This window comes from Armigeres subalbatus, chromosome 3, assembly GCF_024139115.2.
Source record: "Armigeres subalbatus isolate Guangzhou_Male chromosome 3, GZ_Asu_2, whole genome shotgun sequence".
In the NCBI taxonomy this organism is placed as follows: Eukaryota; Metazoa; Arthropoda; class Insecta; order Diptera; family Culicidae; genus Armigeres; species Armigeres subalbatus.
This window is the reverse complement of record NC_085141.1, coordinates 411488833-411633011: the sequence shown is the minus strand read 5'-3', so window position 1 is coordinate 411633011 and position 144179 is coordinate 411488833. Positions and strand designations below refer to the sequence as shown.

The 144179-nt window shown below is 41.5% G+C and overlaps 1 pseudogene; it reads right to left on the bottom strand.

Annotated features, from left to right (window-relative positions):
• Positions 1–32008: 32008 nt before the first annotated feature.
• Positions 32009–134264, bottom strand: LOC134223073 (uncharacterized; annotated as a pseudogene).
• Positions 134265–144179: the final 9915 nt, after the last annotated feature.

The window sequence follows — 144179 nt, the reverse complement described above, 5'->3', positions numbered from 1 at the left end:
TGACGTACAGCGAACACCTGATCTGTAGTAGAGCGTTCACCCATAAATCCCACCTGGTACTGCAATTGGTGTTAGTCGGCAGCATAAAATTTGTGAGAGTACCTTGTAGGCGGCGCTCAGCAATGTACTTGCGCGGTAGTTGCTACAATCCAGCTTATCGCCCTTTTTGTAGATGGGACACACGACATTTACCATTCACTCCTGCGGCAGGTCCTCATTCTCCCAAACCTTACCCAGTGCTTCATCACTGTGTTTTAACAGCTCTCCTGGTAGTTGGTCAACTTCAGGGGCTTTGTTGATTTTCAGCCGGCTGATCTCCTCCTGGATTTCCTGAAGATTCGGAGCCAGAAGTCGCATGTCCTACGCGCGTTCTCCCAGGTCCATCACCATACCGCCATCTTCGTCTGCCACACCTTTGAGTCACCGCACGCTCGTTCGTAAGAAGGTTCCCGTTTATGTCCTTGCACATATCAGGCTGTGGCACGTGGCCCTTACGTGAACGGTTCCACTTCTCATAGAACTTTCGTGTGTTATTAGCGCGGTACAGTTGCTCCGTCTCTCCACGGTCTCGATCTTCCTGCTGGCGCTTTTCCCTCCGAAAAATCGAGTTTTGTCTGTTCCGCGCCCGTTTATATCGTGCCTCGTTCGCCCTCGTGCGGTTTTGCAGCAATCAGCCCATGCTGCATTCTTCTCCTCAACCAACTGCTCACATTCGCCGTCATACCAGTCGTTTCTCTGATCCGGGAGCACCATGCCTAGTGCAGCGGTTGCGGTGCTTCCAATAATGGCGGATCAAATATCTCTCCAGCCATCTTCAAAAGACGCTGCACGCAAAAAAAGCGTTCATGAATTCGAGAACTAAAGAGTTCACGGTGTATTTTTTCGGGAACAACAGTCACGGATTCGGAAATACAGTCACGTTTTCTGGAACGTTCTGGAAAATGTGACTTGTGTTCCCGAATCCATGAATCAAATCAGGGTGTATTTTTGCTGGTTGACGAATTCGGGAACGCTTTTTTTTGCGTGTGCGCCTAGCTGCTCTTCCGTTGGGAGTGCTACTTCCTGGGCTAGTCTACCTTCTACGGCTCCGACGCGTGGTGTACACCGTCGAGATTCTTTAGCGCTGGCATACTGCAACGAGGTAGTGGTCGGATCCAATAGTCGCACTGCGGTGCGTTATTAGTATTTGCTTATAATTATTATTACGTATTTGCATTTCCCGTCGATTACAACGTGGTCGATTTGATTTTCCGTTACTTGATTAGGTGATTTCCATGTGGCCTTGTGGCCTTCCTACCTGAGCGTTCATGTCACCGATGATTCCGCAGTGGGCATCCATCATATGTCGGCTCCAGCTATGCGTAGAATGCTTCTTTCTCGTCGTCGGGTCTCCCTTCATGTGAGCAGTGCACGTTGATAATGCTATACTATGAAGCCGGTTCCCAGCTCGTTGTTGGTGCCACAGCTTTGGTAGAAGGTTGTCGCTCGATGTCCGCTTTTCCACACTTTCTGTCCAGTCCAGCAGATTTCCTGCAGCGCTACGAAGTCGAAGTTGCGGGGATGTAATTCATCGTAGATTATCCTGTCGCAACCTGCGCAGCCTAGCGACCTCCAGTTCCTTGTTCCAAGCTTCCAATCGTGATCTTTTATTCGTCGCCTAGATCGTTGCCGATTATATCGAGTCGTATTATCTCCTATGTCGTTCGTAATGGTTGTTTTTAAAGGCGGCTTATTCGACCTACGCAAACCTCCTGTCTCATCGGAGGACCGTCCTATCAAGTCTGTCCCACCTAACACCAGGACTTGGGCTTGTGCGCTTTGAGCGGCATACGATCGCTTTGGCGGAGCCTACTTGCGGACACATGTAGCTTTTTATAGAAGTTTAACAGAGCCCACTGTAAAACCCCACCACATCCTAGGCAGGCACCACAACTCGCAGATGGCCTGGGGAGGGATCGTCAAGGTCCTTGGACATAGTCCCTGCTGCCCTGCCCTGCTGTTTGATTCCGTAGATCATACAAATCCTTTATATTCCTACATTCCCTAGCCAGCTAGCTAGGTTATTCGAAAATTACACATCCTATAGTTTCTGTTCATCCAGCATCTGACAAATCACTCTGATAAAGATTCATAAAAATCCACTCAACTTTCATTGATCCTATTTACGGAAACTGTCTGAATAATTCAAATCTTCATTCTCCATGTTTGTCAACACCTTGAAAATACTCATTGACTAGATAATTGCACAACACGAAGAATGGTCTGCAAGCGGTCTTTAATGGGATAATGCTAAAAAATCCAGAACAAGAATCACGTTCTCATACAGCTTTTTTCTTTCTGATCTACCAGGATTGCCAAGTGACATTTTTCAACGAGGCGTAAATTACGACGTTCACAACCAAACACGGTTTAATGATTCCCTTACAAGTATCATAACTCAAACTCCAAAGCGAGACTCAATCCAATCCGAAATAATAACACAGAAAATTATAAATTTATCGTCCCTCTGCGTCCAACAGCAGCAGCCGCTGCAGCAGAATCCCTTAACGAGCTGCAAGGGAGCGATTTTTATGTACATTCGCACGCCATAAAAATATCATTGCCCCCAGATTTGGATCCTTACCCTGCGCTGCTATAGTTGCAGTGTCGGAGCTGCAACGCAGTCAAATTCATCAACTCGCCCAGTCTGGGGTAAACACACTCACAGGAAATGGTAGTCTAGTCATCGTCCTCATCATCTTTGTCGCAGCAGCACCGCGCTGGCTGGCAGTCGTTTTGCTTGGCAAGCGAGCGGAATAAATTACAAAATAGATTTGACTCGCTCATGCACTCGAGATAAGCTGCGGTACGGTGGAACAAGAAGGCGGCGGTAAATGAATTATTAAGACATCTGACTTAATACATGTAGGTGATAAAAATAATATAAACGTAATAATCATTATAAGAATTAAAACAATTCGCTATAAAGATAAACAGTGTAGCACTGTAGCAGCAATCAACGACAGCAGCAGTCAGTGGTCTGAACCAGTGAGCTAAACCAAAAACGTTTTCAAGAAAGACAGAACGAGTTCATGATCTGCAGTTTCACTGTGATGAATAGTGAGTGTGCACAGTTAGACACGGTGGTAGCGGAGGTATCTTTTTCTATATGCAAATCAAACGCCTTGCACCAAGTGTCGCTACTGCGGTGTATACGAGAGACCTTCAGTTACCCAAGAATGGGAGGATTACCTAACGAAAAGTCTCATGCGAAGCACGCTGCACAGAATTAGTGTATGACTTAATCCATTCGGCATCTCGAGGGTTCATTGTTGTTCTTAAACGTTTTCGAATCGAGCGCAGCCGAGCTGGATAAATGCCGCAAGCATAACCGCACCGCGTTGGTTTCAAATGCCAGGAAGTGGCCCGTCCTCATACCTATTTGAAGTTCAAACGATTCAATTCATTGCGGCGAGCGTTTGGTTCATCTCAATCAAAGAATTCTGAGAAGCGTATTAATTTGTTCGACAGGATCCTCCCACTTTTCCGTGAAAGAGCAACGATTATTAATGTTGGAGCTTAACTGCATTCATAGCCCGAAAGACACAAATTAATATCCACTGTTGAATAAATGCCTTTATGTTCATAGTGACTTGTTTAATTTTACTTCAAGATCCATGTTATTGTATACCTAGACGTCAGTATAATGTTTTGTGTGATAGAATAGTTTCAATATTCGGAAGAAAGTCGATATAAATAAACAAATCTAAAAGATGAAATCATTCGAAATGTTATTTGACTACTGGAAATATCATTGCTTACAAGGATATGGCTTTAGTTTTACGGAAATGATGTGATTCTTCTTACAATAGAGTTTGACTTTTGAATAATGCTTACAAGTATATGGCTTTCTCAGTCTCTGGTTTGATCAAAACGGCTGTATATTGTGAGGTGCTCGATGTTTCGGCAGGATGTATTCTGCCTTTTTCCAGGGGAACTGATAATTTTTGAAAAAGGCAGAATACATCCTACCGAAACGTAGGGCAACTCAATCCCCGTATATTTCCTGGAGGTTGATGACATTTTTCTTCAATTCCATTACTAATCAACTAAAAATATATTCTACAATGAACAGTCTAACAGAATCGTGCTCGTGCTAACCAAAAAATCCATCTAAAAACCCATTCCAATCTAATGCAGTTTAGCTATGTTGGCCACATCAACATAATTCTTTCCTCGATCAAGAATCGCAATAAACAAAAATCGAAAAACAAACTTCTGACAGGCTACATGCGATATTTTCAGCCTAATATTTTGTGCGGCCGTTTGCCGCCAAAACAACCCAATAAATGGCAAAACCCATGCGCTCAACTTCCCAAGCCTCGGCCAAACTCCAAGTGGAATCAGCCAACGGCTGTGTTGTTGCCCGAGAGGAAAACAACTTCATTAAATAGGCTGGGAAAATACTGTATCCGTTCTATACGCCGCTGGCCCTCTCTGCATCAACACTTCCCCCAGCCACGCTCGAGAAGGTATTATGGCAAATAGAGTAATCACGGCTCCGTCGCCAGCCGCTGCTGTCGCCGTAATCGATAACTAGGCTCATGTTCTGGGAATGTTTTTACGGATAGTTGGTCGAAAAATTGTTGCGGTTTCTGTTTGTTAGCGCCGCGCGTCGTTTCACTATGGGGGAGAATGTGGCCATTAATATAACGCACTTAGTTTTTACTCCCAATATTGCTATTGAAGTTGAAATAAAAAATTCAATTAGACTGGCGTAGATATTCTACTAAAGTAGCATCGAGCAAATTTAAGAGTTGATATGTTTTTTTTAGTATACTTAATAAATGAAGACAGAATCATAGTCTTCGACCACAGGCTGAATACTTAACACCAGGACAAGACATTCACACAACACTCGATGTATCAATGAAGAATTCTCTGCTTTACTATGCGTTTTCTCCTTATTAAGGCAGAAATCGAACCCCTCCCCTTCATCCGCGGCTTGCTTAGGCGACTTAACTTAGCGACACTAACTGCACGGTCATGAAGCCCACAATAGCATATTAGCATTTTAACCTGTTCGTACCTTAGGACTCTTTATAGTCATGTGCATTATATTTATTCCAGTCTTCTGGCTTTGTCAGTCTGAAAATTATTCAAACTGGGTCACATTTGCATTGCCCGATGTTTCGGCCCGGAGACAGACTTTCCCTTTGAAAAATACCCAATAAACGAGCCGAAACGTCGGGCAATGCAGATGTGAACCCGTTTGAATTATTTTCAGACTGAAACGTCAGAAGGTAGGAAGAAATATCTCAGCCGAACTGTTATCATTGTATTCTATTGTGTAATGTGAATTTCGTCAACTTTTGCAATGTTAACCTTTAAGTATCTAGCGTGTGTTTTTAAGAGGCTACGAGTTTGAAAACTGCTGTAAAAACCATATTTTGCTCGTTTTATTAGCAAAAACTTGCAAAGTTTTTAGAGCATACTGGTTTATCCACAGTAGGTACGGTTCTAAAGTTATTACAGGCTGCGTTGGGATCAGTTGTCCCCGAAAAAGTGGCCATTCTCAAATTTAAGTTAAAACAGGTCGTGTGACATCTCAAGCATCGTGATTTCACAAATCAATGATGCGATTTTTTTTGTTTATAGGGCACTTGGGTTTAAATCGGCCACTATCCTAAAAAGCTTCCGCAGCTGTCAAAGTACTTCCGCAGGTAATTTGGAGATAATCTTTCGACTGAGAAAACTTGTAGTAAAGTGTCATTCGGCGTTGCAATCTCGAAGAAACTAAAAACTACTTAGTTTCAATACGTCGGACGATGTATTTAACATCTTTATCAAGGATTAGAAACAATAGCTTTTTTGTCCGGTGGCTCTGTTAGTTCAGCAAAAGTCGTCCTAATGATTGTCAACATCCACACACTTCTTCTTGAATTCACAATTTTTAGTCATATTATAATAGCTAGTCGGAACTAATAGTTTTGTATATCTATTTAATAAAAACTAACTAAATAGTTTTTAATTTCTTCGAGACTGCAACGCCGAAAGACACTTTACTACGATCTTCCGCAGGCTTGGAAATCTTCGAAACACTGAAACAAAAACCAGATATGTGATGTTGTTATCGAAGTATGCCATGCGAAACGACAGAGAAAATGTATGAAGTGACAGCTGCGGTAGTTTATAAAATGAACCGGAAAAGTGAAAGCTTTCTGTGGAACAGCAATATTAACTTGAATTTGAAAAGGCCCTTTTCGTGGACAACTTTTCCCAATTTTCCTCAATCCACATGCTTCTTTCCACTTCTCACCTCTGGGGTCCTCTCACTTTTCATTCCGCATGAGCGATAAGAAAAGATATGTGAGATATCTTACTTTTCACTTCTCATTATGGAATGAGAAATAAGGAATGAAATGTTTCACTTTTCGTTTGTACCTGTGAGAGAAGAGACATGCCGAATATTGTTTACCACGCCGATGGCTATTGACGGACTATTAAGCCAGTAGTTTCATTGGTTTCGTACATTTTGTTAAAAGGGGATTTTATCTGGTAAGTTCATATTACATTTATCCCCTTCCAAGTATGCAGAAATTATTGGATATGGCTACCCAGAACTGTAACTAGCAATAGAAATTTTGATATATAAATATGCTCTCCAAACATAAACATATTTTCTGTAAGGCTGCGCCTTATTTCCCGAATTGAACACAAATTAAAAGCGACAGTTGAATAATTTCCAAATAATACTTCTCATACAACATGATAACTTTTGACCGACATCAAATTATTTTTAACAGATGTCTTATTGGCCTTATCACTATCTATCACTATCACTATCACTTTTAACCGTCTAAGACGAGTTAAGTAACTCCATTTAATTCCACCAATTATTTCGATATCTTTGCAGATACGTATTTCGACTACACAGTTGTGGTCGAAACAATTATTGGAAAGAATTCTTGGAGAAACTTTCTGGCCCTGGAGAAGCGTCCCGAACTTCCAAAGTAATTCTTGGAGGAACTTCAGAAGAAATTCTTGAAGAAACTTCCTGATGAATTGCTAGATAAATATGGATGGATTATTTAGGAATTCCGGGTCGAATTCTTGGAAAAACTTTCCGAAGATTTCCTGGAGAAGCTTCTCGAAGAATTCCTGAAGGAACTTCTAGAATTGGAATTTCCGGAGGTATTTCTGGAAGAACTTCAGGAGGAGTTTCTGGAGGAACATCCGAGGAAATCTTGGAGAAACTTCCGTAAGCATTCCTGGAGGAACTTTCGGAAGAATTCCTGGAGGAACTTTCGGAAGAATTCCTGGAGGAACTTCCGAAAGAGTTCCTGGAGGGACTTCTGGACAAACTCCTGGAGGAACTTCTGTACGAACTCCTGGAGGAACTTCCAGACGAAATCTGGAGATATTCCGGAAGAATATCAGGATGAATTGATGATTTCTTGATGAACTTCCCAACAAACTTGTGGAGGAACTTCCTGAGGAATTCGTTGGAGAACTATTGAAGAAATTTCGGAGAAATTTTGGCGCATGAAACTAGTTCATGCCGACACACGCTGTCGCGCCGCCGCCGATCACCAACGGCGTGACACCACCACGCCGCCGCCGCTGGCTAAAAATAATCTATCACGCCGCCGACGATATAATTTCAATCGACGCACAGGTCTATTTCTTATCACTGCGAGAAGTAAACAGTGGGATGTGGAGAAAACTTGTTACTCATTTCTTAATTCGCTTCTCACTGAGAGAAGTGAGAGGTGATTAGTGAGAAGGAAGAAATGAAACATGAAAAGGGAGAGATAGCAAAAAGCAAAAAAAAAGTGTGAAATGAGGAGTGGCCAAACGACATTTCCAGTCGAAATATCAGTTCGGTCGAACAATATTTTGATCAGTATTTCATTTTTGCCCAAATTGTTGGACCTGTTCGCCGATTGAAATTTTAATGACGACGTCCGGCGTTGGTGATCAGCAACGGTAGCGCGGCGGCATGGGTTGGCGTGAAATGATTTTGTGCGGTGCACAAGGTGCGGAAACGGAGGGCGATGGATACTCAATCCTTTTTTCTTCGGGGGTGGGCAATCAATTCGTATCACTGATTATAACTAACAGGCATTAGAAAACAAGTTATCCATGTGCAAGAGGGAGGCTCCGAATCTCCAGAATGTGCGTAGTTTGAGTTTCAGTGGCATTCTCGAAACGCGTAGAGGGTTACGGCAAGGTGATGGTCTTTCGTGTCTGCTATTCAACATCGCTTTGGTGGGAAGGGCAGGGCAAGGAGGGCATTGACACGAGTGGTACGATTTTCACGAAGTCCGTCCAGTTATTTGGTTTCGCCGACGACATTGATATCATGACACGTAACTTTGAGAGGATGGAGGAAGCCTACATCGGACTGAAAAGCGGAGCTTAACGGATTAGACTAGTCATCAACACGTTGAAGACGAAGTAAATGATAGGAAGAGGCTGAAGAGAGGTAAATGTAAGTCACCCACCACGAGTTTCTATCGGTGGTGACGAAATCAAGGTGGTTGAAGAATTCGTGTACTTGGGCTCACTGGTGACCGCCGATAACAATACCAGCAGAGAAACTCTGAGACGCATCGTGGCAGGATATCGTACGTTCTTTGGACTCCGCAAGACGCTCCCGATCGAATAGAGTTCGTCGCCGTACCAAACTGACTATCTTCAAAACGCTTATTTGACCGGTAGTTCTCTACGGACACGAGACCTGAACGATGCTGGTGGAGGACCAACGCGCACTGGGAGTTTTCGAAAGGGAAGTGTTGCGTACCATCTATGGTGGAGTGCAGATGGCGGACGGTACGTGGAGGAGACGAATGAATCACGAGTTGCATCAGCTGTTGGGAGAACCATCCATTGTACATACCGCGAAAATCGGAAGACTGCGGTGGGCCGGGCACGTAGCCAGAATGTCGGACAGTAATCCAGTGACAATGGTTCTTGACAACGATCCGACGGGAACAAGAAGACAAGGTACACAGCGGGTAAGTTGGATCGATCAGGTGGAGGACGATTTGCGGACCCTCCGCAGACTGCGTGGTTGGCGAAGTGCAGCCATGGACCGAGCTGAATGGAGAAGACTTTTATGCGCAGCACAGGCCACTCCGGCCTTAGACTGATGCCAGCATGTGCAAGTCAGTCCGGTATTCACAACAGATTACCGGAAGGATCTCAGAGCGGATCGGACTGATGATTCCCATATTCATGGGAACAAAAAATGAAAGCACGAAAGGAATATGACATCTGGTTGGGAGCAGGCTACTATGATCAGTTGTCAATGAATAATCATGATTATAGATAGTGGAATATATAGATGAGCGAAGATAAATCCCCTGTCTCCAAACGAACTGTCAAACGTGTCTCCAAACGAGCATGACGTCGATTTCAATGGAAATGTTAAGGGCTGTGACGTCATATGCGCATGTACAGATAAAAAAAATGACTCAGTCATGCTTTCGCTCATCTATAGATTCTACTATCTACAATCATGATGATTTGGTTGGGGGATTAGAAAAGATTAGAACAGAATGAAGGAATTACAATAGATTCACAGACAAATAGACTTAATACTATGGCTAATACAACAATGGATAATGAAAGAAATAACAACAACAAAAAATCATTGGTTACCAAACAAACAGATTTCATGCATCTTCTCCAGTTATTCGTTTGGAAGCTCCTACAAGAATCCCCCCGAAAGTTCCTCCATGGATTCCTACTTTCCTGCTTCCATAGTAAGAAGTCCCTCCAGAATTTTCTTCAGAAGTTCCTTCCGATGTTCCTCATGGAATACCTTCACACAATTCATCTGGTGTTCACGGTGTGCCTGTGACGGTTATTAACGAAAAAAAATGTCCATCCATTCTGAACTCGCCTTTCGAAAGATATAATATCCAGGCGTCTGCTATGAAAATTTCAAAATATTTCATCTAGGGAATCGAAAGTTATAGCAGTTTCAAATTTAATGATTTTTGCGTTCGATATTCACTAATATTCAACCATATATACCGTGAATTTCCTCCTGATTACATCCAAATAAATTATCATCAAATATGCAATTTGCAACCTCAACCAACTATAACCTAAAACCTATTCTTTGAATAATAGAATACAAATAAATAACATAGGATGTTAGAGATAATATTGTTCTAATATCAATGACAAAATAGACAATACAACCACAATACAGTATTCAAATTACAGAGTTATTGCACTTCAATCTCCTAATCATACCAAAGTGTGAATATTGTCTATGACAAACAAGTAACTACACTCTGTAAGATGATTCTGCTTTTATTAAATATGATAATAGTTGGTAGCATAGAATACCGCGCTGAAACAATTTTGTCTTTCATGGGTACTGGGTAGTTAGTAAGACTAGCAACCAACATTTAAACAATAATGTGCATGATTTATTGTTAGTTATACCATCATCCAGTTCGATTCAATTCAATGGTACGAAAACTAGTTCCATTTAAAAAAAAATGGGAAAGACTAGATCATACGAGGAAAACCGCCTTTTCCGAGAACGGTAGACGGAAAGAGCATATATGCCCCACTTCGGAACGTCTCAACAATTTAACTGACTTGTTGAACTAAGATGCATTTACATCATAAATTAATGCATTTACTACATAAATTAACTGACACAGGGAATACTAGTATCCGACTTAGAACCAGAAGAGAAAAACCATCGCGTTTTCATAAAGCCAGGTAAGAAAATGAGAGATTTTAAAAGACGAGTTTACTACAATTCCATTTAATTCCACCAAATCGTATTCTTTTACATATACGTTTTTCGACCTCAACTGTAAGGTCGTCTTCAGTGTCTCGTACTTGACTCGACTCAAGTCTGTTGACTTGTAAGGTCGTCTTCAGTGTCTCGTGAGTCGAGTCAAGTACGAGACGATTTTACACACCTAATTTTTTAAACCGGGATCTCAGCAAAACGGTCAACTTTTAACGAGATTCGCACAGCTGTGCCCCAGCAAACATGTTTTTTGCCGAGATTTCTGTCCAAAGGACTGAAAATCAGCAAATGATATGCCAAAAATCAGCTAACAAACGTCATTTCTGCCGGAATATCAGCTTTTTATTTTGTTGGCGTACGGCTGTGCGGATTTTTGCCGAGCTGCAGAAATAAAAACTAAGTGTGTACAGTTAAGGTCGAAATACGTATATGTAAAAGTAATACAATTTGGTGGAATTGAATGGAATTGTACTAAACTCGTCTCATGACAGTTAAATATTTCTTAAATAGTTTCAGTCTTTTTAATTTATTACCTGGCTTTATGGAAATGCGATGGTTTCCCTCTTCTAGTTCTAAGTCGGATACTAGTATTCCCTGTGTCAAGGAATTTATGTAGTAAATGCATAATTTATGAAGCAAATGCATCGTAGCTCAACAAGTCAGTTAAATTGTTGAGACGTTCCGAAGTGGGGCATATATGCTCTTTCCGTCTACCGTTCTCGGAAAAGGCGGTTTTCCTCGTGTGATCTAGCCTTTCCCATTTTTTTCCAAATGGAACTCGTTTTTGTACCACTGCTTGAATCGAACTGGATGATGGTTGTATAACTGACAACAAATGATGCACATTGTTGTTTAAATGTTGGTTACTAGTCTTACTAACTACCCAGTACCCATGAAAGACAAAATTGTTTCAGCGCGGTATTCTATGTTACCAACTATTATCATATTTAATAAAAGCAGAATCATCATACAGAGTGTAGTTACTTGTCTATCATAGACAATATTCACACTTTGGTATGATTAGGAGATTGAAGTGCAATAATTCTGTAATTTGAATACTGTATTGTGGTTGTATTGTCTATTTTGTCATTGACATTAGAACAATATTATCTCTAACATCCTTTGTTATTTTTTTTCTATTATTCAAAGAATAGGTTTTAGGCTAAAGTTGGTTGAGGTTGCAAATTGCATATTTGATGATAATTTATTTGGATGTAATCAGGAGGGAATTCACGGTATACAAGGTTGCATATTAGTGAAATATCGAACGCAAAAATCATTAAATTTGAAACTGCTATAACTTTCGATTCCCTAGATGAAATATTTTGAAATTTTCATAGCAGACGCCTGGATATTATATCTTTCGAAAAGCGAGTTCAGAATGGATGGACATTTTTTTTCGTTAATAACCGTCACAGGCACACCGTGGTGTTAAGAAATTTTACTGAGAGTTACTCAAGAAATTTCTCCAGAAAACCAACTAGATTTTCCTATAGAATTTTTTCACAGATACTCCCTCAGAAAACCCACCAGTAATTTATGATTTTTTTAGAAATTTCCTCTGACTTTCATTTTCCAACACCTTTGGATTTCTTCACGATTTGTAACCAAACTTTTAAATGGTAAAATTCCATATTGCGATTTTTTTCTAGAAAATCTTATGCGTATTCCTCCCAGTAAGGAATTTTCTTGAAGCCCATTCAGATATTTCTACAGGATTGTTTCCTTAAATTTCTAAAGTTCCTTCAGAAATTCTTCATCCAAAAACAACTCTGGAAATTATTCAAGAAAGCCTTCCAGCATTACCCATCGAAACATCTTCAAAATGTCTACTTATAGTTCCTGTTGAAAGGCTCCCAATTTCTCCAGAAGCACTGCCCTCAATTTATCCAATAAATCGTCCATTAAACCCCCGGAACAACCCAAAATTAAGACGGATATTTTACCATGAACCCTTCCAGGTGGAAATTACTTGAAGTATACTTCCAAAATAATCAATCCCCTGGAAATTTGATCAAAAAGTCCTCGGGAAATTTATTTTTAGCTCGCTCCAAAAATTTCTCAAAGTATTCTCCAAAAAACTCATCCAAGAACGGCACCAAAATGTTCCTGTTTCAGGAATATTTTAGGGAACTACGAGATATGTCTGCCCCTGGCGGAAAATCATAAGAAATATTGTTTTACCCGATAAATCCCACAAAATGTTTTAAAGAATTTCGCTAAGGAATTGCATTCTTGAAGAAACTTTTGAATAATGCAGTCGACTCTCTACATCTCGATGTTCTATATCTCGATATCTCTCCCTACGTCGATGGTTTTCTCGGTTCCCTCCAATATACATACATTTTTGCTTTCTACATCTCAATAACCTCTCTATCTCGATATCTCTCTATCTCGATGTACCTATTCTGGTCATACTTTCCTCAGGATTCTCTTTCCTTATGTTAAGAAATGCAAACTTCTAACTACTAGACCACCTTGGGACAATAACAAACACAATAAAAACATGACATTTGTTTTGTTGTCATTTTTCTTTGTAACGAGTTTTTTTTTCGATCTAGTAACCACTTCAAATTACCTTACGTTCCATCTTTTCTTATCTCGATGTATTTGAATAAAAATAGTACCTATGTTCTTTTTGTTGAAAGAGGAAGTACCGATGTGATTCATATTCCGAACACTTAAGCACATTTTTTTACTTTGAACACTTACATGACACATGAATTAAAATATTTCAATAAATCAATTGATTCCATTAGGTAGCGTAAGAATAGAACTTTCGTGTAAGCGTTTGATAATCACATATTATTGTTCGTATCTATCAATTGATTTTGTTCTGTCAAACTTTGTCCAAAATGCGGAACTAGTAAAAATTGTCTAAAATTCCGAACACCACCTTAAATGCGCCAAAACGCAAAATTTCAATGTTATCACATTGGTGGACAATTATAATGTCCTTGATACGTACGCCTGCCGATAGAATTCGTTAATTTATGCAATAATAACAAAATATTTCAGATAAATCTTCATTTACATTTCCAATCTAATTTCAAATGATCAAATTTGCTAAAAATAACTAACCGCGATGGAAGTAGGTACTCGGCAAACGCGGCAATCAAGAAGTCTTGTTGGGTAAGGGTTATCGAGCCTATCTAAAGAGTAGGTGCTAGTGGGTTCGAGTCCAAGACACTTGGATTCTATTTCGCAAATTTAGTATCAATTTGACCATCCCGGAAACATGGAAGCTATTTATTGTAGGGCACAGATAAAAGTTATTAGGCAGCTGATGAAAACCATCCATCGGACGGCTGCCATGCCACGTAGCCAGAATGTCTAACATTACAAAACTAGATACATATCATGATTGCAGGCAGCAGGGACTATGTCCAAGGGCTTGACGATCCCTCCCCAGGCCATCTGCGAGTTGTGGGGCTTGCCTAGGATGTGGTGGGGTTTGACAGTGGGCCCTGTTAAACCTCTATAAAAGCTGCATGTATCCGCAAGTAGGCTCCACCAAAGCGACCGTGTGCCGCTCAAAGCGCACAAGCCCAAGTCCTGGTGTTAGGTGGGACGCTAAACAGCCCTGACACGACGGCCCTCCGACGAGACAGGAGGTTTGCGCAGGCCCAATAAGCCGCCTAGAAAACCAATCATTACGAACAATATAAGAGATAATTCGACTGGATATAATCGGCAAAGACCTAGGCGACGAATACAGGATCACGATTGGAAGCTTGGAACATGGAATTGCGCTAGGTTTCGCAGGTTGCGACAGGATGATCTACGATGAATTACATCCCCGCAACTTCGACGTCGTGGCGCTGCAGGAGATTTGCTGGACAGGACAGAAAGTGTGGAAAAGCGGGCATCGAGCGGATACCTTCTACCACAGCTGTGGCACCACCAACGAGCTGGGAACCGGCTTCATAGTGCTGGACAAGATGCACCAACCCGTGATTGGGTGGCAGCCAATCAACGCAAGGATGTGCAAGCTGAGGATTAAAGGCCGTTTCTTCAACTATAGCATCATCAACGTGCACTGCCCACACGAAGGGAGACCCGACGACGAGAAAGAAGCATTCTACGCACAGCTGGAGCAGACATACGATGGATGCCCACTGCGGGACGTTAAAATCGTCATCGGTGACATGAACGCACAGGTAGGAAGGGAGGAAATGTATAGACCGGTCATCGGACCGGATAGTCTGCACACCGTATCGAATGACAACGGCAAACGATGCATAAACTTCGCAGCCTCCCGCGGAATGGTAGTCCGAAGCACCTTCTTTCCCCGCAAAAATATCCACAAGGCCACATGGAGATCACCTAACCAAGAAACGGAAAACCAAATCGACCACGTTCTAATCGACGGTAAATTCTTCTCCGACATCACGAACGTCCGCACTTACCGCACCCGAGCAGCACAAGTCAGACAAAAACGGTTACAGCAACCTAATTGTGACTGAATCCGATCACATATAAGTTGTAGTAACCTATGTGGAACATGTGTGCTGCTAGGGCAGTGCGAATATTGAATCCGACCACTACCTCGTTGCAGTATGCCTGCGCTCAAAACTCTCGACGGTGTACAACACGCGTCGAAGTCGGACGCCGCGGCTTAACATTGGGCGGCTACAAGACGGTAGACTAGCCCAAGAATACGCGCAGCAGCTGGAAGTGGCACTTCCAACGGAAGAGCAGCTAGGCGCAGCATCTCTTGAAGATGGCTGGAGAGATATTCGATCCGCCATTGGTAGCACCGCAACCGCTGCACTCTGCCCCCGGATCAGAGAAACGACTGGTATGACGGCGAATGTGAGCAGTTAATGGAAGAGAAGAATGCAGCATGGGCGAGATTGCTGCAACACCACACGAGAGCAAATAAGGTACGATACAAACAGGCGCGGAACAGACAAAACTCGATTTTCCGGAGGAAAAGGCGCCAGCAGGAAGATCGAGACCGTGAAGAAACGGAGCAACTGTACCGCGCTAATAACACACGAAAGTTCTATGAGAAGAACGTTCACGTAAGGGCCACGTGCCACAGCCCGATATGTGTAAGGACATAAACGGGAACCTTCTTACGAACGAGCGTGAGGTGAGCCAAAGGTGGCGGCAGCACTACGAAGATCACCTGAATGGCGATGTGTCAGTCGAAGATGGCGGTATGGTGATGGACCTGGGAGAACGCGCGCAGGACATAATTCTACCGGCTCCGGATCTCCAGGAAATCCAGGAGGAGATTGGCCGGCTCAAGAACAACAAAGCCACTGGGGTTGACCAACTACTAGGAGAGCTATTTAAACACGGTGGTGAGGCACTGGCTAGAGCGCTGCACTGGGTCATTACCAAGATTTGGGAGGAGGAAGTTTTGCCGCAGGAGTGGATGGAAAGTGTCGTGTGTCCCATCTACAAAAAGGGCGATAAGCTGGATTGTAGCAACTACTGCGCAATCACATTGCTGAACGCCGCCTACAAGGTACTCTCCCAAATGTTATGCCATCGACTAGCACCAACTGCAAGGGAGTTCGTGGGGCAGTACCAGGCGGGTTTTATGGGCGAACGCTCCACCACGGACCAGGTGTTTGCCATTCGCCAAGTACTGCAGAAATGCCGCGAATACAACGTGCCCACACATCATCTATTCATCGACTTCAAAGCCGCATATGATACAATCGATCGGGACCAGCTATGGCAGCTAATGCACGAACACGGTTTTCCGGATAAACTGACACGGTTGATCAAAGCGACGATGGATCGGGTGATGTGCGTAGTTCGAGTTTCATGGGCATTCTCGAGTCCCTTCGAAACCCGCAGAGGGTTACGGCAAGGCAGCAGAGACACCAGCAGAGAAATTCGGAGACGCATTATGGCTGGAAACCGTACGTACTTTGGACTTCGCAAAACGCTCCGATCGAATAGAGTTCGCCGCCGTACCAAACTGACAATCTACAAAACGCTTATTAGACCGGTAGTCCTCTACGGACACGAGACCAGGACGATGCTCGTGGAGGACCGTGGAGGAGAAAGGAAAGTGCTGCGTACCATCTATGGTGGGGTGCAGATGGCGGACGGTACGTGGAGGAGGCGAATGAACCACGAGTTGCATCAGCTGCTGGGAGAACCATCCATCGTTCACACCGCGAAAATCGGACGACTGCGATGGGCCGGGCACGTAGCCAGAATGTCGGACAGTAACCCGGTGAAAATGGTTCTCGACAACGATCCGACGGGCACAAGAAGGCGAGGTGCGCAGCGGGCAAGGTGGATCGATCAGGTGGAAGATGACTTGCGGACCCTCCGTAGACTGCGTGGTTGGCGACGTGTAGCCATGGACCGAGCCGAATGGAGAAGACTCTATATACCGCACAGGCCACTTCGGCCTTAGTCTGAATAAATAATAATAAATAAATAAAAAATAATATCATGATTGCAACAAAATCGAATCATAGCCCAAAATCCATTTGCAAACAGCAGGATAATCCCGTTGTGTCTCATTCGCAGATTTTAGACGGTTCACAGCGCTCTCAAAATGAAGTGGGGGCCGTGTCGTTGTCGGCAAGTCCAGTGAGTGACTGAATCCAGGGGGGTTGGAAAACATCGAAATCAAATCACGCTGAAAATTTAAATGAATACATTTCTCGTGCACTTTGGAAACAACATCGATGCGAGACACCGGGCTGTCGGTTGGTCATTTGAAGCTGCACGAACCGAAAAATAAGTTTGCAAAGATGAATGATGGTAATCGAGAGCAGCGCATGTTGCCTATCGTGCTTAGTACTGTCGGCACATGAAATAAGCAGTTTTCGAGCATCGTTCAGCGGGTTCTTGATGTTTAATTAGTTTGCGAAATAGTTAATTACCTGCTTGAGTGACAGATATGTTGAACTATGGTTTACGCGAAGCAGTCGGCTTACAATCAGTAATATTTTCTGTCATCATAGTTATATGGTAATGTGAATGGAATGGAAAAACAATTACTGTTGGAAGTAACCATAAATGATATTGTCCTCAACATAGATATTGGTAAAATCCAAGTAATACGAAAGCACTTTACTTGCTTGGAATCGCATGTAAACCTTCAATAACTAATGAAAGACTCGTGAATTGGAAATATTTAAACCAGTAAATCCATCTAGTTCCATCAGTTCGATTCGATAGGAAAATCTTTTTCATTGGATTCAGTCCGGCCGAATCGAAAGATTCGAAATCAAGTCAAGTCCAATTAATATTACATTGTCTGAGAAGTTCTTATTGTGATGGACCTGCATGAATAAATTAGCAGTTCCAAATCTGCTCACCAATTAAAATCGGACAGTTGAATAGTAATACCGCCCTAAACAACGAGCGAACGTAATTTGCAAGTGAAATGTAGCTATTTGCGCCTGGTTGAACAGTACCACTGTATGAATAATTCAGAGTCAATTTACAAGCATTACACACATATTCACTCAGACACCCACATCCCTTGGAGAGAGTAACTTTAAGTCGTTGGTAGATTATCTTCCGCTCATTACTAATATCCTTTAATTCAATTCAAGTACCGGTACTTCTTTACATTCAACCAGCCGCATCCCTACCGCACTACCGCTCGGGTCGTCTTCATCGGTCGCAAACTATCACGTAGAGCTTCGCAGACCGAGAACAAATTCACTCCTAAAACTAATTTGCATGGAAATGTGTTCAGTTTAAAATATTTGCTTCTGACAAGAGTTTGGATCCTTGGGAAGCTGGGACGCATTCTTACTTCGTTTTTTTTTCTTCGCTCATTTTACAACAGCTCTCTTCGGAGTAACACAGAAGGAAACTTCTTAATTCAATAAAATAATCTCCAACCCATCTCGCGTTAGTTCCTTTATTCAGTCGCCGCCAACTTTCGTTCTGGGAGCGTATGCTTAGCAACTGACAATCTGAAAGTGCCGTTTGGTTTTGCGCATGGGCATAAAAAAGGTGGGCTTGGTTCAGTATCAAACACAAGTGAATGGGCAGTTCAAATGAACAGAATAAATTCTATCATCTGCTTCGGAATTTTTGGAAGCAACAAAACTTCTGCAGATATTGAAAAGCGTACCCTGACAAAATTCTAGTGCTGCCTATGCATTTGTTGGATTGAGTGAGGGCGTTCTGATATCCTTTTGTACAGGACTCTTTTCGCATGTCACGTTCTTCAACACCTCACCCATTCGTTTCGGAACGAGAAAGCTGTCAAAGGAAAAGAATGCTCCAGTCTCCATTCTTGACACTCCGGCAGCAGCAGCACTGAATGCTACTCGTTTTCACCTATATGCATCGTTTTTCCCAATGTAACAGGGTGCAAAGAAAAGAAAAACTTGACTTTCCACTTGAGAACGTATTGTGCGCTCTGGATTAGAACTTCTTGGCTAAACTTGTACGCCGCTATTGTGCCGTGCAAGTTAATGCAAGTGCACACTCAAAACGGTGGTAGGTCATTTGGCATAAAGTCGTTTGGCATAACGCCGTTTGGCATAAGGCCGTTTGGCATAAAGGTCGTTTGGCATAATGTCATTTGGCATAACGGCCGTTTGGCATAATGGCCGTTTGGCATAATGGTCATTTGGCATAATAGTTGTGTAATCATCAATTTCGACACTTATGCATAATATGTTCAATTATTTATAATGATTGTCACTTTAACCTTAAAAAAGAGATATTCTAAATTGATTTTTTTCGAATTAAAGTTCAGATTCTATCAAATCACTGCTTGAAGGTTCTATAATTAGACTTTTTATTATCTGCCTATTTCACTTAAAATCTTTTTACCTCTGGGTCAACAGCAAGATAGTCGTTGACTACAACAAACTACAATATACGGAAATTCAAATAGCAAAATTGTAAGTGCAATGGAAAGCAAATGAAGTTATTTATGCATGACAAATATTCATTTCTTTAAAAGCATACTTTGTCGTTCATAAGTCTAAAAAGTATATGCTTCTTTTTTTTCAAGTAATGCATTTTTTGGGCATATCACAAAGGAGAATATGCATGGTTCCTATTCTCAATGTATGCAATATTCAGTTCTTGAAAAGGGAAGCTATAGCTCCTTCTTTCAAAGGATGCATTTTCTTGGCGAAGGCAAAGGGAGATTTGATTCCTTTGTTCAATTAAGGCATTTGCTCGGTAAAGATATGATCCCTTCTTTCAAAGGATGCATCTTCCCGACAGTTACATCAGAGAAGATATGGCTCAATTTTTACATACATTTGATACATTTGCCCGGCAGTTGACGAAATACGATATGCTTCCTTCTTCCAAATCAGGCATTTGCTCGGTTTAATGCGGGGGAAGATATGATCGCTTCTTTCAGGATCGCTTTCCAAATTAGGCACCTGCTCGGTTGCCATGCCATGAGAGGAACAAGCATATTCGAAGAACAGAAGAGACTTTCTCATTCTAGGGTCTTGTCGTCATGCCCTTCTTGTCACAGTAAGAATTATCCCCGGCAAATTTCAAAAGCAACTTTTCCTACCCCTTTATTATGTTTAAATACATGTTCGCGAGCCGTCTGAAGAAATTCTCACCTCAGCTCAAACAATCTTCACAGGTAGCACATGATATGTAATGGGAGTTTTTGGACCAAGAACTAATCGTTCTATACTGTTTTCAAACAGTTCGAGTTTGATGAAACGAATCGTGAATCCAAAACGGTGAAACTTGTAAAAGGATCAAAAAATAAGTAAGGATAAGTCGTAAAACAAGTAATAATCATTCACATGAATTATAAATAAATTTTCATTCATTAAAATTTGTTTCACTGAAATAAACTTTAAACTTGAAATCAGGACTACTGGGGGTACTGAGTCATTCGGGATAGTGTCCCACTCGGGGTGATGAGTGATGACATTCATTCGGGTAATGGCGTTCGTGGTAGTATATATATATGTAATGTCATAAAGTCGAAATGGTTCCTTCTTTCAACTCAGCAACTTGCTTGTTTTAAGACACGGGAAGATATTTCTTTTCTTTCAAAAGGTGCAATGGCCGGCAGACGGCAAGAGACGATATGATTTCTTCCTTCAATTCAGGTATTTGCTCGGCTTAAGGAAAAGGAAATAATTATCCCTTCTTTTAAAAGAGGCATTTGTTCAGCAGAAGCCGAAGAGAATATGACTCCTTCTTTCAATTCAAGAATTTTGTACGCTCGGTTCAATGCAAGAGGAGATATGATCCTTTCTTAGAAACCGTTTGCTCAAGTACTCTGGCTTTCCCTTACAGAAAAAATCCAATGTCAATTTAATTCAATGCTGATCTATTTTGCCGGTAGGTGCATCATTTCATATGGTGCCCTTTTGTACAGGAAGCTTCTTTATTCTCAATTTGTCACGCCGTACAACTCCGTTTCCAATTATTGCCCATATGAAGGAAACCACGTAACTGAATGGCTCAACAAATCTTACTTATCCATTACACAGCTCAAATAACAATTATGCCAAATGACATTATGCCAAACGACCATTATGCCAAACGGCCGTTATGCCAAACGGCCATTATGCCAAATGACTTTATGCCAAACAACATTATGCCAAACGGCATTATGCCAAATGACTTTATGCCAAACGGGGTACAATCACTCAAAACGGGTTACCAAAGCTCGAGCATAATACATACATTTGCTTACTTCAGGGACGGCGGGGCCATACGACGCCGGAGATGACGATAAAGACGATGGAATGCGTCTCTGGAAATTAAGTTCGAACAACGACGTAACAAATGGGAGTGGGTGTTGATTCAAGTAGCATTCATGTTCTGTCTCTAGCGTAAGTGAATAAGAGTTTGTGCCTGAGGAATCGGTAATCTCTTTTCATAATCATGAAGGCAAAGCGCTGGTAACAAAACACATCTGCTATTCTTTTTTGGTAAGGAAGAAGAATGGAGGCGCGTGATACATTCTAGACCATAAATTTCCCAACTGTGGGTTGCAACCCTGATGGGATCGAGGGCTTATCATTGGTGCTTCGCGAGTAACAAATCCTAATTTATACTTTAGTCTCTATTTTCGATTCTATACAAGTTATTGGATTAAGATTTACTGGATGTACTGGATGAATATAAAACAATTATTTTGCGAAGTAACATTGCGAAGTAATAGTTATGAAGTAACATTTCAGATTCATGTATCTCTTGTGTGTGTCATATAAAAACTAATACAAACTTACAATACATCCAATTTTTAAAAATCTATGCATTTTGTTCCTATTGGGTCGCAAGCAATATGGGATGATGCTAGGTGGGTCGCATTTTTATACATTATCGCTATTGTTATTATTATTATCTTATTGTTACAAGGTTAAAAGACTATTATTCTTCCATTTACTTCCACTATTAACTTTTTATGTATCAACAAGCAGATACGTATTTCGTTTCCTACTTGGAAACTTCTTCAGTGTTTGTTATCGACTGAAGAAAAACATTGCTCATTAACTTTAAATATGGTGTGTAGGTAGAACTGTAGGTAAAAATTAGGGCATGTCGCTTGGACCGATTCGTCGTCGTCCCGTGGGTAGTAATCTAAACAGCCAGGTATATCCGTTTCCTTGATCTTTGTTAAGTAAGTTTATTTGTTTTTGTTTGTAAATTTCTAAGCTTTCCGCTACGTCAAGTTTCCAAGGATTTTGTATTTGTCTGAGAAGTGATATGTTGTCTTTGGTTAATTGATGATCTTCGTTAAATATATGTTCGGCTACTTTAGATTTGAAATGATAATGTATACCTTTTCCGTGTCTTTGTTTGCTTTAGTTTTTTTTTTTTTTTTTTTTAACTAATTTTATTTGCTAATTATCTAATACATGCATTCATCTCTTAGACTAGGTGTTCCGTGTTTTCTTAACACTATCATCCTTATTTGCTATGTTATATTTTTAGTTATTATTAATACATTTCAATTGCCTCTGGCAGTTAGAATTTTCCTCTGGTTGAATTAAACCATGTAGGAATTACAATGTTTTCAACTTAAACTAATCTTAACCTATTTAATCTATGGGTACAGGAGTTAATCGTTGCAATAGAAGATTGCAACGATTTTTGTCTAAAATTGGAAATTATTTTGTTGGACATTTGTTGCAATGTCTCAATATTAGAAATTCTATGAAGTTCATTGGTACTATACCACGGAGGCAACTTCAGAATCATTTTCAAAATTTTATTTTGAATCCTCTGGAGTGCATTCTTTCTGGTATTGCAGCAACTAGTCCATATTGGCACAGCATACAACATGGCAGGTCTAAAAATTTGTTTGTAAATCAAAAGTTTGTTCTTAAGACAAAGTTTTGATTTTCTGTTTATAAGTGGATATAGACACTTAATATATTTGTTACATTTGACTTGAAGGCCTTCAATGTGATTTTTAAAAGTTAATTTTTGATCTAGCAGAAGTCCTAAATATTTAGCTTCGCTAGACCAATTAATTGGAACCCCATTCATAGTGACAATATGTCTGCTAGAAGGTTTCAAATAAGAAGCTCTCGGCTTATGTGCGAAAATTATAAGCTGAGTTTTGGAAGCATTCGGGAAATTTTCCATTTTGCAAGTAAGTGGAGAAAATATCCAAACTTTTTGCAATCTACTACAAATGACACGAAGGCTACGCCCTTTGGCAGAGAGGCCCGTGTCATCTGCAAACAAAGATTTTTGACACCCTGGTGGTAAATCAGGTAAGTCAGATGTAAAAATGTTATACTGGCCCATATTCCCCAGTATGCTGTCTTGGGGAACACCAGCTCTTACAGGTAATCTATCAGATTTCGAATTCTGATAGTTTACCTGCAGTGAGCGATCTGATAAATAATTTTGAATCAGTTTAATAATGTACAGAGGAAAACTAAAATTCATCAATTTTTCAATTAAACCTTCATGCCAAACACTGTCAAATGCTTTCTCTATATCAAGAAGAGCAACTCCAGTCGAATATCCTTCAGATTTGTTGAGCCGAATTAAGTTCGTAACTCTTAATAACTGATGAGTGGTTGAATGCCCATGGCGAAAACCAAATTGCTCATCAGCAAAAATAGAATTGTCATTAATATGAACCATCATTCTATTTAAAATAATCTTTTCAAACAGTTTGCTTATTGAAGAAAGCAAACTGATTGGGCGATAACTAGAAGCCTCAGCTGGATTTTTGTCCGGCTTCAAAATTGGAACAACTTTGGCGTTTTTCCATTTATCTGGAAAGTATGCCAATTGAAAACATTTGTTAAATAAATTAACCAAAAAGGATAAAGAGCTCTCAGGATGTTTTTAATAAGTATGTTGAAAATACCATCATTACCCGGGGCTTTCATATTTTTAAATTTTCTAGTAATAGATCTCACTTCATCCAAATTGGTTCCCAACGAAGGGTCAAAACATTCTCTTGATTGAGAATGTCTTCGAAGCTCCGTGTAACCTGATCCTCAATTGGACTAGTGAGACCTAGACTAAAATTATGGGCACTCTCGAACTGCTGAGCAAGTTTTTGAGCCTTTTCGCCATTTGTTAATAAAATTTTATTTCCCTCTTTAAGCGCTGGAATTGGCTTTTGAGGTTTTTTAAGAATTTTTGTTAATTTCCAAAAGGGTTTCGAACTGGGATCCAACTTCGAGACATTATTCTCAAAGTTGGTATTTCTCAGAATAGCGAAACGATTTTTAATTTCATTTTGCAAATCTCGCCAAATAACTTTCAACGCGGGATTGCGAGTTCTTTGGTATTGCCTTCTTCTCACATTTTTAAGACGGATCAGTAGCTGAAGATCGTCGTCAATAATAATGGAGTTGAATTTAACTTCACATTTCGGAATTGCAATGCCTCTGGCTTCGACAATTAAATTTGTCAAAGATACGAGAGCATTATCAATATCACTTTTGGTATCGAGAGGAATATCAACATCAAAATTCCTATCGATATACGTTTTATATAAATCCCAATCAGCTCTATGATAATTAAAAGTAGAGCTGATTGGATTATAAATGGCTTCTTGTGAGATTTCAAATGTCACAGGAAGGTGATCAGAGTCAAAGTCAGCATGAGTTACCAATTGGCCACCCAGCTGACTTGAATCCGTTAAAACTAAATCAATTGTAGAAGGATTTCGACTGGAAGAAAAACAAGTTGGTCCATTGGGATATTGAATAGTATAATATCCCGCAGAACAATCTTCAAATAAAATTTTACCATTGGAATTGCTTTGAGCATTATTCCATGAACGGTGTTTGGCATTGAAGTCACCAATTACGAAGAATTTTGATTTGTTGCGAGTCAGAATTTGAAGATCAGCTTTCAACAAATTCTTTGCTGCCCATTGCATTGAAAAGGCAAATAGGCTGCAATGAAGGAAAATTGGCCAAAATTTGATTCAACAGAAACTCCCAAGGTTTCAAAACTTTGGTTTCAAACGAAGAAAATAATTTATGTTTGATACGTCTATTAATGACAATGGCGACCCCACCACAGGCGCTGTCAAGACGATCATTTCTGTAGATAAAATAGTTTGGATCTCTTTTAATGGAGAGTCCTGGTTTTAAATACGTTTCAGTTATAATGGCAATATGCACATTATGAACTGAAAGGAAGTTGAATAATTCATCTTCCTTACCCTTTAGAGAGCGGGCATTCCAATTTAGAACTTTCACACAATTATTTGGATCCATTGAAACGGAGTCCGATAACAATTTTTTGTGTGTACTTTATACCAACCTGAACAGCTTCAGGAATGGTATTTGCTTTGAACATTGCATCAATCATGTGATGCAATTGTTCAGTTAAAAAATCAAAATCGGAAGCAGTCATGCTACATGAATCGGCAACATGACCGTTATTTTCCGTTGGGACATGGGTATAAACCTCATTTTGAGAAGAGAAATTTGGTCTACCAGCAGCGATGTTTGCATACGTAGGTACATTGGAAAAATTGGAATTTACTGAAGTGCTTGCTACCCGTTGACGAGCGGCAAAATTTGTTTGTGAATTGTGGTGGGTATGAATTGCTCGACCGGTAACCGGTTTCGAAATTTGAGCGTTTGAAAAATTTCTACCCGTCGAATCTGGGATCCGATTGGAATTTCCTGTCATCAATTTTGCACGGGAATTCAAAACTTTTTGCGTGAAGGGCATTCCCAGAAATTGGATTTATGATTGCCCCCACAGTTTGCGCACTTAAATTTATTGGAATCTTCTCTCACAGGACATGCGTCCTTGGCGTGAGAGGTTCCACCACAAATCATGCATTTAGCATCCATGTGACAATGTTTGGTTCCATGACCCCACTTTTGGCACTTACGGCACTGGGTAGGGTTTTGAAATTTCCCCAGGCCTGCGGAAATGTTCCCATGTAACACGGACATGAGACATAATACACGCCTTTTCCAAACTTTTCATATTATTTAGTTCACTTTTGTTAAAATGAACTAAATAAAATTCTTGAGAAATGCCCCTCTGGGAAGTACCAGAATGGGATTTCTTTTTCATCTTAATTACTTGGACTGGTGAAAATCCAAGTAATTGAGAAATTTCAATTTTAATCTCATCCAGTGATTTGTCATCACTGGGGAGGCCTTTCAAGACGACTTTGAACAATCGCTCAGTTTTGTCGTCGTATGTGAAGAATTTATGGCGCTTCTCAGTTAAATAGTGAAGAAGACGTTTGCGATCGTCAAAGCGATCCCGGCAAACGCGGCAGTCACCCTTCCTAGCAATCTGAAATGAAACCTTGATCCCCTGAAGGTTACTCAAAATCTCATTCCGGAAACCAGAAAACTCGGCAACAGATACCACAATTGGCGGAATCCTTTGCTTTTTCGCATGAATCGAATCACCTGGGCTAGAGGTAGATTCGATTTGCTCAATTTCATCATTAATCAAATCGAACTGATTGCTCAGTTCGATAGGAGAAGAAACAATGTCAACATTAGATTTAGAAGGAATATCTGAAGTCTCCAGCTTCCTTCTATTTTTCCGCGCTTGGGCAGGACAGTCTTGAAACCTTGTTTCTTTGAAGGAAGTGGAGAATTCTGAGACTCCCCTTCCTCTTGTTCTGTTAATACTCATTGCTGAGCGTGGAGACGTGACCTTTCCCAGAACGGTGTCCCTGCAGGATTACCACCGCTTGTCGGAATTTTACTTCCGCAAACGGGTCCAACGTAAAACGAAGGCACGGGTCCTTGCAAAGATCGTAACGGGATCAGTGGGTACAAATAGCGCTAAGAAGCACCGTTGAAATTAAAATAGCTTCGGGTAGTATTAAAACTTCCTTCCGCAAAGAGAGAAAGAACCGCACAGCACGAAAGCACGATGCGGTCTGTTGTTTGCTTTAGTTACTTCTGCCAAATGTTCTTTGAACCTCGTGTCTAGTGTTCGTTTTGTCTGTCCTATGTAGATTTTGTCACAGTGTGGGCATGATATTTTATAAACTCCAGATTTTCCTAATGCGTCAACGGGGTCTTTTGTGCTTCCAAGTAGTGTCTTCAGTTGGTTGTTCCTGCTACTGAAAACTAATTCGATACCAATTTTTCTAAATTTAGAGCGTAATGGTCTGGTTATATTATGGTCAAAATTAACGGATACTCGTCGCAATTCATTTGTTATTGGTGATAATGTAGTTAAGGGACCTCCTTAGCCGTGCGGTAAAGCAAGACCATGCTGAGGGTGGCTGGGTTCGATTCCCGGTGCCGGTCTAGACAATTTTCGGATTGGAAATTGTCTCGACTTCCTTGGGCATAAAAGTATCATCGTGTTAGCCTCATGATATACGAATGCAGAAATGGTAACTTGGCTTAGAAACCTCGCAGTTAATAACTGTGGAAGTGCTAATTGAACACTAAGCTGCGAGGCGGCAATGTCCCAGTAGGGGATGTAATGCCAATGAAGAAGAAGATAATGTAGTTAATGATTTTCTGTACTGGGTTTTTCTATGTTTGTCTATAATAGCTTGAATAGTTCTAGTTGAGTACCCGTTTAGTCTAGCTGTTTCAAAAATGTAATTTTATGGGATATCAAGTTTCAAGTAATTAAACATTACTACCCACGGGACGACGACGAATCGGTCCAAGCGACATGCCCTAATTTTTACCTACAGTTCTACCTACACACCATATTTAAAGTTAATGAGCAATGTTTTTCTTCAGTCGATAACAAACACTGAATAAGTTTCCAAGTAGGAAACGAAATACTTATCTGCTTGTTGATACATAAAAAAGTTAATAGTGGAAGTAAATGGAAGAATAATAGTCTCTTAACCTTGTAGCATTTCCCCTAAGACGCTCTAAAATAATTAATCATCTTATTGTTATTATTATAGACTTTTGGCACTTCCTTAGTAAAAAACTGGGAATTTTCACTAACCCCGGGAAATTTGAATTCCAAAGGAGATTAGGCTCTGTGGATCTCATTCGCCGGTCGACTTTAATCCTGTGATAGCGTTTGCACTGGATATATTCTAACGATGCTGAAATAACCAATGTCCTTTGGATGCTATGAAGGTTATGAGATTGTTTTATTTCTTCTTAGGATCTCAGAAGAGATTTCGGGACGATTCCGGTTCGTACTTTCTCCAGCATTAACGTGAGTGGCCCATTTAAACGCGGGGTGAAGTTTCGTTGGTTGCTGCATGAATGTGTACATTTGTACTGTGGTGAATCTCATATTCGTGCCGAGCTGGGTGATGTGAGTTCTAATGGTTACATTCGAAAATGTGAGATCGATTTCAAGGAAGGAAGAAAATGAAAATAATGAAATCAAATAACATCACCTTCATCCAGCGCTGCCGAATATGTACAATCCTGGCTCTCTCCTACTGAAAATTATACGTCGTAATTATCCGGTCCTGGATAGCTACCATGAATCCTTCTATTCTGAGAAGAGTTCACCTTGCACCAGACACATATCCGAATCCGAATTGTCGATATATTCCAACTTTAGATGATGGGGATGCGTTTCATGCAGCTCCTTCTGCTTCCACGATGCTATCATCTCCCCACGAAGAATCTTCGCTAATACTGGATCTGGGAAAGACATAGTGTTTGTATATCGGCGACGCCTCTTCCTCCTACTGTACGTGGCAGGGTGATTCTCTCAATGGACGATTTTGGACGGCGCATGCCATGCTTAGTAAACGCCACTCATACTCAGTGTTGGTAGAATCTCAAACTCTCAAATCTCATCGGCGATTCCAATCATCTTCTTCTTCTTATTGGCATTACATCCCCACACTGGGACAGAGCCGCCTCGCAGCTTAGTGTTCATTAAGCACTTCCACAGTTATTAACTGCGAAGTTTCTAAGCCAAGTTACCATTTTTGCATTCGTATATCATGAGGCTAACACGATGATACTTTTATGCCCAAGGAAAGTCGAGACAATTTCCAAACCGAAAATTGTCTAGACCGGGGCCGGGAATCGAATCCAGCCACCCTCAGCATGGTCTTGCTTTGTAGCCACGCGTCATACCGCACGGCTAAGGAGGGCCCCTGATTCCAATCATGCGTGAGTCAAATCTCATCAGAATCATGGCCCAATGATTGGAACCGCGATTTGCATCATTGCATGATTTCTCCGCGTACTTCATTGTTGAATACATTGAATTAACTGTTTTCGCTTAAAACATTGACTGTAAACAAAACATACGCCTCGATTGCGTTTTAATGCTTTTTAGAGCGAAATCATTTTTCGGCGAGTGAGCGAAGCGATGTAATTATGTCCGAGAAACTCTAGCGAGATGCTTTCTCTACAGAATCGCAAGCGAGTTATCTCGTATATGAAGCCTCGGTGATTGAGATTTGAGTATGATTCTACCAACACTGCTCGTACTGTTCGTTGTAACGCTTCCAAGTCAACCTTGGTCCACTTCACCACCCCGAAACTTTATGTCAACAACCGACCCACAATAAGTACCGTCGTCGGGGGTGACAATAGGTCAAATGGGGGTGAGAATGGGTCACTGTTTCAACTGCTTGGAATGCTTGTAGAATGGATTGAATATATCTGAGGGCAAGAAGACTAAAATATAAGAGAACTTTTTAAACGATTTTGCTTTACGACCTCCAGGCTTCCAGTGAGAGCGATGACCCATTATCACCCCTGATGGCGGTTTTTCAAAATACCGTTGACACGGTTATTGCGAGATTCCCGGTAGCGGTTAGAGCTAAACTACCAAATGGAAGACGGCACACAAATACCGGAGGGCTAGAGCTCAATCAAATGCCACAAATACAAGAAAATAGCTGATTTACATGTTTTTCATCTTTATTACCTTACTTTCTCCTACCTTCAGGTCCTCCACCACTGCTTCCTACTATCTTTCATGTCTCTTACATGCTATGATTTTGAGTACTCACAAAATTGCTCATCATTGGGTGCACCCACGAATCCTACTCACTGTCGCCTCCACGACGCACTTCGTTTGCGACCCCTCATAATCGCGCCTTTCTCCGGCGGTTGGCCGTAGATGTTGTCCTGGACCGTTAGTCACTCTGGTGCTTCGGCACTCACCAACACGAGCGTTCCGCGATTCTGCACGGCCTCACAGAGGGACGAATCCTTAGAAAGAGGGTCAAAAGGTCATTCTTCAAAATGATGTATTTTATTTTTTAAATATTTTTCTCGCATTATACAGGTTATAAAATATTGTGAATTACTTTGGTTGAGACAATTTGACGATATTGTGTTGGCATGAAAACTGTTTTTAACACCATTGATAATATATAAATATAAGGTATGATATCTTTGCAATATTTTTCAAATTTGTTATTCAATCATTTCAAACTCAATACATCTTCAAAGATAACATAATCAACTATCAATTGCATACATTATATCACAAATACATGAAATATTCACCCTTGGCTTATGGAGTTGAATTTGGGCTTATATAGAAATTTACTCATTTCGTGGTATTTTCATGTGGTCAGAAAACAATTTACCCATCATTACCCAGCGCTGAAAATCGCATGGCTACTACTTTACATTATGTATTTTCAAACTAAACCAAATTTAGGGCCCGCCAGGGCCCGCAGGTATTTTCCGAGGCATTAAAAAATGACGTAAAATACATGAAAATGTATGTGTATGTACTGAATGCTAAAATCACAACAATCGTTATGAATGTAGTTGAAAATGATAAAATTTTATCACGGAAGTATAATAAACTCATTTGTTCTCATTTTAACCATATTTGTACTTTTGACCGTTTTCAATCCGTCCCACTGTGGGCCTGCGCGAATAAATTTCTCCGCGCACTTTCTCCGAGGTGTGTTCTTTCGACGGATCCCGGCACCAGTGAGCGGCCGTTTCGTCCCACTTCAGCTGCTGCGTTCCTTTTCGCCTCTCTGGAAGCGCACCGTTCGGAGCTGTGGGGACCCTCGTTCTTGAAGGGGCTTCTCGATGATAACCGATTCACTCGCTGACCTCGTACCCGTGAAAAAACCCCAATAGGGGTTTCTTTTGTAGGTGCCGGAGTGGATGGATCGGCCAAATTGTTCCTTCGCTGGCTGTGGAAGTTTCGCTGTCGGTCGCACACGTGTCCTTCGATCGCAATGACCTTTTGTTGCCCCGTCAATCCGTGCTGCATTAACCGGATTTTGCGTCAGCGATCACCCTGCAAGCAGGAGAGTTTCCTTGGAAGGCTCACGGTATTTTATCCTGGTGACAAACGGCGAATGACTCCGTGAACGCTCGTCCGTCTCCCCGTGAGACAGCACCTTGAAAATCGACGGTTGAATCCTGTGCGAGCTTGTGGCCTTGCGGAATGCACTTAGGGCCGATTGGAGTTCGCAAATTGCGTTTTAGGCTCGATGCCCACGTAGCGTCATTTCAACGCAGAGTGCACGTGGCGTCAAAAAGACGCAGGTGTGCACCGGGAAAACGCGGTAACGCAGCGTCACCACGCCGATGCACACCAGCGTTATTTTAACGCTGCGTGCACGTGGCATTGAAAAACCGCTACGTGGGCATCGGCCCTTATTGTCGGACGACACTTTCCACGCGCCCGCTATGCCACCGTACTGCGAAGAATGGCATTCTTTTTTTTTGTTTCCACTTCCGTTCCGTTGGGTTGGTATCTGTTCCGTGAAGCTTCTAAACAAAATCATCGCTTTGCAAAGAAGTTACGCTTTGTTACAGGGGTGGGCGATAGTGTTTGAAACGACGGTTTCGTGAATCGTAGTTGCGTTGTTGTATTATGTTTTGCGTGTGAGGCGACAGTTCACTTTGCTTCGTTCACTTATTCAAAGAGTAATTCCACCACAGATAAACAAATCTAAACGTAACACGGTGCAAGGACATTTCCTGCAGCACCTGCTTGATCATCATGTGACAACTTGTATGTTTCGCTTTCAACCATGTTCCGAATCTCCTTCTGTTCGTTGACGCGGAAACTACCAGCATCCACCAGGTGACCCCGATGTAGATATATGGTTCGACATTTATCGATTCCAAACTCCATCCGGATGTCGTTAATGAATATCGTTACAAGCTGCAGAAATTGGTGGAGCTTCTCCACAGATTCCGCAAACAACTTCAAATCGTCCATAAAGAAGGTGTGGATAATGCTTGTGCTCCTTTCCCCACTCTTCAAATGATAGTTATGGTTGTGTTGGTTGAGTACTCAGCTAAGAGGGTTCATGGCAAGTCAAAATCATAGAGGACTAAAGGTATCGCCTTGGAATATGCCCCTCCTGATCTTGATAGTCCTGGACCGTCTTGAACACCTTCTCTCCATCGGTAATATATGGCTTGCCCAAAAACGACTGCATCAATGATGACCTGATTCTTGCAGCTTCGAGTGTTGCGTTGATAACTTGTATGTTCCTCGGTCATCAGAATGTTGACGTCTAAATGGTTATGCATTTTTCTCGCTATTACCGATGACAGCACTTTGGAAGTCACAAAAGACGTAATTGGTCTGTACTTGGCTGGGTTCAAAGTGTTCCGATCTTTCGCAGAAGATAAGTGACCGCCCTAGAGATGAGTTCTGGTAACTGCCCAGGGTTATCAAGTACCGTGTTGAAGCATTCCGCCATCCACCCGTGGAACGTTGTGTGTTACTTATTCCAGAAATTATGCACAAAATCGGGCTCTTGTACAGCCCAATTACTGGTATATCGGATGGCCTCAAGTATGCATTGGGCGGTCACGATGATGGCGGTCATTTCTTCAATTCCACCACAATATCGCTCTTCTCCTGCCATCCACACCCCTTCGTCGTTGTATATGAAGAGGTTATCCCACAGATTGAACCAAAACTGCTTGATGTCTCCAATCTCCGGAAGGCCTCCGCCAAAGTAGGCTTTGTCGTTTTGGATGTGGTTGTAGAACTCCCTTTCGTTGATATTAAACAGTGGGTTTTTCTCCTTAAGAAAATCCTCTTCGAACATTCCTCATAAAGTCGCAATCGTTTAGCAAGGGCACTCAACCGTTGTACATGGATGTCGAGGATCTTAGTGATGTTCGCTTCAGTGATGTCACGAAGTTCTGTGGGTTTCACAATTTAAGCAACATTCCGAATTGTTCTCCACGGTTTCCAAGTACTGTGGCAAAAATCCTGGTTAAGGATGCTTACTGCACTCGTTAACATATAGGAGTAATGCAATTTGAGTATCCGATGCCGGGACATGGGTCTGCCCTTGGAACTGTGTAACTGCTGTGACCATATGATTGGCTAGTTCGTCCTTCAACTGCTGTGGGGTGGGTGCAATTGAATCACGACGGTCACTTGCGATTGATACATCCAACCCAACAGAACTCTTTCTCGACGTATCACTCGCTCCTAACTCTTCCTCCTAACACAAGCTCTTAGGTGTGTGTACACTGTACAGCTTATTCTGGTCAAGCTGGGTTGCAAACTGAGGGAACCTCTCAATGAACATCTCCAGCATCGCCGGCCTGCCGGACAAATCCGTCTTCATCCTGGTGCAAACGTAGTAGCAACGTACCACGTACTGATTAATCTCCCTTGTCCACATGATCCGTTGAAATCGACAGCCCACTAACATAAGTGATGGACGTCGATCAACCACAGCAACATCAGCAGGTGCAGCATTTTCTTGGTGATTTCTTCTGCTGCCCTTACCAATTTTGTTTTGCCTTGGCCTTGCCGCTGACCGCTCACTCTGTCCCTCGTCCCAGGACCAGCTCCAGTAGGGACTCCTTCCTCGAGCAATTCTTTTTGAGCGTAACTCCATATCTAGGTGTGCTTCAGTACTACACTATCGCTTCCAGAATTACCGGCAACAGCCGGCACTGGGGAAAGACTTTGTGTAGTATTGTCGATTCCTGCGCCGTCGCTTCAGTCCTAGCAAATTTTTTACACTTCCCTCAGCTTTGATTCTCTGCACTTAAACCATCGGTTATCCCATTGACGGCGTATTGCTTTTTTAATGGCAACCTGCAGCAGAGAAAGACGGTTGCCACGTGGGAGTTTGGCTCCGATCATCTGCAGAATTCTCAACCGAGATTCGCAGGCTCCTTCACATTTCGGCAATGAGGCTTGAACGTCAAGGTTCGATCTAGGGTAAGATTCTTAACCGGTTAGTTCTTGGGATGGGGACTGGATCGAAAGAAATTTGCGACAAAGGTTCACGGCGTGCATTTGGGCTGCAGTAGAAAATATGTGACTTTGATGGCGACATGGTGAAACCAACGCTTCTAGCCCATTTGTTGATAGCATTCCCAACAAACATTGGAAGATGTGAACGCGCTAATTCAACCAAAAATAGTCTTATTCAGCTAAAAAACTAGCTTATTCAGCTTAAATTGTTTGTTGGGTTGACAGCGGCATGTAGTTTTCGGTGTAGCCCCTCGTTTTTCTTGCCATGTACTACGAGGAGAATATCGTCCGCGTACAACAATATGTTGACTTTTGGTGGTATAACTCTAAAACGAGTTGCATTGCGATGAGGAACAGTTTTCATCTCGGTGTGCCAGTAGTTAGTTTGTTTGGCTTTGTGCGGCAGAATCATGGTTAGGTAAGATCACTGTGTGTAAAGAATGGCACGGTTGTATCGCTTATCAGAGTGAATCCAGATCCAACGATGCCAACTAACTGAAAATGCTTCCTGTGGTTTTTGTGGAGACGCAGAGGTGAACACGGTCTTCAAATAACAAAATCACCTACTAATATTCTTTCCCTCTTCCTCACTAACTACAAGGACGTGACAGACGCCGTTATTGATCATTTGAATAATGAAACTTGCACACTGAGAATGCTTGAACAATCCCAGTCAATCATTCAGTTGATTTTTGTGCAATTTCACTGATTCTGGTCAATCACGGAGTAGCAACCATAGCTATGTGTAGTCAGTCAAAGCTAAGCTAAGCTAAGCTAACATAACATTAATCGAAAAAAAAAACAGATTAAAAACACGTATCAGCGGTCACTATAACACTCTGGATAGACTACAGGAAAACGAAGTAAACACATCAGATTCACGAATAATGTAGTTAAAAGAAAAAAAACTGCTACTGCTCTCCGTCACCGAAAATCACCGCTTCAACCCAGAAAAACAAACAAAATTATGATAAGAAAATTATTTTAAGCTTTTTGGGGGAATATCTTTACTTGTCATAAGACGAGTTTATACAATCCATTGAGATTCCACCACTTAATTGTATCTTGACAGATACTTATTTCGACTAGTAAGGCCGTCTTCAGTGTCTTGTATTTGACTCGACTCGAGTCGAAGTCGAGTCAAGTACAAGACACTGAAGACGGCCTTACTGTTGAGATCGAAAAACGTATCTGTCAAGATACAATTAAGTGGTGGAATTCAATGGGATTGTATAAACTCGTTTTATGACAAGGGAAACAAAGTTATTCAAAACAAACAAAGCACATACATTACCACATCTGGAAATGTGTCATATTGATAATAATGAAAATTGCATCAACCTCAGAACAGATACAGAAGGCTTGAATGCAATATATGCAGGCATACTACGCAAAATCAGAAACATTCAGAAAATAAACATAAACATAATATACATAAAGTCTAAAAAAACACCCAACTTAATTCACCGAGTGGTGATACTGCCTTTCTCGCATTTAGCCAAGACACCAACCTTAAATGGCGCTTATATAGTTCGATTGTATTAAGTCGAATGCAACTTGTTGCGAGAAATCGGTTAAGAATTACTATTTGAAAAGTTGGCTAATGTTTTCGGTTTTCAAAAAGGAAAACTGTCGAAATGGCAACGAAAAATCTGTCGAAATGGCAACGTATGAAAAAACATGAAATCGGGAAAATAATACTGGCAGCACTTGAGATTTTTGCTTGCCTCTTATGGATGCAAAATGTAAACAAGTCGAATTGGAACCGCTTTTGACGGTTCGATTGGAAACCAGATGGCGTCTTCGCCGATCTCTTATTGTAGTATTTCTAGCAAAAACATAAACATTGTAAACACACATGAAATTATAGACAACACAGGTAGTACACCAGTGATCCCCAAAGTGCGGCACGCGGGCCGCATGCGGCCCTCGAAGCCATTTCCTGCGGCCCGCTTTGGATTTTAGAATATACACTACATGTGGCCCGTTTATATGCATAAGAAACGCTTATCATCATACTCAGTTTTTTGTTATACTCAGGGAATCTGTCAAGTTCACAACATTACGATGTATAAGCACCATCAAGATTAATTAAATTCGTCAGTTCATAGATGTTACGTAGGCCAACAGCAAACAACTTCGATGGTATTATCGATTGGTACGAAAATAGCAAATTCGTCATTTTTTCGCAGATTCTAATGGTCAAAAACGGTCAAACTAATGTTGTCATATGAGGGTTTGGCAAAATTTAAATTTCCTTTATTTTTTACTTAAGAAAGCAAGCTGAAGATTAACGTACTTTACGCTACCGTCGTGCATGGCTTTTTTTTACTGCGGGAGCTACTTTGGATTTTTGATTTTATAAAAAAAAAACTAAACGGAAAAATACCAAATTTGAAACAGAAAGTTGCCATCCAACAATCCAAACAACCATCCAACCAATCAACACTGTGATAATGGCAATTTGAGAGTTATTTACTTTATAATTTTTGTTTCAAAATATCCAAAATAGCCTTCGATTTATCAAAAGAACCCTCGATCGATGGTACCTAAAATATTTAACAAAGTCAAGAATTCCCCAAGCTCCGATTAGTTGACGAATAAAACGTTTCTAAAAAAAATCAATTGATCGGAAATCTGGAAACAAGGCACGTAGTGCGGAACTCTGATTTATTCGATTTCTATTCAAAACTGCTGGTAAGTTTACTTGGCTTTGAAACATGTTTGTCGTTATTTGATACGACACACTATGATCAATGGTGGCTCGAAATTTCAATTTTTATCTATTCGTTCAATGACACAGAATTGGGAAAAATAAAACTATCAGTTTATTTATTTCATGCATTTACGCGCATACATTTAGCATATTTAAAGTCCTTAAACGGATGGAATGAGGTTAAGGAATCGTTACTGTTTTGTGTAGTAAACAATAATCCTTCAACAAAAAAAAAATCAAAATCTTGGAATCGGACGGCATATGATCATTTGGGAAAGAAGATTAATATATGTTCTGCAAACTATGCTAAAAACATGTTGATGCGAAAAGATTTTTATCGTGTTTAGTATTAACTGCGGTGATACAACCCGTAGAATAAAAAGTTTTTACAAGTATGTTATTTGAATAAGATTCATCGCAACAAGTTTTATTAAAATGTGAAATAGATATTCAAAATAATTTATCAAGCAGTAAAAATCTACATGAAATGAAAAACAAATCATGCAAATGTACTGTGGCCCGCTTCAACAGTTCGAAATTGCTATGCGGCCCTTGATAGTAAGCATGCTGGGGACCACTGTAGTACACACACTATCAATATGATGGTATTGTCACTCACACACATTTGAACAGTTATATTAGTTTCCAAATCGAAAGTCGAGGTGTCGCGATTAAGCTTAGAAAATTGAACTTAAACCAAGTATAAGGAAAGCTTTTATTTTAAAAGCTGATATATAATTAAATACAGTGTCGTAAGCAAACATCGCTACGCATGAAGTGAGTACAAATAGATAGACATAGTCTAAAATATGTTTAACCCCTATGCGGCCGACGGGGTACCCGTGTTCCTTTTTCAAATTCAAGTGGTGATATTTCATTGAATTTTTATAGATGAAAGCTGAAACTCGGTGACATCTGAGAACTCCATAAAATGTAGCATCTGTGAGAAAATCACGTTGATACAGTGAGGAGGGATGTGGGGAGGGGCATTTGATTTTTTTTACCACGTGGATGGCCGACAGGGTACCCGTGTTCCCATAAATTGATATTTTCATAACTTTAACAATTTTCAACCGATTTAGATAATTTTGACAGTTTTGGAAACAGAAACTTATATACTTTTTGCCCATTGACAAGGTTTACAGCTTTTGTCCATGGTTATACAAGAAATCTTTGAAGTAAGGCTTAAGAGTCTACACACGTAACCGAAGGACTATCAACGAGTTTCAAATATATTACATGCTCATTGCGCTTCTTAGAATAGTCGGTGTTCACAGTATATATTCTGGGTCTCCAAAACCCCTGGAGTAAGGTCTAAGTCATCCAAACAATCCCTGAATAAGATCTTATGGTCTGCTAACGTAACCAAAGGTCTATCGTGTAAAATCAAAAACGGTACATGCTCTTTATGGTGCTTAGCGTATAATGCTTTCACAGTATATGTTCTGGGTCATCCAATAACCTATTCTTAAAACATGTTTGCATTCCAAGTAGTTCTTGTTGCTGTCATTGATTCCAGGTAGTCTACGAACTCCATACAATCAAGGTCTTCGGATCAATTTCCGTAATGGAGGCAGTTATCGAAGAATAAACAAGTTGCGTGACCCCTTCTTGGTATATGTGTGTATTTCAAGTAGTTCTAGTTGTTGTCGTGGACTCCAGGTAGTCTACGGACTCCATAGAGTCAAGGTCTGGGGATCGACCTCGGTAACGAAGGCAGTTTTTGAAGAATAAACAAGTTGTGTGACCCCTTCTTGATATATGTTTGTATTCCAAGTAGTTCTTGTTGTTGTCGTTGGCTCCAGGTAGTCTACGAACTCCATAGATTCAAGGTCGGTGGATCAACCTCCGTAATGGAGGCAGTTAATGAAGAATAAACAAGTTGTGTGACCCCTTCTTGATATATATCTAATTTTCATGTAGTTTTGTTGTTGTCGTGAGTTCCAGGTAGTCTACGAACTCCATACAGTCAAGGTCTTCGGATCAATCTCCGTGATGGAGGCAGTTATCAGAGACAAAATTATTTGCATGACCCCTTCTTGGTATATGTTAGTATTCCAAGTAGTTCCTGTTGTTGTCGTGAGTTCCAGGTAGTATACGAACTCCACACAGTCAAGGTCTTCGAATCAATCTCCGTAATGGAGGCAGTGTTTGGCATATGTTTGTATTCCAAGTAGTTCTGGGTGTTGTCGTGGGCTCTAGGTAGTCTACGAACTGCATAGATTCAAGGTTGGTGGATCAACCTCCGTAATGGAGGCAGTTATTGAAGAATAAACATGTTTTGTGATCCCTTCTTGGCATATGTTTGTTTTTCATATAGTTCTTGTTGTTGTCGTGAGTTCCAGGTAGTCTACGAACTCCATACAGTCAAGGTCTTCGGAACAATCTCCGTAATGAAGGCATTTATCGAAGAATAAAACAAGTTGCGTGCCCCTCTTGGTATATGTTTGTATTTCATGTAGTTCTTGTTGTTCTCGTGAGTTCCAGGTAGTCTACAAACTCCATACAGTCAAGATCTTCGGATCAATCTCCGTAATGGAGGTAGTTATCGAAGAATAAACAAATTGTGTGACCCCTTCTTGGTATATGTTTTTATTCCAAGTAGTTCTTGTTGTTGTCGTGGGCTCCAGGTAGTCTTCGAACTCCATAGAGTCAAGGTCGGTGGATCAACTTCCGTAACGGATGCAGTTTTTGAAGAACAACTGGGAGGGACGGAAGGTAGCGGTTTTCCTCCAATACCTTTTCCGAACTTAATCTATCACATGTTACGCATATGCATAATCGAGTTTCAGATATAGTAATTAATTTCCACTCTGGGTGGCTCAATACCCGGAACATAGGCAATTAACTTTAAATGTACTGAACTCGAAAGGCGATCTCTCTTCGCTTATGTGGTCGGCGACCGGAACAATCTCACACAACCCTACTTCATCGAGTGCCGTTGGTGATGAAGCAAGTGTGTAGGAGCCAGATAATACTGTGTGTTACTTCTACGTGAAGTTAAACGATTTACAATGATATGGAAATGCTAATATCATCTTCCAAACTTGGACGTACTAATGCTATCATGAACATGTACGTCCAAGTTTGGAAGATGATATTAGCATTTCCATATCATATATGAGAATTAGTTCTGAGAATGTATTGCGAGAGTTCGGCTACATGCCCGGTGCTGTGAATTTAGTTTCATCAGTACCCTCTAAGCTGCGGAGGACGACGGAGGTCCTTCGTAGCTTAGTAGGGAAAACACCTGTCTAGCGTACTGGTTTCGTGGGATCAAACCCCACCGAAGTTCTGTAGATCAATCTCCGTAATGGAGGCAGTTATCGAAGAATAAACAAGTTTTGTGACCCCATCTTGGTATATGTTTGTATTCCAAATAGTTCTTGTTGTTGTCTTGAGCTCCAGGTAGTATATGAAATAGAGTCAAGGTCGGTAGATCAACCTCATAAATGGAGGCAGTTATTTGAAAATAAACAAGTTGTGAGACCCCTTCTTGGTATATGTTTTTATTTTAAGTAGTTATTTTCATTGTCGTGGGCTCCGTAATGAAGGCAAGGCAATATACGTGAATGGAATCCGTATTTTTTTTGTCGAAGAGACTTACAAACTTATTAACAGGTATTCATAAATGATTCATCCCAAGTAGCACACGCAACATCTTCTCAAAAGCTCCTTGTTCCTATTTAGTTTCATTAAAGGCGTTGGAAAAACATCAAAGCACGAAAAAGTTGCATCAAGATGTCAAAAACGTTCGAATTGTGATCAATGTTTCATTAAAATTGCAATGCAGTACGTGTTTGACATTTGGAAACAAACAAACAAAGAATACTGCACTTCATGTTGAAAACACGAAACAAAATCATTAAGTTGAATATTTTTTACCATGTAACTTCAATGCGTCTTTCAAAATTTTATTGTTTGTTTGAATTAAGTTGCAGATAGGTTGAATGTGTCTTCATGTTTAATTTAGCATCGTTTAACGTTTTGACAACTCACATTTTTTTCCTGTGATGGTGTAATCAAGTAACAGGAAACCTGAGTGCAAACTCCATAATCGTATAGTTTTTATTGCGAGTCAACATGCAGTCCCTTCGAAGTATTGAATGGTGCTGTGGTAGTGTGAAGGACTATCAATCACACGATCCATAAATCGAATCCAATTTTATAATTTTATTTTATTTTTTTCCGCTGTAGTATTTTGCAACATTATTGCAATTTTACTGTAATCGAAGGATGTTTCCATAGGCTCCACCTCTTGCGCTTTTTAGCTTGCAAGATAGTTATATTTGATGGCACATACGCAAATATTGTTTCTTTCCGAATAGTTGCAACACAGTGAAATTTTCAGAAGTGAAACAGTTTGTGCTGCTTGGGATAATAAGCTACAAACAGTGAAAGTTATTTCATGAAAATCTTTATTGTTTGCGGCAAATTCGGTCGAAAACGTGATAAAATCGAGTTAGGCAAAATCAGGGGTAGACAAAGTCTGGTCAACCTCATCTGAGTGAATGTACGCATTCCTAGTACAGTAGCCGGTCGATAACTGCAAAATGTTTAGTTTTCAGTTATCGAATGCCGTTCGATAACTGCAACGCACTCTAGACGTCAAATGGTTGTCAATCGACGTCACATGCAATAAAAGTGCATCTAAATGTGCAGCGCAATGCAGCTGTCAGTCTGACATCGGTTTGAAGTTTAGCGGTCCGATAACTGTAACAAAACTGTTGCAACTATCGAATTGCAGTTAAAAGCATTGCAGTTAAAATGACTTGCAGTTATCGAACGTCTGCTGTAGTTTTTGTTTTTGCCATGGTACTAGGTAGTCTATGAACTCCATATAGGAATGATCTGCAGATCAACCCACGAACGGAAGGCTATTGGTATATGTTTGCATTTCAAGTAGTTCAAGTTGTTGTCATTAGCTCTGGGCAGTTATTGAAGAATAAACAAGATGTGAAACCTCATCTTCATATATTAGCATTCCAAGTAGTTATTGTTGTCTTGTTGTTGTTGGTTCCAGGTAGTATACAAACTTCATTCATATCACTAATATGAAGTTTTCTATTCTTTGGAAATGCAAAAGTAAATAAATTGAAGGATACAACTTCACGCCGAGAACGTGAGGAAAAACGGGCTAATATCGCAAAGATCATGTACCATATTAAAATTAGATTAAGGACACTCCTCACGGAGCTCGCGTTTTCAGGGGCACACTAATCGATACGCCGCCAACTGTCATTTTTGTTGATTTAGCTTTGATGCGTCGCAGCATGCGTGAAATAATAAAAATTACAGTTGTGCGTTGCTTCCGTAACGAGTGGTGTCCCCCCGGAAACGCGAGCACTTTGAAACTTGGATTCCGTAAGGAGTGACCTTAAAGACCCTCTAGATATTTGTGTAAGCCTAGAAGTCTTATTCCATAAATTTCTAGGATGACCATTAGCATATGCCATGAACGCATTTTATTCATGGACCCCAAAGGCATATACCAAATTTAGAACAGGCTGATATATCTCTGGTGTAGATCCTAATGCCTTACTTCAGGGTTTTCTTGGATGACCATGAACATTCGAAATGGGTGCATTCTATTCTACGTACCATAAAAGACATGTATAACTATTCAAATAGGCCGAAAGAACTCTGGCTACGCATGAAGTTCTTGAGGATTGTTCAAGTGTTCTCTTTGATACCCATGAACATATGCAATAGAAGCGGTATATTCTATGTACCACAAAGGGCATATGCCACTTTTGAAACAATCCGAAAGGTCTCTGGGTACCCATGCAGATTTAAAGGCCTATTCCAGGGTTTTCTTGGATGACCATGAACCTATGCAATGGACGCAATCTATTATATGTACCACAAAAGGCAGTTAACACTTTTGAAAAAATCCGAAAGATCTTTGGTTACGCGTGTAGATCTTAAGGCCTTTTCCAGTTTATTTTTTATGACCATGAACATATGCAATGAAGGCGCTCTATTCTATGCACCACTTTTGTAACAATCTGAAAGATCTCTGGTTACGCGTGTAGACCTGAAGGCCTTTTCCAGGGTTTTCTTGGATGACCATGAACATATGCAATGAAGGCGCCAGAGGACTTATCCGAGAGATTTCTTCGATAGCGCAGAACATATGTAGTGATCACATTTGATTTCAAGATGCCCAAAGAACAAGTACCACTTTTGAGACAAGTCCATAGACCCATGGTTACGAGTGTAGACCTTAAGGCCTTACTCCAGAGATTTTTTGGATGACTCGGAACATATACTGTGAACGCATTCTAGGCTAAGTACCACAAAGTGCACCGTATTTGAATTTGCAAAACAGGCCTTTGGTTACGCGAGAAGATCTTTAGGTTTTACTCCAGAGATTTCTCGGATGACTAAGACCTCATTTCAGGGATTTTTGCATTACCCGAAGCATATACTGTGAGCACCTTCAATTGTAAGAAGCGCAAAGAGCTTGAAGCATATTTGAAACTGGTTGAATGGCCTTTGGTTATGCGTGTAGACCCGTAAGCCTTACTTCAAAGATTTCTTGTATAACTATGGGCATACGTCGTAGACCTTGACAATGGACAAAAAGTATATGAGTTTCTGTTTCCAAAACTGTCAAAATTATCCAAATCGGTTGAAAATTGTTGAAGTTATGAGAATATCAATTTATGGGAACACGGGTACCCTGTCGGCCATCCACGTGTGTTTTTTTTGTTGGCCGCATAAGGGTTAAACAACAACAACAAAATAAAAAAACGATATTTCACGTATAGCAAAAGTGGACGCCATTACAAAACTACGACAACCAAATGTAGTGCACTACACACACCAACAAAAATGCAAACTCCTGTGAGTAAGGGAAAATAGGGTAAAAGTGGAAAATCTAGGTAAATTCGGAAAAATTGTTCAATTCCAAATAATTTTATTTTAGAACCCTTTGAAGAAGGTTAAATAAATTAACCGAAACGTTGGATGTAGGAGCAACAAAGTATTTGCTACTTATTAAGACTGCTATTGCCGTAGGAAATCAATCTTAACATCATAATGATCATTATACGCAGGGCCGGATTTAGCCGGAAGGGGGCCCCGGGGCCGACGATATGTGGGGGCCCCAAAATGTACAAAAAGGTTGGTTTTGGTACATAAGATTTGTGGGGGCCCGGGGCCACGGCCGACCGCCCCCCCCCCATAAATCCGGCCCTGATTATACGTACATTAATCGAGTTTTTAATAAACGTAAACTATTTCAGAATCTCCTGGAATTCAGAATATGTGATCTTCCTAATCAATCAAGTCATGAATTATTCATCCGTGCATCGCTGAACACCCCAGCAGGTTCATTGAACTGATAGGATTTCACTCATTAATTTCACAAGCTTCAGTGGATTCTTCTTCAGTCGGTGCTCTAAGATTCAATGTCAACTCATGGAAGTATATGGCTCTATACTAAAAATATGTTCTCGGTGATTCTGTCCTCCTTAGTTGTGGTGAGACACGCGGCTACAATACAAAAACATGCTGAAGGCGACTACGTTCTAATTCCGGTCGCCGTCTAGAAAATTTTTGGATTGAATTTTTTCTCGTATCATCGTGTTAGCCTCATGATATGCGAATGCAAAAAGGGAAACCTCAAAATAGAAAACTGTGATGGTGCTAAATGAACACTAAGCTGCGATAAGGCAATGTCCCAGTTTGGGATATAATGCCAATAAGAAGTAGAAGCATAAGTTACTCTGACGGTCCTTTTGACAATTTTCCAATGAACTTCTGTTCACAGTTATGAACTTCTGAACGCAGTGGTTCTACGCCCCAACAAAAAAGTCCGTGTCTGCATTCGAATGGACATTTCTCGACACAAACACCTGCTTAGTCATTGTGCATCTTGTAGATGCCTAGATTTTAGCTCAAGATCATTTGGAAGCACTTAAACATCTCATGTCATCTAAAAAAAATCAATTATATACTAACTGAACCGCCCAATCCGATACTAGGGATATTTCAAAAGACCTGACTTATCAGGTAGATACTATGAGCTGAAAATGGAGGGAAATAATGCGTATATGCTTTTTGAATCGGATTGGGTATTTACCGATTATAAGCATATTGTCAAAGACCTGGTTGATCGGGTGAATACCGTGGGATGAACTAGAGAAGTGTTTTAGATCATCTCGTATTCAAGAAAATTCAGTTTACATGGTGCGCATATGCTTTTCGAACCGGATTTGGTATAGTTAGATGATGAAGATATTGCAAAAATCTTGGTACAGATATTGTTCGGTTCCGAACGTGTAATTTTTGTTTCTACTTTTGTGTGTTATCTATATGTATGAAATTGCGATAATTGATTCGAACCTATGATTAGTTTAGTCTATAGATGTACATTAAAATAGTACCTTTCCCTTAAATCGTAAACAAAAAATAAATTTGAATTCAATCTTGCAATTAACAAAGCAAGCTCTGCCTACCAGGAACAGTTAGGTTTTGTTGTATTGGCGTTGCCATGGTAATGGGTGGAGCTTGGAGATTAGTTTAATGTCCATCTGACACACACACATTCAAACAATTTAACTATAAATAGCCAGGCACTTTCGTGCAGATTTTGAATTTTGTATTTGACTGTCAACGAATATACATCGAGAGGAAAAGCGAACCCGGAGTTTTATTCTGCTACCAGACCACCATCCAGATCCAGTTTCTTCTGCGCTGCTGCAAGAGAAACCGATTGCTGCTGCTGATCCACTACCATACAGTCCACCCGTTCTGCCGCTCATCGGAGCATCGTTGGAGGAATCAAACAGTCAAGAATTGTCCGTTCGATACGATCCACATTAGACCTCACCAGTGGTAATCTAATGTGGACACCGTTTCGACTGCACACGGACAATCTGTTGCTTTCCTCAGTCAAGATCCCCGCTGCTGGAGCCTCAACAAGAAACAACATTGTATCCCAGCGAGCCGATCCATTATAAGACCCTTCCGGTAATCTTTTGTGGATATCGGTTCGCCTTGCACATGGATTACATGTTGTTCTCTGGCCAGTTGAGTGTTAGCCAGTAGCAAAATTTTGACTGCACCCCCGGAAGGAAGAGCCCATTTCCCGTTTCCGTTTTTGACGTTGTGCACCGCACATTGTTGGGTCCGTTTCCGTCTCATTCGTGACGTTGTGCACCGCACAGATATTCAATAGATACCATGATACCAACTCGAGAACATTTTGTAGAAACTTGAGCATCTTATGTCCTCGCTGGCTTGACGTTCAAGATGACAAATCCTCATTGAGTGTTCAAAATTATCAAACAATGCGGTATATGACTCAAATATTCCAGATTCATTTGCATGCTCTCAGAAGCGAAATCTTCCCTAATTTTCGAATATGTGGGTCTTCAGGATATAGTCACACTTGACCTCCGATATTTTTTTACATTTGAGATTATCGGATTCCATTGCCACATTTTATAATCATTGCAGAAACATCAGAATTGATAATTACTGCAAACACATTGCTCACGCTTCCAGTATTAATAAATAGTAGCATTGATCAAATTTGATCACAATTTCGATCCCAATCAAAATTGAAATGTAAATAAATCAAACAGAATCGCTCATTTAACACGGTACAGGGAAAAAAACAACACAGCATAATTTGCGGTAATAGCATACAAAGTGACTAACCGGATAGAACGCGGACATCACCAGCTGCGACATTTCAGTCCATTTGCATAAAACAGTTCAATTAGAGCGATTCGCTCGCGCAACGCGGAGAAAAAATGTTACTCAAACATTCGGTCGTCCGGAATCGGAAAAAAATGATTCTTTTTTAATTGATTATTGATGAATATATTCATTAAAACTCGCAAATGAGCTTCCATCCTACGGTGGCTACGATTCCCTCCACAGCTGTTAGGGCTGATAGAATCAGAACTGAAAAAAAAACGCAAACCAAATCACTTCCCACCATAGTCACATAGCAGTTGCTGTTGTTTCGTCTGACCATCGCAGATGCAACAGATTTTTAATTAAATTTTAAAATGGCACTTCTCCCAGACTCACTCCAATCAATGTCAGGCCAAATAGGGACAACAAAAGCACCAAACATCGTCCATTCCCGGAATAGTCTGCGGTTGCTGTTTGCCTGCCCTGCCAGTAGTGAGGGTGAAAATCAACTCAGACATTTGGTCGTTTGAAACTTGAACGAGCAGTATGTCGCCTGGTACACGGATAGCAATAGGAAGGAAAATAATAGAAAATCAATTTTCCATATTGTCAACCAAGCTGACGATCTTGTGACCGTTTTGGGGTTTTACAACCCAAGCTCCTTACTGTAAGGTCAAATCCCAGAACGTCATTATGGGTGAGAAATGGTAGCACTCTGTTGCAGTTTATAACCATAGCGAGCGATGGCAATTTGTCGATTCTGAATGATAAGGGTATGCGATAACACACTTTTTCTTAACGAAACGAAACGAAACGAAATTTAAAATGTCTATGTTGATTCGAATCGAAACGAATCGAAATATAAATTTACTTTCGAGACTTCGAAACGATACGAAATCAGGGTTCATTTAAATCGAAATTTTTCGAAACGAAACGAAATTTTAATTTTTTTTCCGCGGAATTTTTATTAAATTGGTTTTACATTTTGTTCGGAATTTCGATTTCACTTTTCAAAGTCTTTGCGACCAATAGAGTTATAATAAGAGAAGAAGTAGTCATATACCATTGGCGATTAGGCAATACTTCAGCATTTGTGCCGCTTTCAAAGCAACACATCGTGGAGCGTATGCTCCCGAATCTGACCAATCAGTTCAGTTTTATATTAGTAAGTATATAGAAATGGTGTGAATTTACGTTGCAAATTTCGTTAAAAACCCTTATTTCACTTAGGAATTATGTGATTATGCTGAAGCATACTTCATATTGACTTATCAGCGTTTTATGGTATTGAGCTCGAAATTAGAAAATGAATGCATAGATTTTATTTCTTATCCCGTGAGATACTCCGCCGTGCGTATACGCAGATAGAGAATTGGTAATAGCATACATTTGTCACTAGAAGAATCCTGAGAACCTTTGTAAAATGCACAAAAATATGTATTTAAGATATTTCACAAATGTGACCGCAAAGTTTTTACGCCAGCAGTTTGCCAGATATGAAATAATTTTCACTTTCTCTTACAAAAAGTTGTATCAAAAGGCTATCATTCCTCCCAAATTCAAACTTTTTATAGGAGACTCGTGCATATCAGGAATGCAAAAATTGGTGCCAAATTTTCATCATCAACCGACTTCAATTAAGTGCAAGAAACAGCTGTTATGGGAGCTGAAAGCAATCATGAGTAAAGAACTCAGCAATTTTTAAGATCATCCAATCCGTTCTGGATTTTTGTTTTTTGCTAATTTCATGCAAATATCTAGAAATTTCCACGACTTTGCAATGTTCCTTACATATTGTGCAAATAGTCAAAGAAGAGCTTAGCTTGGTTAACTATCGTAGTTGCTAATCATTATTGGTCGAGAAACAGCAAATATGCACAGTTCACCAATTGTTTATACTCAATATTTTTCTACACGGTTCTTCATCTTCTTCTTCTTTTTCTTCTTCTACTTCTTATTGGCATTACATCCCCACACTGGGACAGAGTCGCCTCGCAGCTTGTGTTCATTAAGCACTTCCACAGTTATTAACTGCGAGATTTCTAAGCCAGTTTACCATTTTTGCATTCGTATATCATGAGGCTAACACGATGATACTTTTATGCCCAGGAAAGTCGAGACAATTTCCAATCCGAAAATCGCCTAGACCGGCACCGGAAATTCTACACGGTTGGAATCCTTTAATTCCTTGGTTAACCTGACCTTTCCAGCTATTTAAATGCCACCTGAATTTTCATTGATTTTTTGTGAATTTTTTCATAGTGTTAACTCATAGTTTCATTGACGCTAGAGGTCGTAATCGTGTAAAAACCAACCGTGTTAAAAAAGAACTGGGTGTAATCTACTCTGGATAAAAAAAAAGTTATTCACTTGCTTCGGAGTTTCCAATTCATGACCAATAATGATGCCGGTCATGTGTTTACAGTCAATTTTTCCCTTAGGGCCTTCTTAATTCTTAAAGCAAATATAGTATATTAACAATATAGTTCACTTCGTGAATCCCCATATATTAGGCAAGAGACAGCACATTCACACCATCTTGCGTCACAAAAGGTAACTAACGCCTGAAAACCATACCCAAGGGGTGCGATAATTCCAAAAATTACACTATTTTTACAATTTTTGAAAACTCGAGTTACATTTTCAAAATTTTATTTTGGAACTCAGACATCAAAATGGGGACATGGGATTATTTTTAGCATATTATTTCGAAATGATATACTGCATATTGAATCATAAGTTTAAGCACCCCTCGGAATGTCTCTTCATTGCTTCATTGCTTGCCTTTTGTGACACCGCGGCGCTACTGCGTTGTCTCGTCAAATCAGCCAGAGTGGACTATATTGGTAATAGAGTATATTTGCTTAAAGTCTTAAGCGGTGCTTACCCATGTGCTTAAACCTGGTTTGAGGAATAAGTGGAGATGAAGAAATCGGTATTAAGGCACTGAAAAAAGACTTCAAAGGGGCCCTTGCAATCCACGACACGACTTTGCATCTTTGACAAAGTTATACTGATATGATTCATATTTGGTTACATTTACACAAATAGGATAAAATAGCTAAAGATACTTTTCGTTTTCTGTTAGATAATTCTAACAAAACACTGAAGACGTTTTGAAGAAGAAAGCTAAATACGTACTTGTCGACTCAGAACGGGGTTATGTAGTAAGTATTTCAAAACAGCCATGCGAGCAAAAGCGTAGGTCTGCCAATCCGGAGATAGCGAGTTCGATTCTCGGTCTGGTCAAGGATGTTTTCGGATTGGAAACATTCTCGACACCCTGAGCATAGTGTATCCATTGTCTTGCCACACAAGATACATACTCATGCAAAGGCAGACATAGAAAAGTTTTCAATTAATAACTGAGGAAGTGCTAATATAATACTATGTTGAAAAGCAGATCAAGTTCCAGTTCGAATATAGAACCATCAAAGAAGAAGAAGTAAGCGTTAATAGAAAAAAATATATAACATAAAGTTTTGAAAATAGTTTTATGATTCAGTTCAGCGGCGCAGCCAAAATTTTTGATAATGTGAAGTGCGGTTTAAATTTAAATTTGTTTCGAAATTCCGCGGAATTCCGTTAAATTTCGTGATAAGCTAGTTTTTTCTAGCGAATTTTTTGTAATTTCACGAAACGAAACGAAATGAAGAAATCAGATTTCGCCATGCTCAAATTCCGCGAAATTCCGCGGAATTTCGTTTCGAACCACCTGAAACGAAATTTTTCGAAATACCGCATATGCTTACTGAATGAACTAAATCTGTACATCGATTGCATCAACTGGCAAATGATAAAAACGCAAACCGTGGGATTCGAGTGTTTTTTTTTACATTGCGCATTAGATTTACAACAGCTGGCTTAAATCGAACGAGTATTAAAAAGAGTGCAATTAAATTTAGTAAACTTTCGCTAAGTAAAAACGGCATCAAAGCAAGACCATGCTAACTAACGTTATAGAATTAGGGAAGAAGCTTTCAAGTGATTAGTTCCTTGTTGGCACTACATTCACTAATGGGATATGGCCGCTTCGAAGCTTAGTGTTTATTAAGCACTTCCACAGTTTACAACAACATCTACCGTTTCTGCTTCTAAACATTATTATTCCAAAATAATGGCGTCGATGTCGCAAAAATTATCGCTATGTTAACGAAAGTTTGATGAAATGTAAAGATTACACAATTTTGATTACTATTTAGATAGGGGGAAAGACGGCTTTGGCAGGTTTTGTTCTATTATTGGCAGGGGGTTTTTGGCGACCAAATTTTATGAAATTTGGCCACAATGTGCTTTGATATGCAAAGAATGTTTAGGTCGAATTTGAGCATAGTCAGACAAAAAAAAACCTCTGCCAATAATAGAACAAAACCTGCCAAAGCCGTCATTCTTCTTATTTTGGTAAGATTCGATCCGATCACAATCAGCACGGCTGATGTAAGCATGTAATATGGTAATATGCCCTTTTTCCAACCAAATATGTCGATTAACTGATGTTAGTAAGAATAATCCTGAAGGATTTCAATTTCCGTTCCATTATTTAGCACCAGTTTTTCTTGAACTCCGCTTGACGTCAGTGACGTCAGACAAATATTGGTGCGCTGCACTTTTCGAGTCAGAGTTTTTAATTGAAACATTAGCGCAATGCTCGAACAGACCCTACTCTAGCGAGCTGCTTGAGCATAGTCGTCAATTAATCATAATTATTTTACATGTTTATTGTTGATTCATAAGTCATGTTCCTTGCTTCGCCGTCGCTATATTTATTCGAGTGAATACTTTTTCATCACGATCACTGTGAACCACTCAGCGCATGCAGTCGTGCGGCGGGGGCAGGTCCAATGCTTGTGGCAGTTTCGGAAATTGCAATTTCCAGCCCTAAATGCATCGCGCGTCAAGCGGAGGAGGTGGTCTCTGCATGCTTAGAATTCGCTCCAATATTTATTGACCAGCAACGTGCAACGTGCGTCACGGTTCAATCGACTGACGATGGTAGCCGCCATGAAGCTGCCGTTCGGTTCTATTCTGTTGTTGCGGCAGCTTTGGAAATTAAATTTGCTTAAACCCCCGCGGGAAATTACCTAACATGAGCGAACACAGAGACCGACGCTGGGTGGTGAGTCTGAAGAGCATATGCGCAATAATTGAGCTGTGTATGCAGTTGGAAGTTGATAGATTGCTTAGAAGTCAAGAAAAAAAATCACTGCTGTACCATTCTACACATTAAGAATGAGAAAAAAATACTGTACGAGCAGAGCAGATTTGATGCCCAAATGATATTATGCAAAAAATCTTCTGTTTGTATCTTCAGTTCTAGTTCTATGTATGAGATACGTTTGAGAAACCTGATTTCTCGGAAACATATATAACATGGTTTATAAATAAGCTTCATTAAATGAATTGTTTGAAGTGTAAGAAGGGATCGATTTTCGACAAGTGGATTGATTCCATCTATTCTAATGCCGAAAGCTGGCAGAAAAATGCACCACTCGGCGCTGATTGGTTGGACCTCATGCCTTGCGGTGCGGTAATTGAAAAACCGCATGCCAAGTCTGGTTGTCAAGTTGATTGTATGAATATTAATACGCCCTGTCAACGGGTTTGACTTTGAAACATTACGAGTAAATTATTGGGAGCGATCGCGCGACCCAAGAGCTCGTAACACAAAAGACATCTTTCTGAACACAATTTTAGAAGTCAACCAGCATAACGAAAATATGCTCAGTTCAGTGCTAATTGCTTTCGGATCACCTGTCCGGTGAATCCTCCCGCATTGTGTAGGCATGTGAAATTGCGCTCCTAGACACAGGACATATCAATTAAGCTAATGCCGTCATGGTCATGGGAAGGTGACAGCGAAACCATCAGACGTTCACTTCCAATAGGAGGGCTGCGATCGTTAGTTGGTTCTCAGGAGATATACACCCATCTAACGAAAGATGACCGGTTGGAGATAAATTAAATTTGGCCCTACTTTTACATGTTCTTTGTTTCAAGGCGGTATGCGACAGTTTTTCGGACATAGAGTACCGTCGCGTCGTTCAGAGTCTAACACTGGATAGAAAATGGCTCAGTTTCGGTGCTGACCGTCGTGGGAACAGGTGCGATGAAAACGACAAGATGGGCATGATGGTTACTGCTTCCCAAGCTTATAATTAAGTATAGCTAAATTTTGCTCGCGTTTTTTCCTAAGATAACAAAAGTTTCAGTAAAGTCGTTTGAGTGAATGTTCTTATTTTGAGGTTGAGTCAGAATAGAATATTAAATTATGGATAATAACAAAGGGGCTCTCTCTTATGTTGCCAAAATTGGCAAATAATCGCATTAAACATCATTCTACACCGAGAAGCTATAAGGCCATCCAGTGTCCACTGCGGTTAGTCGGTCAGTCGATTTTTTCCCTGTTCTTATGCTATCGCACAAGACTATTTAAAACACGTGGCATTTTGGGTGATGACCTTGCCAAACACGTCGACCTCTATCGGCCTCTATCGCTATCGCTTAGGCCCGCGCATCTCAACCTTTTCTTGAAAGGTATCCATTCGAACTTTCACTTTCACTGAGGTACCTCCTTTTTTTGCTTTTAGTGAATATAAGCAAAACTCTCCAAAATATTGGCTTCCGAGCCTCTTGAAATGAGGCTTCCGAGCCTCTTGAAAGGAGGCTTCCGAGCCTCTTAAAAGGAGGCTTCCGAGCCTCTTGAAAGGAGGCTGAGCCTCTTGAAAGGAGGCTTGAGCTCTCTTGAAAGGAGGCTTCGAGGCCTCTTGAAAGGAGGCTTCCAGGCCTCTTGAAAGGAGGCTTGAGCCTCTTGAAAGGAGGCTTCCTGAGCCTCTTGAAAGGAGGCTCTGAGCCTCTTGAAAGGAGGCTTCCAGGCCTCTTGAAAGGAGGCTCTGAGCCTCTTGAAAGGAGGCTTGAGGCCTCTTGAAAGGAGGCCTGAGCCTCTTGAAAGGAGGCTTCTGAGCCTCTTGAAAGGAGGCTTCTGAGCCTCTTGAAAGGAGGCTTCTGAGCCTCTTGAAAGGAGGCTTCTGAGCCTCTTGAAAGGAGGCTTCTGAGCCTCTTGAAAGGAGGCTTGAGCCTCTTGAAAGGAGGCTCTGAGCCTCTTGAAAGGAGGCTCTGAGGCCTCTTGAAAGGAGGCTCTGAGCCTCTTGAAAGGAGGCTTCTGAGCCTCTTGAAAGGAGGCCTGAGCCTCTTGAAAGGAGGCTTCTGAGCCTCTTGAAAGGAGGCTCTGAGCCTCTTGAAAGGAGGCTCTGAGCTCTCTTGAAAGGAGGCCTGAGCCTCTTGAAAGGAGGCTCTGAGCCTCTTGAAAGGAGGCTTCTGAGCCTCTTGAAAGGAGGCTTGAGGCCTCTTGAAAGGAGGCTTCTGAGGCCTCTTGAAAGGAGGCTTGAGCCTCTTGAAAGGAGGCTTCTGAGCCTCTTGAAAGGAGGCTCTGAGCCTCTTGAAAGGAGGCTCTGAGCCTCTTGAAAGGAGGCTTGAGCCTCTTGAAAGGAGGCTTCTGAGCCTCTTGAAAGGAGGCTCTGAGCCTCTTGAAAGGAGGCTTCTGAGCCTCTTGAAAGGAGGCTTCTGAGCCTCTTGAAAGGAGGCCTGAGCCTCTTGAAAGGAGGCTTCTGAGGCCTCTTGAAAGGAGGCTTGAGCCTCTTGAAAGGAGGCTTCTGGGCCTCTTGAAAGGAGGCTTGAGCCTCTTGAAAGGAGGCTTCTGAGCCTCTTGAAAGGAGGCTCTGAGCCTCTTGAAAGGAGGCTTCTGAGCCTCTTGAAAGGAGGCTTGAGCCTCTTGAAAGGAGGCCTGAGCCTCTTGAAAGGAGGCTTCCAGCCTGAGCCTCTTGAAAGGAGGCCTGAGCCTCTTGAAAGGAGGCTCTGAGCCTCTTGAAAGGAGGCTTCTGAGCCTCTTGAAAGGAGGCTTCCGAGCCTCTTGAAAGGAGGCTCTGAGCTCTCTTGAAAGGAGGCTCTGAGCCTCTTGAAAGGAGGCTTCTGAGCCTCTTGAAAGGAGGCTTGAGCCTCTTGAAAGGAGGCTTGAGCCTCTTGAAAGGAGGCTTCTGAGCCTCTTGAAAGGAGGCTTCTGAGCCTCTTGAAAGGAGGCTCTGAGGCCTCTTGAAAGGAGGCTTCTGAGCCTCTTGAAAGGAGGCTCTGAGCCTCTTGAAAGGAGGCTTGAGCCTCTTGAAAGGAGGCTTCCTGAGCCTCTTGAAAGGAGGCTTGAGCCTCTTGAAAGGAGGCTTCCTGAGCTCTTGAAAGGAGGCTTCTGAGCCTCTTGAAAGGAGGCTTCTGAGGCCTCTTGAAAGGAGGCTTCCTGAGCCTCTTGAAAGGAGGCTTCCAGGCCTCTTGAAAGGAGGCTTCTGAGCCTCTTGAAAGGAGGCTTCTGAGCCTCTTGAAAGGAGGCTTTGAGCCTCTTGAAAGGAGGCCTGAGCTCTTGAAAGGAGGCTTCTGAGCTCTTGAAAGGAGGCTCTGAGCCTCTTGAAAGGAGGCTTGAGGCCTCTTGAAGGAGGCTTCCAGGCCTCTTGAAAGGAGGCTTCTGAGCCTCTTGAAAGGAGGCTCGAGCCTCTTGAAAGGAGGCTTCTGAGCTCTTGAAAGGAGGCTTCTGAGGCCTCTTGAAAGGAGGCTTCTGAGCCTCTTGAAAGGAGGCCTGAGCCTCTTGAAAGGAGGCTTGAGGCCTCTTGAAAGGAGGCTTGAGGCCTCTTGAAAGGAGGCTTCTGAGCCTCTTGAAAGGAGGCCTGAGCCTCTTGAAAGGAGGCTTCCTGAGCCTCTTGAAAGGAGGCTGGGGCCTCTTGAAAGGAGGCTTTGAGCCTCTTGAAAGGAGGCCTGAGCCTCTTGAAAGGAGGGCTGAGGCCCTCTTGAAAGGAGGCTTCCGAGCCTCTTGAAAGGAGGCTTCTGAGCCTCTTGAAAGGAGGCTTGAGCCTCTTGAAAGGAGGCTTCTGAGCTCTTGAAAGGAGGCTTCTGAGCCTCTTGAAAGGAGGCTCTGAGGCCTCTTGAAAGGAGGCTTCTGAGCCTCTTGAAAGGAGGCTTGAGCCTCTTGAAAGGAGGCTCTGAGCCTCTTGAAAGGAGGCTTCTGAGCCTCTTGAAAGGAGGCTTCCTGAGCCTCTTGAAAGGAGGCTGGGAGCCTCTTGAAAGGAGGCTCTGAGCCTCTTGAAGGAGGCCTGAGCCTCTTGAAAGGAGGCTCTGAGCCTCTTGAAAGGAGGCTTCTGAGCCTCTTGAAAGGAGGCTTCCTGAGCCTCTTGAAAGGAGGCTTCTGAGCCTCTTGAAAGGAGGCTTCTGAGCCTCTTGAAAGGAGGCCTGAGCCTCTTGAAAGGAGGCTTGAGCCTCTTGAAAGGAGGCTCTGAGCCTCTTGAAAGGAGGCTTCCAGGCCTCTTGAAAGGAGGCTTCTGAGCCTCTTGAAAGGAGGCTTCTGAGCCTCTTGAAAGGAGGCTTCTGAGCCTCTTGAAAGGAGGCTTCTGAGCCTCTTGAAAGGAGGCTTCTGAGCCTCTTGAAAGGAGGCTCTGAGCCTCTTGAAAGGAGGCTTCTGAGCCTCTTGAAAGGAGGCTTCTGAGCCTCTTGAAAGGAGGCTTGAGCCTCTTGAAAGGAGGCTCTGAGCCTCTTGAAAGGAGGCTCTGAGCTCTTGAAAGGAGGCTTCTGAGCCTCTTGAAAGGAGGCTTGAGGCCTCTTGAAAGGAGGCTTCTGAGCCTCTTGAAGGAGGCTTGAGGCCTCTTGAAAGGAGGCTTCTGAGCCTCTTGAAAGGAGGCTTCTGAGCCTCTTGAAAGGAGGCTTGAGCCTCTTGAAAGGAGGCCTGAGCCTCTTGAAAGGAGGCTCTGAGCCTCTTGAAAGGAGGCCTGAGCCTCTTGAAAGGAGGCTTCTGAGCCTCTTGAAAGGAGGCTTCCAGGCCTCTTGAAGGAGGCTTCTGAGCCTCTTGAAAGGAGGCTTCTGAGCCTCTTGAAAGGAGGCTTCTGAGCCTCTTGAAAGGAGGCTTGAGCCTCTTGAAAGGAGGCTTCTGAGCCTCTTTGAAAGGAGGCTTCTGAGCCTCTTGAAAGGAGGCTCTGAGCCTCTTGAAAGGAGGCCTGAGCCTCTTGAAAGGAGGCTTCTGAGCCTCTTGAAAGGAGGCTTGAGCCTCTTGAAAGGAGGCTTCCTGAGCCTCTTGAAAGGAGGCTTCTGAGCCTCTTGAAAGGAGGCTTCTGAGCCTCTTGAAAGGAGGCTTCTGAGCCTCTTGAAAGGAGGCTTCCAGGCCTCTTGAAAGGAGGCTTCTGAGCCTCTTGAAAGGAGGCTTCTGAGCCTCTTGAAAGGAGGCTTCTGAGCCTCTTGAAAGGAGGCTGGGAGCCTCTTGAAAGGAGGCTTCTGAGCCTCTTGAAAGGAGGCTTGAGGCCTCTTGAAAGGAGGCTCTGAGCCTCTTGAAAGGAGGCTTCCTGAGCCTCTTGAAAGGAGGCTTCTGAGCCTCTTGAAAGGAGGCTGAGCCTCTTGAAAGGAGGCCTGAGCCTCTTGAAAGGAGGCTTCTGAGGCCTCTTGAAAGGAGGCTTCTGAGCTCTTGAAAGGAGGCTTCTGAGCCTCTTGAAAGGAGGCTCTGAGCCTCTTGAAGGAGGCCTGAGCCTCTTGAAAGGAGGCTTCTGAGCTCTCTGAAAGGAGGCTTCTGAGCTCTTGAAAGGAGGCTTTGAGCCTCTTGAAAGGAGGCTTCTGAGCTCTTGAAAGGAGGCTTGAGGCCTCTTGAAAGGAGGCTCTGAGCCTCTTGAAAGGAGGCTTCTGAGCCTCTTGAAAGGAGGCTCTGAGCCTCTTGAAAGGAGGCTTCTGAGCCTCTTGAAAGGAGGCCTGGAGCCTCTTGAAAGGAGGCTTGAGGCCTCTTGAAAGGAGGCTTCTGAGCCTCTTGAAAGGAGGCTGAGCCTCTTGAAAGGAGGCTTCTGAGCCTCTTGAAAGGAGGCTTCTGAGCCTCTTGAAAGGAGGCTTCCAGGCCTCTTGAAGGAGGCTTGAGCCTCTTGAAAGGAGGCTTCTGAGCCTCTTGAAAGGAGGCTTCCAGGCCTCTTGAAAGGAGGCCTGAGCCTCTTGAAAGGAGGCTTCTGAGCCTCTTGAAAGGAGGCTTCTGAGCCTCTTGAAAGGAGGCTTCTGAGCCTCTTGAAAGGAGGCCTGAGCCTCTTGAAAGGAGGCTCTGAGCCTCTTGAAAGGAGGCTTCTGAGCCTCTTGAAAGGAGGCTTCCTGAGCTCTTGAAAGGAGGCCTGAGCCTCTTGAAAGGAGGCTTGAGCCTCTTGAAAGGAGGCTTCTGAGCCTCTTGAAAGGAGGCTTCCTGAGCCTCTTGAAAGGAGGCCTGAGCCTCTTGAAAGGAGGCCTGAGCCTCTTGAAAGGAGGCTTCCTGAGCCTCTTGAAAGGAGGCTTGAGCCTCTTGAAAGGAGGCTTCTGAGGCCTCTTGAAAGGAGGCCTGAGCCTCTTGAAAGGAGGCCTGAGCCTCTTGAAAGGAGGCTTCTGAGCCTCTTGAAGGAGGCTTCTGAGCCTCTTGAAAGGAGGCTTCTGAGCCTCTTGAAAGGAGGCTTCTGAGCTCTTGAAAGGAGGCCTGAGCCTCTTGAAGGGAGGCTTCTGAGCCTCTTGAAAGGAGGCTTAGAGCCTCTTGAAAGGAGGCTTGAGCCTCTTGAAAGGAGGCTCTGAGCCTCTTGAAGGAGGCTTGAGGCCTCTTGAAAGGAGGCTTCCAGGCCTCTTGAAAGGAGGCTCTGAGGCCTCTTGAAAGGAGGCTTCTGAGCCTCTTGAAAGGAGGCTCTGAGCCTCTTGAAAGGAGGCTGGGCCTCTTGAAAGGAGGGCTGAGCCTCTTGAAAGGAGGCTCTGAGGCCTCTTGAAAGGAGGCTTCCAGGCCTCTTGAAAGGAGGCTTCTGAGCCTCTTGAAAGGAGGCTCTGAGCCTCTTGAAAGGAGGCCTGAGCCTCTTGAAAGGAGGCTTCCAGGCCTCTTGAAAGGAGGCTTCTGAGCCTTGAAAGGAGGCTTCTGAGCCTCTTGAAAGGAGGCTCTGAGCTCTTGAAAGGAGGCTTCCTGAGCCTCTTGAAAGGAGGCTTCTGAGGCCTCTTGAAAGGAGGCTTCCAGGCCTCTTGAAAGGAGGCTCTGAGCCTCTTGAAAGGAGGCTGAGGCTGAGCCTCTTGAAAGGAGGCTTCTGAGCTCTTGAAAGGAGGCTGAGCCTCTTGAAAGGAGGCTTCTGAGGCCTCTTGAAAGGAGGCTTGAGCCTCTTGAAAGGAGGCTTCTGGAGGCCTCTTGAAAGGAGGCTTCCTGAGCCTCTTGAAAGGAGGCTTCCAGGCCTCTTGAAAGGGAGGCTTCTGAGCCTCTTGAAAGGAGGCTTGAGCCTCTTGAAAGGAGGCTCTGAGGCCTCTTGAAGGAGGCTTCGAGCCTCTTGAAAGGAGGCTTCCTGAGGCCTCTTGAAAGGAGGCTTCCTGAGGCCTCTTGAAAGGAGGCTTCTGAGCCTCTTGAAAGGAGGCCTGAGCCTCTTGAAAGGAGGCTTGAGCCTCTTGAAAGGAGGCTTCTGGAGCCTCTTGAAAGGAAGCTGAGCCTCTTGAAAGGAGGCTTCTGAGCTCCTCTGAAAGGAGGCTTCTGAGCCTCTTGAAAGGAGGCTTCCGAGCCTCTTGAAAGGAGGCTTCCGAGCCTCTTGAAAGGAGGCTTCCGAGCCTCTTGAAAGGAGGCTTCCGAGCCTCTTGACATGACCGATCCAGGACTGCATGCTGACGTTACAAACGTGCAATGAATAAGTAGTAGAACTTATCTCTCTAAAGTGTTTTATTTGATGTTTCCAATATGATTTTTTGATTCCCTTTTATAATGAATGAGAAAGGTACCATTGCTGCTAGTTGATTCAGACTCCAATGATTCCAATGTTCATATCTTTCAAATCATCAATATGGGGGAATTTCCCTTCTAATGCAGTTCCACAAAAACTCCTGTCAATGGGTAGTTGTGGATCGAATGGTTGTTGCTTCCATCGGCGCGTCGTCATCAAGCTGTGTATCGAGTGGAAAATTGAAATGTTATGCCTCAGTTCTCGCGAGCATAATATACAATCTACCATCGCACTCTCGCTGCCTAACCCCCGCCTGCCATTCCATAACCGAGAACCGATTTTTTAATAACAAATCGTCATCCATTGGACGCTACTTGTATAATGACTTTTTGACTGTTGCTGACACTTTGTCAAGTCAGCAGCAATGGAAGTGGTGAAAAAATATCAAACCAAGCAACAACCCCATGGGCAGGCAACCCGGGCCGGGGAGGCCCGGGAAGGGACGCGTTATTACAAAGTCGGGATATCTGCGGCGCTGCATCTCCGGAATGTTAACAAGGCTCTTCGGTCTACTGGAAAGCGCGCAAAAACAAACATTCATACTGGGGTTTGTTGTGTATGGCAGAATGAAGAAAAACGTGAACCTGTAGGAGCATATAAAAAATAACGCGGATGATGATCGGTTTTCATTTTTGTATAGCTTGCGACTACACAGCTGGGATTGGAACTGATGGGCCTGAACGATTTCACGAATTGGGAAACGATGGGAGGGGATCTTCCTGCACTGCAAAATCTGCTGCATCTACAGACATCGGCTGAAACAAAAACGCTTCCTGGAAAGCAAAAAGGAAATCATAGAAAATCTGAAAAGTACCAATAATAGAACCAGAGCGGAATAAATCAATATGTATACCTTGGATTTTTTTAAAACAAAAAGAGTTTTCCAAAAACTGAAAAGCTATAATTAACTTCAAATTAAAAAAAAAGGAAAATTTGATTTTTTTTTAAAGTGAAAACACAATTTTGGAGAAAGCTTAATAATAAGACGAGCCAAGAGCTGAAAGCCACTTTAATAAAGAAGAAAAAAATAATAATGAGACGATTACAAATTTGAAAAGTTTAATGCTAGAAAACAATAAAACTAGGCATTTTTCCAAAAATGTTAAATCCATTTTTGTTTTTTGCAATTATATTTTTATTTGTTTCTATTTTGTATTGTTTATATTCATGGAAGCTTTTTTTTGTGGAAAATATTGCTACTACATTTTTTCTGTAGATTTATATTTTTTGAATGTATTTAAATGCACAAAGCATTTAATAATTCAAACATCTTTCAATCTTTGGAATTCGTCCATGATGTAGGTAAGTAACTTATTTAATACAGGGTCCGGCAATTGGACTGCTACATAAGTCAGTAGAAAGAATATAATACAAAATTTGTATTGATAACTAGTTCTACAAAACGTCGTTGAACAGTTGGCACGTCGTTATTTTTATACAAGGGGTTGAGTCTTACAACAGGATTAGACCCGGCTCAAAAGGTGAATAAAGTGGGAAGTTTTCAGGGTTCATTTCGAGCTCGAAACTGCCAGCGAGTTTCCCGGATCTGAACCCTATGAATTTTACTGTCTGGAGTATGTTGGAGGCCGCATCTGCTATAAAACATCATATTTTTTGTCCAGAAGACATGAAGCGATATCTGATTAAATAACACAAGAGCACCTGCGGGCCTCGTACAATGCGTTCCTTGATAGTCTGCGACAAGTGGCTAGAGCCAGTTCGCGAGTAGTGCGACCCCCTCTTGCATCGACTTTATCCGTTTTTGTCTGAAATTTTCAGAATTTGTTCATATATGGATAAAACCTTCAAAAAATAATGTAAAAAAATCGCATAAATCGAAAAACTAACTTTGGTGGTGATTGATTGATGATTTTGTTCAAATTTTGCATCCTTTTACTGCTTACATGGTTATCGAATTGTTTACTTTCAGAGAAAAAGCAATTTGTCGAGAAAAAATAGTAAATTTTCTAAAGGGAATATTTTTTACCATCAGATCTAATATCTAAACCCGTAGGGTAATAGAGCAACTAAAGAGCTTTCATTTAATATATATATATCAGGATCGCCAATTCAAGAACAACCAAGAAAGTTAGAATTTTCTGCAGCATTGTGTGTATGAGGCAGTTCTCGACAATTTGTACATGAGCGATTCCAAGCAACAGCATCAAAATTTAAGAAAATTTTTAATTCATGATTTTCTATTGAGTTGAAACTTTGCACAGTTTTTCAATTTCATCTAAATCGTCATTTTTCGATATCAAATCTTCATATTGAGTCACGACTAACTTTTCAAAAGGGTGTATGTGAAAATGGTTCAAAAATATTTAAAAAGCTGCACAGCAAAAACGGAATGTTCGATTGTTATGATTTTTTCAGCAAAGTTAGACAACTAAATGGTGATTCTTAAGAAAATGTGCACAGTAAAAAAAAATTTTTTTGCCTTTAAAAATATCATTTTTGTCACAAAAAACACGAGAGCTTTAATAGCTGCTTGGCTATCTGAACAGAAGTATATTACTTTGCCCATAATGCGTTGCTGCAGTGCAGATTGCACTCCACACATGATGGCAAATATTTCCGCCTGAAAGACAGTGCAATGTGTACCCAGTGAGTGTGACTGTTCCAATCTCAGCTCACGCGAATAGACGCCTGCACCTGCTCTACCTTCGAGGAGGGAGCCGTCAGTGTAACAAACAATGCTGTCCGACATACTTCTCTCCAAATAGCCAGATGTCCACTCATCCCACGAGGAAAATTGTGTTGAAAATGTCCTATAAGGAAAACTACTAACGTTTGTGAGATCACTTGGAGCAAGGAAAATTTTGTCCCAATTAACCATAAGCGGTAACAACGAAGTGTGTGTAGAACTACGGTTTACAGGATTCTCTTCCATAAAACCGAGAACCCATAGTCGGTAAGTACAAGAAAATGCTTCTTGTTTGAGATGTATGTGTAGTGGGGCCACGTCGAAGAGAACTTCGAGAGCAGCCGTGGGAGTTGAAGAGAACGCACCAGTCATTGCCATTAGGCACATCCTTTGAAGATGGCCTAATTTAGACTGAATTGTCCTCACTTCCATCTTTTGCCCCCACACAAGACATCCATAAGCCAAAATTGGTCGTACAATTGTTATGTAAATCCATTTGATATATTTGGGTAAGACCCCTAGTTTTTCCAAAGGTTCGTCGGCATTGGCCGAAAGCCATACACGCCTTTTTGATTCTGAACTCAATGTTAGGAGTCCAGGAAAGCTCTGAATCCCAAATTAGACCCACATACTTTACTTGATCAGTTACATTGATTTCAGAACCAAAAAGAACAATAGCTGTTTTATTCGGATTGACCGAAATGCCATATTGGCGACACCAACTTACAACTACCTGAAGAGCATTTTGCATCAGGTCGAATAAGGTAGTAATGCACAAACCCACTATCAATGTTAGATAGTCGTCGGCAAATCCATACGTAGGAAAACCGCCATTATTGAGTAACCTCAATAGCGTATCTGCAACGAGATTCCACAAATGTGGAGATAATACTCCCCCTTGAGGGCTTCCGCAGACACTTAATTTCCTAATCGCTGCTTGACGTAATGTCGAGTAGAGATGTCGGTTTTTAAGCATCTGGTGAATCCATTTGGTAATAATATTAGGTAGCCCATGACAACGTGCGGCTTCCAATATAGCATCGAAAGACACGTTGTCGAAAGCACCTTCAATATCTAAGAAAGCACCCAAGCACGATTGCTTTTGAGCGAATGCTTTCTCGATATCGTACACAACCTTGTGTAGAAGAGTCACGGTGGACTTTCCAGATTGGTAAGCATGTTGATTAACATGGAGAGGCATGTTTGCCAAACAGTCATCACGAATGTGATGATCGATAATACGTTCTAAGCATTTCAGAAGAAATGAGGTCAGACTGATGGGTCTAAAACTCTTCGCTTCTTCATACGAAGCACGTCCTCCTTTTGGGATAAACTTTACAGTGACATCCCGCCAGGATATGGGAATATACCCAGTAGCAAAACTGCATACTAAAAGCTTTTTCAAAACATGTTTGATATGTTCAAAACCTTTCTGAAGTAGAACAGGATAAATCCCATCCTCCCCTGGAGATTTGTAGGAGCAAAACTGTTAAGTGTTCATTGAATATATTCAGTAGTTATGCTTCTACGTGCTTGAGCCCAAGACCCATAGCTACATGCAAAGACATCAGGATCATCCGAAGATGTTATATCGACACATCCAGGGAAGTGCGTATCAAATAAGTGCTCTAACGATTCTTCATCAGAAGAAGTGTAGTCGCCATTTGGCTTGCGAATTTCGCCAACTTGGAAATCCTTGGATCTCGCAAGAATTTTATTCAATCGACTGGCTTCACTCAAATTGGAAACATTTGCACAAAGGTTTTGCCAGCCGGATCGTCCCGCAGATCGTAGAGCGTTGTTGTAGGCTTTGCGCGCCAGCCTGACGGAGTCCGTCCCTGCTGAATGGCGCCTGTTCCGGCTCCTTCTGGACTGCTTCCTTCGCTTGGCCAACTCCGAATTCCACCACGGGGTTCCACTTGAGGGTTTTACAGAACGTAAAGGGCAAGCTTCTTCGAAAGCTTCCACGATGTGCAACGTTGTAGTATCAACTGCATCATCCAAGTCGGTAGGAGTTTCTATAGAAGGTAGATATCCATGAAATTTGGTAGAGAGCAACTCTGTGTAAAGATCCCAGTTTGTTGAACGGGGATTTCTAAAACGCAAGGTCTGCGAAGTAACATTCAAATGATCAAAGTAGATGTAGCGATGGTCAGATATCGATTCCTCATCTGACACATGCCAATTCGTCAATTCGTGACTGATTCTATTGGAGCAAAGGGTTATGTCTAACACTTCTGCTCTATTAGATACCATAAAGGTTGGGCGATTGCCTATGTTAAGTAAACTAAGTTCGGTACTACTTAAGTATTCCATCAAGCTGGAGCCTCTCAGATTGATATCCGAGCTACCCCAGATGATGTGATGAGCATTAGCATCACTGCCGACAATTAGTAATTTTTTTAGGGAAAACGGTCCATTATATTAGCTATCTACCATAAAAATTTGGTGATGGTAAACTAATAAACAAAAAAGTTATGACATTTCAAACATTTCACAATTTTCACATATAGTAAACAAAAAAATTTCCGTGTATTTTTTTTCAAGAATCGCAGTTTGATGCTGATTTTATTGTTAAGGGCCTTGCGTGAGTTAAACAAGTTGTTTGTATGATATTCCATATTTATGTATTCATCGATATTATGTATATTATATGTATAAATATTATGTGTATAAATAAATAAAAATGAATTAATATTATCCTAAGTATTAAATTAAATGTGGCAGTTACACAATGTTGTTATAGAAACTCTAAGAGTTTTGGGTTTGAATTTTGGTATGGGTTATGATATCATGAAAACAGTTTATTAATACTTATTTTTTATTTGTTTTTATTCAAATTTTTTAAAATATCGAACACTTTTGAATTATTATCAGCACAGTTTGAGTATAGTTTTGCTTTAATTTTATTTTCCGACAATGGGATGAAACAGTGAAATTTTTGGGTTCCTTGGATCGTTTTCGCGTTATTAAATTGCTCGCTGAGCTCTGAAGCCTTTATTTCGTACTCTTCAGTAGTAGTAAAACAAAATGATAATTTGGTTAAACCTTTTTCTTTTCTACGATTCGCCCAATCAAAAAGTTCTTTCGCAGTTTTAATTTGATGCTCACGTTCTTTGGCTAAACTTGCTCTTGTGGCCATGCGCTTTATTGTTCCTCCAATAGCATCACAAGGACCTTTGCCATGTGATGTAGCAAAAATGCCATTCTGCATCAATTCCGTACATTGATTTAAATTGACATAGGCTCGAAAAATTCTTACGATTTTTGTACTGCGACGCTGCTCCATCAGACATGAAATATATCTTTTGACTTCTTTATGCTTATCAACGCGTAAAAAGTTAATCATTTTTCAATGAACAAGTTTACGGATACTGAATCGTGTCTTAAATCTTCGGAAATTATAATAAAACTTAAGTGTTCAATTTGCGTACTTCCATTAAAATAAATAACGAATGGATGAATTGTAGCTTGTTGTACGTTCCAGTGATGGGACTGCACTTCATCTTGCAATACAAAGCTGTAATTTTCAGAAAATCACAAATGACTAAAAATTCACCATTTTGTAATGTATTTTCGTATTTTTTAAAAAGCTGGATTGTTCTGTTTTAATGAAATCGTGAGGGATTAAACTTTCTAATTTCAAGCAAAAATATGACACAAACTCATCTACAGGTTTTACAATAGTTTCTATGTCACACCTATCCGTGGTCACCCATTGCTCAAATGATAACTGATCAATATATTTTTCTTCAAACTCAGCGAATAAAGTATTTTCCAATGATGAAGAATCTGGACAATCCGAACAAGATCGTAGATAGCAATTTATGTTGTATTTTCACACAAAAGACTACCAGTTAACAATATGTATATTGTATTAATGTTTCCGATCTGATTGAGACTATCAATGTTACTTTATCTATATAGACAAATATTTGGCAAATTTGACAAATAATTTCAGGATTTTCATTAGGTGTGAGTTGGGTGAAATAGCCCTTCAAAATAAATCTAAAAGAATCATAAGTTTTATGTGAGTTCTAGCAGAGAATAAACAATTAATAAAACACAATTTCTTCTTCCTTCTAATTTATCTATAATTCTTGTTTCAACAGATACCTTCATTCTCTACTAGAAAATGTATGAATGAAAATGAAAACACGTATCCGTTGATTCAAAAATTGACCCGTGATGATTGTATTTTTATAAATTCACATTTTTTAACCTTGATTTGGGTTACCTCTAATCTTAGCTCGTTTTGGTCAAATGTTATCACGCAAAAATTGTTGATTGTTTTAAACGCGATTTCATTGTAATGTGGGATAGGATGAATTGTAGTCTTTTTTTCTATTCATGAGATAGCTCGCAGTGCCTTTACGGTTAAAAGGCTCGAGTTTCCTACATCAATTCTCGTAGATCGCTATCGATATAAGGTAGTCACTATTCGCAGAACCATTTTCAACAGAAGTAGAATTGGCTCACAGTAAGTGCCTTAAAGTGTTAGCACGTTTTTCGCAAACTAAAACAAGAATGAACGGACTCGGAGAATACGATTGTTGGACAAATTCTTTGAAGAAGCATCAATTACAATGAGTACTAGTACTGATGATGCTTTTTCACTGGTTATTTATTTCACTTTTTACTGGTTTCTCGCGATAAGTTGCATTCGACGGGAAATCCTGTCCCATTATTTCCTATTGAATATGGGCCAAATCGAACTATTAGTTCAAAAGTTATGACTATATTTTTTAATTTCAATACTTATGCAGGAATAAACACATTTTTGTAACTTATGTTCATCTGATTTGATCATCGTATTCAAATCGCTTCAATCGTAGGACGGGCTCTTCTCTCTATTCATTTGTTGAATCTGGGAAATGAGGGCTTGATTTTATTATTATTATTTATACCAACAATCTTCTGGGAAGAGATTCTCTACATATCCCGTGCATCTCGCATTAGTTTCTCTGCTTAGACGATCCCCACCAGTGCGTAAATAAAGCCAAAATAGCAACCTCTATCATGACGCGAACTCGCACCGGTCGTTGGTAAACGGGTTTGGGAAATGTAAACGCAACCTTCGGTGAATAGCGAGTTGGCAAATTTGGCGACCCGCTCCAACCGTTGCCAAACCATCACACGGAAATATAAAGTAACCCATAAATAAAAAATCTGCCGTCTGCTGAAAAATTGTTCAGGTACTCATCATCAAAACCATTGTGATGGAGGTCAGTTTAGTTTGGATTTCAACTGATTGGCGGCGCTAGTGCATATGAAATAACCTGATAGGTTAGATATCTCGGAATCTGGAATTTTCAGAATATTGGCGTCTTCTACAAAGTTGTTCGGGTGGTCGAAACCATCATGACGAAAACAAGTTTAATTTGAAATACAACCGCTTGGCGGGGCTAGTGAATTGGAAATAACCTAAAAGGTTAGATACTTCGATAGTTGAAATCTCAAGAATATTGCCGTCTTCTACAAAATTGTTCGGATGATTAAAACCATCATGACGAAAGCAAGTTTAGTTAATAATACAACCGCTTGGCGGCACTAGTGTATTGGAAATAACCTGAAATGTCAGGTATCTCAAAATATGTAATTTTTAGAATATTGCCGCCTTCTACAAAGTTGTTCGGGTGGTCAAAACCATTATGATTAACGCAGGTTTAGATTAAGATATAACCGCTTGGTGGCGCTAGTGTATAAGAAATAACCTGCTAGGTTAGATATTTCGAGGGGGGCAGCAGGGACTATGTCCAAGGGCTTGACGATCCCTCCCCAGGCCATCTGCGAGTTGTGGCGCCTGCCTAGGATGTGGTGGGGTTTGACAGTGGGCCCTGTTAAACCTCTATAAAAAGCTGCATGTATCCGCAAGTAGGCTCCGCCAAAGCGACCGTGTGCCGCTCAAAGCGCACAAGCCCAAGTCCTGGTGTTAGGTGGGACGCTAAACAGCCCTGACACGACGGCCCTCCGACGAGACAGGAGGTTTGCGCAGGCCCAATAAGCCGCCTTTAAAAACAACTATTACGAACGACATAGAAGATAATACGACTCGATACAATCGGCAACGACCTAGGCGACGAATAAAGGATCACGATTGGAAGCTTGGAACATGGAACTGCAAGTCGCTAGGCTTCGCAGGTTGCGATAGGATAATCTACGATGAATAACTTCGATGTCGTAGCGCTGCAGGAAATCTGCTGGACAGGACAGAAAGTGTGGAAAAGCGGGCATCGAGCGGCTACCTTCTACCAAAACTGTGGCACCACCAACGAGCTGGGAACCGGCTTCATAGTGCTGGGAAAGATGCGCCAACGCGTGATTGGGTGGCAGCCAATCAACGCAAGGATGTGCAAGCTGAGGATAAAAGGCCGTTTCTTCAACTATAGCATCATCAACGTGCACTGCCCACACGAAGGGAGATCCGACGACGAGAAAGAAGCGTTCTATGCGCAGCTGGAGCAGACATACGATGGATGCCCACTGCGGGACGTCAAAATCGTCATCGGTGACATGAACGCTCAGGTAGGAAGGGAGGAAATGTATAGACCGGTCATCGGACCGGATAGTCTGCATACCGTATCGAACGACAACGGCCAACGATGCATAAACTTTGCAGACTCCCGCGGAATGGTAGTCCGAAGCACTTTCTTCCCCCGTAAGAATATCCACAAGGCCACATGGAAATCACCTAATCAAGTAACGGAAAACCAAATCGACCACGTTCTAATCGACGGTATATTCTTCTCCGACATCACGAACGTACGCACTTACCGCAGTGCGAATATTGAATCCGACCACTACCTCGTCGCAGTATGTCTGCGCTCAAAACTCTCGACGGTGATCAACACGCGTTGGAGTCGTCCGCCGCGGCTTAACATTGGGCGGCTACAAGACGGTAGACTAGCCCAAGACTACGCGCAGCAGCTGGGAGTGGCACTCCCAACGGAAGAGCAGCTAGGCGCAGCATCTCTTGAAGATGGCTGGAGAGATATTCGATCCGCCATTGGAAGCACCGCAACCGCTGCACTAGGCACGGTGGCTCCGGATCAGAGAAACGACTGGTATGACGGCGAATGTGAGCAGTTAGTTGAGGAGAAGAATGCAGCATGGGCGAGATTGCTGCAACACCGCACGAGGGCGAACGAGGCACGATACAAACGGGCGCGGAACAGACAAAACTCGATTTTCCGGAGGAAAAAGCGCCAGCAGGAAGATCGAGACCGTGAAGAGACGGAGGAACTGTACCGCGCTAATAACGCACGAAAGTTCTATGAGAAGTTGAACCGTTCACGTAAGGGCCACGTGCCACAGCCTGATATGTGTAAGGACATAAACGGGGACCTTCTTACAAACGAGCGTGAGGTGATCCAAAGGTGGCGGCAGCACTACGAAGAGCACCTGAATGGCGATATGGCAGACAACGGTGGCGGTATGGTAATGAACCTAGGAGCACGCGCGCAGGACATGCGACTTCCGGCTCCGAATCTCCAGGAAATCCAGGAGGAGATCGGCCGGCTGAAAACAACAAAGCCCCTGGAGTTGACCAACTACCAGGAGAGCTGTTTAAACACGGTGGTGAAGCACTGGCTAGAGCGCTGCACTGGGTGATTACCAAGGTTTGGGAGGATGAGGTTCTGCCGCAGGAGTGGATGGAAGGTGTCGTGTGTCCCATCTACAAAAAGGGCGATAAGCTGGATTGTAGCAACTACCGCGCAATCACATTGCTGAACGCCGCCTACAAGGTACTCTCCCAAATTTTATGCCGTCGACTAACACCAATTGCAAAGGAGTTCGTGGGGCAGTACCAGGCGGGATTTATGGGTGAACGCTCTACCACAGACCAGGTGTTCGCCATACGTCAGGTATTGCAGAAATGCCGCGAATACAACGTGCCCACACATCATCTATTTATCGACTTCAAAGCCGCATATGATACAATCGATCGGGACCAGCTATGGCAGCTAATGCACGAAAACGGATTTCCGGATAAACTGATACGGTTGATCAAGGCGACGATGGATCGGGTGATGTGCGTAGTTCGAGTTTCAGGGGCATTCTCGAGTCCCTTCGAAACCCGTAGAGGGTTACGGCAAGGTGATGGTCCTTCGTGTCTGCTATTCAACATCGCTTTGGAGGGAGTAATACGAAGGGCAGGGATTGACACGAGTGGTACGATTTTCACGAAGTCCGTCCAGTTATTTGGTTTCGCCGACGACATTGATATCATGACACGTAATTTTGAGAGGATGGAGGAAGCCTACATCAGACTGAAAAGCGAAGCTAAACGGATTGGACTAGTCATCAACACGTCGAAGACGAAGTACATGATAGGAAGAGGCTCAAGAGAGGTCAATGTGAGCCACCCACCACGAGTTTGTATCGGTGGTGACGAAATCGAGGTGGTTGAAGAATTCGTGTACTTGGGCTCACTGGTGACCGCCGATAACGATACCAGCAGAGAAATTCGGAGACGCATAGTGGCTGGAAATCGTACGTACTTTGGACTCCGCAAGACGCTCCGATCGAATAGAGTTCGCCGCCGTACCAAACTGACTATCTACAAAACGCTTATAAGACCGGTAGTTCTCTACGGACACAAGACCTGGACGATGCTCGTGGAGGACCAACGCGCACTGGGAGTTTTCGAAAGGAAAGTGTTGCGTACCATCTATGGTGGGTTGCAGATGGCGGACGGTACGTGGATGAGGCGAATGAACCACGAGTTGCATCAGCTGTTGGGAGAACCATCCATCGTTCACACCGCGAAAATCGGAAGACTGCGGTGGGCCGGGCACGTAGCCAGAATGTCGGACAGTAATCCGGTGAAAATGGTTCTCGACAACGATCCGACGGGAACAAGAAGGCGAGGTGCACAGCGGGCAAGGTGGATCGATCAGGTGGAGGACGACTTGCGGACCCTCCGCAGACTGCGTGGTTGGCGAAGTGCAGCCATGAACCGAGCTGAATGGAGAAGTCTTTTATGTGCAGCACAGGCCACTCCGGCCTTAGTCTGAAAATAAATAAATAGATATTTCGAAAACTGATTTTTTTAGAATATTGCCGTATTCCACAAAGTTGTTCGGGTGGTGAAAACATGATACACACATGATGCAAGCAAGTTTAGTTTTAAACACAATCGCTTAGCGGCGCTAGTGTATAAGAAATAAACTGATAGGTTAAATATCTCAAAATCTGGAATTTTCAGAATATTGCCGTATTCTAAGACGAGTTCGTACAATTCCATTTAATTCCACCACTTGGTTGTACCTTTGACAGATACTACAGTAAGACCATCTTCAGTGTCTCGTACTTGACTCGATTCGACTCAACTCGAGCGCCAATGAGTATTGCGGTTTCAAACTAAACTTCTGGTTTTGACTACCCTTTTAAATCTTACATAATAACCAACCTAACAGATAATTCGGATAACTTTGTAGAAGATGGCCACTTCCAAACTCTAACGGATTTAGAAATATTTAACCTAACAGGTTGTTTCTCATACACTAGCGCCGCTATGTGTATGAATTCCAAACTATTCTCCATCATAAATTTTATGGCTACCTAAGTCTTATAGATCTCGAGATATCCACCTCACTAAATTATTGCATATAAGCTAGCGCCACCTAGCAGATGTGTGTCTAGCTAATCTGATAATCACAAAATGCATTACGCACATATTTATATTACAAAAGTTGGAGCGCGTTCTGAAAGATTTGAAAATAAATAATTTTTTTTTTCCTGATTTTATTTATTTCCGTGTTTGCCTCAATAGCAACCGGATATTCACCACCGGTGCGAAGCATGATTGCACTTCAACAACCTTGATAGAAACAACCGGTGCGAGAACAAGTGCATAAATAAAATATGAACGCATTTCGTTCCTATACTAGACACTCATTTGGATACACATCGGTGGGGATCGTCTTATGGAACAAACCTCACGATTTTTGGCCCTTCATACATGAGTTTTATGAAATATAACAATATTTCAACCAGGATCAAATCGTTTGTCAGATAGGACCAGTGCTATAGGGATGTAAATACAACACTTGGAAGAATTTTGAAGCAAACTATCAAGATCATAAGAAGTAATAGATCTGGACAGTTGGCCAGAATAATCAAATTGAAAAAGGACAAGTAGGGTCTCGATTCTCCGAACTAGCTAATTAATAAAATATACGAAAGTGAAGTTTAGTTATTCATCCTTCAGTTTCTGGTGAAAAATATTCACTTTTAAAAGTTATCTAACTTTTTTCTCCAAATAGTACATTTTCTCCAAATGTTTTTATTAGGTACCTAACACATAGAAAGAAAACTAAAATTTATTTCAAAGTTAATTGCCTATTTCCGGGGATAAACCACCCGGCTTGGGCATTAATTTACAATGTTGTGAAAACTCATATGTGAATATGTACATTATGTGGAAGATATTGATTTGGAGAATGTATTGAGGTAACCACTTTCCCTTCGATGGGACTCGAACTCATGACCCTACAGTACAGTTGCTGATGTAGAATGTGTATAGCCGTCAGACATTCTAAATACTCACGCGCCTCTAATGTGGAAGTGTTGGCTTGAGAAATGTATAGCTAGTGATTTGACTATGTGTTCAACTTGGGAATTTCGAGCTCATACAGTAGCCACTAGGTTGCGAAGGCCGACGGAGCTCCTTCGTAGCTTAGTTGGTTAAAGCACCAATCTAGCGTACTGTAGGATCATGGGTTCGAGTCCCATCAAAGGGAAAGTACTTACTTCCAATACATTTTCCAAATCAATATCTTCCACATAATGTACTAAAATGTATGTTATTTCAAAATACAATGGAATTGAGTTTGAAACATCTATCAAATTGGGCGTGATAAAATCGAATCAAATCGTGCTAAAATTGGTGAGTGTCACCACGGTCAATTTTTGGGCTATTTTACCCCACTCCCCAAATGAAACATCCTGAGATTTCGCCAAACATTTTTTCTACGTAGTCAAAGAAATTTTGACAGTTTTAGTCAGATCGAAAAACAACAATCAGCAAATTTCCATACAAACTTCAAACGCGATGCGGAAAGCGATCGGGTCCAAATTCTGCACAGTTGATTAGGACCCAAATGGCTTCGAAAAATCATAGATTTGAAAAAATGCCCATGACGCCCCACTCTAATGTACAGACATGATAAGAGAGAGACTTTTTCATTATCTTTTGGATTCAATCCCTGATTGATGATATGGAAAGGCTAATATCATCTTCCAAACTTGGACGTACATGTTCATGATAGAATTAGAGGCGAAAGTATAGAATTGATAGTTCCGTTAGGATACGGCAGGCATGAAGAATGTTTTGCCTTTCTCGTATACTAAGTATACGGTAAAGGCTATATGATCGCTCCAAAAACAAACTTTTTATAGAAGGCCCGGAGACCCATAGTGTTATATACCAATCGACTCAGTTCGACGAATTGAGGTGATGTCTGTGTGTGTGTGTGTGTGTGTGTGTGTGTGTATGTGTGTGTGTGCGCAAAACTACTCAAAAAATGTCACTCATTTTTCGGGCACTTATCCTCAACCGATTTGCTTGCAACAAGTTGCATTCGACGCAGAATCCTGTCCCATTGTTTCCTATTTGAAATTGGCCAGATCGGACTATGGGATCAAGTTATGGCAAAAATACAAATTCATACGAAAAAATCGCGTAAAAATGTCACTCATTTTCGGGCACTTACTCTTAGCCGATTTGTTTGCAACAAGTTGCATTCGACGCAGAATCCTGTCCCATTATTTCCTATTTGAAATTGGCTAGATCGGACTATGGGATCGAAAGTTATGGCCAAAATACAAATTCATACGAAAAAATCGCGTAAAAATGTCACTCATTTTCGGGCACTTACCCTCAACCGATTTGCTCGCAACAAGTTGCATTCGACGCAGAATCCTATCCCATTGTTTCTTATTTGAAATTGGCTAGATCGGACTATGGGATCAGAAGTTATGGCCAAAATACAAATTCATACGAAAAATCGCGTAAAAATGTCACTCATTTTTTCGGGCACTTATCCTCAACCGATTTGCTCGTAACAAGTTGCATTCGATGCAAAATCCTGTCCCATTGTTTCCTATTTGAAATTGGCCAGATCGGACTATGGGATCGAAAGAAATGACCAAAATACAAATTCATACGAAAAAATCGCGTAAAAAATTTCACTCATTTTTCGGGCAATTATCCTCAACCGATTTGCTAGCAACAAGTTGCATTCGACGCAGAATCCTGTCTCATATTTTCTTATTGAAAATTAGCCAGATCGGACTATGGGTTTAGATGTTATGGTCAAATTACTATTTATTGTGAAAAAGAGTTCGAAAAAGTCTAGCTCACTTTTTAGCACTTAGACTTCATCTATTGACGCTCGCAACAGATTGCATTCGACGCAGAATCTTGTCCCATTGTTTTCTATTGAAAATTGGCTAGATCGGACTATGGGATCGGAAATTATGGCTGAAACACCATTTTGCCTTTTTCTACGAAAAGGCTGTATGTTCGCTCCAAAACCAAACTTTTACAGAAGGCCTGGAGACTCATAGTGTTATATACGTATAAGCTCGATGAACTGCGATGATGTCTCTGTGTGTGTGTGCGCACCAAAGGTGCGAAAAGTTTAGCTCACTTTTTTGGAACTTATCCTCAACCGATTTAATTCCAACTATAGATAGTAGAATATATAGATGAGCGAAAGCATGGCTGAGTCGATTTTTCTGCCCGTGCACACGCACATATGACGTCACAGCCCTTAACGTTTCCATTGAAATCGTGACGTCATGCTCGTTTGGAGACACGTTTGACAGTTCGTTTGGAGACAGAGGATTTATCTTCACTCATCTATATATTCCACTATCTATAATTCCAACAAGTTTCATTCGACGCGGAATCCTGTCGTATTGTTTTCTATTGAAAATTTGGACCATGGGCACAGAAATTATGGCCAAAATATACTATGTGTTATAAAAAGCGAGTAAAAAGTCTAGCTGACTTTTAATGGACTTACCCTCAACCGATTTACTCACAACAAATTGCATTAGATGCGGAATCCTGTTCTATTTAGAAAGTTGGCCAGATTGGACTATTACCTTTGAAATTATGGCCAAAATACTTTTTGCCTTTCTTGTGTAACAAAGGTTGTACCGAAAGGCTATAATTTCTTTCCGAAAACGAACTATCGGATGCTTCCACACTGATACACTTCCCTTCCTCTTCATACGGGAGTTTGGTAGAAAGACGGTCATGAGATTTATATCATAATAAATATTGCCCTCCGCTCGCTTGATGGGAATGACATTTTCGTTTTCTTTTTGTGTAGTCGGAGCTTCAGTTCAATTTACATCCAAAAGTGATATCCTTAAAATATATGACTGGGTAAAATAAAACAGGGGTATGTACGTCAAAAAGATTGGAAAAGGAAACAAAAATGTCGAAATTCTTATTAGCATATTGTAGATCAAGCTGAAAACCGAACCGAGGTTTCGCGACAATCGCATTTCTCGCATTTCCGGATGTTGCAACTGTATCGCGTGTAGTGCGCTACTGTGCCATAGTCGGGCACCACTCGCGATGCAGTCGCGACATCCGGGAATGGGACAAAATATGATTTTCGGTTTTCAACTGGATCTACAATATCTTTGCCATAAATAATCTGATTTTCATAGAACGGACAAAGAAATTTGTCTTTTTTACTACTAGCTACTAGCTACTAGCTCATCTATTTTCAAGCACACACATTTTACGAAGGTCGAGAAAGGCACCATCACCGCTAGGTGGATTAATCTGGGTTTTTATAGAAGTCGATTTGAAAGCGAGCGGAGGGCAATATTTGTGATGGCATATATCACACGACTTTCATTCTGCCAAGCACCCGTATGAAGAAGGGGGAGGGAAGAATATCAGTGTGGAAGCTGATATATCTCCACTGGCAAAAGGAAGGTGATTTGATTTGCTCATATATGCCATCGCGTGCGGAAGGATTTTCTATCGACGAGTACTAATATGACATCAGCATTTAGTCGAATAGGATTTTTATTGCACAGTTGTCATATTAGAGTTGAGCCCTTTCAATCCACGGGAAAATTTCCTGATTGACCACTTGCTGGCGGGCCAAGAAATATTCGCTACATTTTTGCCTTTCTCGTATACTAAGTATACGGTAAAGGCTATATGATCGCTCCAAAAACAAACTTTTTATAGAAGGCCCGGAGACCCATAGTGTTATATACCAATCGACTCAGTTCGACGAATTGAGGTGATGTCTGTGTGTGTGTGTGTGTGTGTGTGTGTGTGTGTGTGTGTGTGTGTGTGTGTGTGTGTGTGTGTATGTGTGTGTGTGTGTGTGTGTGTGTGTGTGTGCGCAAAACTACTCAAAAAATGTCACTCATTTTTCGGGCACTTATCCTCAACCGATTTGCTCGCAACAAGTTGCATTCGACGCAGAATCCTGTCCCATTATTTCCTATTTGAAATTGGCCAGATCGGACTATGGGATCGAAAGTTATGGCCAAAATACAAATTCATACGAAAAAATCGCGTAAAAATGTCACTCATTTTTCGGGCACTTATCCTCAACCGATTTGCTCGCAACAAGTTGCATTCGACGCAGAATCCTGTCTCATTGTTTTCAATTTGAAATTGGCCAGATCGAACTATGAGATCGAGAGTTATGACCAAAATACAAAATCATACGAAAAAATCGCGTAAAAATGTCACTCATTTTTCGGGCACTTATCCTCAACCGATTTGCTCGCAACAAGTTGCATTCGACGCAAAATCCTGTCCCATTGTTTCCTATTTGAAATTGGCCAGATCGGACTATGACATCGAATGTTCTGGCCAAAATACAAATTCATACAAAAAAATCGCGTAAGAAATGTCACTCATTTTTCGGGCACTTATCCTCAACCGATTTGCTCGCAACAAGTTGCATTCGACGCAGAATCCTGTCCCATTGTTTCCTATTTGAAATTGGCCAGATCGAACTATGGAATCGAAAGTAATGGCCAAAATACAAATTCGTACGAAAAAAACGCGTAAAAAATGTCACTCATTTTTCGGGCACTTATCCTCAACCGATTTGCTCACAACAAGTTGCATTCGACGTAGAATCCTGTCCCGTTGTATCGGACTATGGGATCGAAAATTATACCATTTTTGCCTTTCTCGTATACTAAGTATACGGTAAAGGCTATATGATCGCTCCAAAAACAAACTTTTTATAGAAGGCCCGGAGACCCATAGTGTTATATACCAATCGACTCAGTTCGACGAATTGAGGTGATGTCTGTGTGTGTGTGTGTGTGTGTGTGTGTGTGTGTGTGTGTGTGTGTGTGTGTGTGTGTGTGTGTGTGTGTGTGTGTGTGTGTGTGTGTGTGTGTGTGTGTGTGTGTGTGTGTGTGTGTGTGTGTGTGTGTGTGTGTGTGTGTGTGTGTGTGTGTGTGTGTGTGTGTGTGTGTGTGTGCGCAAAACTACTCAACTAAATGTCACTCATTTTTCGGGCACTTATCCTCAATCGATTTGCTTGCAACAAGTTGCATTCGACGCAGAATCCTGTCCCATTGTTTCCTATTTGAAATTGGCCAGATCGAACTATGGGATCGAGAGTTATGGCCAAAATACAAATTCATACGAAAAAATCGCGTAAAAAATGTCACTCATTTTTCGGACACTTATTCTCAACCGATTTGCTCGCAACAAGTTGCATTCGACGCAGAATCCTGTCCCATTGTTTCCTATTTCAAATTGGCCAGATCGGACTATGGGATCAAAAGTTATGGCCAAAACACAAAATCATACGAAAAAATCGTGTAAGAAATGTCACTCATTTTTCGGGCACTTATCCTCAACCGATTTGCTCGCAAAAAGTTGCATTTGAGCAAATCGGTCGTCTCAAGTTGCATTCGACGCAGAATCCTGTTCCATTGTTTTCTATTTGAAATTGGCCAGATCGAACTATGGGATCGAAAGTTATGACCAAAATACAAAATCCTACGAAAAAATCGCGTAAAAAATGTCACTCATTTTTCGGGCACTTATCCTCAACCGATTTGCTCGCAAAAAGTTGTATTTGACGCAGAATCCTATTACATTGATTCCTATTTGAAATTGGCCAGATCGGACTATGGGATCGAAAGTTATGGCCAAAATACAAAATCCTACGAAAAAATCGTGTAAGAAATATCACTCATTTTTCGGGCACTTATCCTCAACCGATTTGCTCACAACAAGTTGCATTCGACGTAGAATCCTGTCATACTGTCTCCTTTTTTAAATTGGCCAGATCGAACTATGGGATCGAAAGTTATGGCCAAAATACAAAATCCTACGAAAAAATCGCGTAAAAAATGTCACTCATTTTTCGGGCACTTATCTTCAACCGATTTGCTCGCAACAAGTTGCATTCGACGCAGAATCCTGTCCCATTGATTCCTATTTGAAATTGGCTAGATCGGACTATGGGATCGAAGGTTATGACCAAAATACCTTTTTTCATAAAAATCACGAAAAATGTCACCTATTTTTCGAACACCTAACCTTAATCGGTTCACACGCAACAAGTTACATTCGACGCTGAATCCTGTCCCATTGTTTCCTATTGAAAATTGGCTAGATCGGACGATGGGATCGGAAGTTATGGCCGAAACACCATTTTAGCCTTTTTATACGAAAAGGCTGTATGTTCGCTCCAAAAACCAAACTTTTACAGAAGGCCTGGAGACCCATAGTGTTATATACCAATCGATTCAGCTCGACGAACTGAGATGATGTCTCTGTCTCTCCCACTTCATACGGGAGTTTGGCAGAAAGACGGTCATGAGATTTATATCATAACAAATATTGCCCTCCGCTCGCGTGATGGGAGGACATTTTCGTTTTCTTTTTGTGTAGTCGGAGCTTCAATTCAACTAACATCCAAAAGTGATATCCTTAAAATATATGACTGGGTGAAATAAAACAGGGTTATGTACGTCAAAAAGATTGAAAAAGGAAACAAAAATTACGAAATTCTTATTAGCATATTGTAGATCAAGCTGAAAACCAAACCGAGGTCCCGCGAAATCGCATTTTCTCGCATTTCCGGATGTTGCAACTGCATCGCGAGTAGTGCGCAACTTTGCCATAGTCGGGCACCACTCGCGATGCAGTTGCGACATCCGGAAATAGGACAAAATATGATTTTCGGTTTTCAACTGGATCTACAATATCTTTGCCATAAATAATCTGATTTTTATAGAACGGACAAAGAAATTTGTCTTTTTTACTCCTAGCTACTAGCTCATCTTTTTTCAAGCACACACATTTTACGAAGGTCGAGAAAGGCACCATCACCGCTAGGTGGATTAATCTGGGTTTTTATACAGTTTCAAAATACCGAAAATAAAATACATTTCTGTATTAAAGAAAAACTAAACACGATATTAAGTATTACATTTGGTCAATCTTTTTTTTTTGTGTGCTTATTTCTTTTTCTTTTTAAGTAGCAGGACATGGAAATGTAGACTTCTTTCCAATGACGCAATTTGATTTCACAATCGGTTATCAAATTTCGCAAGCAGATAACGGAGATCAACTTTTTACTGCTTTCATCCTTAATACGAGTTGTTCACACAGATATGTACTTCTGAAGAGAAAAAGTATCTCACAAGAGTGGTGTATTTCTGAAATTTAGATTTGAGCTCGTTGTTGCATTTGAGGTCAATTACCTCCATTTGAAACATTCCAGGTTTATTCCATTATTTACATCAGATAACGATGTTGAGGAACTGTGTTCTTAAAAATAAGCGAATAGACTTGAAAACTACTGTCGAAAGGCTTTTAGTTTAACCCTTATGCGGCCGACGGGGTACCCGTGTTCCTTTTTCAAATTCAAGTGGTGATATTTCAATGAATTTTTATAGCTGAAAGCTGAAACTCGGTGACATCTAAGAACTCCATAAAATGTAGCATCTGTGAGAAAATCACGTTGATACAGTGAGGAGGGACGTGGGGAGGGGCATCTGATTTTTTTTACCACGTGGATGGCCGACAGGGTACCCGTGTTCCACTAAGTTGATATTTTCATAACTTTAACAATTTTCAACCGATTTGGATAATTTTGACAGTTTTGGAAACAGAAACTCATATACTTTTTGCCCATTGTCAAGGCTTACAGCTTTTGCCCATGGTTATACAAGAAATCTTTGAAGTAAGGCTTAAGAGTCTACACACGTAACCGAAGGACTATCAACCAGTTTCAAATATATTACATGCTCATTGCGCTTCTTAGAATAGTCGGTGTTCACAGTGTATATTCTGGTTCTCCAAAAACCCCTGGAGTAAGGCCTCAGTCATCCAAAAAATCCCTGGAATAAGATCTTATGGTATGCTAACGTTGCCAGAGGTCTATCCTGCAAATTCAAAAACGGTACATGCTCTGTATGATGCTTAGCATATAATGCTTTCACAGTATATGTTCCGAGTCATCCAATGACCTTTTATTAAAACATGTTTGCATTCCAAGTAGTTCTTGTTGCTGTCATTGATTCCAGGTAGTCTACGAGCTCCATACAGTCAAGGTCTTCGCATCAATCGCCGTAATGGAGGCAGTTAACGAAGAATAAACAAGTTGCGTGACTTCTTCTTGGTATATGTTTGTATTCTAAGTAGTTCTTGTTGTTGACGTGGGCTCCAGGTAGTCTACGAACTCCATAGAGTCAAGATCTGTGGATCAACCTCAGTAACGGAGGCAGCTATTGAAGAATAAACAAGTTGCGTGACCCCTTCTTGGTATCTGTTTGTATTCCAGGTAATTCTTGTTGTTGTCATTGGTTCCAGGTAGTCTACAAACTCCATAAATTCAAGGTCTGTGGATCAACCTCCGTAATGGAGGCAGTTAATGAAGAATAAATAAGTTGCGTAACCCCTTCTTGATATATATCTGTTTTTCATGTAGTTCCTATTGTTGTCGTGAGTTCAAGGTAGTCTACGAACTCCACACAGTCAAGGTCTTCGAATCAATTTCCGTAATGGAGGCAGTTATCGAAGAATAAACAAGTTGTGTGACCCCGTCTTGGCATATGTTTGTATTCCAAGTAGTTCTGGTTGTAGTCGGGGGCTCTGGGTAGTCTACGAACTTCATAGATTCAAGGTCAGTGGATCAACCTCCGTAATGGAGGCAGTTATTGAAGAATAAACATGTTTTGTGACCCCTTCTTGGCATATGTTTGTTTTATGTGTTCTTGTTGTTTTTGTGAGTTCCAGGTAGTCTACGAACTCCATACAGTCAAGGACTTTGGAAAAATCTCCGTAATGGAGGCAGTTATCGAAAAATAAACAAGTTGTGTTACCCTTCTTGGTATATGTGTGTATTCCAAGTAGTTCTTTTTGTTGTCGAGGACTCCAGGTAGTCTACGAACTCCATAGAGTCAAGGCCTGGGGATCGACCTCGGTAACGGAGGCAGCGTTTGAAGAATAAACAAGTTTTGAGACCCCTTCTTGATATATGTTTGTATTTCAAGTAGTTCTTGTTGTTGTCGTTGGCTCCAGGTAGTCTACGAACTCCATAGATTCAAGGTCGGTGGATCAACCTCCGTAATGGAGGCAGTTATTGAAGAATAAACAAGTTGTGTGACCCCTTCTTGGTATATGTTTGTATTTCATGTAGTTCTTGTTGTTGTCGTGAGTTCCAGGTAGTCTACGAACTCCATACAGTCAAGATCTTTGGATCTATCTCCGTAATGGAGGCAGTTATCGAAGAATAAACAAGTAGCGTGACCCCTTCTTGGTATATGTGTGTATTCCAAATAGTTCTTGTTGTTGCCGAGGACTCCAGGTAGTCTACGAACTCCATAGAGTCAAGGTATGGGGTTCTACCTTGGTAACGGAAGCAGTTATAGAAGAATAAACAAGTTGTGTGACGCCTTCATGGTATTTGTTTGTATTCTAAGTAGTTCTTGTTATTATTGGTTCCAGGAAGTCTACGAACCCCATAGAGTCAAGGTCTGTGGATCAATCTTCGTAATGGAGGCAGTTATTGAAGAATAAACAAGTTTTGTGACCCCTTCTTGGTATATGTTTGGATTCCAAGTAGCTCTTGTCGTGGGCTCCTGGTAGTCTACGAACTCCATACAATCAAGATCTTTGGATCAATCTCCGTAATGGAGGCAGTTATCGAAGAATAAACAAGTAGCGTGACCCTTTCTTCGTATATGTTTGTATTCCAAGTAGTTCTTGTTGTTGTCTTGAGCTCCAGATAATCTATGAAATAGAGTCAAGGTCGATGGATCAACCTCCTTAATGGAGGCAGTTATTTGAAAATAAACAAGTTGTGAAACTCCTTCTTGGTATATGTTTGTATTTTAAGTAGTTATTTTCATTGTCGTGGGCTCCGTAGCAAGACAAAATACGTGAATGGAATCCGTATTTTTTGTCGAAGAGACTTACAAACTTATTAACAGGTATTCATAAATGATTCATAATAACCTACAGGCAGTGAATAGTTAGGCAAAATCAGGGGTAGTCAAAATCTGGAAGTGACAAAATCGGGTCAACCTCATCTGAGTGAATGTACGCATTCCTAGTACAGAAGCCGTTCGATAACTGCAAAATGTTTACTTTTCAGTTATCGAATGCCGTTCGATAACTGCAACGCACTCTAGACGTCAAACTGCAAACGTCAAACGTCAATCGACGTCAGATGCAATAAAAGTGCATCTAAATGTGCAGCGCAATGCAGCTGTCATTGAGTCTGACATCGGTTTGAAGTTTAGCGGTCCGATAACTGTTAAACTGTTGCAACAATTGAAATGCAGGTTAAAAGCATTGCAGTTAAGTGACTTGCAGTTATCGAACGTCTGCTGTAGTTTTTGTATTTGCCATGGTAGTAGGTAGTCTATGAAATCCATACAGAAATGATCTGCAGATCAACCCACGAACGGAAGGCTATTGGTATATGTTTGCATTTCAAGTAGTTCAAGTTGTTGTCATTAGCTCTGGACAGTTATTGAAGAATAAACAAGATGTGAAACCTCATCTTGATATATTAGCATTCCAAGTAGTTATTGTTGTCTTGTTGTTGTTGGTTCCAGGTAGTATACAAACTTCATTCATATCCCTAATATGAAGTTGTCTATTCTTTGGAAATGCAAAATATAAATAAATTGGAACGATACAACTTCACGCCGAGAACGTGAGGGAAAAAACGGGCTAATATCGCAAAGATCATGTACCATATTAAAATTAGATTAAGGACACTCCTCACGGAATCCAAGTTTCAAAGTGTTCGCGTTTTCGCACACTGCGGCGCACAACTGTCATTTTTGTTGATTTAGCTTTGCTGCGTCGCAGCATGCGTGAAATAATAAAAATAACAGCCCCCGAAAACGCGAGCACTTTAAAACTTGGATTCCGTAAGGAGTGACTTTAAAGACCCTCTAGATATTCGTGTAAGCCTAGAAGTCTTACTCCATAAATTTCTAGGATGACCATTAGCATATGCCATGAACGCATTTTATTCTAGAACCCCAAAGGCATGTACCAAATTTAAAACAGGCTCTGGTGTAGATCCTAATGCTTTACTCCAGGGTTTTCTTGGATGACCATGAACATTTGAAATGGGTGCATTCTATTCTACGTACCATAAAAGGCATGTATAACTATTCAAATAGGCCGAAAGAGCTCTGGTTACGCGTGAAGTTCCTGAGGATTGTTCAAGTGCAATGAAAGCGGTATATTCTATGTACCACAAAAGGCATATGCCACTTTTGAAACAATCCGAAAGGTATCTGGTTGCGTGTGAAGATCCTGAGGCCTATTCTAACATTTTCTTGGAAGACCATAAACATATGCAATGGACGTATTCTATTCTATTTACCACAAAGGGTATGTACCACTTTTGAAACAAGCCAAACGATCTCTGGGTACCCATGCAGATTTAAAGGCCTATTCCAGGGTTTTCTTGGATGGCCATGAACCTATGCAATGGACGCAATCTATTCTATGTACCACAAAGGGCATGTAACACTTTTGAAAAATTTGATAGATCTTTGGTTACGCGTGTAGATCTTAAGGCCTTTTCCAGGGTTTTCTTGGAGGACCATGAACATATGCAATAAAGGCGTTCTATTCTATGTACCACAAAGGGCATGTACCAGTTTTGAAACAATCTAAAAGATCTCTGGTTACGCGTGTAGACCTGAAGGCTTTTTCCAGGGTTTTCTTGGCTGACCATGAACATATGCAATGAAGGCGCCAGAGGACTTATCCGAGAGATTTCTTCGATAGCGCAAAACATATGTAGTGATCACATTTGATTTCAAGATGCGCAAAAAGCGTGTACCACTTTTGAGACAAGTCCATAGACCCATGGTTATGAGTGTAGACCTTAAGGCCTTACTCCAGAGATTTCTTGGATGACTCGGAAGTCGGAACATATACTGTGAACGCATTCTATGCTAAGTACCACAAAGAGCATGTACCGTATTTGAATTTGCATAATAGGCCTTTGGTTACGCGAGTAGATCTTTAGGCTTCACTCCAGAAATTTCTCGGATGACTAAGACCTCATTTCAGGGATTTTGCATTACCGAAGCATATACTGTGAACAACTTCAAATCTAAGAAACGCAAAGAGCTTGTAGCATATTTGAAACTGGTTGAATGGCCTTTGGTTACGCGTGTAGACTCTTAAGCCTTACTTCAAAGATTTCTTGTATAACCATGGGCATAAGCTGTAAACCTTGACAATGGGCAAAAGTATATGAGTTTCTGTTTCCAAAACTGTCAAAATTATCCAAATCGGTTGAAAATTGTTGAAGTTATGAGAATATCAATTTAGTGGAACACGGGTACCCTGTCGGCCATCCACGTGTGTTTTTTTTGTTGGCCGCATAAGGGTTAATAGCATAGTCAACAGATTTTCAGGAACTTCTTCTTCTTCTTATTGGCATTACATCCCCACACTGGGACAGAGCCGCCTCGCAGCTTAGTGTCCATTGAGCACTTCCACAGTTATTAACTGCGAGGTTTCTAAGCCAGGTTACCATTTTTGCATTCGTATATCATGAGGCTAACACGATGATACTTTTATGCCCAGGAAAGTCGAGACAATTTCCAATCCGAAAATTGCCTAGACCGGCACCGGGAATCGAACCCAGCCACCCTCAGCATGGTCTTGCTTTGTAGCCGCGCGTCTTACCGCACAGCTAAGGAGGGCCCCCAATTTGCTGGAACTATTTTCTACAGGATTGAAAAAAAATGTATCAACATTCAATTGTGCCAAATTGTTTCAATCTCGTGTCAATATTTACTTGGATAATTAAATTTCGACGTGTTGATCCCTGACTTACAGCTTAGTGTTTAGGTCATTTAGATGGTTGGTGATCTGTATTATAAAAGCAAGCTACTCACCCATTCAGCTTGGGCATTGGTTTTGCTTTATCTTGTAAAAATAATAGTGTTAACAATAATAGTGATTTTGTTACAAGAATAATTATTCACAATGATGGTGTGATTTTCTTTCGTTCTCAAGCAAGGTACCACGGGTTAGACAACGAACTAACACAATAAATCTCCGTACTCTGCTTCTATTTCCGTCAACATAATTTGGAATTAGTGGTGGTAGAGTTCCCTCGCGTAGGTAAAGTTGATTTTCTTGATAACGAGCGACGCTACATCACGAATATTGATCATTCTCGCACATACATCTTTTTGGTGATAAATGCAATGTGCAGAGAAATATTACAAATTATCTTTTGAGGCTGATTGACAATTGATTAACAAATAAACAAATTGTTTTAATTTTCAAGTGTCACAACGCCATTTTTCTTTCCCGTCATTGCCAGAGATCTATCAGATGTTCGGCCTTAAGTTTTCAAGCTCCTTCATACATGTCTTAACAGCTTTCTCCAGGTCGATACTGGTAGTTGTTTCCTGCATTGGGAACAAAGCTGCTAATTATTCTGTGATGTGAAAAGGATCATCAATTCCCCTTATGAAGACAGCTACATGAGCCTTGTTTTTTACATTAAGTATTTTCCTCCATTACAAGCAGGTAGAATCAGAAGCAGGTGACTTTTTCATGAATGTACTTTTCAAATCTTCTTGAGATCTTTAACTCTTGAAAGCGCTTTACGAGATAATAGTACTGAAGGAAGCTTTTTTATTAGAGCACACGATATCACCAACATTGCCAAAATCTCATTAACAGCAAATTGGCCCGTGCTGCATTATTCAACTCCGTGCTTGCCCAAATTTAATTTTTAAATCAGTAATAACCTACAGTATTTTTTAATAAATAATACCTATAAAGGAGCTTCTCGAGACAGATAGAAAAGGTTTCGATTATGAAGTATTTTTTCTTACACACCGCGGGCCACAAAAAATGGAGCCAAGGGCCGCATCCGGCCCGTGGGCCGTACGTTGGGCAGGCCTGTGTAGACCTTTGTTGTACACGGTTAGACCAAGACCAAGTTGTACACGGTTAGAAAAAAGTACCTAATATTAGGTACTTTTCACTCATATCGGGTGTTTAGTGTAGAAACCCAATATTAGGGAAATTTTTCTTAAAGTTGAGTAAAATTTACGTTATATAATGTAAAACATACGTAATTTTAAATAGAAACTAACCAATAGTTAGGTAACTTTTACTTCATTTTTGTAAACATGAGATTACCTAACGTTGGGATCCCACACTTTAATGCCCTTGTAAAGTAGTTTTGCTCTTTATTTTATGACAACAGAGGGAGAAAAGAGGGAGATGCAAGAGAAAAAAAGGGAATCTATACCATTTCGTCGAAAGACATTCCGTCGAATTACATTTAGTCGAAAAGACATTATGTCGAATGGACATTTGGTCGATTTGACATTTAGTCGAAATCTGATTTTAGAATGAAAAATCTTCGTACATTTGGTCGAATGACGTTTGGTCGAAAGCGAATTTTCGAATTAAAAAACTTGGAACATTTAGTCTAATAACGTTCCGTCGAATGGCTATTTGAAAGAAAATAACTTTAGTCAATAACAATAAAAAATAAAAGATTTATTGTTTCTAAAAGTCATATAATTATTGCTCCAATATTGTCCAAAGAATGATGGGTTCATAAAAAGAATAAATAATACGAAAACGTTGAATATTTCCGACTGGATATTGACTTTGGCGAACCGATCTAACCGACTACAATGAATCTATACTGCCGCTAACTGCAAGTCGAGCACATATGTACATGGACGTCCATATACAGATGTGCTCGACTTGCGGTTAGCGGCAGTATACCACCTGGTCAAAAGAAATTCAGTCACCATTTCACCAGAAATTCATATAATCATTAGGTCGGAACTAAATTTTCGGCCAATAATAAACGAATTATGGTTGGGAGACAATTTTATTCTGAACTAATTATTGTATAAATATTGAGTGAAAGAAAGAGTTTCAATGAAAAGAATAGGAAAACCATTTTCATTCGACCAAATGTCCCTTCGACTAAACGTCCTTTCGACGAAATGTCATTTGACCAAATGTCATTAGACTAGCTGTCAATCAACGAAATGTTTCAAAGCAGACTACGATGAAGGAGTAACATTGATATCATTGGTTTTTTGATAATGTGCCGAAAAATAGAATAGAGGGTATTTCACCATCAGTACCTAATATTTTGCTATTTCTGTAGGTTTTCAATTTTTCTATAATACACCAGAGTCTCCAGAAGTTTCTGTTAGCTCAGGTGAAAAATCCTCATTGACATTCGTATTTCTTTCTTCCGCTGCTGATTGATCTTCCTCACGTCCACTGAATTCCTCTTTCCAGTTGATCCATGAATCTTGTGGATTATTTATTCAAATTGATGATGATGATGATGATGATACTACCATCTATTGTAGCAAGGCACCTGCCGATAGCACTGGCCATATCTGCCAAACGATTTGATCATGATTATATTATTGTTTGTATTTCATCAAACTCCTGTATGAAGGGCCAAAATGGGTGGGGTGGTTCCACAAGCAGAGACACTTATGCGAATCCTCGGGGTGAATAGAGAATCTCCTTCCAGAAGAAAGTTAGTACATACAATAATATAGCCTAGCCCTCGTTTCCCAGATTGACCCAATAGATGGGGAGATGAGCCCGCCCTTTATCCACGAAATGTTAACAATAGGAAGTTGGCAATTCCACTCTTCCTATCCAAATCGCTTCAATTGGGTGCCCTGATGGTTTGATTTGAATATATAGTCATATAGTTTTAATATATGTACGTTAATAATAAATATAATGGAATTTTCTCACCAAATTTCAAATCGTTTGACCTGGTTTGACCACAAGATCCTTTCTTCAATATAAGTTCGTTTAGTGATTAACTGTTGTCTTCAGAGATGGGAAAACCAATTGTCCTTCGAGGAATATCTTTGATAAAATCAGCATATAGGTTTTGCTTCAATTGAAATAGATTTCTTGAATCCTGAAAAGATGATGTGATAAGACGGAAGGCAGTATAATCATAATAACATAAGTATGATGATTAAAACTAATATGCACCTCATCCAAAATGCACCCTGATGTTTTTATCAATACTTGAGAAAAAAGATTTTAATTCGCAGATAATCAATAAAACTGTGGTGGACCGGTTTTATAATCAGAAAAGGACGATTCGCATTGAATGATTACTCTCTAGACCTTTAATGTCGTTTCAAAGTTCATCAGAATAGAACTCTTACATATGAAATACTTTTGTCTTTACTCAGGAGATGTATTAATATTATGTATGTATTATTTAAATTTCTTCTAATAGATTTTTATACAAAAATTCCTAATCTTCATTTTCCTCATTATACCTACCATTATACTCAAGATTTTAAAATTTCTGTTTTATTATTTATAATATTATAATAAAAATAATAAATATTATAATATTATAAATATAGAAAATAATGTATTTTAGGTATTATTGTTCAAAACTACATTACGATTGGAAAGGCGTTCAAATTTCCAGAATTTCGACAAAAGTAGATATTTTGGTAACACTCAAATGTGCCGAAATGAATTTGTAATGGTTATACTATATGCAAATATATTAACCGCAAATTATAGTTTCTCGATGAACGGATACAAAATTGAAACAGGGAGACGAACAATTTAGAAATACATTGCTATTTATCTAGATAATTATGTAATGTAATTATGTATGTTCGATCTCAATCTGTATGCAACTCATCTACTCATCTATTGATTGTTTCATCCTAAATAAGCAGTATGCAGTTACTGTTTATTTTTGTTCGTTCGTGTGACGCTCGTGTTATATGCACATCAGTTGGGCTAGTATAAATTTCAAAATTAAATACTTCGCACACGATTATCATGAAAAATCATTTTGAGTTTTCTGAAGACTAGTTCATATTTGATTTTTTTTTAATATAAAACCTGAGCGTCTTGTGTTTTAATCTTATAATTTTGCGGAATAGCAGCTTAAAAGATAAAAGAAAACATGTACGGTTAGAACGCGAATATAATTAGTAATAAAAATGATTGAAAAATGAGAAATCCTACGACCACACTCATTGAAACATATTTTTGGGAAACAAAATGTGTTGCCCAGGGAGCGTTGATAAAACACACGTTTTGTTTTGCTCCATAAATATTCAGGGCGTGTCCGTTGTCCCGACCATAATAACACTTTACTTTCCTCTGGGATTCCTCCGGAATAATCTCCACAAACTCTTTCGGAAATTTATTTACTCAGAAATGAACAACTCTAGGGTTGAAAGTTTCTTTAATTGAGAAAGAATAAAAAATATTCAGGAATCAGGAATTCCAGGAATTCCAATTCTATCACAGCCCTACAAACCTGCTACAAACTTATATAGACCGAATTACGCTAAAATCTAAACTATCTCGTTTGGTGCCGTAATGACGGTTACCAAACGGTCGGTAATCCGTCGCTGATTCTACGATCTTGCCGTTCATCCTTTCCTTGCCATTTTTGCTCCTCGATAGTTCACCAGCCGGCCACTATTCAGCCGCCACTTAGTCGCAATGATCAGTTGTCGCCGCACACCAGCCGAGACACCAAAAGCGCGGTTGCCAATATCGTAGCCGTAGTACTATTTAGGTAACATAGTAATACCTCATTCAAAACCACCTAACCAAAAGCACTCTTCTCCTGACAACGCCCTGGAAAGGGATTCCATGCCTACCAAGAAAACTGTCGTTACGCTTGTTGCAATCTAGCAGCTTTGGGTTAAGACGCCATCCCCTTTGATACGTAGAAGAATACCGGGGTGCAAAACTGTTTCAATCTGTTAACAGTACTGCATATAATTATTACTAAAACTAGAACTTATTTGTCTGCTTCTCTGAAGCCAAAAGCAATAGGATATATACAAAATTATACTTAATGATACTCGTCTCCAATCCGCTGCAAATAGCCGCAACACTCCTTGCCAGATAAACGAAAGATTTTCACATCACAATTCAAAATTTGTTGAAAACTTCAGATTAGAGAGAAAAATGAAGAGCAGGAAAAAAAACTGTCATGTCTGTTCAAGGCCTACTTCCTGTTTCATTTGTGGATTATTTATTCAAATACCACCAACAATCTATTAAAGAATTATTCATTTACCTAATTTCCTATTACCGACTAAACACTTTCAACCTTCGACTAAATTTCAATTCGACTAAATGCCCGTTCGACTAAATGTCATTTCGACTAAATGTCCATTCGACTAAATGTCCCTTCGACCAAATGTACTTTCGACTAAATGTCATTCGACTAAACGTCATTCGACGAACTGTCCCAAAGCCAAAAACAGTACCTAAGCGAGCTCGGTGCTTATGAAGATCATGTTATCTTTAAAACTGTTTTTATTTCACAATAACCAAAAAAGGAAGTAATTTGAGTGGTTTCAACAAATAAATTTGTAGGGTAAGACGGTATAATGCGCCCCACCTGGCCAAAACGCCCCCCTTTGATTTCTAGAAAACTATAACTAATTAAGGGTCAAAATCAGTTGGTACCCATAAGTATTTGTAAACCCATCATACTATGTGAATGTGGAAATATTTTTGTATCACACAATGAAAATAATAGCGAAATACAAAAAGTTACAGTTTTGATGTAACTTTTCATGTTTGTTTGCTCAACATTCTGGAGCGACTCTAACATACTGTCCGCAAAACTTGCACTGGAACACTCAGTTGGGCAACAAAATAACTTTTCTCAGTGGTTAATATGATATAAAATTGCTTCCATCTTCAAAAATGTAACGATTTTCGAAAACATGTTTCACTGGCCAAAACGCCCCAGTGTAGGCAGGACGATATGCCCTTACCAACTGGACACAAGCGCAGCGAGCCTGCAGCAGTTGCTTCCAAATTGTATGGAAAATATTGAAATGTAATTCACACCTGCTTAAATGGACCTATGTTGGTTTTTTAATGTCAAGCGCATAAGGATTTGTAACCTTTTTATTATGGGATTGATAAAATACTAATGAAGGGCTATGAAACGTCTTTGGTTAAGGTGGGGCGTATTGGCCAGGCACTTCTTGAAATTCATTTTTTCACGACTTTTCAAAAAAGCTTCATTACGTGTTATCTGTAATATTTTTATATGACTACTCACGGGCAATGCATTTGCGACTTCCTGGACTACCAAATAACACAAAGTTTGCATAAATTGCGTTGAAAAGTAAAAAGTTATCAAAGAGTTGCCTTAGGGGGGGCATATTATACCGTCTCACCCTATATTCTGGCTAGATTGGGCGTCTTGTACTATTATCGGCCTTATCCGATAGTAAAACTGCAGTCGTGTGATTTCTCAACTATGACATTGTGTAGCATCATTCTCAGGTGTTTGTGTTTACCAATATATGTTATTTAAACAGATGACATTTCCAACAAAGTATTACCAGGTGAGGGGGTCCTATATAACCTCACTTACAAATCAAAACAGTGCAATGATTAATCATTCGTTCAACCATAATTGACTTATTTTTCCGAGTCAAAGGGCTGCAAAACGAATCAATGAATGCACTCAATCTCATGGCAGCCGGAGGCCAACCGACCACGCGATTGCTCTCCACTGGATTCCACCATATAAGTGTTCTACATTTCGAGACCAATTAAAAGCTGAACTTCAAGCGCGGCATTCGGCGTTGAAATTAAGAGATAAGTAAACACCTTCGACCAAAACTCAAATTAATTAAGCAACGATATATATATGACCACATCTCGGACCACGACGCGTGCACAATCCGCGAAAGCCTAGAAGCGAGGCGCGCTTACCTTGAAGGTGTAAACGGAACGAACGCTTCCAGACAGGTTCCATTAAAAGGATTCCAATATGATTAATTCAACTCATTATCCTCTTATAAACCTTTTCTTCTTTTGTTGCACTTTTCTCGCACGGATCAGTGGTGCTTGTGTAAACTAGAGTGGTCCAATTGCTGTCCCAATGACGTCCCAAATTAATTCGATATCAGTTTTTTCGGAGAATAATATTCGACAGATGTATTTTTGCCCCGGATATATTTAAAAGTTATCACAAAAATAATAAAAAATGTGGACGTTCCTCGAAGAAATAATTACTCGCATAATACATAAGGACAATTTTCACTTTCAATTTTCTCACCCTAGTATCACACCTATTCATACGACTGAGTTTTCTCCACCGTGTAAGCTGGTTTTAATCAATGTGCAAATAAATTAACGCTCGAGCTTGATTGGGCTCATGCCTGAATCTTGGTAAGGCGGTCGTGGGGAAGGCTGGATCTAGGTGCCGCTTATCGTCGCGAGCATTGCAGCTAATTATTTGCCTTCGCACGATAGGCCATTTCGTATTTATCCAAGTCACTTCAACTCGGAATCGATTGGTGCCAAGGATAGGTAGAAGCTGAATCGAAATTATTGAAAGGAAAACATTAATAAATCTCTCCTGTGGAGTCCACTCCCATTATTGCTGGTAGCAAAAGTCCTTGTCGTACCAAATGGCCCTTCAGGTCAGCTGTGCTCAATTGTATTTTTGTGGTTTGATTGGTGAGGCATGTGGTCCCTGAATGTCCTGCGGCATGGCAGCTCACTGACTGCAACATTATGTTCGAGTGGGTACGGAATGTCATAATAGAATCACTTCAATCATGGTCCCCGAAGTAGGTATGGTACAGCATGTCGCGGTTTTCGATGCCGGCTGCAATGTGTCAGGTCGTTCGTGACTGATGCTGCATCCGGCGACCGACTACTGCAGTATGGTTCCCCCCAAAACCACCGATGATTTCCACTCGACATCTGTAGTGTTTCTGTGGTCGATTGCGACAACCAGCATAGATGAGCTTATGTGAATATAATTTGCAGTGACGCAATGTGATTTTGATGTAATTGAATCGATAAAAATGCTTTAAACATGCACAAATGTTTGGCCAAATCCATAATATTTTTTCCTAACGTAGAACTTTAACACTAAACTGGTAACCAAAAAACATCTTCCTCTTATGTCATAGCGTCTAGTGAGTCTCGATATCTACACGATAAAAAAAATATTACGTTTCTGTGCAAAGTTCATCTTTTGAATGTACCGCACTCCAGAAACTTTCTCCCAAATCGGGCCACGACAGAAACGTGCCCATCTTGTCGCTTTCCCGCGAAACAAATACTGAAACGTAAATCATTCACCAGTTTATTACAATTTGAGGAAAAAATAATGCTTGTAATCCCGCCCGTTCGTGCCGTCGGATGTCGTCGGTCTTCGCTGCCGCTCCTTATTAGCGTGAAGAAAACGCTCATCCTGCGGATAATTAATTCGTTCCCGTACTCGGCGAAACCGCATATACGTGTATCGCTCTCAACAGATAACAATATCTCGACTTCTCCACACTCCCGCCGTCCGGAAGTTCCCCAGTGTGCAAGCAGTAGGTATGTGCAAAGAATCCCAACAAATGCAATGCGAAAGGACCTCGTGCGCACCGCGAACGCACCACGCTACCGCACCGCTACAGAAATGATGTACAATGCAGTGTTCCAACCTACCTGTGCGCCCAGTAACGATCGAAATCCTTCCCGAAAAGAAAAACACTCACCAGCTCACGTTCCCGGGATGTGATGTGCGTGTTCCCTACATCTCCCGAGCAGTCAGTCGGTAGTGGGACTTGGACTTGGTGGCTGCTCGAGCTGCTTCGTGTGGTAATAAGGAAAGATTAACTGCTTCATAAATTATAAACGAGTGGGTTTGCAGCCAGCAGGCCAAACATGGCCAACCGACCGGCGAGATGGCCAACGATGATGATGATGATGATGACGACAACGACGACGGACGATACGCGCAATTCCGATCCTTTTTTTTTCGGTCAGTGAAAATGTGTTTTAAGGTAGGAGAGAGAGAGCTGAGATATGCATCATAATTCATTGTTCAGCGATTTAGACAACAATATAAAAACAATTGGAAAATCACTTGTCATAAGACTAGTTTGTACAATTCCATTTAATTCCACCACTTAATTGTACCTTGACAGATACGTATTTCGACATCAACAGTAAGATCGTCTTCAGTGTCTCGTACTTGACTCGACTTGACTTGAAGACGATTTTACTGTTGAGGTCGAAATACGTATCTGTCAAGGTACAATTATGGTGGAATTAAATGGGATTGTACAAACTCGTCTTATGACAAGTGAAGACATTCCACTAAAAGCTCAAAACAATTTTCTTAACAATTGAAAAATGATCTGCTGCTAATATGAAGCAATTAGACATATTTCATTTCCAAATGGTTTTATTATCTTCATGGTCATCCTTTTAATGATCTCACTGCGCTTCAGACCGCACCCCCCTTTGTTTAGCACATTGCCAACAAACTCGAGCTGCATCTTCTCAGCTCATGATGGACCGGCTTAATGATGTGCGATTAATCTTAGCGGACGGTTCGCAACGTTGCACCCGCAATTGCATTCATCCCCACCGCCCTGAATAGCGTTGTATCACTTACTTTCAGCAATGTCCTGCTAACGTTTAAGATGGGATGTTTTGTTCGGGATGATAACAATAAAACTGATTTGTGATCGAGCCATTCATTTTTTTGATCGGTTTCAGCGGCCACTTCCAAGTTCCAAATGCAAAATAACGGAACATTCGAAACGGTAGTGAATGGTCATGTGACAAATTTAGATGATTGCACCATACAAATATTGACTCGATGATGCCAACCTTCAATTTTCAAAAACGGGAATTTCGGCTCAAACCAACAATTTCAGCACGTTGCACCCCGCAGTCGGTAAGTTCTGTGTAGATCTCCCACTGCAAATCCTCCAGTTTAGCTGAATCAGATTCAAACACTACTGGAACGACAACCGTAGAGGTGCCATCGTAATTGCATTTTAATTGATGTGCATAGCAGAAGAATTTTCCATTTCGAGTTTAATTGAAATTTTCAAAGGAAGTCGATTTTGTGGTTATGCTATCACGTACCTAAACACGTTCAACAATCCTGGCATGTGTTGTACGTGTTGATTACATTCTTCCACAGATGCGTATGTAACGTTTACGACTTCGTCGATGACTACGACGACAAGATGTTAGACGACGAGTCCTTTTGCTGAGCAGGACGAGCTGGAAACACTATTGCCGGTGCCGCTCTGGTAGAAATTATGCTCCCTTGCACTTACTCTGCAGCTGATGGATCCGAGGGCGACATGGGGTGTCTGTTTAATTTGTTCCACCGAGTGAGAAATTTACAACACTGCGAGTCGAGGTGACAATAATTGTATAGAAATAAATTACAATTCGGTCGTTACGGTTACGAGCTTAGTTGTGACAAATGCGAAGTGGGAGACACAAAAGTGTGCAATTAACGCGCTTCTGTTTGATGGTATACAATGTCTTTATGTGAAATTAATTGATAGTAATCAACTATCGGAAGCAGAACCTCAAACAAATCATAGGTAATGAAATTTCATATAAATGACATTTTAATTGAAGCTTTCATGTGCGCTTAAATATGTATTATAAGGAAGAAGATTTTTGATTATTGTCATACATAATTATGAATCACATATTTGTTTCAGAAACACCTTGTGTTAATTAATACGCTCAAACTGGGTTTATCGTCTGCCTACCCTTCGTAACACGTTTTGTATCAATGAATTAAATGATTTGTAAGTACCGTACCTCCTTCCGCCCTATTCATTTCTTTTTTATCCGTCTTCTTTTTTCTTCTTTCTCCCTTCTGTTTTTTTTTTTTTGAAAATTTGGTAATTAACTGTAAGAATTTATTCAACCGACGAACCGATTACGGTATTGATTCCCTATGGAGTGCTGGATGGATTACTTTGGCAGTCCTGGGAGGGTTGCTTCGGGAATGTTGGAGGGACTCCTTCGGGAATGGTGGGTGAATTCCTTAAAGAATTCTGGGAGGTTTCTTTCGGGAATCTTAGGGAGACTCTGAGCATCCTAGGGGGATAGCTTCGGGAATCCTGAGGAGATTTCTTCAAAATCCTGGGCGGATTTCTTCGGAAGTCCTGGGGGGGGATTCCCAAAGGAATCCTTCCGGGATTCCCAAAGGAATCCTTCCGGGATTCCCAAAGGAATCCTTCCGGGATTCCCAAAGGAATCCTTCCGGGATTCCCAAAGGAATCCTTCCGGGATTCCCAAAGGAATCCTTCCGGGATTCCCAAAGGAATCCTTCCGGGATTCCCAAAGGAATCCTTCCGGGATTCCCAAAGGAATCCTTCCAGGATTCCCAAAGGAATCCTTCCGGGATTCCCAAAGGAATCCTTCAGGATTCCCAAAGGAATCCTCCCGGATTCCCAAAGGAATCCTTCAGGATTCCCAAAGGAATCCTTCCGGGATTCCCGAAGAAACCCTTCCGGGATTCCCAAAGGAATCCTTCCGGGATTCCCAAAGGAATCCTTCCGGGATTCCCAAAGGAATCCTTCCGGGATTCCCAAAGGAATCCTTCCGGGATTCCCGAAGAAACCCTTCCGGGATTCCCGAAGGAATCCTTGAAGGAATTCTCAAAGGAATCCTTCGCGGATTCCCAAAGTAATCCTTCAGGGATTCCCAAAGGAATCCTTCCGGATTCCCAAGAATCCTTCCGGATTCCCAAGAATCCTTCCGGATTCCCAAGAATCCTTCCGGATTCCCAAGAATCCTTCCGGATTCCCAAGAATCCTTCCGGATTCCCAAGAATCCTTCCGGATTCCCAAGAATCCTTCCGGATTCCCAAGAATCCTTCCGGATTCCCAAGAATCCTTCCGGATTCCCAAGAATCCTTCCGGATTCCCAAGAATCCTTCCGGATTCCCAAGAATCCTTCCGGATTCCCAAGAATCCTTCCGGATTCCCAAGAATCCTTCCGGATTCCCAAGAATCCTTCCGGATTCCGAAGGAATCCTATTCCGGATTCCCAAAGGAATCCTTCCGGGATTCCCAAAGGGATCCTTCCGATTCCCAAAGGATCCTTCCGATTCCCAAGGATCCTTCCGGATTCCCAAAGGATCCTTCCGGGATTCCCAAAGGAATCCTTCCGATTCCCAAAGGAATCCTTCCGATTCCCAAAGGAATCCTTCCGGATTCCCAAAGGAATCCTTCCGGGATTCCCAAAGAATCCTTCCGGGATTCCCAAAGGAATCCTTCAGGATTCCCAAAGGAATCCTTCCGGATTCCCAAAGGAATCCTTCCGGGATTCCCAAAGAAATCCTTCCGGATTCCCAAAGGAATCCTTCCGATTCCCAAAGGAATCCTTCCGGATTCCCAAAGGAATCCTTCCGATTCCCAAAGGAATCCTTCCGGGATTCCCAAAGGAATCCTTCCGGGATTCCCAAAGGAATCCTCTCAGGATTCCCAAAGGAATCCTCTCAGGATTCCCAAAGGAATCCTCCCAGGATTCCCAAAGGAGTCCTTCCGGATTCCCAAGAATCCTTCCGGATTCCCAAGAATCCTTCCGGATTCCCAAGAATCCTTCCGGATTCCGAAATCCCAAGAATCCTTCCGGATTCCGAAATCCCAAGAATCCTTCCGGATTCCCAAGCATCCTTCCGGATTCCCAAGCATCCTTCCGGATTCCCAAGAATCCTTCCGGATTCCCAAGAATCCTTCCGGATTTCCAAGAATCCTTCCGGATTCCCAAGAATCCTTCCGGATTCCCAAGCATCCTTCCGGATTCCCAAGAATTCTTCCGGATTCCCAAGAATTCTTCCGGATTCCCAAGAATCCTTCCGGATTCCCAAGAATCCTTCCGGATTCCCAAGAATCCTTCCGGATTTCCAAGAATCCTTCCGGATTCCCAAGAATCCTTCCGGATTCCCAAGAATCCTTCCGATTCCCAAAGGAATCCTTCCGATTCCCAAAGGAATCCTTCCGATTCCCAAAGGAATCCTTCCGGATTCCCAAAGGAATCCTTCCGGGATTCCCAAAGGAATCCTTCCGGATTCCCAAAGGAATCCTTCCGATTCCCAAAGGAATCCTTCCGATTCCCAAAGGAATCCTTCCGATTCCAAAGGAATCCTTCCGGGATTCCCAAAGGAAGGTTAGATTAAGGTCGACTTCTTCTATGAGCCGTCATGAGCCTCTGGGTTTGACTCTGCTGCGATGTCCCGCTGCGTTCCAGTCTAATGCTAGTTTGCATATTTCGTTTCCGCTCCTTCGTGAAGTGTGGCCGATCTAGCCCCACTTCCGATCCCGAGTTTCCATTACTATCGGCCTCGGCCTTACTATCGGACAATGGAGATCATTGTTTGAGATCCAGTTGTGAGGCCACCAGGCACAAATTATGTACCGTAGGCATCTGTTGATGAACAACCGTATATCAGTACAGATTTCACGTTAGAGTTGAAAATTCGGTTTTTGGTGCGTTATATCTGCCTGTTCTTCCAGATATTACTTAAACTCGCAAATGCAGCTTTCTTGATCCGTGCGCCTATGTTGATCTTGGTACCGCCATCTGACGCCACATGGCTTCCAAAATATTCGAACTTTTCAACATTCTCCACTGATTGTCCAGCTACTGTGAAACTGGAAGAGGTTGCCGTGTTTACGTCCTACGATTTGGTTTTGTTGACGTTGATGACTAAACCTGCGGAAGACGAGTCGTTGAGCTTACTCTGCATATCAGAGCACCGTTGAGCTAGAAGTTCACGTCATCAGCCTATTCGATGTCGTTTAGATTCTCCATGGTTAAAGGCTGCCATAGGTTTGGCGCCTACCAGATTAACGTCGATTACAATAAGGAACAGTAACGGTGATGGAATACACCCTTGTCTCACACCAGCTACGACCCGGATAGAGCCAAACACGACCCCCTTGTGCAGTACTCTGCACAAGAAGACCTCGTACTATGCCTCGATGAGGCCGATAATTTTCTCAGGAGCCCCCTTGCGTCTCAGGGTCCCCACATATTCTCAAGAATACCAAGTAAAGGGACTCTTGGAATTCGTTGACCTGCTCCAGAATGATACGGAGCGTGACAATAAGGTCCACACAGGATCTTCCAGCACGGAACCCGGTCTGCTGCCAACTGAAAGTCGCATCGATCTTTTCCTGAATCCGGGCTAGGATAACTTTGCATAGAACTTTGAAGACGGTACACAGCAACATCATGTCTGATAACTGACGAGTACACAGTCAGGTCATCCTTTTTGGGCACCTTCACTAAGATATTTTGCAATCAGTCGACCGGGAAGGTTGAGGTGTTCTATATTACGAAATAAACGATGTGATGGCGCTTCGGTGTTGACGCGCGTTACACGTCGCATCGTGGACAGATCATGCTGAGTTGGTGGTGGCCTGGTTGGCACTTGAAAAAGGGTCGACCAATAACTGACCATTCGCGTCTTTTACAGGCATCGTTGCATTCATCTTCGCCCCGCTTAAGCGTTGTGAGATATCGTAGAGGAGGCGAATATCCCTGGTTGCTGTGGCTCTCTCTCCCCTTCGTCGGCAAGCGAGTCCGTTTCACGCACGCTTGTCCCGTCGACAAACATAATTAAGTAAAATTTTATTTTTATTAGAAGCTTGCATTCTTGGCGCTTTTTTTTATTTTCTAGTTTTTTGTAGTAAGGAGGAATTTCAGCAGGAATCATCGGAGGAATTTCTGGAAGGAATTCTTGAAGAGTGTCTGGAGAACCTTCCAGAAAATTTCCTGGAGGTACTTCGGATAAATCTCCTGTGGAGCTTTCGGAAAAAATCTTTGAGGAACTTCCGCATGAATTCTCGGAGGAATTTCAGAAAAAACGCCGGAGAAATTCCTTTGAGGAACTGCTGGAGGATTTTTTTTATTCATATATTTATTTAGTAGGCACTCCGTGTTCTTAAGCGCTACTGAACCGTGATCTACTGTAGTATTCTGCTGTACAGAATCTATGGATACCCGTAGTTCGATATTGTTGTCGTTGCCGATATCATCGTGAGTCCTTGTGTCCATTTGTCCATATGGTGAATCCAATGATCGTTGCTTTGTTCGGTTGCCATTTTTCGAAGTACGTTGGAGGAATGCCTTCGAGATCAGTTTTATCAGTTGTTGTCTGGCAGACGTGTCCGTGAGGCGTTACCTCAAACGCCACCGTTGGGACTGCGCTGCCGGTGACTGACGAGGGTTTGGTGAAGAGGATGGGAATCTAGACCATGTTCATTCGCTTATAAGGCGAACGTATGGCCAACTACGCTACGGGACCACATGCTTAAAGAATTCCTTTGAGGATCTTCCGGAGGAACTCCTTTGAGGAACTTCCGGCGGAATGCCTTTGAGGAACTTCCGGCGGAATGCTTTTGAGGAACTTCCACGGGAATTCCTCTAAGGAACTTCTGGAGGAGTTCCTGAAGGAACTTCCAGAGGAATTCCTTTGTAGAACTTCAGGAGGAATACCTTCCTGCAACTTCCAAAGAAATTTCTTCGAGAAACATCTGGAGGAATTTCTCGCTTAACTTTTCAAAAGGACCTAAACAACATTTTTTCAAATTAATTAATTTGAGTACTGCAATCAAAAGCTTAGGTCCTTTTGAAAAGTTAAGCTAGATTTCTCTGAAGAATACTCGGAGCAACTATTGGAGGAAATTCTGGGGGAACTCTCGGTAGAGTTTCAGGAGGAATTCCCGGATAAAATTTCAAGATGAATTTCCAGGGGAGTTCTTGGAGGAACTTATGAAGAAATTTCAAGAAATATTTCTGGATGATTTCCTGAAGGAACTTTTGGAGGAATTTCTGGTGGAACTGGTGAAGGAATTTGTGGTGGAACTTTCGAAGGGATTGCTGGACGAACTTCCGGAGGGATTCCCGGAGGAACTTCCGGAGGAATTCCCGGAGGAATTTCCGAAGGAATTCTGAAGGAACTTCGGAGGAATTCGGAGGAACTTCCGGAGGAATTCGGAGGAACTTCCGGAGGAATTCCCGGAGGAACTTCGGAGGAATTCCCGGAGGAACTTCGGAGGAATTCCCGGAGGAACTTCGGAGGAATTCGGAGGAACTTCGGAGGAACTTCCGGAGGAATTCGGAGGAACTTCCGGAGGAATTCCCGGAGGAACTTCGGAGGAATTCGGAGGAACTTCGGAGGAATTCCCGGAGGAACTTCCGGAGGAATTCGGAGGAACTTCGGAGGACTTCCCGGAGGAACTTCCGGGGGAATTCCCGGAGGAACTTCCGGAGGAATTCCCGGAGGAACTTCCGGAGGAATTCCCGGAGGAACCTCCGGAGGAACCTCCGGAGGAAATCCCGGAGGAACCTCCGGAGGAATTTCCGGAGGAACCTTCGGAGGAATTCCCGGAGGAACCTTCGGAGGAATTCCCGGAGGAACCTTCGGAGGAATTCCCGGAGGAACCTTCGGAGGAATTCCCGGAGGAACTTCCGGAGGAATTCCCGGAGGAACTTCCGGAGGAATTCCCGGAAGAACTTCCGGAGGAATTCCCGGAGGAACTTCCGAAAAAATTCTTGGAAGAACTTCCGGAGGAATTCCAGGAGGAATTTCCGGAGGAATTCCAGGAGGAACTTCCGGAGGAATTCCCGGAGGAACTTCGGAGGAATTCCCGGAGGAACTTCCGGAGGAATTCGGAGGAACTTCCGGAGGAATTCGGAGGAACTTCCGGAGGAATTCCCGGAGGAACTTCCGGAGGAATTCGGAGGAACTTCGGAGGAATTCCCGGAGGAACTTCCGGAGGAATTCCCGGAGGAACTTCGGAGGAATTCGGAGGAACTTCCGGAGGAATTCCCGGAGGAACTTCCGGAGGAATTCGGAGGAACTTCCGGAGGAATTCCCGGAGGAACTTCCGGAGGAATTCGGAGGAACTTCCGGAGGAATTCCTGGAGGAACTTCGGAGGAATTCCCGGAGGAACTTCCGGAGGAATTCCTGGAGGAACTTCCGGAGGAATTCCTGGAGGAACTTCCGGAGGAATTCCCGGAGGAACTTCCGGAGGAATTCCGGAGGAACTTCCGGAGGAATTCCCGGAGGAACTTCCGGAGGAATTCGGAGGAACTTCGGAGGAATTCCCGGAGGAACTTCCGGAGGAATTCCCGGAGGAACTTCCGGAGGAATTCGGAGGAACTTCCGGAGGAATTCCCGGAGGAACTTCCGGAGGAACTTCGGAGGAATTCCCGGAGGAACTTCCGGAGGAATTCGGAGGAACTTCCGGAGGAATTCCTGGAGGAACTTCCGGAGGAATTCCCGGAGGAACTTCCGGAGGAATTCGGAGGAACTTCCGGAGGAATTCCCGGAGGAACTTCCGGAGGAATTCGGAGGAACTTCGGAGGAATTCCCGGAGGAACTTCCGGAGGAATTCGGAGGAACTTCCGGAGGAATTCGGAGGAACTTCGGAGGAATTCCCGGAGGAACTTCCGGAGGAATTCCGGAGGAACTTCCGGAGGAATTCGGAGGAACTTCCGGAGGAATTCGGAGGAACTTCCGGAGGAATTCCCGGAGGAACTTCCGGAGGAATTCGGAGGAACTTCCGGAGGAATTCGGAGGAACTTCCGGAGGAATTCGGAGGAACTTCCGGAGGAATTCCCGGAGGAACTTCCGGAGGAATTCCCGGAGGAACTTCGGAGGAATTCGGAGGAACTTCCGGAGGAATTCGGAGGAACTTCCGGAGGAATTCCCGGAGGAACTTCCGGAGGAATTCCGGAGGAACTTCCGGAGCAATTCGGAGGAACTTCCGGAGGAACTTCCGGAGGAATTCGGAGGAACTTCCGGAGGAGAGAATTCCTGGAGGAACTTCCGGAGGAGAGAATTGGAAGAACTCCGGAGGAACTTCCGGAGGGGAGAATTCCCGGAAGAACTCCCGGAGGAATTTCTGGAGGGACTTCCGAAGGAATTTCTGTAGGAAGGAATTTCTGACTTCCGGAGGAATGGGGGAACTTCCCGATGAATTCCTGGAGGAACTTCTTGAGGGATTCCAGAAGGAACTTCCAGAGAATTTCTTTAAGGAACTCCCGAGGGAATTCTTTTGAGGAACTTCGGGAGAAATATTTCTGAGGAACTTTCTGAGGAATTCTTCTGAGGAACTTTTAGAAGAATTTATCTCCCGGAGAAATTTTGTGAGGATCTTCCGGAGAAATTTTTTCTGGAAGAAATTCCGGAGGAATTCTTATAATGGTTTCTGGCCATTGGTATTGAAAGGGTTTCCAGTCGTGTTATCGAACCGGAAAACGGCCATCTTGATTTCAAAAATGGCGGCAAATAGATTTCTGGCTTCTACTCGTCGAGCTCATTCCGTTAATACCCATATTCCAGGGGTTTCCAGTCGTTTTAACGAACTCAAATTCGGCCATCTTCAAATCCAAAATGGCGCCAAACATTGATTTTCGGCTTCTACTCGTCGAGCTCATTCCGGCAATACCCATATTGCATGGGTTTCCGGTGCTTTTATCAAACCGGAAGTCGGCCATCTTGAATTTCAAAATGGCGTCAAACATCGATTTCCGGCTTCTACTCGTCGAGCTCATTCCGGCAATACCCATATTGCATGGGTTTCCGGTCCTTTTATCAAACCGGAAGTCGGCCATCTTGAATTTCAAAATAGCGTCAAACATCGATTTCCGGCTTCTACTCGTCGAGCTCATTCCGGATATACCCATATTGCATGGGTTTCCGGGCCTTTTATCAAACCGGAAGTCGGCCATCTTGAATTTCAAAATGGCGCCAAACATCGATTTCCGGCTTCTACTCGTCGAGCTCATTCCGGCAATACCCATATTGCATGGGTTTCCGGTCCTTTTATCAAACCGGAAGTCGGCCATCTTGAATTTCAAAATGGCGCCAAACATCGATTTCCGGCTTCTACTCGTTGAGCTCATTCCGGCAATACCCATATTGTATGCAGTTTTATACTCTGCAAAACAATCGTTCCCATATCCATAAAATTATTCTAAGTGTTTTCCATTCAAAAAGACTTAGAAAATTTTGATCCGTGTAAAAAAAAACCTCGCAAAAAAAACCGTGTAAAAAAAAACCGTGTAAAAAAAGACCTGGGTGTACTAAAATACTTATTTTTGACCAGTCTTCAAGGTGCAGCCCCGCGCAAATGTTTATCCGTGCTGCCGCACTCGAATGAACATTCGCTTCGGGCTCGAACGTGCACTCGTAAAAATGAGCATGAACCCGAGCGTAGGCTGGATGCTCATGTTTTGCACCGCGCTCACAGAGGCGCTCGGACATTGATGTTTTCAGCGCGGCTGTGAGCGCCGCTTTGAGCACGGTACAAAACATCGGTTACAATCAACAGACATTGCTTGGTTGGCTTGGCTTAGCATTTGACGAATTTCGCGCCAACCCTTCTATGGGGCTGACAGCACCATCTCAGAATCGAGTGATACTTGGTGGGCATAAAGATATGGTATTTCTAGGCCACTCTGCACACTTAGTTTTTCAAAAACTGTCAAGAGTAGCATTTGATGAGGGCCTAATTTTTTTCATTGATTTTTTTTAAAATCGATGTAACTCTAAAATGACAAGACCTACAAAAAAAGTGGACTGTCGTGAAATTCCCTGAAGATTTTTGGAAAAATATCCAAAAAATAAAAAACCGATTTCTACACAGAAAAAAATTATATTTAAAAAGTTAAATCGATATTACAAAAAAATCTCATCTCAGAAATCGATGAAATTTTTTCTGCAGATAGGTATTTAAATTATCTAACTTTTCTGGGAATAATGTTTCTGTGACATATTTAAGGAAAAAGAGTTTTTCTAACAAAAACTTTTTTTATGTCCATATTGAGTGAAAATTTATCAGCGTGTTTTATGCATACAGCGCCAAATATAGGTTCAGCAGCCTATCATCAACCAACGAAACATTTTGGACGTATACAAATTAGTTTAGGAAGCAATTTAGCATAATCTAACATAATTGTGGACCAACATTTGAAAAGGGTTTATGTTTTATTTGCCTTTTGTATCGAAGTAACTTAAAACAATTACAAAAAACAATTACTTTGAAAACGGGCAATGTTGCCGAAACGAAACTGAAGTGATATTTAATTGTAATAGTGGAAAAGAAGATGTTGTTTTTCAGCAAAAAAATTGATAAACTTATATCTTATGACATTATTTGCAAACAGCAATACACTTGTACTGTTAGATTTATCTGAAAATTATTCATTCATTATCCAAAATGCTGCTCAAGGTTGGAATAATTCCCAGGCAACAATACATCCATTCGAAGTTTACTTTGAAAGAAACGGTTAATTAGAAAACGTTAGCTTTATTAATCAGAAGTAATGACCCATGACACAAAAGCTGTTCACTTATTCATTTCAAAATTAATTGACTTTTTGAAACAGTCGATCGATTTTACAAAAATTACTTTTGTGTCTGGGTGAGCTGCAGCACATTATAAAAATAAAAGGAACTTTGCAAGTCTGTGTAATTTAAATTCAAAATATGGCTTAGAAGCAGAATGGCACTTTTTTACAACATCGCACGGAAAAGTCCCTTGCAAAGCTATTGGTGGCACTCTCAAACGAATGGCAAAACGAGCAACTCTTGCCAAAGATTATGGAAATACTGTCAAGACTCCTCGGGAGTTGTACGAATGGGCGAATGGGCACGTGTTCAATCAAACAAAAATATCACTATATTACATTTCTGTTATATCACGAATGAGCAATACCGCCATCGGGGTGGCAATGGGTCTGGGGATGAGAATGGGTCATCGCTCTCACCGCGAGCCTGGAGGGCGTAGACCAAAATCGTTCAAAAAGGTCTCTTATATTTTTGTCTTCTTGTCCTCAGATACATCCATTCTACAAGCATTCTAAGTAGTTGAAACAGTGACCCATTCTCACCCCCATTTGACCGATTGTCACCCCCGACGACGATACTCAACAAGAGTTTGATGAACTTTTCAAAAAAGCAAAAACTATAATTGGCACACAAAAGCTTCATTCTTTTATACCAATCGCTCATAATAAAATCCTGGTTAAAAATATTCCAACTCAGATGAAGACCCAAAAGTCTTTGAATTGTTCGACTAAGTTTACAAATTAATGAGTATTCAAGTAGAAATAAGAATTAAATGTAGTAACAAATAAAATTGAAGAAAAAATTAAAAAAATGCGGAAAATTTATTATTCTTTAAATGTGCGTTTACCGAAAATCCCCCTAATGAAATTATCTACCGAGCTTCATTGTTTGGAATCAAAATGTTTATCTGTTAATCGACCTCCAATTTTTTCTTGCTCAACCAATTTTAATCTTTACATTCATTGATTTATTTTCTCGGTGAACGAAACGCTCTTTTATGTTTCAGACTTCATAGTTCAGACAAATTTACAATAGTCCATCAAACATCACAATTTTGTAAATCTGGTCATTTGTGTGTAACATTGATATAAGCAATCTAGGAAAATATACGCCCTTTCCAAATGTTGGTCCACATTAATGTTAGATTATGCTAAATTGCTTCCCAAACAAATTTTTATACTTCCAAAATGTGTCGTTGGTTGATGATAGGCTGCTGAACCTATAATTGGCGCTGTAGGCATAAAACACGCTGATAAATTTTCACTCAATATGGACATGAAAAAAGTTTTTGTTAGAAAAACTTTTTTTCCTTAAATATGTCACAGGAACATTATTCCCAGAAAAGTTAGATAATTAAAATACCTATCTGCAGAAAAAATTTCATCGATTTCTGAGATGAGGTTTTTTTGTAATATCGATTTTAATTTTTAAAACTAATTTTTTCAGTGTAGAAATCGGTATTTTATTTTTGGATATTTTTCCAAAAACTTCTGAAATTTCGAAAGTCCGCCATACAACACTTTTTTGTAGGTCTTGTCATTTTAGAGTTACATCGATTTATAAAAAATCCATGAAAAAAAATTAGGCCCTCATCAAATGTTACTCTTGACAATTTTTGGAAAACTAAGTATGCAGAGTGGCTTAGAAATACCATATCTTTATGCCCACCAAGTTTCATTTGATTCTGAGATGGTGCTGCCAACCGCTGGTCGAGTTGGCGCGAAATTCGTCATTTTGGTGTTGAAACTCTAGTTTTAGTATAATTGAATTTCAATGGTTCGATGATACGAACAAATAAAGGTAAAAAGGAACTTATTTATCATCCTATTATGCGTGTAGATATTTGAAATATCCTCAATGGCAGAGTATAAGGACATTCTACGAAAAACATAAGCATAATAAAAGTCCAACCCCGTACTTCTAACCATTTGTAATTGAATAGCCTTTAGACTTGTTGAGAAGAGTTTCAAAAATTCTTTCGGTTGCTTTCCTGTGCTATTTTTTTAAAATACATATTGTCTTTACATTTCTTCTTCAACTTTGAAAAAGGTGGGAACTTTAAGTTTTATGTAATTTCCTTTAAAAGTCGCACTACTTACACTGATTCATCTTTACATAAGTGAAAAATTGTGTTATGAATGTGTATACTGGGGTCGCTTTTTAAGCGGATTTCATAAACCACGCAATTTTTAAGCGAATTTCGACATTTACGCCGTTTTTCTACGCGATTGTTTTTACAAAGTTGTTCTACGCGGATGTACGTGGAACGTATTCCGCAAAGATCGACCTCATTGTATTAGATTCAAGCGAGTAGGAACGCGGTTATTTTTTAAAATGCCGCTTATATTTACGATATTGAAGGACGGCTTTGTAATCCGTGATTTTGTTTACCTTCAGTCATTATCAAGGTACATCATCGGAAAACATGTTCAAATAATCAAATATGGATCGTATATTTTGTGTATGCAGGGTACCAGTCGCAGAACCCGAATTTTATAGAATTTTACGTAATGTGACTAAGTTGTCCGGCACTGAGGGATTTCTCTCTTGAGATGGAAATGTGTGTACATATTTTTGCAATAATCAACAATCAGGAGTATTCATTATATAAGCCTCCATGTGAAATCGGAATTATTGAACAACTAATGCATAAATTTTAACTCACGTATTTATCTACCTACCAAAGAAAAAAAACAATTCTATATGTTCAACACAATTTTTTTAGGGTTTGTGGAAAACCAAGTAAGTTGACACACATTCTACAATATCGGAACATTTTTTCTTCAATGGGTCTACATTTCAACTGCAACTTGACCTGTTTTCAACTAAGGGTTCCCTATTAGCATTTAAAGGAACCGTTAAAATTGAGGCTTTTCTATGCCTGCCATTGTATACATGTGTTTTGTGTATCTTATGTAGCAAACGCAATGAATATACTATGCCCAGGGTGTCGAAAATGTTTCCCTCACGAAAACACTCTAAACTGGACCCAAACATGCTAGTGGCAATCAATTAACTAGTCCGTTTATTGTACACTTTTTATATTTTTGTTTTTTTAGGGAGATTTTAAATTTCATTTGTTTCCCCAATTGAGTTTCATTCTTTCAATGAAGCTGGATAGAAACAATATTTTTTTTATTTCTTTATTAAAGAGGCTTGCAGCCCAAGGCTGGCTCACCTCTGAGAAACAATAATGTTATGTACCATCTTTGCCTACAAATTAAATTTTCATGTTAAAGTTAGTTTGCTTCACGTTTTGGATTATTTTCAACAATAAAACATAACACGCTTGCTTTTCACATACTAAAGGACCACGCAGAATGAGTACTTTTGCGAACGTTTTGATTGTTTTCCCGTTTTGACGCACGCAAATGCAAATGCTGAAACCATAACTTGTTTTCATCTGCGAGCTTCGATTCGTATTTTTTTTTGCTATGCCGCTCAACTATGGCGAATACGAAACGTGCCGCATAATCGTAAAGCATCGCGCTCGGCCCAAAACCTATTCTCACAGCCTCAGTTCTCAGCCTAAGCACACAGTCTGAGCACACAGCATGCTGGATGAGCACACAGCCTGAACACACAGCCCAAGTTTTGAACTTGAGCTCAAGTCTGAGCTGAGCCGCACCGCGTTAATTTTTCGCACCCATGTTCGATGCTGATGGTAAACACGAGCGTGAGGGAGAACGCGCGCTCGGGATGAACATGAACTTGCAAAAACTGCACTCAAGCTCAGCGCCGCTCATGTTTTCGTGAAGACTGTTTTTGACTAATTGATTCCATGCAACCATCAGGACATTTCGGTTATAGATATACGCTATAGGTACCGCACGTACATAAGTCTTATTTAAATACTTAGGTTACCAGTGTTTCCTATTGGTAAGATATTTAGTATTACGAAATTTCAAATAATGTGATATAAGATTGTAACTTCTTATAAAGACTTTGTAGTCTATCAAAATAACATTAATTATTACAAAATTTACATGACTATAATTATTTCCTTTTATCCTGATACGAATGTTACAACACATTTAATTAAGCTACTATTAGTACACGGATAGTTAGTGACTTATCTGGTGTTAATTTAATCGTTTCAATTCAAAAATAATTCAAACTTCCAATTAAGCAGGTTGTATCACCTGCTCCATAATCGTGAAAGAAAAAAAAAACATCCAGAGCAGTTTTAATCGACAAATCCCCAATTCATTCGTTGCTAGTTATTATGCAAATGCGACCAGCCATTTACTTTTATCTCTATGACTTTAAGTCGTATAAACGACACTACGCGTGCGCGCTTAGGACTTTGCCGACGGCGACAACGACTCGACGCGTCATCCTTTCCTGTCACGAGCAAATATGCGGAGTGCAAGTCTTCATCGGACCTGTGCGCTCGCTCGATAATTTCGCGAAGCTCAACAGCCACAAGCCAGCACTGCTCGGATTGTGGCGTGGTCAGCTATAGGAACACCGTTTTGCGGCTATAGCCGCGTCAAAGTCACTATAAATGATTCCGGCATCGAGTATCGCGTTTTATTGGACTCGTTATTAGCATTTATTATTAATCGTTATCCCCAGTACACGCAGCAGTGATTTTACGCGAGCATGCGTTTATTAGAAGCTTATAAAAGTTACCGACAAACTTAACTGATTTGAACAGTGTTTACAATGGCGTTAAATTTTTATATTAATCCAGACATGGAAGAAATTGAAATTCATTTACATATCACATTTCGCTCTTGCAGTAGCTGTACATTACAACTGAAACTTGGCCTACTTTCAATTTGTGTTCTGTTCTGCTAGTACGTCTTTCTGTAAAATAGTAAAAAGTTTCAACATCAATCGAACTTTCTCATTAAAAGTTCTTATTAAGTTTAAATTATATTGGCGATAAAGCATGAAACATCTAACATTATTAAAGATACGTTAATATTTCAAAAAAAAGAGATAAATTTTGACCATAAAACTGTATATCCGCTGACATAGTGTATGGACTACCACACTCTTCTTGGGCGGCCATAAAATGTCAACATGCCCGTTGGTCAGCGCATACCGATAATTGCAGTACATTCCGAGGAATCCGACAAGCACACTGCATTTGCTTAGCATGTGATTCGCCAAATTGCCTATAATGATAATGATAATAATTGACCTGATGCGGCAAGTTTGCAGGCACATTCAGTTAGATCCTGGTGGGGTGCCAAGTCTGTTTTTATTTCCCTTAATTTCCTCCACCATGTAAAACGGCACATCAATGACTTAAGATCGCTGGTTGGCGAGGAACGAAAAGGGAAGTGCTTCCGATGAATTTTCAATGACGGAGGAAATTGATGTAACACTTACGCAAGCTGTAAGTGGCTGGCTGAGGAGTGAATTTTTTATCGCTGCCATCAATATTAGATTGTTTGTATGGCATTTTTATATACATTTATACACATTTACTGCAGTCTGCCATGAATATTTATCCAGTGGGTGACAAAATATTCTCAAGCGCGTTAAAGATCAGGATGGTATAAAAGTACACATAAAATGCAAAAAGTCGTTGTCTCAATATTTATGGAGTAGGTCCCTCATCGGCAGTTCAATGTGAGTTGGATTTTTATACGATTCTTAACACGATAAGGAACCTTTACGAGAAATTGGCAACTAAGTAATGTATGATTTTTTTACTTCGATTAGCTGGAATGAAATGAAAGTGTTATACAAATACTTCAAAGTGTCAGAAAATAAATCTCAACTTGTCTTTAAATTTCTGATACTAAAATGGATCTCTCGATATTTCGTTCGAACACATGTTTGTTTATGATGTAAAGATTCACTTCTATTTTATTTTATCTATTTATCTTCTTCTGTATAAAAAAAATGAAATTGTCGTATCTGCATAACTCAAAAACTACTGGATGGATTTTCTTCTTTCCTTCAGCAAATATGTTCGTAATCATTTCCGACGGGTTTATATGATATTTCCTCATGCAAAAATCTCGAATAAGGTTGAGTGAGTCGTGAAAAACTAAAATTAAGAATCGTATGGAAACTTCGCATGGACAGTTCTGAACGCGCATTTTTGCCTACTATGCATTTGAAACAACAATTTTCGAAATAACATTCAAAGATTATACACGATCACTTGAAGTCCAAGGATAATAGTAACCATGTTTTATTGATTACTCGTCTTGCCCCGAAGGGGTGACGACTTCGCCCCATACAGTGGATAAATCCCTCAAAAATAGCTCTGAGATAAATCTGAAATATGCCGGTGATTTTAAGTGTTCCACAAGAACCAGAACTTAGCGTGGCGATCTTATCCCACTTTTCCCTGATCCACGTTATTAGCGTTTCGAAACTTGTTCTGTTTGTTATTTCCGAGCAGCAGAGATGATGCAGAATCTGCACGTATTCTTCAACCGATGTCTGCGTTCTATATTTCGGGCTTAGTGACCTCAGAACTGGATCTTGAATACAGAGCTCCATCGACATCTTCTAGTCTTCTCTTCTACATACATAAAAATGAATTTCTGTCTGTCTGAACCTTATAGGCTCGGAAACTACTAAACCGATCGGCGTGAAAATTTGTATGCAGCAGTTTTTGGGACCAGGGAAGGTTCTTAAGATGGTTCGGGACCCCTGCCAAGGATGTTAACAATCATTCAGTAATTTGCGTTCGATCATTTAGTAGTTTGTCAGTAACACATTCCAGAAGCTGAATTTCAAAATATGTTGTATGGTGGACTTCTAGTGCGAAGGTTTTTCTGCAACTCAGTCTAATGGTTCGTTGTTTGAATTCCACTAGTAACGGAGTTACAGCTATAGTTTCAGTAGCTTAGACTAAATGATAACAAAATTCCAATCATTTAGTTTAAGTTACTGCAACTAGCGCTCTAACTCCGTTATAAGTTGAATTCTAATAACGAACCATTAAGCAAAGTTGTAGAAAAACCTTCGCACTAGAAGTCCACCATACAACATGATTTGAAATTCAGCTTCTGGAATGTGTTATTGACAAACTACTAAATGATCGAACGCAAATTACTGAATGATCGTTAACATCCTTGGACCCCTCCCCGCTTTGGAAAAGGGGGCTCCTTTACAAATGGAACACAAATTTCTTCATAACTCGAGATCTAATCAGAGAATAAATCAATTTTAGGAAATGAAGTTCGTCGGGTCTGCTAGTGTCTAATAAAAACGGATAGTGTTAAGGCAGGCATTTTAGTCTTTTCATCAATGTCTCGAAAACCAATGAAAGAGACACTTTTTTGCCAAACTCATCCGTACCAAATTGTAAGCTCAGGAGAAACGTTCTGCTATAGTGGAATTGTAGCAAATGAACGTTGTTTTCTTTGGTTTTAGCCCATACGACGATGAACGAAAATATCTGCCGTGTCCCTGGAGGAAATTTGAGAGCGTAAATGAAGGTGGAAAAAGGGTCGATTGACTGAAACCCATTTGACCGAAAGGCACTAGGCCAGCCAAACCATTAGGCCGAAACCCATCTGGTCGAAAGTCATTTGGCCGAATAGGTCATTTGGCCGAATAGGTCACTTGGTCGAATAGGTCATTTGATCGAATAGGTCATTTGGACGAATGGGTAATTTGTCGGAACAAGTATTTTGACCGAATAGGTCATTTGGCCGAACAAGTCATTTAGTTAAATATGTTATTTGGCCGATTATGTTATTCCTCACTTCTCATTTCTCACTAATCATTTCCCACTTCTCATTTATCACTGTAAAAAGTGAGTAGACATCTCACTTCGCACTACTCACCTTTCACAGTGAGAAGTGAGATATGATTAGTGACTAGTGAGACGTTTCACTTCTTACTTCTCACTAATCATTTCTCACTTCTCGCTGTGCAAAGTGAGTACTGTGAAGTGAGAAAGGAAACGTATCACTACTCACTCCGCACTTCTCACTTTTCACAGTGAGAAGTAAGAAATGAGCAGTGAGCATTAAGACGTCTCTTTTCTCACTTTCTCACATCTCACTACTTACTGTGAAAAGTGAGAAGTGTGAAGTGAGTAGTGAGACGTTTCACTTCTCACTTCGCCTACTCACTTTTCACAATGAGAAGTGAGAAGTGATTAGCGAAAAGCTACAAGTGAGACGCCATTCCCCGGATTGTCGGAAAATCTGAATTGAAACTAAGCGGTCGCGCGAGGCACGACTTTGTCATCATAGGAAAGTGACACGAGCCGAAGCCCTTCCCCTTTGGTATATGATATTTGGTATATGTTTTTTCGCAAGCTGTTATGATAATAAACTGCTTCGGGAGAAATACTTTATACACACCAAAACATTATTAATGTTACAGTGACGTAATGGAAAAAACTGACACAATACCACAAGACGTAATATGAATTGAGATGTTTTTTTTCAGTAAATTAGGATGCACACGAAAGTTTCAGTACAATCGCCACAGTTTTAATGAAAAACGAACTGAAATTTACATCCATCGAACCCAAAGCACAGCAACCGTTGCGATGAACGTATGAAACGACAACACAAGCACCCAACAGCCAAGCAGCTGAGGGGTTGATGCAATGAACAGAGCATGCGCAGAAGAATGTAGAACTTGTTTCAATTTGAACTCTGTCTCTTCATGAAGCGGTGCTGGCTGTGTGGTAGCGTGAGGGGCGCTCACGCAGTGAACCAATGTTCGATTCCCGTTTGGTACTTTATCATTTTAGTTGAAAAAATACAGCCGTGTAAATTTAAAAGTGAACTTAGTTTCTCATTTATCATGACACAATTTCGAATCAATAATGATACTCGTGGGTGTCGGTTTCATCTAAAGCATCTAAAGTAACATGGCTTTTTCGAAGTGTGTAATGAATCGTCTGCTTTGAGCGTGCTTACAGCGGCACAGAAGGAGTTAACTTTCTGAAATCAGTATAGCGAAAGGCATCTACGGTTCGATTACTCGAAATTAAGCACTTTAATCGAAAAAATATTTGGTAGGCGTAGTAGCGGACACCATGCCTTATAACCGGTACCAAATAGTTTTTCATGAAATGTTCCTAATCTTGAGAAAACCCGCGTTAGATATCTTTCGCCATACAAATTTCTGGGGGTTAACTCATGCTGGCTATTTTGCGCATATACTATAGCACCGGGATGTGATAGCGGCGAGTAGAAAATCAGCCACTGCCAATAATTCATTGATGTTAGTTCGACTGCGATATTTGTTCCTATATTCTGCCTTTTAGGCTGGAAATTCACATTTGCATTGCCCGACATTTCGGCCCGTTTATTGGGCAATGCAAATGTGAACCCGTTTGAATAATTTTCAGGCTGAAAAAGCCAGAAGACAGGATACTTCATAATAAATATCTTTAAAAGGGAGAAGGGTCGTTTAGCCGAAACCAATTCGGTCGAATACCACTAGGTCGAATGAACCATTAGGCCGAAAACCCATTTGGCCGAATATGACATTTTGCCATATAGGACATTTGGTCGAAAAAGACATTCGACCGAACAGGACATTTGGCCTTATAGGACATTTGGCACAAAACAGATAGGCATCATAGAACAAACGGCAAATTTCAAGGCTTTTTGTGTAGCAATAATCGATGAACGGCACTCCCGTATATCCATGGCGAAAGAAAGAGGCAGCAAAGCATGCGATGCTGCTCTGTCTAATGCACGTTCTCCAGTAAAGCTTGACTTCCACCGTTAGGTTCGCTAGCGTTCCAAAATTAAGGAAGGACCACATTCCACAGCAAAGATGCCTATATGTTATATGCATTTGGCCAAATAGGAAATTTGGCCGAATAGGACATTTGATCTAATAGGACATTAATTATTAGGACTGATAATTTTAAAAGGTGAGAAATGAGGTGTGAAATATGAGACGTCTCACTTCTGACTGCATATTTTCCATTTCTCACTGTAAAAAGTGAGTAGTGTGAAGTGAAACGTCTCACTACTAACTTCTCACAGTCAGAAGTGAGGAATGAGGAGTGAGAAGCGAGAATTCTCAATAATACTTCTCGCTTCGCGCTACTCACTTTTCACATTGAAAAGTGGGAAATAAGTAGTGAGTAGCGTAACATTTTACTTTTCACACCTCATTTCATACTTTTCAAATGACCTATTCGGCTAATCGTCCTGTTCGGCCAAATGTCCTGTTCAGCGAATTGTCCTATTCGGCCAAACGTCCTATTTGGACAAATGTCCTTTTCGGCCAAATGTCCTATTGGGCCAAATGTTCTATTTGGACTAATGTCACATTCGGCCAAATGTCCTTTTCGGTCAAATGACCTATTCGGCCAAATGATCTACTCGGCCAAATAACTTTTGGCCTAATGGTCTGTTTGGCCAAATGGTATTTTCTGTCAATCAACTTTCGGCCTAGTGGCCTTCGCCCAAATGGCATTCTGCTGAACGGTATTCGGCCGAACGGCCCTTCTCCATTTAAAAAAGTTCAGTTTAGGGGGCACCCGCACTGATAATGCATTTTGACTTGTTTTACACAGCTGTATGAAGGAATCATGCCACCCATTGAAATTTCAAAATGTGGCGTATGGTGGGTGAAGACCAAAGCGAGAAGCAGATTGAATAGGGTATAACGTCCTATCGTTGTGGTATGCCCTAATGTTGCGATAGTGTTAAAGAAGTCCATTCTGGATATAATACCATTGCAAACAATTGTGGGTACGCTAAAACTCTTCGGATTAACGACTAGAACAGCTTTTGTTTGAAAAAATTCCGTTCAAAACGATGAAAAATCATCATTTTTCGTTAAAAATTTGAATCCTTTGAGCCTATTATTGCGGTAATGCTAAGGTCCTATTGTTGCTGTATCGCTCTCCATAAGAATTACATGCAATACCGCAACAATAGGACTGACCTTCAAAAAATATCGCAACGATAGGCAACTGCGTCCTATTATTGCGGTAGTTTGTTTTATTATTATAAAAACAAAACAACATAATTTTGGCACAATTGACGTAATATATACGAAACTATAGTTAACGAGCATCCTATTCAACTACTACAATGTGGAAGTCGACCAACAGGTAATTTTCGAAGAATTTTTGTAATCAATTTTGTTTCGACACGGTGCTTAACCCCTCCATAATAGGTCGTTTTACCCTATCAATTACAATTTGAGATCGGCTTTATCAGACACGCAAACTCGTTCGCCGAAGCTGGTATCACAAATGCAAGTATAAAAATCACACTGCACTGAGTGAAATACTGGTGAATAATGTCATATTAGAATGATAAAAGATATTGAAATAAAATGACATGAAAATATGGGTTTGTTCTTGATTTCAGCATGACATATCCAGGGGACCGTGGGCCACTTGGCTAATCATAAAAGGCGTCATGATCCCGGGAAGGTTGGGAACCGCTGGGTTATGTGTTCTGAAACGTCTAAACGATCGATGCTATCCGTAAAATCATTTTCAGAAGAAAGCAGCATCACAGACCATTTAAAATTACATTAACGGTGACTTAAATCTAGAAAGTAATGTTAAGTCGTACGAGGAATATTTTTACGTCATCGAATGTAAATTATGATTTTGATGCTTCAGCTTCAGTGTCATGTAGTTTTAAGATCGGACGTAAAGTTAAGTCCAACGGCTCACTCCTTTTATGTGCATTCAAAAACACTTAAACATGATTTTTTCGAAATGTGCCAGTTTTTTTTTGTGTGTCTTTATTAAGGAGAAATGTGCCAGTTTGGAAACACTGATCTACAGCAACCATCTCGACGACTACCATTGATGAGATAGTTTTCCGTTGACACTGCTATCAGTGCCTTCATGCTGCTGCCTTCACTCCTAAACCAGCAAGTTGCTTGATTTTGAAGTCTGTGCTTGTGATGCATGTACGGGATTGGTCGTTTTACTATTTCTAAACTGTTTTTGATAATAAATAGTTGAAGATCTGTGTTTTTAGAACAACACAATGAAGTGTTGACTCTTATTTGATCGAAAATAATTGAAATTTTATCTAGAAACGGCTGAGCTATTAACGTTCAAAGTATGTCATATTATCATGAAGGTCTCCAATTTTCGTAATCGCAAAGTGTACCCCAGTATACAAAACACAGGCGTAGTCCTACATCAGAAACTGCGAATCAAACTAGCAATTCCGAGCAAGCCTGGCAACATACAGCTAGTTTACAATAAAAGTGAAATAAATCAAAATTTTGCTGTCTGCTTCTTTAGTAACTTTCTTAAAGCAGCAATTCGATAGCATTCATTTAAATATATAGATCTTTCAGCTTTTTACAGTTCAAATCATAATCAAGTTCGCCCAGAAAAAAATAATGCCAGGTTTCAAGACCAATGGAATTTCTGGAATAAAGTTTTCTGGACAAACTGCTAAAAATCAGTCTTATTGCGTCAGATTCGCTGGATTTTAATGCGTCACTCGTTCTTTTACATTCAATTATACGCACCAAAAGCAGAAAAAGATTGGAAGCACAGATCTACCAGCTAAATACGGCTATCTCATGATTTGCTTCTCATGGTGCTAGACTGACAATTCACTTCACGTTTTCATATAAAAAGATAGGATTACCGACCATAGGTCGCACAGACTGAATACTTGACACCTAGCATTAGACAACGGACAGCATTTTCCACTTTGCGAAAAGGTGTCACCTTACTAGGGCGGGAATCGAACTCACGCAAATGCGCACAGATGACTGCCACCGCTAACCGCACGGCCGTGTAGCCCACAATGTAGCAGAGATCCCCAGAAAATTCATCCATTCTTAATCATTCACGATTGACATAAAAACAGACAAGCTTGGGCCAGCTTCGTTTAACTTTTAATGTTTGATTTGAGGAGTAGAAGCTGTCTTCTCGGAGAACACGGAAAAAATGTTGGGTTTAAGGTGATTATAGAATGAAGCCAGAAATCGGCCATTTTGTAAACCACGTGCTTTTCCAATATTTTTTTCAAGAGCACGAGATGAAAGTAACGCGTATGGGGCTAAAATAATGGTAGATCATTTTCTTAGTTATGCTGAACAATCATAATTTGAGTTTCGGCACTGTACGAAAACTATTACGCCAGATTTGGGCTTTTGGAAATGTATGTAGATAAGCGTGTGGTGAATTTGAAATTCACCACGGGCTTCATTCTATAATCACCTTAACATCATTCATTATGAGCAGGAGTGCCGTTATTCATTTGACATGTGATTAATTTTATAGAAACTTGATTTCTTCCAAAACATCTTTGGACGTGAGAGTTTTCTAAATGCTTCTTTAAAGTAAATAAAACGATATTTGGCAATAGAATTACATCATTAATATTAAGGTGTTATAACTTTGGCATGTTTCATGCTATTAGTATGCTCGTTTTGTTGGTCTATTGAGTAGTGAAATGAATTGTCACTCGTTGATTTAAAGTTTTAGATCAAACATGGATACAACGTGGTGTTTTTCCGACCAAATATCATTCGAACGAAATATTTTTCAAAAACATTAGACAATTATACATTAGACATTTTTAAACAAAAAGATAGATGCAGGCATCATTATATGAACCCTGCTAGAAATTCCCCAAAATAATTACATTCGTCATTGAGGGCTTTCAATTAAAAAATAATTATAATAAATTAATGTAACGAATGGTACAAGAACCTAGAGCATACTACAAAATAGGATTAAATCAAGTCAAATTCACGCATGCCACAGTGTCAGCAAGCACTTGGATAATGAAATCTTTCAGTTCCTTAAGTCTTCATAGCCATCGTTGTTTGAGAACGGGAAATAAGAACGTGACCTACACCTTTCCATATCGAATAATTGCATTCCCAACACATCCTAAATTCCTGAAAATCGTCAGCTATCTTCTGGTTTTCCTTATACGACCTCGTTGGCTTTATCCGCGCCGAGCGCACGTTCTCGGCTTGCCGCGATAAGCAATCCACGCCGTTACTCCTCCCCCGGACAGCCATCTCTTCGCGTATAATTCCTGGTGTTGCAGAAGGGCAACAGCAATAATCTGGATAATTCGCACAAAAATTGCATTCTTCCGTCGTCGGTAAGTCCAGTCAAGCAAATTGACATCACTGTGCTTCCCTGCCCTCAATTCCTCGTCCGATAGCCGATGTGGTATTTAATTCCTGTTCGCTCCCTCATTTAATTTAATTTAGCCGCGATAAAAGAGCAGCTTCCCAATGTACGGTTCGGGATAAGGCAGAACAAACAGTCGGACGGACCGGCACGGAGATTGGTGCGGATTTATTCTTCACGATTTCTCCGCATAGTCCAGAAGGGAGTTTCGACGCGCCGAGTTTAAGTAAATATTAAATTGATACTGCGTTTATATAGAACGTGTAAGATATAATTTAGAGCAAAATGAGCCCCAGCTGTTGGGGCTTCGGATCGTCGTGTGGACACGTAAAATGCATGATGTGGAAACCCAAGGTGGCAATTATTGGCCTTATGGTCAGTCGGTGAACAGCAGTAATGCCAAATTTGTATATTTCAGATTTCAGAACATGCCGATGTGAAAGGTTTTATTGTTTTTATTATGATCACTGAGAATCTGTACAAATCTTCGAAATTAAATGCATTCAAGTTAAATTACTTGGGGCCTTCCTTAACCGTGCGGTAAGAGGCGCGGCTAAGCTAGACCATGCTGACGATAACTCGACTCCCCTGCGTAATGTTAGCTTCAGGCCGAAAGGCCAATTTGTAGAAGAGGCTATTACAAAGCCTCCTGTAAGCTACGGGTAAATCTTGTTGATTATATCAATTTACGCCTATACTTAATAACAAACCTAATAGCAGTTACGTGACAACTTGTCGTTGCTTTGAATACCAAAATGCTTATTTTCACTTATATCAAAAACGTCAACTCTACATAAAACCCATTTTTCCAGACCCGAACACAACCTGGCATCCCTGGTGAGCAGATAGAGTTGAGTCTGGATTGGATGATATCGAACTCGGTCGGCGTTTTGAGTTTGGTGGAGTGCGATTCCTTTCCTTTCAAATCAGCAGAGTCCGTGGTCGTGGTGTGAGATATCATTATGTAACTGAAACCCTTTTTTCACAACAACTTCGTGGCTGCGCAATCAGGAAGAAGCACAGTCGCTGTTACTGTACGTTGCAGAGTGTGGAAAGCGATGGAAGTTTTTTCGTGTGGATTCTTACCGAGCGATTTTTCACCTACTAGGTGGATTGGGACACAATGACTGCTCCACTCAAGACGCTCGGTCGAAAATCATAGCCCTTTCTCGACGGAGTAAACCGAGAAGTGAGCTTTGCTGAAACTGTTAAAACTAATAAAACCGTTATAATAACGATGATAATGAGAAACGAGAGTAAACCCTTCGCGCTTGCTGCACTCTACGCCAAGCCATTTGCGAACATTTTGTTGAGATGTGATAATGTTGGAAGATTTCGCGCAGCTACCACAACCTGGTTGGAACAGTGTAAAATATCTGCGAAAAATATTGTTGAGCTGAAGATGGTTAAATTTGTTGTTGAGAAATGATTTGATTCATGCAGAGCATATTTCCCACTGTGCGGACACAACATTTACCAACGAAAGCAGCATCATGGTACAGGATAATGTGCGCCTGCAGCATCAACGCTCTCCATGAGTATCGTATACCGAGTGCTTGTATTCGGTACCTAGAATACAGTGGTACACAATTCTTTAGATCTATAGTCAATTTCTGACGCAAAGGTTGGACTTATTTTAAAAAATTGTTAACAAAGAAAAAATAGCTCAAGATTGTTATAAGTTGGATTTATCATAAAGACTGACTGACTAAGACTGATAAGATCTAAGGAAAACTTTTGCTGCAGTTTTGAATAGACGCATTAAAAAGAACTATACAGCCGTGTATTACTGATGTGTGTTTCAACCTTATAATGATCTACGGTTTGCTGGCCGATTGGGCAAAACTTTTGGGTGATCAAACTACGATATTCGCGTAAAACGTTAAGTTTTTTTCGCAGAGTTTTAAAAAAATCAGATGTAGCCAACCGAACGCCCTCCACTGTGGTATCAGTTTGCACATACTTTGCAGCTGGGAACCGTCTGATGCACTTTGGTTCTATCCAATACCGCATGACGTGGAAGACGATGATGAGGTGCCTCTTGATGATGCCAATACCAAAAGCGCGCGATGATTGAGAAGCAGTCCACGATGTAAGCCGATAATTGTCACGATTTTTTGCTCAAACAGATTTTTTTTCTTCAATCCACAAACTGCAAATGTTTGTTTCACTCAAAGGCAGCGCTCGAGGAGACAACGATGTAATCTGTTTTTGGCTATTGATATTTCGGGTTGAATCGAAAAGTATCTTTGGAATAAAAAATAAATCTTTGGTGTACGAAGTGTATTCGCACTTTGCCCGAGATGATCAACCGATACAGAACAAAATTATTCTTCCAAGACTGCTGGAAACTTGCAATAGATTCGTAATTAATGTTAGGTCGACGTACTGACGTTTTGGGCAATGAGAAATGAAAATATTTCTCAATAATCATCTCGGTATACACTCTCGATATGGGGCATATAGTGAGAGACGTTTTTTGCAACTTTTAAAGTAATAAAATAAGTAAAGGATGATATTTTTTTTAGAAAATCTTCTATTGCGGGGGCGACTTTAGTTTTCAAACGAATGTAAATTATAAAACAAGCTTGTAATTATAAATTCACATGTGATGATTTTTATATTCTTCTTTCGTCGTGTTCAACCTTAAAAAACATTAAAAAATGGCAGATAGGTTTTATTCACGAGCTTTACATTTCTAATTGTGAAAAACGTCTCCAATAATGGTGGGACAAGAATACGCTTTGAGTGTAACATTTTTATGAAGTCGACAAGTCGAGTCAAGTACGAGATACTGAAGACGGCCTTACTGTTGAGGTCGAAATACGTATCTGTCAAGATACAATTAAGTGGTGGAATTCAATGGGATGGTATAAACTCGTCTTATGACAAGCATTGAAATGAATTGAGATAAAAATTCCTCAGAATTGTTGAGATTGTTTTAAAATTTATTGAATATCACTTTTATAGGTGAACTAGAAAAATACTTTTGAACAAAAAAAATCCGACGAGAAAAAGACATTATTTTAAAAATTTATGGAAATTTTCTTTTTTTTGTTGCACTTTATTGATCATTTTGTGGAAAATTTTAATTTTTTTTGTGGAAAATTTTGTAATTCTTTATTTCTAATATTGATTTATTTATGGAAATTTTGTATTTTTTTTTCGTGGAACATTTTGATTTTTTTTATAGAGAATTCATCTTTTATAATTGCAATGTTTGCTTTTAAAAGTGCTTATTTATTTTTGTTTTGTGGAAAATTCTTGTTTATGTAAATTTTGTTTTATTTGTGGAAATTTTATATTTATTTATAGCTCATACCTACTCTGATTTCTTTATCGGCAATTTTCTATTTTTTAGTCGATTTGGTCACAATCAAGTTGCTGCAACCATTTATGTCTGACTTGTACTGCTCGGGACGGTCCAAAAAGACAAACAGACAAGCATAGGGATCAGGCCATTTGGGCGAATGCTGTTTAGCCGAATAGTAGACAAAATATTCAACAACTAGGAGTAAGATGTGAGTTGTCGGAAGTGAAAAAGGTGGAATAAGAAGGTAGAAGGAGAAGAGAAAAATTAATACGTACTCCTTCCTTATTCTTTTACTTTCTTTTTTGTTCCTTCTTTCTTATTTTTTTCTTCTTCCTACTCATTTTTGCTTCTTTTATCTTTCTTCCTGCTTTCTTATTTCAAGTTTCCTTTTTTCGTGTTTTTCTCATTCTTCTTCTTTCATCTATCTCCCTTCATTTTTCTGCTGTGTTCCTTTCTTCTTCTTCGTTTCTCCTTCTTGCTTCTTCTTAAATTCTTCTTCCTTCTTTTTTTTATTAATTTCTTTTCCTTCTTTTTTGCTTCTTTCTTCTTCATTCTTCCTTTTTTTCTGCTTCTTTATTTCTTGATTTCTTTATAATTTCTCGATTCAACGGACTAGTATTAGTGTAATTGAAAATTTCCAATTTTATTGAGCTTCAGCTTGAGCTTGATTGACTGCTCGTAGTTGCTACTTCATTATGACCAGATCAGCTGTTCTTGCATAAGGAACCAACAGATGATTGCTTGGGACTAGCACACATCTTCAATGTACAAGTACTGGTGATCTCATTTGTTAGGTCATACTGGCGCCTGTCACGTCAGAATGCAAGTCAATGTAGGGAAGGGGGAGGAAATGATGATGCAATCACTCGCCCACTGCAAGCCGAATATACCTCTGCACTTGCCACGAGTTCATGTGGATTTTTTTGGAATTTTTGGGTCAGGTTCAAGAGGCAGAGGTCCGTCTTGGTTAACGAACTGCCAATGTGATATGAGAAGGCAACTGATGGAATTTCTAATTAGATGTAGGAAACGAGCTCTATAGTTCATTTCCAATTCTAGCAGATTACTGTTAGAATACTCAAGTTGAAGTTATAGGAATAGTAATGGAAACGGTATGGGAGTCCATTACCAGTTCTAGCGATTGCTGGAACAAGAGAAATATAGAGAAAGATACAAAGTAGGAAAATGGAACGGACCTGGGATTGAACCCACGACCTCCTGCGTATGAGGCAGAAGCAGTAGCCATATGACTACCAAGCCCGTCATGTAATTGAAAATTTTCAATTCTAATTGAAATAAACCTCACAAATTTTGCACGGGCAGTATCTAAACAGTTAAAATTACTCACAACTTCAAAACATAACAACATAGACTCAGACGCTAACTATTCATTAAATACAACAACAGCGATATTAGAATAAGTGATTGATACAAAAATATAGCAAATTATCTACCATCTGGTTTCCAGGTACATAGCCTCTGCCCAAACTCACGAGATTTAACATTTTTTGACCACGTAGGCGGCATCATAGCAATTGATTTCCATTTCCCATTCAATACAATTTTGAATGAGATATCCAAGTGGCATTCTCCATTCGAAGTGAGCATAGATATTACTGAATTAACTTTTGCCTTGAACTCAATAATATCATGATGAAGTACGCATTTCGGCTCCACAGATTTTTGAACGTTGGCGATTGATACGTTTCGCCCATTTTTATCATTTCTCTACTCTACGAACTCAGTAAAACAATCATCACACAACCAAAAGCTGTTTCGGTACGACTGCGACACAGCAGCAAGTTGTTCTTTGTTGAATACTTCGGCGCACGTTCCATTACAACAGATGTATGGCTTATACAACACGGCAGGCTACGGTGGGCTGGTCACGTTGTTAGTATGCCGGAAGAACGTCAAGCGAAGATAATATTTAGTAGAGAACCCGGAAGAGGCCGCAGGCTTCGTGAAGAGGACCTGGGGGCGCTCAATGTACAAGGCGACTGGAAGCGATTGGCCCAGGATCGATCAAGTATCAAGTATGGCTGTTCTTTCGTTATGACAGGGAAATAGCACTTTTTGCAATCCATAACGATCTTGAAGCAACTATATTTTACAGTTTTCAAACAGAGATGTTGAGATATTGAAATCACGAGAGTTCAACTAAAATCGTTTTTTTGCGATGAGTTCAGGGATTTCAAATTACAAAACCAACAAAAAACATGACAGAGCAAAATAAAAGTCGACCGATCAGCACAACACAAGACACGATATTCTTCCTACTACCTTCTTCAATATTCTTCTTCTTTCTGTCTCACTTCTCACCACTCACTTCTTGCATTTCATTTCTTATTTCCCACAACCCAGTTACTTCTCGCCTAATTTCGCATAACTGACCTCATAACGTCCCTCCAGGAATTTATTTCGGAAGTTCCTTCAGAAATATCTTTCGGAAGTTCCTCATAGAATTCCTTTGAAAGTTGCTCCTTGAATTCTTTAGGAAGTTCCTCCAGGAATTCCTCCGAAAAAATCTCCTCCTGGAACTCCTTCAGAAGTTCCACCTGGAATCCTTTCGAAATTTCCTTCTGGAATTCCTTCAGAAGTTCCTTCTGGAATTCCTTCAGAAGTTCCTTCTGGAATTCCTTCAGAAGTTCCTTCTGGAATTCCTTCGGAAGTTCCTCCAGGAATTCCTCCGAAAGTTCCTCCAGGAATTCCTCCGGAAGTTCCTCCAGGAATTCCTCCGGAAGTTCCTCCAGGAATTCCTCCGGAAGTTCCTCCAGGAATTCCTCCGGAAGTGCCTCCAGGAATTCCTCCGGAAGTTCCTCCAGGAATTCCTCCGGAAGTTCCTCCGGAAGTTCCTCCAGGAATTCCTCCGGAAGTTCCTCCAGGAATTCCTCCGGAAGTTCCTCCAGGAATTCCTCCGGAAGTTCCTCCAGGAATTCCTCCGGAAGTTCCTCCAGGAATTCCTCCGGAAGTTCCTCCAGGAATTCCTCCGGAAGTTCCTCCACGAATTCCTCCGGAAGTTCCTCCACGAATTCCTCCGGAAGTTCCTCCAGGAATTCCTCCGGAAGTTCCTCCAGGAATTCCTCCGGAAGTTCCTCCAGGAATTCCTCCGGAAGTTCCTCCAGGAATTCCTCCGAAAGTTCCTCCAGGAATTCCTCCGGAAGTTCCTCCAGGAATTCCTCCGGAAGTTCCTCCAGGAATTCCTCCGGAAGTTCCTCCAGGAATTCCTCCAGAAGTTCCTCCGGGAATTCCTCCAGAAGTTCCTCCATGAATTCCTTCAAGTTCCTCCAGGAATTCCTCCGGAAGTTCATCCAGGAATTCCTCCGGAAGTTCCTCCAGGAATTCCTCCGGAAGTTCCTCCAGGAATTCCTCCGGAAGTTCCTCCAGGAATTCCTCCGGAAGTTCCTCCAGGAATTCCTCCGGAAGTTCCTCCAAGAATTCCTCTGGAAGTTCCTCCAGGAATTCCTCCGGAAGTTCCTCCAGGAATTCCTCCGGAAGTTCCTCCAGGAATTCCTCCGGAAGTTCCTCCAGGAATTCCTCCGGAAGTTCCTCCAGGAATTCCTCCGGAAGTTCCTCCAGGAATTCCTCCGGAAGTTCCTCCAGGAATTCCTCCGGAAGTTCCTCCAGGAATTCCTCCGGAAGTTCCTCCAGGAATTCCTCCGGAAGTTCCTCCAGGAATTCCTCCGGAAGTTCCTCCAGGAATTCCTCCGGAAGTTCCTCCAGGAATTCCTCCGGAAGTTCCTCCAGGAATTCCTCCGGAAGTTCCTCCAGGAATTCCTCCGGAAGTTCCTCCAGGATTTCCTCCGGAAGTTCCTCCAGGAATTCCTCCGGAAGTTCCTCCAGGAATTCCTCCGGAAGTTCCTCCAGGAATTCCTCCGGAAGTTCCTCCAGGAATTCCTCCGGAAGTTCCTCCAGGAATTCCTCCGGAAGTTCCTCCAGGAATTCCTCCGGAAGTTCCTCCAGGAATTCCTCCGGAAGTTCCTCCAGGAATTCCTCCGGAAGATCCTCCAGGAATTCCTCCAGAAGTTCCTCCAGGAATTCCTCCAGAAGTTCCTCCAGGAATTCCTCCGGAAGTTCCTCCAGGAATTCCTCCGGAAGTTCCTCCAGGAATTCCTCCGGAAGTTCCTCCAGGAATTCCTCCGGAAGTTCCTCCAGGAATTCCTCCGGAAGTTCCTCCAGGAATTCCTCCGGAAGTTCCTCCAGGAATTCCTCCGGAAGTTCCTCCAGGAATTCCTCCGGAAGTTCCTCCAGGAACGCCTCCGACACTCCCTCCAGGAATTCCGCCGGAAGTTTCTCCAGGAATTCCTCCGGAAGTTCCTCCAGGAATTCCTCCGGAAGTTCCTCCAGGAATTCTTCCGATAGTTCCTCCAGGAATTCCTCCGGAAGTTCCTCCAGGAATTCCTCCGGAAGTTCCTCCAGGAATTCCTCCGGAAGTTCCTCCAGGAATTCCTCCGGAAGTTCCTCCAGGAATTCCTCCGGAAGATCCTCCAAGACTTCTTTCGGATCCTCCAGGAATTGCTATAGGAATTCCTCCGGAAGTTCCTCCAGGAATTCCTCCGGAAGTTCCTCCAGGAATTCCTCCGGAAGTTCCTCCAGGAATTCCTCCGGAAGTTCCTCCAGGAATTCCTCCGGAAGTTCCTCCAGGAATTCCTCCGGAAGTTCCTCCAGGAATTCCTCCGGAAGTTCCTCCAGGAATTCCTCCGGAAGTTCCTCCGTTCCTCCAGGAATTCCTCCGGAAGTTCCTCCAGGAATTCCTCCGGAAGTTCCTCGAGGAATTCCTCCGGAAGTTCCTCCAGGAATTCCTCCGGAAGTTCCTCCAGGAATTCCTCCGGAAGTTCCTCCAGGAATTCCTCCGGAAGTTCCTCCAGGAATTCCTCCGGAAGTTCCTCCAGGAATTCCTCCGGAAGTTCCTCCAGGAATTCCTCCGGAAGTTCCTTCAGGAATTTCTCCGGAAGTTCCTTCGGGCATTCCTCTGGAAGTTCCTCCAGGCATTTATCCGAAAAAATCTCCTCCTGGAACTCCTTCGGAAGTTCCACCTGGAATCCTTTCGAAAGTTCCTTCTGGAATTCCTTCAGAAGTTCCTTCTGGAATTCCTTCAGAAGTTCCATCAGGAATTCCTTTGGAAGTTCCTCCAGAAATTCCTTCGGAAGTTCCTCCAGGAATTCCTTCGGAAGTTCCTCCAGGAATTCCTTCGGAAGTTCCTCCAGGAATTCCTTCGGAAGTTCCTCCAGGAATTCCTTCGGAAGTTCCTCCAGGAATTCCTTCGGAAGTTCCTCCAGGAATTCCTCCGAAAAAATCTCCTCCTGGAACTCCTCCGGAAGTTCCTCCAGGAATTCCTCCGGAAGTTCCTCCAGGAATTCCTCCGGAAGTTCCTCCAGGAATTCCTCCGGAAGTTCCTCCAGGAATTCCTCCGGAAGTTCCTACAGGAATTCCTCCGGAAGTTCCTCCAGGAATTCCTCCGGAAGTTCCTCCAGGAATTCCTCCGGAAGTTCCTCCAGGAATTCCTCCGGAAGTTCCTCCAGGAATTCCTCCGGAAGTTTCTCCAGGAATTTCAAGTTCCTTCAGGAATTCTTCCCGAAGTTCCTCCAGGAATTCCTCGGAAGTTCCTCCAAGAATTTCTCCGGAAGTTCTTCCAGGAATCCCTCCGAAGTTCCTCCAGTAATTCCTCCGTAAGTTACACCAGGAATTTCTCTGGAAGTTCCTCCAAAAATTCTTCCGCAAGTTCATCCAGGAATTCCTCCGAAACTTTCTCTAGGAATTTCTCCGGAGTTCCTCCAAGATTTTTTCCGGAAGTTCCTCCAGGATTTCCTACGGAAGTTCCTCAAAAAATTCCTCCGGAAGTTCCTCCAGGAATTCCTCCGGAAGTTCCATCAGGAAATCCTTAGGAAGTTCCTCCAGAAGTTCCTCCAGGAATTCCTCCTGAAGTTTCTCCAGGAATTCCTCCGGAAGTTCCTCCAGGAATTCCTCCGGAAGTTCCTTCAGGAATTTCTCCGGAAGTTCCTTCGGGCATTCCTCTGGAAGTTCCTCCAGGCATTTATCCGAAAAAATCTCCTCCTGGAACTCCTTCGGAAGTTCCACCTGGAATCCTTTCGAAAGTTCCTTCTGGAATTCCTTCAGAAGTTCCTTCTGGAATTCCTTCAGAAGTTCCATCTGGAATTCCTTTGGAAGTTCCTCCAGAAATTCCTTCGGAAGTTCCTCCAGGAATTCCTTCGAAGTTCCTCCAGGAATTCCTTCGAAGTTCCTCCAGGAACTCCTTCGGAAGTTCCTCCAGGAATTCCTTCGGAAGTTCCTCTAGGAATTCCTTCGGAAGTTCCTTCAGGAATTCCTTCGGAAGTTCCTCCAGGAATTCCTTCGGAAGTTCCTCCAGGAATTCCTCCGAAAAATCTCCTCCTGGAACTCCTCCGGAATTTCCTCCAGCGATTCCTCCGGAAGTTCATGCAGAATTTCTCCAGGAAGTTCCTCCAGGAATTCCTCCGGAAGTTCCTCCAGGAATTCCTCCGAGAGTTCCTCCAGGAATTCCTCCGGAAGTTCCTCCAGGAATTCCTCCGGAAGTTCCTCCAAGAATTCCTCCGGAAGTTCCTCCAGGAATTCCTCCGGAAGTTCCTCCAGGAATTCCTCCGGAAGTTCCTCCAGGAATTCCTCCGGAAGTTCCTCCAGGAATTCCTCCGGAAGTTCCTCCAGGAATTCCTCCGGAAGTTCCTCCAGGAATTCCTCCGGAAGTTCCTCCAGGAATTCCTCCGGAAGTTCCTCCAGGAATTCCTCCGGAAGTTCCTCCAGGAATTCCTCCGGAAGTTCCTCCAGGAATTCCTCCGGAAGTTCCTCCAGGAATTCCTCCGGAAGTTCCTCCAGGAATTCCTCCGGAAGTTCCTCCAGGAATTCCTCCGGAAGTTCCTCCAGGAATTCCTCCGAAGTTCCTCCAGGAATTCCTCCGGAAGTTCCTCCAGGAATTCCTCCGAAGTTCCTCCAGGAATTCCTCCGTAGTTCCTCCAGGAATTCCTCCGGAAGTTCCTCCAGGAATTCCTCCGGAAGTTCCTCCAGGAATTCCTCCGGAAGTCCCTCCAGGAATCCCTCCGGAAGTTCCTCCAGGAATTCCTCCGGAAGTTCCTCCAGGAATTCCTCCGGAAGTTCCTCCAGGAATTCCTCCGGAAGTTCCTCCAGGATTTCCTCCGGAAGTTCCTCCAGGAATTCCTCCGGAAGTTCCTCCAGGAATTCCTCCGGAAGTTCCTCCAGGAATTCCTCCGGAAGTTCCTCCAGGAATTCCTCCGGAAGTTCCTCCAGGAATTCCTCCGGAAGTTCCTCCAGGAATTCCTCCGGAAGTTCCTCCAGGAATTCCTCCGGAAGTTCCTCCAGGAATTCCTCCGGAAGTTCCTCCAGGAATTCCTCCGGAAGTTCCTCCAGGAATTCCTCCGGAAGATCCTCCAGGAATTCCTCCAGAAGTTCCTCCAGGAATTCCTCCAGAAGTTCCTCCAGGAATTCCTCCAGAAGTTCCTCCAGGAATTCCTCCAGAAGTTCCTCCAGGAATTCCTCCGGAAGTTCCTCCAGGAATTCCTCCGGAAGTTCCTCCAGGAATTCCTCTGGAAGTTCCTCCAGGAATTCCTCCGGAAGTTCCTCCAGGAATTCCTCCGGAAGTTCCTCCAGGAATTCCTCCGGAAGTTCCTCCAGGAATTCCTCCGGAAGTTCCTCCAGGAATTCCTCCGGAAGTTCCTCCAGGAATTCCTCCGGAAGTTCCTCCAGGAATTCCTCCGAAGTTCCTCCAGGAATTCCTCCGGAAGTTCCTCCAGGAATTCCTCCGGAAGTTCCTCCAGGAATTCCTCCGGAAGTTCCTCCAGGAATTCCTCCGGAAGTTCCTCCAGGAATTCCTCCGGAAGTTCCTCCAGGAATTCCTCCGGAAGTTCCTCCAGGAATTCCTCCGGAAGTTCCTCCAGGAATTCCTCCGGAAGTTCCTCCAGGAATTCCTCCGGAAGTTCCTCCAGGAATTCCTCCGGAAGTTCCTCCAGGAATTCCTCCGGAAGTTCCTCCAGGAATTCCTCCGGAAGTTCCTCCAGGAATTCCTCCGGAAGTTCCTCCAGGAATTCCTCCGGAAGTTCCTCCAGGAATTCCTCCGGAAGTTCCTCGAGGAATTCCTCCGGAAGTTCCTCCAGGAATTCCTCCGGAAGTTCCTCCAGGAATTCCTCCGGAAGTTCCTCCAGGAATTCCTCCGGAAGTTCCTCAAAAAATTCCTCCGGAAGTTCCTCCAGGAATTCCTCCGGAAGTTCCTCCGGAAGTTCCTCCAGAAATTCCTCCGGAAGTTCCTCCAGGAATTCTTCCGGAAGTTCCTCCAGGAATTTCTCCGGAAGTTCCTCCAGGAATTTCTCCGGAAGTTCCTTCGGGCATTCCTCTGGAAGTTCCTCCAGGCATTTATCCGGAAGTTCCAGTAATTCCTCCGGAAGTTCCTCCAGGAATTCTTCCGGAAGTTAATCCAGGAATTCCTCCAGAAGTTCCTCCAGGAATTCCTCCGGAAGTCCCTCCAGAAATTCCTCCGGAAGTTCCTCCAGGAATTCCTCCGGAAGTTCTTCTAGGGGTTCCTTCAGCAATTTCCCCGGAAGTTCCTCCAGGAATTCCTCCGGAAGTTCAGTATGGGAGAAATGTCACTTTTCCGGAATATTTTTCCGTAAGGAAAAACAACACTTCGAAAATTTGTTGAATAGTGGAAGTGACCGTGCTTCACCGATGCACGAATAAATATTAGCGACGATGGACAAGCTGTGGAGCCGCCTACACTGTATGAGGTTAAAAAAACTATTAAAGAGCTGAAAACAATAAGGCTGCGGGGAAGGACCAGCTCCCGGCTGAACTTCTCAAACATGGCAGTGAGCAGCTTTATGAAGTTCTGCACCATATTATGTCAAAAATATGAGAAAACGAGGATTTGCCTGCTAGCTGGTTGGACGGTCTCATTTGCCCTCTCTTTAAGAAAGTGCACAGACTGGAGTGCGCCAATTACCGAGGAATAACCCTCCTTAATTCGGCGTACAAAATTATGTCCCGTATTCTGTTCAACAGATTGAGACCGCTTGAAGAGTCCTTCGTCTGCAAATAGCAACCAGGTTTTCGTGAGGGCCGATCAACGACGGTTCAAATGTTTACCCTGAGACAAATCTTTGATAAATTCCGGGAGTACAACTTGCACACACATCATAGATTTCAAGGCGGCGTACGATTCAATGAAACGGAATAAATTATGGCAAATTATGTAAGGGTTGCGAATGAAATATCGACGTCATTTGTTACCTTAGATGGATTAAAGCAGAGTGATGCACTCTCGAATCTACTGTTCAATATAGCGCTCGAGGGAGCGATTAGGAGAGCTGGTATGCAAAGAAGCGGTACCATTATCACAAAATCGCATATGCTCCTGGGATTTGCGGACGATATCGATATTATCGGGATTGACCGCCGTGCCGTGGAAGAGGCTTTTGTGCCTTTTAAGAGGGAGACAGTGAGGATTGGACTCACGATCAATACCAGCAAAACGAAGTACATGGTCGCTGGCAATCAACGTGGGTTCATTAGTGGTGGTGGATGGTGAAAAATTTGAAGTGGTAGAAGAATTTGTGTATCATGGAACATTAGTGACGTGCGATAATTTAACCAGCTTAAGTCCCGTAGTCTGCAAACGAAAACAAAATTCGCGCTGTATACTACTCTGATTCTTCCGGTGGCTTTATAAGGCCATGAAACATGGACGTTAAAGGAGGCTGATTGTTTTACATTATTGTCTGCTCATTGAGATGGTTATAGGGATATATTGCCTGCATTTAGACGAAATTCAGTGCGGAATTATGCTAACAATGATGTGCCTGGGACATCCTGGCTATAATCTGGCAATGAATTGGATATAGAGATGTCAGCAGCCTGGAATCCTTTGTAAACCACGTGATTGACGGCGAGCAGCTATGGACCTAGCTCTAGCGGAATGGATCCAACTAGGCTGGTAATAAATAAACAAATCTATTATTGAAAATGTATTCTCAATGCAAAATAATGATTTTGACATACTGGAAAAATAAGCATCGGCATGGGTGATCATTTTAACAATCGTAGGGTGTGTTTTGCTTACCCTCAAGCTCAAACATTCGTCATCCGATGCTTTTTGCAACACGTCATATGTAAACAATCTGTGCCATTTTCGACATGAATAATTCCATTGTTGTACATGGTGGGCCAGGAACTGCTACCTCGGCAGGGAAAAATATACCAAACTGAACAAGATTGATTTTTCACCCGTATCGTGAACAACATAAATAATTTCCAGTAATTTGCATCGAATGTCTCGTCCCGGGCGGCGCCCATCCTTGGCTGGTTACATTTCTCCGGTGCAGCCCCGTTGAGCTATACGAGGCAACGAGCGGACTATTTTGAATTGCAGAATTCGCTTTCGGTTGACAAAATACATTAGTTTTGCACTACCGTGTGCAGTCGAGACAACATGCGATCCGAAAAACAAACTCTCCATCCCACTGTGGGATGTGAAGTGATCAAATTTCGTCGATTCCGCATGTGATTCGCTCCGGACATAACTCAAAGCTCTGTACATATGCCAATGAGCATCTTGAAAGAGTACAAGAGTATGATGCATGTTCATTGAGACAAGCACTTCAACTCTGTTGCGAGCCATTTTGCGGATTTAGCATAACAGCAATTCCACTAAAATAGTTTTTAATACCGCATTCCAATTGGCAAGGTTTTGAAGACGTTTGTTTCTACATAAGGATCGCTTTTCCACAACTTTTTGAATACTACCTGATTTTTCTTCGATTTTTGAAGATTTCTGACATCATGTACAATACACATTTTTGACCACCAGCTCGCTTGAAAGTGTCTCTCAATGCGTTCTGAGCCAAAGCATTGCTGGTTGCTGATGCTGCTGATGGGAGCAGCGATTTTCTCTGCGGACGACAGGTCATCGCATCGCGCTAAGGTGGGGTTGATGTAAATTTGATATGCACAAAAGTGCACCGAGCTCACTGCCGAGTTGCCACCATGCCACAAACATAACGACCAACGAATTGGCCCCTTGATCGGCAGTTTGTTCTCCTGTTAGGTTGTTGATGTTGTTGTTATCGTCGGAACGGGGTCCTGTTTGCGTACGCTCCATTTCGCTTCACGTGCAATCCCATTTTACTCGTTGGTTGTTGGCACCGGGAATATTTACATCAATTGGGTTTGTTTTTTAACCATCGTCGTTGTTTTGTGGTCACGTCATGCTGTTTTCGTGTACGATTGCGTGAAATAATGATCCACTTCCTGCTGCGATAACCAGTGCAATTCATGTGCATTGTATTTTGAGAGTAAATCCCTATTGATGTGCGAACTGATTTTTCCAATTGTAACTGAAAATATTTAGATTCGCGTTATTCAATATAATAGTTAAAATATATTTCAATGCAATGTTGACCTTGAACGGAGCAAGGTCCTTTAATGAAACAAAGCAAATCAAGCTAACCTATTGAAGGTAGTGATTTACTTTTCAATGCTTTATACCTGATCTCCCAGTTCTTGAAACCGTTTCTGACCTGACAAATGTGTGTATAAAGGTTCCCCCAAACACACGCGATACGATTCTATGGCATGGCGACTTATAGGGACGCATCCCAACTAGGAGAGGCAATTGGATCGAACTATAGACCACAAAGCGTACATTTTTCAAATTTCGTTTTCACTCGTTCGTAATCTTAGTAATCGTACCCTTAGTGGAGGTAGCACCAATAGTGGAGGTATTGGGGTTTTAATGAGATTTATCGTATTTATAGACTTTACGATGGTTTCAGTTGATGCGTCGTCTTTAACACTAGGATTGATTCGCTAAAAACTTACGCGGATACATTCGTGCAGAAAATCGTTGTAACTAAATTTTCAAATGGCTATATCTCAGTGGTTTTTCAACCGATTTTCTCAGTTTTTTCACCAACCTCTTAGCCATCTCTTCTAGTTTCTCTATATTGCAAAATATCGTATCTAGGGGTGTTCAATTTTTCACTAGAGCTGTGGGAGTAAAGCAACGGATTTAGAAAAATGCGATTTTGGAGATATACTTATATTTCATTACCAAAAATGATATCTATTCATATAGTGATGATGGAAATGATAAAATAACAAATAAAAGACATCACCTGGAACATAAGAACACATTTTGAGCATCCCTACTATACATACGATGATAATTCGGTACCTTTAGGAACCACTTTATACTACACGATGTATAAAGCTTCAGAAAATGTTTTCAAGCATGTTGTCTACTGTGAACTTGTTAAAATAAATGTAAACTATATACGAAACATGTGTGATAATAAATTATGATGTTCTAGGATCTCCGAACTGTACTGGAATTTGAATCAAATGGTCTACCGAATCAACCAAGGCTTCCATGATGTCCCATACCGCGGTATCAGCCCAATTATGTCCTCCGAGTATTTATCTTTCACTTGCGTCTCAAATCCAGGCATTCGAGTCGTTGTAAGATCTCCAAATTGTCCTGGAGTTTGAGTAAAATGGTCTATCGAATCAACCACGGCTTCCATGATGTCCTCTGCCGTAGTATGAACCCAATTATGTCCTCCGAGTATTTGTCTTTCACTTGCATATCAAATCCAGGCATTTGAGATGTTGTAAGATCTCCAAATTGCCCTGGAGTTTGAGTAAAATGGTCTATCGAATCAAAAAAGGCATCCATGATGCCCCCAGCCGCGGTATCAACCCAATTATATCCTCCGAGTATTTATCTTTCACTTGCGTCTCAAATCCAGGCATTTGAGATGTTGTAAGATCTCCAAATTGTCCTGGAGTTTGAGTAAAATGGTCTATCGAATCAACCAAGACATCCATGATGTCCTCAGCCGCGGTGTCAACCCAATTATGTCCTCCGAGTATTTATCTTTCACTTGCGTCTCAAATCCAGGCATTTGTATTTGTATTTCACTTGCGATGGGATGTTGTAAGAGCTCCAAATTGTCCTGGAGTTTGAGTAAAATGGTCTATCGAATCAACCGAGGCTCCAATGATGTCCCCTGCCGCGGTATTAACCCAATTATGTCCCACACTTATTTATTTTTCACTTGCGTCTCAAATCCAGGCATTTGAGATGTTCTAAGATCTCTGAATTGTCCTGGATTTTGGTTAAAATTGTCTATCGAATCAACCAAGGCCTCCATGGTGTTCTCAGCCGCAGTATAAACCCTATCATGTCCTCCGAATAATTGTCTTCCACCTGTGTCTCAAATCCAGGCATAGGGGATGTTGTAAGATATTCAAATGGTTCTAGAGTATGAGCAAAATGGTCTATTGAATCAACCAAAGCTTTCATGATGTCCTCAGCCGCGATATCAACTCTTTTATGACCTCCGAGTAATTGCATTTCATTTGCGCCTCAAATCAAGGCATATGAGATGTTGTAAGATCTCCAAATTATCCTGGAGTTTGAGTGAAATGGTCTATCGAATCAACCAAGGCTTCCATGAAGTCTCTAGCTTGTCTTTCACTTGCGTCTCAAATCCAGGCAAATGAGATGTTGTAATGTCTCCTAAATGTCCTGGAGTTTGTATCAAATAGTCTAGCAAATCAACCAAGGCTTCCATGCTGTTTTTAGCAGCGGTATCAACCCAATAATGTTCTCCGAGTCTTCAAGTTCCACTTACGTCACAAATCCAGGCATATGAGATGTTGAAAGATATCCAAATTGTCCTGGAGTTTGAAACAAATGGCCTACCGATTCAACGAATACTTCCATAATATCCCCAGCCGCAGTTTCAACACAATTATTTCCTCCGAGTATTTGTCTTTCACTTGCGTCACAAATCCAGACATATCATATGTTGGAAGATCTCCAAATTATTCTGGAGTTTAAATCAAATGGTCTACCGAATCAACCAAGGCTTCCATGAAGTCCCTAGCCACGGTATCATCTCAATTACGTCCCCCGAGGATTTGACTTTCTCGTGCGTCACAAATCCAGGCATATGAGATGTTGTAAAAATCTCAAATTGTCCTGGAGTTTGAATCAAATGGCCTACCGAATCAACCAAGGCTGCCATGATGTCTTCAGCCACGATATCAACGCAATTTAGTGGACATTATTGTTTTTAAATTACTTTCCAAATGAACCACGACTTGCAAATCGACCCTACCTTGAAATATGTCTCCAGCTGATGTTTTTATCCAATCTTCCGAGCCCATGCACATGTTTGGTATATAAAATGCGATGTTATTAGTCCCCCAAATCGCCCTGGTTGTGGATCAAGTAGTCTGTCAACCAAATCAACTTCGCCTGGAACTATGTCTCCAACGAAGGTATGTATCTAATCATGTCTTCCGAGCTCATGCACACATTTAGTCGAGTCAAGTACGAGACACTAAAGAAGGCCTCACGTATCTGGTAAGTTACAATTAAAAATTGTCTTATGACAAATAATTACCCAAATCATGCAGCTAGGGATGATAGTGTGCCGGAGCGTGAGATTTCTGCTGCCGTGACTGGTCCTACGTAGTACTTAACGTACTCCTCCCAAAACAACACGCTTTACGATGCCTCTCTGAAATACCAGGTAGTAAGTGATCTCTCCTTTCTTCCGTTTAACCAAAACACCAACCTTTTTGGATTGTTTCCCATTCTCTTCATAACTTTTGCCAATGACCGTCGACTAGAGTGTGCCAATTACAGAGGGATCGCCCTTCTGAACTCGGCGTACACAATTCTTTCGCGTATTCTGTTTAACAGACTGACACCGCTGGAAGAGTCCTTCGTCAGCGAATACCAGGCAGGTTTTCGTGAGGGTCGATCAACGACGGATCAGATGTTCAGCCTGCGGATGATCATTGATGAATTCCGGTAGTACAACTTGCAGACTTACCAAAGTTCTTGTTGGTGTATCGGGTAACCACCCCCTCCCCCTATTTTTTGGCGATAATGGACATCAATATGCTTGCCTATACGTTCCATTCTAGTGTCTTCTTCCGTTTACCTCGAGGACACCATTACTAGGACCTGATTGTACCAATTTGATCAATGATGATCGGACTTAACGAGACGTGTCCGAAATTAGACTTCGACTGACAAAGTGATGTTCTTAAAATTGAGGTTTTTAGAGTAAAGTTTCATTAAGACAAACATACACTGTCGGATGATTATTATAATAATAATAAACAATAAACATCATAAGTAAAGTAATCAACTCATATGCCTGGATTTGAAATGCAAGTAAAAGACAAATACTCGGAGGTAATAATTGGGTTGGTAGCGCGGCTGGGGACATCATGAAAGCTTTGGTCGATTCGATAGACCATTTGATTCAAACTCATGGACAATTTGAAGATCTTACAAAATCTCAATTGCCTAAAACTGCGACGCAAGTGAAAGACAAATATTCGGAGGACATTATTGAGTTGATACCGCGGCTGAGGACTTCATGGAAGCTTTGGTTGATTCGGTAGACCATTTGATTCATACTCAATGACAATTTGGAGATTTCACAATATTTCAATTGCCTTAAACTGCGACGCAAGTGAAAGACAAATATTCAGAGGACATAATTGGGTTGATGCCGCAGCTGGGAACTTTATGGAAGCCTTGGTTGATCCTTTAGACCATTTGATTCAAACTTCAAGACAATTTGGAGATTTTACAACATCTCATATGCCTAGATTTAAGACGAAAGTAAAAGACAAATACCCGGAGTACATAATTGGGGTGATACCGCGGCAGAGGACATCATGGAAGCCTTGGTTGATTTGATAGATCATTTTTCTCAAACTCCAAGGCAATTTGGAGATCTTACAATATCTCAAATGCCTGGATTTGAGACGCAAGTGAAAGATAAATACTCGGAGGATATAATTGGGTTGATACCGTGGCTAGGGGCATCATGAAAACTTTAGTTGATTCGATAGACCATTTTACTCATACTCCAGGATCATTTGGAGATCTTTCAACATCGCCTATGCCTGGATTTGAGACGCAAGTGAAAGATAAATATTCGGAGGACATAATTGGGTTGATACCGCGGCTGGGGACATCATGGATGCCTTGGTTGATTTCGATAGACCAATTTACTCAAACTCCAGGACAATTTGAGATATTACAACGACTCAAATGCCTGGATTTGAGACGCAAGTGGAAGATAAATACTCGGAGGACATAATTGGGTTGATACCGCGGCTGGGGACCGATAGACCATTTTACTCAAACTCCAGAGCAATTTGAGATCTTACAACATCTCAAATACCTGGATTTGAGACGCAAGTGAAAGATAAATACTGGAGGCCATAATTGGGTTGGTACCGCGGCTGGGGACATCATGGATGCCTTGGTTGATTTCGAAAGACCATTTTACTCAAACTCCAGGACAATTTGGAGATCTTACAACGACTCAAATGCCTGGATTTGAGACGCAAGTGGAAGATAAATACTCGGAGGATATAATTGGGTTGATACCGCGGCTGGGGACATCGTGGATGCCTTCGTTGAGTCGATAGACCATTTTACTCAAACTCCAGGGCAATTTGGAGATCTTACAACATCTTAAATGCCTGTATTTGAGATGGAAGTGAAAGAAAATACTCGGAGGACATAATAGGGTTCATACTACGGCAGAGGACATCATGGAAGCCGTGGTTGATTCGATAGACCATTTTACTCAAACTCCAGGACAATTTGGAGATCTTACAACATCTCATATGTTTGGATTTGAGACGCAAGTGAAAGACAAATACTCGGAGGACATAATTGGGTTGATACTGCGGCTGGGGGCATCATGGAAGCCTTGGTTGATTCGGTAGACCATTTGATTCAAATTCCAGTACAGTTCGGAGATCCTAGAACATCATAATTTATTATCACACATGTTCCGTATATAGTTTACATTTATTTTAACAAGTTCACAGTAGACAACATGCTTGAAAACATTTTCTGAAGCTTTATAAATCGTGTAGTATAAAGTGGTTCCTAAAGGTACCGAATTATCATCGTATGTATAGTAGGGATGCTCAAAATGTGTTCTTATGTTCCAGGTGATGTCTCTTATTTGTTATTTTATCATTTCCATCATCACTATATGAATAGATATCATTTTTGGTAATGAAATATAAGTATATCTCCAAAATCGCATTTTTCTAAATCCGTTGCTTTACTCCCACAGCTCTAGTGAAAAATTGAACACCCCTAGATACGATATTTTGCAATGTCCAGAAACTAGAAGAGATGGCTAAGAGGTTGGTGAAAAAACTGAGAAAATCGGTTGAAAAACCACTGAGATATAGCCATTTGAAAATTTAGTTACAACGATTTTCTGAACGAATGAATCGTAGTGTTAAATATCCTTTTAAGTGCAACTTACCTTAAGATTTCGCTTGAAAAACTATTGAAAACAATGATTTTTCTTAACAAAATTGACTCCCTTGCACCTTTGGTGGTGCAACTGTACCATTAGTGGCGAGTCTCATAAGAAACCAATGGATAGCACCACTATAGGAACCAAAATTAATTTTTACCGCCACTAAAGGAACAGTGTACCCATAGTGGTGCAAGCAATATATGGTAATTGTTGATGTTAAATAACATCTATCTCATTTTTGTTAGCAAATTTATTAGTTTATCTATTGACTAAGATAATAAAGCAGTAAATTTCCCATAATTATCAATTTTTAAAAAAATATTTTCTTCTGTGGATCTACTAATACCTCCACTATTGGTACCGTTAACCTATATCGCTTTTAATCAATAAACTTCATAACCAGTGTATTCGGTATGATCTCAGAACACTCAACAACGAACAAGAACGAGAAAGTTGCACACAAACAGCTCAAACCTTTGTGGAAACATAAATACAAGACAGCAACGAAGCGGTGCTGCTGGGAAGGATATTCGCTTTCATTGATCGGTTTGAATGCAAACCTAATGGTTACAATTCCAGCACCTCGGATCTGCTAATGAAACGGAATCGGTGTCAAGCGGTGGAGATTTGTTTGCTCGTTATTCCGATTCAATCGAAGAATGGGGAGCTACGGCAGCTCAACGTTTAGATACTTTGTTGCCGTACTCTGGATGCTTAACTTCTGTCCAGCCCCTGTGGAGCATTGTCGACGTCGTGTTTTCTCACGTTCACCTTTCAGGAGATTAATTACGGTTTACACTGTGTCGTTTCGTTCCATCAGGTTCGGTGTTTTTGATCCTTCGCCTGCAAGTTTGGATTTATGAATATCATATGTGAGACACGAGATCTCCTCTTCAAATCATATGAAAATAACACTAGTCTCAAAATTGAATGCGTTTGAAAAACAAACATGAATGAAAAAAGTGTACCAAAGATTTCTGATGCATTGCGCCCGTCCAGACATATGGCGCTAACCACTTTTCACTTGTTTTAGTGGTCATCCTTATAATAATTCTTACAACCAATGGCACTCAAATGATTAGTGTTCATTGTGAAAAATCACTGCAAATAAATGTCACTTCTTTCGGAAACAATTTTCCCGTAAAAAGCAGAAATCTCACACACTTTTCATCCGGAGACCATTCTTCACATTTGTGCAAAAGTGGCCAAGTATCTCGGGAATGTACTGCTTCTGCTGCTGCTGCTCATACTCATACTTCATATTTATAGCCCTAGAAAACAATAAAAGTGCTGCTTCAGAAGTGCACTTTCTTACAACAGTGCATTCCTTAGTTATGTTCTGATATTCAAGACGCAACTAACCAAGGTGCAGGAGCGAAGAAAGATGCAGCAGAGGGGCAATTTTTGAAGCTCCGATCAATTCAGTCACAAGTGTGGTTTGAATATTTTTTTTCAAATGCTTACTTAAAGTACATTGCATTGGAAAACATACTGAAAATCTTTTTTGAAGCGTAAGTTGGGATTTACGAGCTAGAATTAAAATAGGGCATAGAGTTTTTTAGGATACAATGTATTCGGTGTCATTTACCCACAATTATAAGAAAAGGACCAATAAAGTATTCAAATAAATTACGGCCCACACCGCAGTCGTCCGATTTTCGCGGTGTGAACGATGGATGGTTCTCCCAACAGCTGATGCAATTCGCCTCCTCCACGTACCGTCCGCCATCTGCACCCCACCATAGATGGTACGCAGCACTTTCCTTTCGAAAACTCCAAGTGCGCGTTGGTCCTCCACGAGCATCGTCCAGGTCTCGTGTCCGTAGAGGACTACCGGTCTAATGAGCGTTTTGTAGATTGTCAGTTTGGTGCGGTGGCGAACTCTATTCGATCGGAGCGTCTTGCGAAGTCCAAAGTACGTACGATTTCCAGCCACTATGCTTCTCCGAATTTCTCTGCGGGTATCATTTTCGGCAGTCACAAGTGAGCCCAAGTACACACATTCTTCTAACACCTCGATTTTGTCTCCACCGATGCAAACTCGCGGTGGGTGGTTCACATTGTCTTCTATTGAACCTCTTCCTATCATGTACTTCGTCTTCGACGTGTTGATGACTAGTGCGATCCGCTTGGCTTCCCTCTTCAGTCTGATTTAGGCTTCCTCCATCTTCTCAAAGTTACGTGCCATAATATCTATGTCATCGGCGAAGCCAAATAGCTGGAAGGACTTATTGAAAATTGTACCACTCGTGTTAATCCCTAGTCTTCGTATTACCCCTTCCAAAGCGATGTTGAATAGCAGACACGAAAGACCATCACCTTGCCGTAACCCTCTGCGGGTTTCGAAGGGACTCAAGAACTACGCACATCACCCGATCCATCGTCGCTTTGATCAACCGTGTCAGTTTATCCGGAAATACGTGTTCGTGCATTAGCTGTCATAGCTGGTCCCGATCGATTGTATCATATGCGGCTTTGAAGTCAATGAATAGATGATGTGTGGGCACGTTGTATTCGCGGCATTTCTGCAGTACTTGGCGAATGGCGAACACCTGGTCCGTGGTGGAGCGTTCGCGCATAAAACCCGCCTGGTTCTGCCCCACGATTTCCCTTGCAATTGGTGCTAGTCGACGGCATAAAATTTGGGAGAGTACCTTGTAGGCGGCGTTCAGCAATGTGATTGCGCGGTAGTTGCTACAATCCAGCTTATCGCCCTTTTTGTAGATGGGACACACGACACCTTCCATCCACTCCTGCGGCAAAACTTCTTCCTCCCAAATCTTGGTAATGACCCAGTGCAGCGCTCTAGCCAGTGCCTCACCACCGTGTTTAAATAGCTCTCCTGGTAGTTGGTCAACCCCAGGGGCTTTGGATGGAAGGTGTCGTGTGTCCCATCTACAAAAAGGGCGATAAGCTGGATTGTAGCAACTACCGCGCAATCACATTGCTGAACGCCGCCTACAAGGTACTCTCCCAAATTTTATGCCGTCGACTAGCACCAACTGCAAGGGAGTTCGTGGGGCAGTACCAGGCGGGTTTTATGGGCGAACGCTCCACCACGGACCAGGTGTTCGCCATTCGCCAAGTACTGCAGAAATGCCGCGAATACAACGTGCCCACACATCATCTATTCATCGACTTCAAAGCCGCATATGATACAATCGATCGGGACCAGCTATGGCAGCTAATGCACGAACACGGTTTTCCGGATAAACTGACACGATTGACCAAAGCGACGATGGATCGGGTGATGTGCGTAGTTCGAGTTTCAGGGGCATTCTCGAGTCCCTTCGAAACCCGCAGAGGGTTACGGCAAGGTGATGGTCTTTCGTGTTTGCTATTCAACATCGCTTTGGAAGGGGTAATACGAAGAGCAGGGATTAACACGAGTGGTACAATTTTCAATAAGTCCGTCCAGCTATTTGGTTTCGCCGACGACATAGATATTATGGCACGTAACTTTGAGAAGATGGAGGAAGCCTACATCAGACTAAAGAGGGAAGCTAAGCGGATCGGACTAGTCATCAACACGTCGAAGACGAAGTACATGATAGGCAGAGGTTCAAGAGAAGACAATTTGAGCCACCCACCGCGAGTTTGCATCGGTGGTGACGAAATCGAGGTGGTAGAAGAATTTGTGTACTTGGGCTCACTGGTGACTGCCGAAAATGACACCAGCAGAGAAATTC